This window comes from Limanda limanda, chromosome 20, assembly GCF_963576545.1.
Source record: "Limanda limanda chromosome 20, fLimLim1.1, whole genome shotgun sequence".
Taxonomy (NCBI): Eukaryota; Metazoa; Chordata; class Actinopteri; order Pleuronectiformes; family Pleuronectidae; genus Limanda; species Limanda limanda.
This window is the reverse complement of record NC_083655.1, coordinates 19,017,551-19,161,729: the sequence shown is the minus strand read 5'-3', so window position 1 is coordinate 19,161,729 and position 144,179 is coordinate 19,017,551. Positions and strand designations below refer to the sequence as shown.

General features: G+C 40.6%; 3 protein-coding genes across 3 annotated transcripts; all 3 read right to left on the bottom strand.

Annotated features, from left to right (window-relative positions):
• Positions 1 to 21,037: 21,037 nt before the first annotated feature.
• On the bottom strand, positions 21,038 to 26,414 carry LOC133026687 (C-C chemokine receptor type 3-like). The gene is made up of 2 exons (XM_061093608.1): positions 26,263 to 26,414; positions 21,038 to 21,893 (listed from the first exon to the last, which is right to left on the bottom strand). Exons 1-2 carry the CDS (start codon positions 26,412 to 26,414, stop codon positions 21,038 to 21,040), a joined length of 1,008 nt encoding a protein of 335 aa, XP_060949591.1.
• A 14,068-nt stretch (positions 26,415 to 40,482) lies between these two features.
• Positions 40,483 to 91,067, bottom strand: LOC133027149 (collagen alpha-1(XXI) chain-like). Its single transcript, XM_061094174.1, has 32 exons — positions 90,989 to 91,067; positions 90,717 to 90,853; positions 90,091 to 90,210; positions 89,023 to 89,139; positions 88,715 to 88,901; positions 87,851 to 88,016; positions 87,521 to 87,743; positions 85,454 to 85,627; positions 85,127 to 85,204; positions 84,986 to 84,997; positions 84,653 to 84,745; positions 83,729 to 83,782; positions 83,571 to 83,624; positions 83,042 to 83,095; positions 82,895 to 82,948; positions 82,126 to 82,179; positions 81,874 to 81,927; positions 69,476 to 69,529; positions 64,321 to 64,365; positions 64,187 to 64,231; positions 62,059 to 62,067; positions 59,084 to 59,137; positions 56,393 to 56,446; positions 53,574 to 53,645; positions 53,053 to 53,088; positions 51,612 to 51,656; positions 46,289 to 46,321; positions 44,907 to 45,053; positions 44,607 to 44,661; positions 43,729 to 43,923; positions 41,122 to 41,199; positions 40,483 to 40,670 (listed from the first exon to the last, which is right to left on the bottom strand). The coding sequence occupies exons 1-32, from the start codon at positions 91,065 to 91,067 to the stop codon at positions 40,483 to 40,485; spliced, it is 2,820 nt and encodes a 939-aa protein (XP_060950157.1).
• Positions 91,068 to 122,604: 31,537 nt separating this feature from the next.
• LOC133026686 (serine/threonine-protein phosphatase 6 regulatory subunit 3-like) lies at positions 122,605 to 142,677 on the bottom strand. The gene is made up of 16 exons (XM_061093607.1): positions 142,655 to 142,677; positions 141,951 to 142,175; positions 140,423 to 140,609; positions 140,087 to 140,221; positions 139,502 to 139,567; positions 139,153 to 139,265; positions 138,841 to 138,954; positions 137,933 to 137,937; positions 137,716 to 137,723; positions 136,748 to 136,897; positions 136,231 to 136,295; positions 135,882 to 135,997; positions 135,605 to 135,683; positions 131,549 to 131,580; positions 123,240 to 123,550; positions 122,605 to 123,120 (listed from the first exon to the last, which is right to left on the bottom strand). The coding sequence occupies exons 1-16, from the start codon at positions 142,675 to 142,677 to the stop codon at positions 122,605 to 122,607; spliced, it is 2,145 nt and encodes a 714-aa protein (XP_060949590.1).
• Positions 142,678 to 144,179: the final 1,502 nt, after the last annotated feature.

Genomic DNA, 144,179 nt, shown 5'->3' with positions numbered 1-144,179 from the left:
TAGGAAAGACCCTGGCATAAGGCCTGGTGTGGCAGCGTGGACAAATATTTGCCGGACAGAATGTGCAGCCATTAGGCAATAATCATTTTGTGGAGAAAGTTAATTAGGTCGGTTATTTTTATCTCCTTTTCATTTAGTCTCTTGTAGTAAGATTAATGCTTTTACTCGTTCCAATTCAGCCAGCAATTATGACTGCAGTAAGAGATATACCTTTGAAAGAAACATCTCATGAAAATGTCTTTCAAACATGTATTTGGGTCTCTGGGGTTGCTAAGTATGCAGAAAAATCTAAATACCAGTGAGCTGTTGAGATATTGAGCCCCATTCTACGTCCAGTGGGTAAGCTCATTGAATTTGAGCGGCCCCGACTCTGATTATGCACCAGATCTCTTCCCATTCATTCTGAACAACACAAAAGTTCAATCTTTTTTCCGCAGGGAATAAGTCACAACGAGCAAAGCACGCAAAATACACTGTTGTTTGGAAACCAGCCTCAGAGGACACAAGAGTTAAGGGATCGAGTTTGTTTATCACCTTGTTAGCCTTGTCACCCGGCTGAGGAGCAGCCAAAGGCACTTCTAAATCCCTGTTATCACTACCTCAGCCCCGGCTCACACAGGAACCTCAAAACCTGCTCCCTATCTTTGCCACGTGCAGCCCTGAACATCTTTCGGCTGTGCTTCTGCCCCAAAACTCTGTCCACTCGGACAGCTTCAGTAGCAGTGTTTACTGTGGGGGAGAGGGGCTCCTTTGCTGTGGGCGACACACAGAGGAACTGTGACGCAGCCAGTGTGGCCCAGGCGTAAATCATCAGCTCCATTTTTATGCCCTCTGAAATCTACAGAGTGCTAAAGTAATGTAATGTTCAAGTGTTACCTTGGTATACCTAGGTCCGGAGGGTTTATTTTTATCTCATTTTTTTGTGTTGTGAACCACAAGATTGAAAGGCACGCTAACACAACATGGTCTGGATTGGAATTATCATTATCCGGTCAAAAACACCATATAATAGCAGGAGATTTTCTTTTCTTATTGTACTATTTATTGTGATTTCTACATATGTATAAATAATAATATAAAGTGTATATACAGTAACTAAACCAAAAAAATTTGTGTGCTGTCTATCCATCATGACAATAATAAGAAATGACCTGGAAAAGATTAAAGGATTTTAATCAAAATGCTCTACAACTGTGACCTAACAGGCAGTAAAAGTTGTGTATCAACCAACTGCAGCTATAAGTGTCACCAAAGTTCATAGGCAGCAGGAACATCTGGAAGGTCTGGTGCTGGACTCATGAATGAGCTAGAAACTCTCAGTCGGTTGTGTTCGGTGCGCAGGCTGCTGTTCAGCACAGGAAGTGAAGACAGCAAGCGAGTCTGTACGACAGCTGATATCAGCAACAGTTTGTGTGGGGTTAGAACTGAGAAGGTCTTCAATAGCAGTAGAATATCTGTCAGTCACATATAATAGAGCAGGTAGGAGAAGCTAATAGCTTTTTTCTCACAGGACTTGAGGGAGACATACCTGGACCTGACAGTGGGAGAATGTGTTCAGCACTGATTGTAAATAAGTGCCGAGTTTGACTTTAATTTTCCTTTTGTACCTCAACTCTCACACATCCTCACACCTTGTATAAAAAGCTCTTCTTGAAACATAAACTATTCATGTTTGCCATTTTAGGGAGAAAAAGCGAGTGAAGAAGAAAGACTGACCCCCTACTATTTTCTGTGTAGTGTTGTTTATCTGATAAATAAGTGAATATCACTGTTTTGACTCAGGTGTTACTATGGAAACTGCAGCTCTTCTGTTAGTAAACCCGACAGTGGATGGACTAAGTTGTGTACGTGGTTTATAATATCCCAGCTCTATTGTGTTTGTCTTTTTCTTTTAGTGGAACTTCTATTGAATTTAGCTTTATGTCACTGATGTGACAGTAAACTCACAATAGTTGCTGAACTTAAGTCAACTGAAATTGTCAGTAAATTATATATTAGATTTCCAATCACCCATCATCTATCCTTTCAGGGTCAGGAGGGAACTGCAGTTTAAAACGGTACAATGCAAGTTCCGCTTATTGGGGCTCCTATGCTGGAGCTCCCCCTACAGGTGGGATGGGATCTGAGCCTCTCCATGAAGTCAGCTGTACACATGTTCATTTGTTGACAAGCTGACAACCGGAATCCTAAAAAGTCAAAGAACTGTATTGACTGACTGGGTTTACCTGGCTTATGATGAACTGGTGAACACAGTCCAACGTCAAGCAGGCGGGAAGAACACAACACAGCAAACAAGCAAAAGTTCTGACTTGTCCGATAACAACAACGCCAGGTTGACATCTGTCCTGCATCCTTTGGTCTCTTTCAGCTCTCGCCAATGAGTGAAATATGCTGTGATGCTCACTCTCGTTTGTTTTTCCTACTCTGTCAATTTCTCTTTTCCTCTTCGTCGTTTCCTCCGACAATGTCCTCTTTGGTGATGTCCACACTGAGAATGATGAGCTAGTTGTCTCTTATAGCTAGCTGCTAGCTCCAGCTCTGGTTGTTGGGGTGGGACATTAGCCAAAAAGCAGGTTGTAATGTTCATGCACGGTACCCCAGAGTTACATGGTGCAGTTCATGGCCTCTAGGGGGCGCTGTGGTAATGACTGATTAGCCATTCTCCTTATTATCATTTTTTTTGCCATCTTAATTATTTTGAAACCTTTATTTTAAGATATGAAAACTACCTTGTGTAACTTCAACATGGAAATAAAATAAAATAACCCTGAGAGTATAAAAATGGACAGAGTTCTAATTCTAATTCTATTGGCATCATTTTATGCAAATTTTCTTTCCATAAAATATATTTGAGCCAACTCTTTAGATGAATAGATTCCTACAAAGGAAAATGGAAAAGGAAATTTGGAGAAGAAGTTGAGTAACACTCCCCTGTCCGCCCACCAAGTAAAAATAAAGGCTCGTAGCATTTCCTTCATGAACGCATGAAAGTCAGGCTCTGCATGGAAAAAGGCATGTGCACACATACACACACACACACACACACACACACACACACACACAAACACACACACACACACACACACACACACACACACACACACACACACACACACACACACACACACTCACACACACAGACCCGCTTGTTGAGTTTTGCTTCATTCACTTTGCTCGACATCTTCACACATCTGACAAATTGAAATGTGCATCAACATTCAACTTTAAAATCCATCAAGATAGTTTATGACAGGTTAAATGAATGACCAGTCAGCAACAATTAATGTAAAACCACTGAATGCAATTTGAGTTTTAAATCATTAATAGACCCAGTGACTATTTGTTTGTTGATTACAGCTGTTTGTAAGACTCTTTCCCCCTGAATGAGTTTTTTCATTAAAAGCCTGGAGCTCAGAGATCATTTAGCAGCAGGATCGATGGGAGCATTGATATTTATGTATTTGACTGAGTAGCTGTTATAGTTTCTAATTATCCAAGACACTGTGACAGGACTGGTCAGAGCAAATGATAGTTTGTACTTTCACTTATTGAGACAGTAGCAAGAACAAACACAGACAACAAGTTGATATAGGCTACAGTCAAATCGATTGTAGTAGAGCGGCAATCCTCAGAGCTCAATCAGAGCTGTCAGGACATATTTGCTTTACAAGTATTTTAGTCCAATCTGTTTACTGGAAAGTCAGAACTATTCCTCTGTCCCGTCAAAAGTGTTATTAGAGGGACCTTTTAGTTTGGATGATTAAATACAAAGTCTTAGTGCTGTGCGTCATTGGCATTTCTGTGCACGTTGATGTATCACCACATAGGATACAGAACATGATCCATAATAATGACGAGAACTAATCTTGTATATGTAACCGTTGTTGGATGAACCATCTTTTTTTCAGTTTCACCTTTTATATATCAAACTGATATCATGCATGATGCTAAAAATTGAGTCATGCTGAGGATGGCCGATGATGCATTATTTATATTTGTCATGCATTAGCCACACTTATATGTGGGCCTTGATTTGTTTCCTTTTCTCTTTGAATCAAAATGATTAACCCTGTGCCAAAGAGCGCCGTGAGGGATTTTTTTACACATACATTTCCAGACCTTTTTTATCTTTCAACAAGGAAATTATATTTTGGATGTTGTGTGGTTGCAGGGATTTAATTAGATGGACATTTTTACACTCATGTAGAATTAAATATATCCTATTAGCCATGTTTAGACACAACAGTTACTTATAACACTGTGCCTGTCTAATTATCAACCAAATTTGCAAAGCTAATGAACATCTAAATTAGTTGACATAAAATTGCAATGGAAGGACTACAGGTGATTAGGATGTATCCGTCCTAAGGAAAATCCCTGTTTTGGTATGATGTTCATATAATGTTATAATTCATGTTAAGCCATAATGTAATTATATATGTCAGTCTATTTGAGCCTGTTACATGGTGAATATTAATGCTGCAACAAGCTCAGATGATCCAATTATCTGCATTATAATATGTATTATTGACTCATAGCTGATGATCCACTGATATGAATGGACAATAAACATCCTCAATTAAAGCATGGGGGGGACATTTTGTTTTTATATTTACATGTGCTATGACCATACAGCAGGCAACCCACCATGATGTTGCACATTGAATTGGGCAGTTTAGAAGCCTTTTGTCTGTCATTTAGATTTTTGCAACTAGAAGTAACCATATTTGGAGGAGCAGGGGGTGGAGCCTGACTGAGAGCTTTACTCTGCACATCCTTCAACTGCACCAGTTGGATGGTCCTAGCTGTCAATCACGTCATATGGCTCCCATGCATACCATGTTTTATAATCTATTTGACTCTAAAAGGGACCATATTTACAAAATAAACTTCATGCTGCATTGAAAAAGACTTGAAAATAGACTAAAGCAATTTAGACCATAAACTTTATGAAAATATTTAGTGAAGTTATAAACCAACATCATTTTCGTAATAGAAATCCATAATAATGTAACTCCTTTTGCAGACAGAGGAGTAGCCCTCTGCTGGTCATTTGAGAGAATAGTTGTTAGATAGTCTTTACAGTCTATTTGCGACCTAACGAAAGAGGAAAAAATTGGATCGACTAGGAAATAAAAACAGCTCAGTCAGGCTGTGGTGTTTTTTTTGGTTTCGACAAAGCAATGTCTATGTGCCTAGAGAGTTTTGAGCCCGAGATATTGGTTAATAATCTGACCTCTTATTGTCGCTCATGGCTGCTACTGATGTCAAAGCTTCATGAAAAATTCAACAAAGAGATGACAAACCTTCAAGTGTCTCTTCAAAATTCAGCTTCAATAAAAGGGCTATTGAATAAAAGTTTCAGACAATGGTGAATGATACATTTTCTCATAATACTCAGCACAGCAGGAACCGTGTGGACATCTTCAGTCACTATGTAAATCTTCTTATATGTCGCTGGGGTGTGACTGTGAACTGACCTTACTTCTCCGACACAAGAGCTCTTCTGAAACATTCACAGTTTAAACAGTGAGATTATTTGTGGCAGCAGATGAGGAAAGCCTGCATATTATTCTGTTTTGTTATTGAAGGACTGTTAATATTGTCTCTCGGATAGAGAAAGAAATGAGGCATATATAAAGATATTCCAACAAGGAGAGTGGCGCAGAAAGTGTACTTTGGATTTGTATATATTACAAATCCAAAGTACCAGTTTTAACGGAAGAGTTTGCAGAATAACTTATACACCTCTGGCTGGGAGATATGACTTCAAATCAGTATCACGATTATTTAAAACTTTTATCTTGATTACAATTAATGAACGATTATTGTCTACAGGAGAATGTGTGTGTGTCTGTTGGTCTTTGTTGCTCTTCCCACAAACAATCATATTTATTTAGTTATTAATCGATGGTGTTGGATCACAAATCCGGATCGTTCTGGTCACTTTAACCCTGATGTCCTGGCTGTATGCGTCACATTGCATCTCGTTGTGTTTTGCAAGTGAACTGCATGCGCACAAAAACTTTTTCCTTGGCCTGTAGTAATCCTGGTTACAGCTTTCACTCTGAAACCACCGGTAAAGCTCGACTCAGTACTCAGAACCCTCAACTGGAGAACAGTTTGCTGTCGTCGTGAACGCGCCTGTTTAAATCAGGCCACTCTGCACAATGATCAGTAATAGACATATCTGAGGTCTGTTAAGCAATCGACACAATCTTGTAAAGTTTAAAATATTCAAAATAAAAGCTCTGTAATGCTGCTCAATATAAAGCATTGCAGCATCAAAATGAGCGCTGTGCTTTTACTTTGAGGAGAATTTGCAGAAGAGGAAGTGCTTCTATGAAGTTTGTTGCCAGGACGGAGATCAGCACCCGCAAAACCAATGTGTCTGAGTCTGCTATAGGTTCCCAGAGGACTAGGATACTTTCAACTATGTTCCACCCCAACTGAGTGCAAGGAGCTGTGTTTGCCTGTTTATTCAGCTTTTATTAATATTGAACATATTGCAGGTCCAAATCACATCACAACACTGCACTGTTGAGCCCTCATCAATATCATATGGAGGCAATAGAATGAACAGTTCTTGAGATATGTGGACAGACAGACAGATACATTTGTCGCTACATCCAGTAATTTTTCAGTAATTGGTAACTGTTTTCATATTTGTCTTATTTCTTATTAGGGCCCGAGCACTGACAGGCACTGACAGGTGAGGCCCTATTGAAATTGTTTCTAATGTTTTCTTATAATAGTTCTTGAACTGTTCCCATTGACTTGTAGATGCACAGGTAGATTGTAACAGCCCGGCTCAAAGACTGAGACAAGGAGGGAGGTGATGCGAGTTGACTGCTACAAATACAGACATTTATTTGAACAGAAACACAATACAATCAACACTCACGTAGGAATCGGTTAGTCAGTATTGTAAAGCATGTACGGGCACAGCTGTTCACTGATGCAGCTGACATCACTTCCACTTAGAGCTCAGAGGAATAAACCACTAGGACACCTAGGGCCTGATCTACTAAGATCCCAAATAAAGAGTGCTAAATTGCTTGTGCATTAAAACAGATTGCATGTTTGGATTAAGGGCGTTTTGTGGCTGATCTACTTAAAATAATTGCGTAAATGATAACAGGTGCAAACATGGTAGAGGCAGTAGTAGTTAAATTAGGTTTACTTGTTTCTGCCATGGAACGTTACGGAGAGCAGAGTGGCTGCAAGCGCAAAGCGAAGTTTAATTCCATGGAATTGGAGGTGTTAGTGGAAGAGGGAATCAAACATGGTTTTGAGCTACACAAAGCAATATTAATAGTAATATAACTCAAAGAAACGCGAGTTTCTGATGCTCTGGGTAAAACAAAAAGAACAACCAAGGAAATTAAGAGAAGATGGCAGGACATCAGAATGAAAGAAAAAACAGCTCATAATAGAGATGCCTCTGATCAATATTAAGCTTCAGGTGCAGTTCACTTTTGGAAAAAAACAGTTTTCTCTGTCTACTTCCTGCCGTCTCCTACTCACCACACTAACTGCAGCCATCTGTGTGCAACGCTGTGCCGATTAGCACCCACCTTTCAAACCTTCTAAATATAGACACAGTCACGATCCCTGCAAATACTTTCAGGCATTGTACATCACAATATGTGTAATAAATTAAAGTATTTGCATCTACTCCCAATATTTTCTACCCCAATCTGCTAGAAACACCCGATAATGTATAATCATTAAGAAAAACATACAAAATGGACAGCGCATTTTATTCCCGCACGCAATCCTCAGTGCGCATGTTTGTTGCGAGTAAAATCAAGTTTGCACACATTTTTTAATGTGCAAACCTTTAGTAAATTAGGCCCATAATGTCCAGGTGAGGGTTTCACTGTGTATTCCAGTTTAAGTGCTAATCAGAATGAAGTGGGGTTTATAATGCTATATTAAGGGAAGGGCTCTGCAAGGTCCAGGTGGCACACATGTACTCTCCGTAACCAGTGAAATCACTCATTAGAAAGAACAGAATTTCAAGGTAACTTCCATAAAATACAGAAGTGAGAAAATGGGACTATATTCTTCAGCGAGTCAACAGTATAACTGCCAGGGCCTGAAATATATCCACGAAGGAACATAAATTGTTTTTCATTTCACTTTCAAGGGAAACAAACGTAGGAATGCCAGGAGTTGCTGCAACCAGAGTAATAGAGGAGAAGTGGGTCAAGTCCACAGAAACTCATTTCACAAGCATTTTTCTGCAGTGATGAAACAAAGACAAAGAAGCAGACACATTGTTGTCATTAGTGCACTTAACGAAATTCACTTGTAACCATATTGCAACATCAAGGATTTAGCAGTACAAATTTTACACAACTGCTCTGGTGTTCTCTGGTGAATGCCAGTCGAGCTGCACGGTGCTGGGCTGTGAGCACAGGTCCCACTAGAGGTCGTTGGGCCCTCATGCCACGGTCATGGAGTTTTCTACAGTCACAAACATGCACACCAGTAACCTGCTGAAGGTCATTCTGTAGTGCTCCTCCTGTTCCTCATGGCACAAAGGAGCAGGTACTGGTCCTATTGCTGGGTTGGTGCCCTTCTAGAGATTCCCTGTCCAGCTCTCTTTGTGTAACGGACGGTCTCCTGGTATCTCCTCCACGCTGTTGAGACTGAGCTGGGAGACACAGCAAACCTTCTAGCGGCCGCACGTATGGATGTGTCCTGAAAGGAGCTGTGTCTTTGCTGTGTTTCCCAGCTCAGTCTCAATAGCTTGGAGGAGATACCAGGAGACCGTCCGTTACACAAGGAGAGCTGGACAGGGAATGTCTAGAATGGCATCAACCCAACAATAGGGTGAGGAAAGGGCAACTGTCTGTGGCCAGCACATGTAAAACCATTTCCTTTTTGGGGGTTGTCTTGCTTTTGCCTTTCCATTGCATCTGTTGTCACTTTCATTTGCACCAAAGCAGGTGAAATTGATTCTCAATCACTTGTGCTTCCTAAATTGACAGATTTATATCCCTGACTTGGTTTTACATTCTGACCATTAAGTGTTCCCTTCATTATTTTGAGCAGTTGTATGTGGAATTGTGTCAGAAAAAGAAAAAAGACCTGATGCCTGCAGGCTACCTCAGACAAAATGCATAGACAGTACACCACAAGAAAAGGCGAAGATGAGCAGGCAATGGTACATGGATTTTAAGAATTCCCGTGATAATATCTATAATTATTCTAGGCCAACAACGTGTCTGAGGATGATATTAAAGATCTGTGACTGTGTGACCATATGGGACTGCAAGACTGTATATACCTCAAATGAGCCAAGATGCACTTGAAATGAAAAGATGGAAAGGGGAAAAGCAGAAAGACCTCATGAAATCTTATGAAGAAAAAACAAACAAAGTTACAGAGTTTTCATTATTCTTATGATTCATATAAGGCACACATCAAATGTTTACTTATCAGTATTAAATTGACCAACTGCAGTGCCCTCACTAAACTTGTCTGTTCTCTCGGTCTGTGCTCAGGAGCTACTTCCGAATTATTCCTTGTCATTACTGAGTCCTACTCAAACAGTTCCAGTATATAAATGGTTAAAATGGCCTGTATTTATGTAAAGCTTTTCTTGTCTCGATGACCACTCAAAGCGCTTTACAGTACAGTTTGCCATTCACCCACTCACACACACATTCATCATTCAGTGCATATATTAGCAGCTCCTATTTTTCTATGAGGGGCAATCAGGGTTCAGCATCAAGGACACTTTGGGAAGACTTGGATCAAACTGCCGACCTTCTGGTTGGAGGACGACCTCTCTGCCCCTCAGCCACAGCTGTCCCTTTTTATTGTTTGAGTGCTGGACGTTGTGTTCAGTGCTTTTTGTAAACAGTCTATGGTGCAGAGGGAAGTTAGAGAACGTCCTGTAATCTGATCTACAGCTTGTCACATCATGCAGCCTCGGCATCAGTCACCCTCCACACCAGAGGATTGAGGAGTAAGGAAAGGAAGAAGCATGATCAGAAGAATGCAAAGCACACACTAGTTTGAAGGTCACCATGCATTGACCCTAGCATGTGTTCACTTCCTTTTGTCTTCTCTATTTCCCCTTTTGGATGTATGCCAGCATGATTTTAGTAATTTTGTGTTCATAAGAGGAAACCATTTTGTTCAATGAGATCAGTCGGGGTTTATTGTTATTGTAGATCTGTCACACACTTCTCCAGGTAAACTGATCCTTAAGGCCTCATTGTGGGACATATTTGACTGTCCTCAGAAAAGTAGGCTGTTCAGGCTCCTGCCAGTTGGAGCTTTCGCATTCAGTTTTGAGTTATGTCAGACAACAAAATTATATAAATAAATAAATACAGAAAATATTAATACGTACAATATATATGAAGAAATACTGTGTGTGATGAAAAAAGCTATTTCTGTAATTTACATGTATTTATTTATTCCTACATTAATCTTTTATTTATTTCTGTATTTATGCATCTCTGCATTTCAACATGTATTTATTTATTTGTGTCTGTATTTCTACACTTATTTAAATGTAGAACGTAGTCCATTTAAAATATACATCTATCTAAATAAAGGGTGAAAGAAATACAAAAATAATGAGTTCATGAATAATGTAGAAATAAGTATATTAATTAATGTATATATATTTTTTCACCACTAATCAATGAATTCAAAATGTATTAATTATTTGTTATTTAGTACTTTTTCAGTCCATCTTCAGAATTTAGTTTTATTGATTTGTTGGCAAACTGAACATGCCAGCCAACTCCAAAACTAAAGAAACCAATGAAGCAGCTTGGAAGTTCCCTCCTGGGAGGTTCTGTTTGCGATTACAAAAAAGTATAAAGATTTTTTACCTCTTTTATATAAAACTAGTTCCCAACCCAGAGATACTTGGAGGCATCAACTGTTCAATTGCTTGTCTCTTAAACTTGAATTCAGCTTCCCTTACATGTGATGGAGGTTCTGTAATCAAACAGTCCTGTTGCCTTGTTCTGATTTATTTGGACTTGAAATGGAGGCTTCAAGGGAGGTGTCCCATGAAATAGGAGAAAGAAAAGCAGTGGGAGTAATTGTTTTTGCCTCACAGGGACGACTGAAGCACAAGAAACAAATCTTTGCTGTTCAGTGCCGAATTGTCAAAACAGTCTGTGATTTCCAAAGCAGATCAAATCAGGCCATGCCGCGTGAATTTCAGTGATGGACACAAATTGCTATCTGAGGCTAAAAAAATATGTCTGGGAATGTAACTGCGGAGCACTGAAATTAAAACGTCCACAGAAATAACTATGAAATGAATGGTTATTGCAACTACTTTAATCAACAAAAGGGCGATCGGACATATCACGACACTTACGAGCAAATACAGCGATGGGATTAAAAGATTCATAATCAAAATAAGTATCGGGCATCTCATCTGTTACAGAATATCTCCCCACTGAGGTGACTTGTTTTTTTGTGCAGCTACAAAATCAAAAAATGAGAAGCTCAGTTCCGATCATCATGAATTTCTAACACAAGACGGACAACTGAGGTGAAATTTGCCTCTCGCTGTGTTAATAATCATTCTAATGGCCAGCTCATTCAACAGACATGCTTTCTTGGTACTTAATATTCCAAGGGTTTTCCCTCCTTTCACTGCTCATGTGATATACATGAAAAATATCTGAATGTTAAAGAAAATACCAGGCAAAGGAAAACAGCCCATTTTCATTCTATCAGTATAAATCGGAGGACGGGACAAAAAACAAGTCGACGATTTGTTTCTAATGTCAAGCTTGGACTGAGTATGGCGCTAAGGGAAAGGTCACGGAATCCATTACTTACATGTTAATACATGTGGTCGATTATTTATTCTGTTTGTTTATTTTTCAGGAGAGCACATTAATAAAGATGTCCATTGTTAAGACTCACTAATGTGCAGGAACTAATGAATGCTTTTTTTCCCCTTTCTCTCTCTCGTATATTGAATCACACACACACACACATACCAACACACACACACACAGTCAGCATCAGAGGAGGCAGTAGTACAGACCCTAAAGCCGTGTTATAAGTCAAGACAGGGTGCAGGGTGCATGTAGCTCTAATCCTCCAATTAATTCTCATTCCCCACAAGCAGACGACCCCTGAGAGCTTCGTGACACTTCCATTAAAAAGTAAAAATGAAACACAGCATGAAGGTGAAGAAAAGGGAGATCTCTTTCTTCTGTCCATTTCTATGGAGAGCAAACTTTTACAACATTCTTTTGGCAAGTAGGGAGATGTTCATTTATTTTCTCTTGTTCTCATGTGGAGCTCGTATTCATAACACAAGCCAGTTGGCACCGGGGGAGCTCTCCCTCAGTTTTTTTCCTCGCCTCATTAATTAATGCAACAATTTCTACACACATCCAGATAGTCAAGAGACTAATGGATCAAGAGACCACTTTATGAGGAGATCACACATGCTATCCACATGTGGACTTTCCAATGCATGACACTTTGAAATGAAATTGGTGAAATGAATAAATTCTTTGATTTTGCAGGCTTTTGCACCAAACCCAAGCAAATATGTTGTAATTTTTTTTACATGTTTTAAACATGGATAACAGAATTGTGACCATTTTGAAAATATGTGAAATTAAGCAATGACTGGAGCTGGAAAAGACTTTCTCCTGTTTTCTCAAGCAAACAGACACACTTCTAAAACCTATAATACCTTCATAGGTTAGGATTTAACTAAGTCCTATAAACAAGATAGTTATGGGTTCATAAATCTTCACTCATTTTTCATGTCAAGTAGAATGACTGAGCAATGCTTTCACAGCACAATTGTACTTACAGTATATTAAGAAATAAATCTGCTGAAGGTACAGTAGTTGTAATTCTTAGATAATACTGGGTAGTTATTATTAGTGATGCATCCTATTTGATAGATTTTAGAGTAAAATCTGATACATATCCAATGTTTTCTTTTCCTAAATTTGTTTCCTGTTCTCTTATAAAATCACAAAGAATGTTTAAGAAGACCTTTAAGATTATGTTAAGATTTTGGTGCTTCTGAGTTTTATTTCTAAATACAGGAGGCGTCCTTTTAGTCAAACTTGTAAAAAACGAATAAGATCAAGTGTTACGACCGGCTCATAGTCCGCAAACCAAAGGAGGGAGATGCACTCGAACATCTGTTTAACAACTGGAATTCATTGTTTTTTTATATGAAAATGTGTATTAGCTTCACTCTCCTGTTTGTGTTGCATTTTTTTTTTTTTTTTACCTTTAAGGCAACAGATACTTCCTCCTCGTTGTGGTTATACGTGTAGTTCCTTTCTGTTGAAGGGTTAGTGAAAAGCCACCTTTTTCTTGTTGTCTCTCTCCCACACACACACACACACACACACACACGCAGACACACACACAGTGTTCATGTCACTGAGCTCTGCAGTGATACAACACACTCATTGTCCTCAGTAAATCTTCATGTCATTTGCTGTTTGAGGAGAACCACTCTCTCTCTCTCTCTCTCCCTCCTTCCAGTTTTACTGCAGCGAGTGTTTCCTGTTATCTGCTGTTGAGCAGGTTATAAACAACTTGGTTTCCCTCACTTGTTCACTAAGACATTGTTCTGGATTTAGCTTGTGAGGAGAATGATCTTTGCATAAGATTATTACAGGGAGTTAACTCTATATTTTGTTTATACTAGTTTGGTGCCTGTTCTAAACATGCCTGTCTGGAATGGGCTGTTTGCTTGGCCTGTGGAAATGCCGGATGCAGCCTTTCTTTCTATAACTCTAAAAGTGACCTGTAGTAATTGAGGTGTGACAGAATACAGAGAGATGTCTGGACTAAAGGCCGGTGCATGCTTCTGCGTTTTCAGGGGAACGGAGACGCAGGAGCCCTTCCGGGCCCCTCACGGCCCTTCCTACGTCCTTACGTGCGTCGGCCAATTTTTCCAACTAGACGGCAAAGCCCCGCAAGCGTCACCCGGCCGCGAGGGCTGTGATTGGTCTGCTGACTACATCATTTCCGGAGTCGCATTTCCGGTTCATGCCCGGAAACCACGGAAGATTTAGAAGAACGAATATGGACCAGATAGAAGAGCACTTGGCAGAAGAGATCCGACACTATGTCCACTAGTATAACCCGTCACTAACCGGCGGATTTTTCCGCCAGAAAAAGGCTCTGCGGAGCCGCCGTGGCGATGTAAATAAATCGCTCTTCTTCGTGCAACACACAAAGAAGAGCCGACTTCGACAAAAAACATTACTGCGCCTAGTGTTCTGGCGGGGAATTGCATGGCAACACGCGCAACGGTTGGAGAACCATGAATGACAACGAGTCCTGCGTTACAGCTGCGGGCTTGCGGGCCCCTGACGACGCAGAAGCATGCGCCGGCCTTAAGTCTGCGCTACATCACACAGCAGTTGATAATACAACACTCCCTTAACTTTTTTTATCCCCTGGTTTATAATATAGGGGTATATAGTGATCGGTATGTCCATCCATCCATCCATCCATGCATATGTCCATCTGTAACAAAACTAATTTCCAATTTTTTTACTTGAGGCTCCACTTTCTTGCTGATGATGTAGTGATTATGTCTTTGTATTTGGGGTTTCATGAGAGGAATATTATGACGTCAGGTAACTGTGATGGGACCAAATGGTCTGCTCTTTCATGTTTTGTGCGAAATATCCTCTCCTGATAACTCTTTTCATAAATGTCAGTATGCTGCCGGTATATTGCTGCTTCTTGTCTAATTTTCAGCAGATTGTGGATGAATTTAGTCCATAAATTGCTCTCTTCCCAGAACCAGTGACACCGGATGACATGACTTATAGAGTGGGAACGTCGCTGAATGTCAGATAATTCTGACGAACTGCAGTGAAACTTCTCAAACATCTAAATCAATGCTCAGAACAGGAGATATTTCGGGCAGCGGAGGAAACTTGGAGCTTGTATATAGAGAGTTAGTCCAAATTAGGTCATTGAATTAGAATGTGCTTCTAAACCGTAATTAGTTCATTTGTAAATATATTCATTTTTCACTTGAAGTTCACTTGATTCCCACGATGGCCCTGCCATGAATATCCATATTTAGTTATAGTGCAGTTTAAAGGCTGACATTACAACATGGGTGCGTCACTCTGTTTCCCATTATTAAAAGATTCCTCATACGCCCTCCAGCTTCTAGAGTGCTGTTGCACAATACTCAGCTTCTTCTTTCCTCCCCATTTGCAAAACATGTTTATTGTAGTAATTTTCCAGTGCAATAATATCGACTTCCTCTAACATTTCCCCGGTCTTGACTTTGCTCCTGACATACCAGGGGAAAATGGATGGAGAGACGTCTTATCTAAAAGCATTACTATCTGCTGAAGCCCCTATTCATTCTTGACGGCTTGATGTTTTTTTTTCTACCCTCTCTCCGCCGCTGGAAAGAATGCTGGAAATTTAATCTTGGGTTACCATTTATCAGTGAGCAGCATGCAGGGTATAATTTGGCAGTGAGGGTGCTTTGGCAGGTGATTTGCCAGTGCTTTAAATAGGGCCAGTGTTGGGATGAAACTCATAAATATATATCCACCGATATTTGGCTTATCTAAATAACATATTACTTTTAATGAATGAAATAGAGAAAAAAATTGAAGATGAAGGAACTCTCTGATGCCCCTTTGACCCGCCTGTGGTTCAGGAAGTAGAGCGGGTTTTCCACTTACCGTCAGCGATTTGATCCCCGTCTCCCCTATGTATCCTTGGGCAATATACTGAGCACCAAATTGCCCCTGATTACTGTGCCACTGTTGTATGAGTGATGTTTAATAGAGAGAGTGCTGCCCATAGCAACCTGTGTGGATGTGTGTGTAAATGGCTGAAATGCAAAACTGTACTGGAAAGATCAGAGCTTTGAATGGTCATCGAGACTAGAAAAGATCTTTATAAATACAGACTATTTACCCATTTAACATTTATCTGTGTCTGGTTCCGTAAGTACTCTTGCTCTTGTCCCTGTGGTGACAATGAAACAAAGTGCTGACTAGCTCCACCACTGTCTAACTTTTACATGTTTCAGAGCATATCCTGATTTATGACTCACATCAACATCACATCCCCTATGTTGCGAGGACAGCACACACTCGAACACAGGGGATTAATCATCAAGCAGTTAGTAACTAGGAAAAATGCTGGGAAAACTCCAACATCATAAAGCCATTAAGACATACAGTATGTGTGGCTCAGGAGATGGAGCGGGTCATCCTCGTCGGTGGTTCTATACTAGTTTCCTGAAGTGTTCTTGGGGAAGAACCCCAAATTGCCCCTGACAGCTGTGTCGCTAGTGTAGGAGTGATGTGTGATCCAGCAAGTGCTTCATATAAGCTGCTTTCAGACATGCACTAGACTCCTTCAGTTCCTCTGTAATTTCTCCAGAGGAGGTGCATACGTGAACGCAAATGTCAGAGTGAGACGCTCGATAGTTTCCACGGACTTTATCCGCCTGGCCTTCTATAAAGTCCAGGAGAAGTGTGTGGGGGGGTGGATTGTGCTTCTTACACGCGACAGAAGCTAAAATATAAAAAACAGAAAGAGGACAAATATCTCCTGGTGAAAAAGTGGTTAAATACAAGTAGACACCAATAAAGATGTCAGGGGAGTTTGTGGTGAATAGAGCTGATGACACTGTCAGGGTGCTGTTAACATGATCATGTGATATATGCAGCAGAGTTAATACGTCACTTCCTGTCTCTACCTGCTGCACCCGGCTGGTCCACCTCTCGACTGGATAACACGGAGGATTTGATGCTCCTGTTGAACGCATCTGTGCAGAAAACCTCCAGCTGCAATTTGCATGTGTGAAAGGTGAACTCTTGGTAAACTCTGTAGCCATTTCTACTGATTTAAACTGATTCATGTCTGAAAAGAGCTATCGATGCACTGTTTTAATCTGTGTGTGAATGGGTGAAGGGCAAAACTGCCCTGTTAAGCACTTTGAGTGGTCATCAAGACTAGATAAGCCCTATATCAATACAAATTATATACCATATGTCTACATTATGTGACTACGGTCAGAATGCTCCATGTCTAAATTTGATTATTGCTTATAATTCCTAGTAGATCAAATAAGATAATTCTTTATTAGTCTCACAATGGGGAAATTTGCACTATTATAGCAGTAAGAGTCAAAATAGGAATCAGCAAGTAATAAGTAACATGCAATGAATGTAATTAAACTCATATAAACAGTGTAAAGACGGGAAAAATATGTGTAGTATGTACAGTAAATGGATTGCATCTGAACCGTTGATATTGTACAGTCAGATGAATATAGAGCAGTGATTATTGCACAGTTAAGAGTTAATGTGTTAAAATGCAGTCCATAATGCAGTTGTTTTTTTGTTACACAATTATTATTGATTTTCCGCTAAACGCACCATACATGTGTTTGCAGCATATAATTGAGATGAAAGTATAATCAAAAATGCATATGAGCATGGGTCAGCTGCATCAGTCAATGAGCATTTAGTTCTGTTGTAGTACTAGGAGCAGAGCTGGTTTTACTGTCTCACTGCTGCAGGAAGGAACGACCTGCGATACCCTCGCCCTTAGACGCTTGTCGCTGAAGGAGTGGCCCAGTGCTGTGATGGTGTCCTGTAGGGCGTGGGACTGGTTTTCCATCAGAGAAGACAGCTTCGCCATCATCCTCCTCTGTCCCACTACCTCCACTGGGTCAAGCGGGTATCAGTCTGTCCAGTCTCTTCTTGTCAGCAGTTGGAATATGACCTTATTCTGATTAAGATGATTATAAAATGCTGTTTATATAGCAGTGTCTTATTCAGACTATTGTCTTATTTAGTGTTGTAATATCAGTGTCCGTGTCAAAATCGAAAGGATGCACTGAAACTTCAACATTTCGGAAAATCACAAACTACCTGCGACATACAATACAACTACAAGTGTGGGAAAGCGTATAGTTTGTGTAAAAGCTGACTGTAACACAATTATGTGATCTTGTTGTATTTTATTCATGAATAACCAATATCAAACCAACTTTGAAATTTAACTTTGACTGAAACCCTCGTATAGTCTAAAATAAAGGGAGTGAATAAAAGCAATTCTTTGAAGAGTCATTTATTCTGGCAGGTTGAGATAACCAAAACATGTATGTTATTGATGAAAAGGTTTGAATTAATCAAAAATCTTTACACTTACAAACACAAGAGCTAAATCGATCAAGCGTGTTAGTCTTTCTATAAACCGTTCGAGTCATAGCTCAGTGTTATTTTCCATTTAAACGGATATATATTTACAAACATATTCTTTTAGGTTTGCAGAAAGGCATTTACCAGTTCAGTATTAAATCATTAACATAACCATAACTGTCAAGTTACAAAAAAAGTCTGGTTACCTGTTGTTCAAGTGTTTTATTATGTGTTATTTTAAAAAATGCAACCAAAGAGAAAAAATCAATTTCATGCTGAGGACATGTTTTAAGTTTTAATAGTTAGACCATTGATAATGCTTAAGGTTAACATAAGTCTAAGACACAACTCATTGTGTGTGTGTGTGTGTCACTGTCTGTGTGAGTGCATACATATATACATAGACCAATGCAAATATCGTAGCTTTGGTCACAAATAATAAAATGTATGTGAAACATTAAGAAGTGCAAAAAATATTTTCAGTTCATTATGAAACTGTAGTGGGTAAGGGACGTCAGCTGAGTAGGTGATCCCTCACATGTCCCAGACACCAGGTCCGACAGGGGGTCTCGGGACTTCTTTCACTTGTTTTAAAACCCATGATGTGAAAAACACAAACCAGTGCTGAGGAATAAAGGGCGCCCTATGCCTAAAGCAGGGGTGTCCAAACTACGGCCCGCGGGCCAACTGCGGCCCGCCATCCATTTTTAATTGGCCAGCATCAATGTCTAAAAATATATAATAATTTTTTTTTTTTTTTTTTTTTAAACTCAAAATTTAGTAGCGCTTAAATGGCACCTACTTAAAGCACTTTGTTTTGCTTTATGGGTCCAGGCTTCGTCGAGAGGAGAGAGGCCGGTGCATGCTTCTGCGTTTTCAGAGACACGCAAGAGCCCCTTGCGTGTTTGCGTGCCCCTTCTTTCGTGCTTGCGTGCATTCACCAATTTTTGTAACTATACGACAAAGCTACGCAATCCTCACGCAACCCGCAAGGCTGTGATTGGTCCGCTAACTACATACTTTCCAGAGACATATCCGGTTTCCTGCCCCATAATACCGGCAGAAACCAAGGAAGATTTAGAACAGGGGTGTCAAACTCAAATACGCAGTGGGACGAAATCAAAAAATTGCTTCAAGTCGAGGGCCACATGGGTTCAACGTTTATTGAAAACTTATTGAAAGAACCTTAGTGCACATATTGAACCTGGAACTAACAAGGCCTATAGAGTATGCCGATAAAACAACATTAATTATGAAATAAATGAAATACAAATAATAAATAATACATAAATAAATATAAAAGTAATAAAATCAGTTTCATTAATTGCTTTCTGGCTTTATCTGCAGTATTTCCAGAGTAATTTCCAGTGAAAACATTTTCTACAGGCAAACAACAGCCAAAAATAATTGACTTCAAAGAAAAATCAAATGTCCTGTAGTAGCAAGAGAAAAACAAGTTTCCCTGCAGCATCTGCGTCTCCCACAGGCGCAGCTTGGTTTTAAGAGCCCTCAATGTAGCGTACATGTCAGTGACGACACAGCCCCGCCCCTGAAGCTGCAGGTTGAGTGCATTCAGGTGGCTCGTGATGTAACACAGACACGTTTTATTTCGGAGCTCTGTTGTGCCTTTCCCTTTGCTTTCAATAAACTCACAGATCTCCTCACGCAACTGGAACCATCTTTCCAGCACCCTTCCCTGGTTCAGCCATCGCACCTGTGTGTGATAGTCACCATATTCTGTACTTAACTCCTCCAGAAAAGACTTGAACTGGCGGTGATTTAAACCTTTGGCTCTGATAAAGTTAACCGCTAATGTTATGATGCTCATCACATGTTCATTTTCAAGGCTTTGCCACACAACGACTCCTGGTGTATGATGCAGTGATAAGCTGTCAACTCACTTTTTCCTCACTTTTTTCCTCCTTCATCTTTTCTCGGATCCACCCTTTACATCCGCGAACGTACACTGTGCCTCCCACCTGTCTTGAAAGCTCCGGTTTTCAAATGCCACCTTTCGTTTAGCCATTTTTGGGAGCGGGATAGTGGAAAGTTGTCACAAGTGATATGTGATACTGTGAGCCTTCGTTCGCAGGACCGTGATTGACATGCCGACACACAGGCAGTGCATTGTGGGATCTGTCATTCACCATTGACCCGCCCACTCGTCAGCCAATGAGAGCCTGCCATTGGTCTAGAACTGTCACGTGCCCCATCCTGACGTGATCACTGACCCTCAGGAATTCTCAATACTTATTTTGTATTGAACACTGCCGGCGGGCCAGCTCTAATAGTAAATAGATTTTATCATGCGGGCCACATATAATTCATTCGCGGGCCTTGAGTTTGACACATGTGATTTAGAAGAACGGATATGGACCAAATAGAAGAGCACTTGGCAGAAGAGATCTGAAAGTATGACCACTTGTATAACCCGTCACTGACTAAATACAAGGACATGCAGATGACCTGCAATTCCTGGAAGGAGATCTCGGCTGACGTCGGTTTGCAGGTCGACGAGTGTACGAAGCTGTGCAGAATGATCAGGGACAAATTTGTCCTTCAGAAAAATTAATAAACAGTCGACAAAGACTGCCACACACAAAGAAGGTGTCTCTCAGGTTGTCTTAGACAAAAAACGTTACTCCACCTAGTGGTCTGGCGGTGAATTGCTTTGCTGACTTGCTAGCTGTCCCTCAGAATGCCACCACGCCACGCCGCCACGCCCCCCCACCCTGAGCGACGCGACTGTCAACAGTCCACTCCAGGGCAGGGGGGCGTGGCGGCGTGAGTGGCCCAGTCCTTGGTATTTTTTTCTGTATGTGGCCCTCGGGACAAAAAGTTTGGACACCCCTGGCCTAAAGATAAGTGGGTGTAGTTTTTGTGGACATATTGTTTCTGCTGCTGTTTTGCTGGCAAGAGAAGTGCCTCTTTAACCCTGGGAAGCGCTTCACCACAATCTGCTTAAAGTAGTTTTGGAACTTTTTCCCCACAAATGTGTAGAGGATGGGACTGAGGCAAAAGTACATATAAGCAATATTACGGGTGATGTGTATTGCATAAGCCTTTCTCTGTTGTTGCTCACAGCCATCAGCGCTCGTCAGCTCTACAATGTTGAATGGAGTCCAGCACAGGAAAAACAGCAGGACGATGATGAATATGAGCCTGGCAGTCTTGAACTTGCCGATTATCCTGGATGAGAGGACAGTGATTGCGATCCTAAGGTAACAGTAGATATTAACCACGAGAGGGAAGATCAAGAAAAGGATAAGCTGAATGTAAAATTCAGCATTTCTCAGATGGTGAACCGTAGCTTCGGATAAATCCTTTGCCCACTCCTCACAGTAGACCTGGTTATTCATATTATTTCGATAAAGGTTTTGGAGCATCATCGGCCTGATGCACGCCAGGCTGCTGATCAGCCACACCACAGCGCAGGAGATGACCGCGTAACCTCGGTTCCTCAGTCGCAGCGCCTCCAAGGAGTAGACGACCGCAAGGTGCCGGTCGAAGGTCAGAAGAGTAAGAAACAGGACAGAACTGGAGAAGCCCAGATAGTAGACGCTGCTCACAATCTTGCACATAGCCTCGCCGAAAATCCAGTTCTCGAGCTGCATGTACACCCCTTCGAAGGGAAGGCTGCTCATGAAGATCAGGGACGACAGCACCAGGTTCAGCAGCAGGATGTTGGTCACCGAGGTTAGCTTCTCGAACCTAGGAAGAACAGCAGTCCAGATGGGTCAAAAAGGTTTGACACTGACATTTCATTTTGTGTTGGTTTTATGTGACATGATCTGGGTTCCCACAGAAAGTTCATCTTCCTTGAATTCCATCTATTGACATGTACTGATAGTCAGATTGGCGAGACTGCGTTTTGGGGGACAGGGCCTTTTCCATGGCTGACCAAAAACTCTGGAGCTCTCTCCCTCCCATCATATGATTATCTCCCTCAACAGAAATTTTAAGTCATCTGAAAACACATGTTTTATTCATTAGCCTTTCGATGTGCCTAAGTTGTTGTGTTGTTAGTATTATTTTTGTTGTTATTATTGTGATTAGTGTTATTCATGATGGTAGTGATAATTGTAAAGACAATTTGTTGTTTTACTTTAAATTGAGTTTAAATGTGTGTCATAAAGCACTTTGGCTCAACAAAGTTATGTTTAAAGTGCTATATAAATAAAGTTGAAGAGTCTAGGCAAGGAAGTTTTGGCTCATTCAAATTAATATGATTCTGTCTGTTCTGTTTCGTTGCTGGGTGGTTGGAGGTGACTTGTTGCACTCAGTTAGTGTCCATGTGCTCACATTTAATCATGATACTACAGCATAACTTCAACAACCTTTGAGAAATCCACATCCAAGGAAAGCGCATATTATCCAACTGATAGTAGGAGCTACTGTTTGCTATGAAACAGTAAGAGCCATATTTGTTTACTTTATGGCTAAGGGTTCCTTTTGATAAAAAAAATATTCTGATGGCATATGTCTTTGTATAGATAATCCTGGTCAAAACGGATCTAGTTTGTGTTTCTTTTCATGTAAAGTCCTGAGATCCAGTACATTGTGTCATTGGGTCGACGCAGACTTTGCTTTTATATATGGCATTAATTATCAGTTTTATTATAGGTGTAATGTAATGCAAAATGTTGGACCCAGGATGATTTAATCATGATAATCGCTCAAGCAACACGTTTAAACACATCCTACGGACATTCGCCCCTTCTCCTCCTATAGTTACAATTTCTGCATTCTACCTGTTGTGGAAATGGCCGATAAGCTGTAATGTGTGGGTCCTCATCCAGACACTGCTCCATCCAGAGACGTAGCTCTGGATGGAGCAGTGTCTGGATGACTGCTGTTTTCAGTGCTTCCAGAGGCCGACATCGGGCAGAACCTGTCTCCAGTGAGGTCGTACGAACAAGCATTGAAAGGGGTTTAGAACACTGGGCGGTTTTATAATGTGAGGCCAATACTCAAGATGGGACCAAATTGGGAGTTTTATACCCAGCTCAGATAATTTGAGCAAAGCTTGCTAGCTAGTTCAGGCAGCCAACTTGAGCTGGGCTGCTGCAATCACATGTCAATACCTACTCTCGATAATCCAATCCCAATTTGGCGCTCTATTTAAAACGTAAAGATTTCCCATCAACCACTTTGCTGGCACCCCGCTGGCACTGTGCCAGTAGTGCTGCTGATTGATTCAGCTCCTCCACCAACCCAGCATGCACCTGTTGGCTCTGATATTTTTTTTGTATAGTTTGCTCATCACACCCATTATATATTATGTGATGAAATCAGAGCATAGACATCGTACACTAACATGTCTTGCTACTGCAGTATACATGAATGTGAAGTGACTTATTAGGCAAGAAACTTTCACGAACATGATATGAATCCACCCAAAGCCTGAACATGTGAACTCTGATTACAACTAGTTGGATACAGACAATTGAATGTTTATTTTCTTTTCGATGAAAATTTGTGGATACTGAAGGATGATTGAGGTTTTTATGGTTATATTCGGTAAAAGTTATGAAAAGTATAAATATTGAAAAATAATTTTTTTCAGTTTTTTACTTACTTACCTACTTTGAAATATTGGAAATGTGCTTATTTTATTTTGTACCATGAGTTGAATTAAATTATTATAGACAAACCAAAGAGAAATGGAGTAATATGACCTTCTTCAGGAGAGATATGAAAAGCTGGTGTTAAGCATTCCCAGCTTCAATGATGAACGCTGTGAGCATCTACCTCACTTAAGTCACTGCATCAAGGACTCAAAATTATAATGATTTTATTGATTAAAATCTGTCCACAGCTAAACCGCAGTACTGAATAGTGTTTTGTTCATTTACTTTTGTAATGTTAGAAAAAATGATTTATAATCAAGGTTGTTGAAAGTAGAAAACGCGGGAGTGAGATTTCACTGTGCCAGAATGGATCCATAGAAAGTGTGTTTTACTTATCCTGCTAGCATCTCACATCTATAACACACTGCGTTCTAAATATTCCTTTTAGCTCAAAGCCCAGTCAGATTAGGCTGAGATCCCCTCAGACACTGTCATTTGTGTTTTCATGACCAGCGGGAATATGTGCTTGCTCACAAAGTTAGAGATCAGTGGTGGAGGCCAGGGCAAGAAGCGATTCCGGACAGGAGAAGTAACATTAAAGTGAGGCTGAGAGGAACTTTACCTCTGAATAGTTACTGATAGTTATTGTTGGTTACGTTATTCCTCTCTGTCTGGGCTGCTGTAATGACTTCATCTTAAACTCGCCCAGTCAGTGTCTTTTTTCTTTGCCTCTCAAATGTGAGAAAGTCAAACTTGAAAGAGACCTTGATTCATCTTCATGGTCTCCTTGCAGTATTCAGTTCTGTTGCATTGTATTGCATTACTGATTCTGATATTTGTCCACTCATTCATACATGTGAGGGTGGTTAAAATATTGAACTGGACTCTGGCTATTTAATCTGGCTAAGGGTGGCTGTGGCTAAAGGGTAGAGCGGCCCTCCTCCAACCAAGATCCCCGGTTTTCCCCATCTGACGTAGTGTCCTTGGTCAAAATACCGAACCCCTAAATGGCCCCAGATGTTGAATACACTAATGGTAAGTTACCTTGGATAAAAGTGTGCGCCAAATGGCATGTCATTTAATGTGATCTGCAACTATCTGACAGTTACCTACTCCTCATAGGAGATTGTACTAAAGTGACATGGAGTGAAAACTGGTCGTCACGGTAAGGGGAGGAAATGAAAATGGCACCATTCTCCTTATCCCCAAGTCAGTGAACATCTATTCTTTAATCCCAATCTCAAGAACAGTTCATCTTAACGGGCCCACAGTTGGCATGTGTATTGTTAGGGGTTCAAGGAAGTGCAGTGTCAAATTCTGTGCAATTTGCAATACAGTCAATGTGAATAAAATTCGCTCTGTAGCAGCGGAGGATGGGACTCCTCAGTGACATTGTTGATAACAACAACAGTGCGGTCATGTCAACGGCAAAGATAACTGATTCTCCAGTTCAGGGTTAGACTGAGTCGCGCTTCCCTGAACTTTGAATAAACAGGTGAACACTTCTTTGTGCGGCAGTGATGGAGCAGCTTCAGGTTCTGTGGACTGAGTCATGCAATCGCTCTTTACTTGCCACAGCTCAGTTGCTGCGGGTCACTTTTAAAGTTTCAGAATAAAAGCTGCAACCAGCAGCACCACAGGCCATTCCAGACAAACATGTTTAGAACAGGCACGACACTTACTCGCATAGTGTTGCTTTATGCTATTTAAAGTTGCAATCCTCACGCAGCAAACCCAATTTGACAATGCTCATAAAACCTCCAGCAGAGACACTCAGTACATTCTGTAATCAATGCTGTATGTAATAGTTAGTAGGTGAATCCACAATTCTATATTTAAAATATGCACACGACTCGTAGACAAACATAGCTGCATATAAGGTCATGATGTAAGCGATATCAACCTAATTTTGAAGTGGGCCCTCCTTCTCAAAACATACTGGAGCTAAGCTACTGATGATGTTAACATTTCCTCCAGCTGCTGCCTCACATCATTTATGTTTATGATTTCTGTCTGTGCCATTTGTTCCATAAAATTAGACCACAGGTCATAGGGCTACTCGTTAAATGGTGCAAAAAGGCCAGTGATTTTCAGGTTTCTTTATAAAACAACATGGCTTGTTTGGCTGCAGTGGAAACAGATCCACCAGTTGGCCTTTTGTTGTGTTTCTGACTAAATTGCTGTTCATTAAGCGTTGCCCTTACTTTATTACCACACTTGCAGTCAGAACAGTAAACGCAGATGTTGCCAAATCAACTGGGGTCTACGACTCTAATTTACACCTACTATAAAATCTGACTTATACACTAATTCTGGGTGTATGTATTCTAAACACTAAATCATACAGTAATTTAAACTGACCCACTGTAAAATCAGTTTAAATGGGATCATGATTACTGCATTAAACTGCTAAACTAAGACATTGTTTACTATGGAATCTTTTTAATTATGGCTGCACTATGTACTCTGTGTTTTCATTCAAGCTGCTTTTTAGTTAGTGGTCCACTCACCGATAGATGATGACCAGAACCAGCACGGTTCCACAGAGACTGAAGAGAAACATAAAGTAGTACAGGATGGATAGATTAGCCCCCAGTCTGTTGTGATCGCTCATGTCACACATGGTGGGATCATCGCCAGCATCGTATCCTGAAGTTTCCATTGCAAATGTTGCAGGAGAATCTGTCAAAAAAACACATGCAGCCATCAAACCATGCTGTGTTTGAAATGATACAATGATCAATTGTTAAGAATTGTTTTCAGTCATGTGAGAGCGATTAAATTCTGCATATGTGCTCCCGAGACTCAAGGAAATATGAGCTCCAGTAAAATATGTTAGAGTAAAAAGAAGCCTAGGAACATAAAAGCAAATGTTCATGCTGAGTTGAGATGACTTACCGCCTGGCCAGAGGAGACGCTTCTGCTCGTTGTCTGACAAAGAAGGGCCGAGCTGTCTGACTCACAATAACTTCAAGTCACTTCATGATAAGTCAGGCAGCCGGGGTGAGGAAGTTCCACAGAAGTGTGTGTGTGAGATGTGTGTTTGTGTGTGTTTGTGTGTGTGTCTGTCTATCTGTGTGTATAAGGGGAGGGATCTGCTGAGAGCACAACATTGCTACACACTCTCTGGATCACCGTCCTCCTTGGATTGTTTGGAACAGATTCAGAGGCTGTGGCTACAGAGACAGGCTGAGAACATCTGTGCAGACGATTTGCTGGGATTGTTGACAACTAGGGGTGAATTTATCAAGCATGTAGTTAAAAGGCAAGACGCCCATGTTCGCCCCAGGAGCGAAAAAAGCAAAGTGACGAAGATTTGTTTTCTAAAAACAGTCATATAACTTCAACTTGGCCTAAAAAGTTGTTCAGACCAGAGATTGTAAAAAAATTTCAGAAACTGGTGCCAGCATCTCGCACCTTCATTAAAGCAGGTGTCCTGCTGTGAAGCCACCGTATCAAGGTCCCACTAATGCACACTCGACCAATCATGAGTCAGTCTCAACTGTCAATCATGACGTTTCACTTTGGTGTTTTAGCATCAAATAACTAATTAACTACCACACTCATCAGAAACATGAACACTTGAACATACATTGTTGTAGGATCTACATAAAATGAAAGAAACCATCTTTGAGAAAAAACAAAGTTGATGTGTACTTGGCCCTTGTCCCATTCACTAACATGGAGGTCACTGTGTAGTGAGTTTGACCTTTACTGCAGGTTAGGGGGCTGTCCAGATGTTTTGGCTTCACTTTTGGGAGCTGTCATGTCTTCCGTCTTTATATACAGTCTATGGTTCCCACCAACAACTCCTGTCTTGCTTCAGCACAATGAAACAATACGATATGAAATATAGAAAGGCCAGTTTGCAGTACAGCCCCATGAGGGAGTTTTCAGGTGCCAAAATCCCAACACAGCTGTTTATAATACAAGGAGGAGGACGGGAGCTTAGAACTCTGGCAGCTAACATGGCCGGTCCTGAAGTCTGCCAGATAAACAATTGACTACATGGCAAACTACCAGGAATGTGCAATGGCAACTAACATGTATTTATGCAACAGTCTTTTTAGTAACCTAACAGACAAACATTTTAGACAGAGTTCAAATGCTCACCTTCTACAGTATCTGCACGTGGTGTGGTTAAAGATAAAGAAATATGTTTTCAGCAACTCAAACAGGATGGAACCTCAGCCCCCTGACAGAAAGTTTCATGGGACACATCCACCTCACTGACCTCCACGCTTTAATAACACTACATTCAGAATGATATTGCAATTTATTATCACAGCTTATATACTGTATCACTGTCCATTATCCATAGAGCATGAAATATAATAAATAAGAGCTTGTTCTCTTGAAAGCACTGATCGAACATAAGCATTAAGCTGGGTGGAAATAATCAAACCATTTGCAAGTTAAAGTGGATATTTTTCTAATACTGGTATGTGTGGGAGGTGAGGGAGGTTAAACAGACTTTCACAGCATTTATTTAAAATATACAATTATAAATGTATGAAGGTGTTCACCATTAGTTTTCTCAAACTCAGTATTAAATGTACCCGCTTCACCGTGTCAAACCTTCTCAGTATAATATTTCCTAAAACTTTATAAACAAATATAATTCAGACTTTATTTAGTATTTTCCCTGAACATGGTTTCAAATTTCATTTTGGCCAAGGTTTGAGTCTTAGAGAAGTGTGTGCGCCTGCTGCTGTTGAGGTTTATTACATTTCTCTCTCAATATAAAAAAGAGGCAGATATTCATAATGTCACCCTGTCAGCAGAATATTTATCATTCAGTCCATGCACCCAGATCAGTGTGCATCACAGTTGCAGTGGCATTGCACTGTGTGTGTGTGTGTGTGTGTGTGTGATGGTAAATCACAGATTTCAGCTTTACTTATTCACTAAAGGGTGTTCCCAGTCCTCCCACTATTTCCCACATAGCGGTTGATATATAAGTTACTGTCGGATATTATGTGGAGTATAAGTGAGGTGAAGTTAACTGATGACTCAGTTATAGCTTATACCAAAAAATTCTAATAAAAGTTATAAACCTCTGTTGAGACGCTCAGCACCACATCCAACAGTGACAAACTGACGCTGTCTCAATTCAAAGACCGATTGCATCACTGCGGTGCGACTCGGCTGTCCCATTTTAAAGGCTTCTTCAAATGCACCCGACAAATGCGTTCTTTCATCCCTGAGCAGCGAAGGCTCCAATGGTAGATCTTTCACAGGCCATACCCATCCCAGGATGCACCGGGCTTCATTGGTGAACTGTTCATCAGAGAGCTAATTGCCACAGCAAGCTCAGACTCAGCAGACGTGGTACACATGTTAGAAAACGTATGTGAACGGACTTCAACATTAAATACTCTAAATATTCAACATTCATTGGCATAATTATAAAAATCTATAAAATAGCTGCGGAAGGAAATAAGGAAAAAAACTGACCTTTTGACCTCACTGAACATGCAGAATATTTTTTTTTTAATTTCTTACGTAATAGACATCATAAATCGAGCGGCATAGTCAACTCGGATGTTTTTCATTGTCAAAAGAAAGACTGCTCTCACTCTTAAGAAAGGAGGAATGCTTGCCGTCTGTATGTGAAATCATCCCTTGAGAAATGGGATTTATGACCTTTAAAGGCTACTCTATTTTAATTTAAATTCCTAAATCAATTTCTATGTAAAGACCTAAAATAAGCAACATGTTTTTCTGTCTCTTAATACATACTGACATCCTGTCCGGGACTTCGTGCCAAGCTCATTGCTTCATACTGAGGATGTAGGACGGACGGATGGACAGACAGATACTTTATTAATCCCAAGGGAAAAGCATCAATTATTTCTTTTTATCGTTGAATTATTGAAAAATGTAATCCAACCAGAGGGAAATAATACATTCTTGATTTGTTGCGGTGGCTCTTAACGACCCAGCACCAGTGTGTCCAGTGTTGGCCACCATTTTGCATAGACTTCCTCCACCTGCCAGTGTGAGCAGTGAAAGAAACATCATTTACACATTAGTGCATCAATCTGCAGCAGGACAGTGTGTCTGCATGTGTGTGTGTGTGTGTGTGTGTGTGTGTGTGTGTGTGTGTGTGTGGTGTGTGTGTGTGTGGGTGTGTGTGTGGGTGTGTGTATGTGTGGGTGTGGGTGGGATAAAGTCATGGTATTAAAGGAACATGCCGCTCAGTGAAACAGTGTGTCCCCCCCCAGGAGGAGGAGGAGGAGGTATATCTATCAGGCTTTGGATACACACACACACACACACACACACACACAAACACACACACACACACACACACACACACACACACACACACACACATTGTTCTGTGGACAAAGCGAGAAACATAGAACATGACCAGACTTGCACTTCACCGTGGCCTTTGACTGTGTCTTGAGATACGTAGAAGAGGTGGCTGTGATTTCTATCATGTGGACTGATAATCGAAGCTGTTATAGAAATCCGTTCAATTTGCTCTTCTATCTATCTTTGGAGAAAAGTTGGGATTGTTGTCGTCCAGTCTTTGAGGATCAGTTTTTTTGAACTGACAGTGTTCCTATCATCAGAGCAGAGTGGATATGAGAGGGAGATGATTTGTCTTTGGAGCATCTGAAAATAACTGTGTAGGAAAAGCATTGGTTTGTTTATATGCAGTTGAAAATAATAGGGCCTGTCAGTAAACTGAAGCGCTGACTAATAAAACGTATGTAATTAAGGATGGATAATGGAAGACTATGTATAAACCAGTCCCTGGGGTTTTAACAGCCAACAGATCAATTAATAATACAAAAATAATTGTCCGCAGCTCTACTGTTGTTTCTGCGGTAGTGATGAACAACCTCTTTTAGGCTGGCAGACTTGTTGACCTCGACGGAAAAAATTATTTTGGGTGTTAGTTTCATTGGAAATAAATCCCATGTGACGCCTCAAGGTTGTGTGCATCCTGCAAACCGCCTTGTGATTTCAGTTGCACGTAACAGGAATCCACTTGCTAGCTTCAAAAATACAGTATGTCACATATATACCATGCATGATTTGTCAAAAGGAAGGACGGAAATCACACCTTGGTTAAGACAGGAAATCTGTTCACCACCTCTGAAGAGTGTAATGGACATTTTGCATTTTGTATGTGTGCATTGGATGAACAGACATGCATGTCGAAGAATGACCAGATTGTTTAACTTTAACTTTCGGTTTACGATCATTGCCCTGGGACTTTAAATGTATGGCCTCTTGAAGCCTGAAGTTCATGGTGTTTCTGGGCAAGTGTTTTGGATCTCACAAATGCTTACTCTAGGAGTCTTATCCAGAAAGAAAGAGAGAATGTCTCCCACCCTAACAAAACATCGAAGAGGGTTATAAGATACCCAATAGGAGGGAGCAGTGGGTTATAGGAACACAACTCTCATGCCTGTTCTTTGCTCATTGTTCGTGTCATTCAGGTAATGTGTACTTTGAGTCCATCTGCAGATGTTGGATTAAACTTACTGAAAGACAATGGTCTGGCATGTCCTTGATTCACAGAAATTGCCGCTACAGGAGATAAAGAACCGAGCACGTACAGATCTCAGACGTTATCAGCAGCCAGCAGTCAGTCCGTTCATGGGGTGAAACAGTGGCAAATGTCATTTTCGCAATCAGTAGATTGTAATTTCCATCTAATCCTCATTGTGTCTCAGCGGTGAAGCTCTAAAACTGTCTGAAGAGATGTTATAGTCAAAGTTTGTACATCAGAGGATTTCTTTTTTTCAACTTTGTGTCAAAAGTAGCAGACGGATACTAATTTGTCCCCATGGACAGAACCATGACACTTGGAAGCAGAGCAGATTAAACCTGAATGCCTCCCCGATGAGTGTTATTAGCATTCCTCTTTCCTGAAGACACACTGATATAAGAAGCTAGTGATTGTGCTTTAACTGAGCTGCTGTGAAATTGGCACTTTCAGAGACCTCATTATTTCATCCGCCGCAAAGTGGCGCCGAGTCTTTGTTAGTTTCACATTGACGCTGTTGCATTTTCCGGTCCAGTGGACACGTTGTTTAAATAACAAATGCCTTTGTGTCCATCTGAACCATCTGTGTTGGTTTAGAAATAAGGATTGCATTGTTATTGATGGAATTTTATTATCTTAATTAATTGTGCGATTGACAAACAAAAACCTGATCCACACAACATTATCCAACTGAATGCACTAGGACCAACTTCCTGACGGGTGTTTGTACTGAGACTGATGCTCAGCCTTTCCTGTTTTCTGATGGAAAACAAAACAAGGCATTTAATATCCCTTAAACGTTTGAAGGTCTTCTGCACTAGTTTGCCAATCACCAGCAGATGTTAAAGGACACATCATCTGTTATGTACCTCAGCGTCATTTGTTCTTTCTGCCTTTTCACCAACGCCTAAGTAGGCCTGGATCATTTGTAATTAAAATTGTACTGGATTTTTCGAAAACTTTGAAAACTTTAAAAAAAGGTGGGTGACTCAAAAAAAAAGATTATAAACATCCGAATCCAAGCAACTGAGATTCAGCACCAAATCACTGGATCCTCCACTTGCTACAGTTCAGCTCAGTCACATTTGATATCTTTATTTACCTGTCAGGTAGACAGGCCCTTGTCGTTCAAAAAAACAACCCTCCGGTGTATAAGCCAGGATTTTTATACATTGCCAGAAATAGTGGATTCTCACAGTGACACTTAAAAATGCTTTTATGCTCACTTTTCTCCGTGCAGCTTCCATCATCACTCATCCACATTACAGTGGCTAGTAATTTAGAAAAAAACAAAAAAACACTGCTGTCTGTTCCAAAGTGAATTGATGTGTTGCTGTGCTCAGCTATGTCCTGTTTATACAAAACAGTTACGGCTATGAAATATATTGCACTGTCCACTGCCGTTTATAGCTACACTATAGTTTATATAAACACTCAGGGCTAAAAACCACATGGACGATTATATTTTTTCAATCACAGGCTGATCTTCATTGTAGTATCAGTTGTTATTTTATGTTCGGTTATTGGCTTTTTTACTTTCTTCAGTTGATGTTTAAACTAGAATAGCACTCAGTAGAGCGCATACCCCCGCCCAGTCCCAACAGTGCACTTAAAGTCAGTCAAAGCACAACACATTACACACACCCATACATATCAGTCTTAAATTTGCCACATGTATTCCATCAAGATCCAAGAATCATTCTAGGAAAATCTGTGAAAATGTCAAAAAGAAAACCAGATGTCCCTGTTTTTTCTGGGTAAACAGTTTTTGTGTTACCCTGCTGACAAAAAAGTACAAATGCAAAAAACTTCCTTTGAAGTTGTAAGATAAAGATAAAGCAGGTTTTAAATATAATTAATGGTAAAACTGGATTTTTACTAAATTTGATTGTGAACAGATTAATGGAAAAATGAAAAGATTTCTCATTAAATGATTTAATGTAATGAATTTCGAGGTCACTTTAGGTCTGTTTCCTTGGCTCAGACCACGGAAACAGACCATGGTTTTATGTGCTTCTCTCTACTCTGACGTCTTTTTTAGAATCCCCTCAGCTACCACTACAGGGAACAACAACTTCTGAATGCAAAGTGCCAGAGTGGACTTTGAACTGATGGCAGTATGATATATTAGGTTGCTTGTTTGTTCATCATTGCAGTTGTAGGACTGAAAGAAGAAATAAATGTCTAAGTTTTAAATATGATCTGAGATGTCTAAACACATTAGTTTTACGGATGCTTCAAACTTGGCAGTTTTCAAACTGATTCTGAAACAGTAATTTCCCTAAACTGTTAAAATAAAAATAATTAATATCAATCTGAAAGTAAATATTTGCTATTGACCGTCATACATTGAGTTTCTCTTTATAGGCTCCAAATGTATAATATCTGTTCAGACAATGTCCAGTAAGGATATAGAGCAGATGGCAAACAGGAACTCAAAGACAGAAGGCTTACTCACAAGTTTTTCTTTGAACAAAGGTGCAGTCCAACAGCCATCACAGTGCAGGTCAACAACGCAGAGTAGGGAGCTAGATGGTTTAAAAAAAAAGAGAGAGAAAGGAACAGGATGAAAGAGATATTCAGAATATTCTGCCAACCATACAAACCATCACTGGAAAAATCAATCGGTCAAACTTTATTTGTATAGCCTGTATTCACAAATCACCATTTAACTCATAGGGCTTAACATGGTGTGACATCCTAGAGGGCCTCATGTGAGGTATCACTCTCCCAGGACGGACAAAGGTGCAAAAGAAGCTTTAGCGTTTTACATCAGGTCAGGTCTGGGAGAGAGTAACATCAGCAATGACTCAAAATAAATGTATCCAAAGTGAGAGGCAGAGCCCCCAGAGAAGAAGAGATCTCTCTGTGAGACTTGTCCTGTTTGGGACAGTGAAAGAAGACAGACATGTGGGAACTGCTGGTCTGTGGTCTGGGGCTTTTTCCTGCAGCAGTTGGGAACATTTATGATTGTGAATGTGGACAAAGAATCAGTAAATCCACCAGCTACAGTTGGAATCCCTGATAGCCCAACCGGGGTGTGTGATGCAAAAGCACTAACATAGGCCATGAAACCCCAAAATACATTTGGAATATGTACTTATATCAGTGGTGGGAAAAAAAGTGCATTTACTTCATTGCTGTACTTAGGTAGATTGTTCATGTATCTGTACTTTCTACTCGACTACATATGTATAATGTGTTAAACATAATTTTTTTTAAGTAATCAACAAGAGTGAGATTGAGAGAGTAAGAAACACCTAAGATGACTCAGTCGTTAATAAATATGGCAATGGAAGTGTTGTCAGTAGCATCATCTGCATCATCATTCTTTATTAATATGACAGAGTCTGTACTATTTTTGTGTTAAATAAAATAAACAGTTGGCACAGTTAAGGATGAAGTGGACTGTTGGATCAGGAAACCAGCTACATGTTGCAAGTACTAGATATATTTAAGTACTTATATATAATACATATTTGTTTATTTATTTTATACTTTGACTTAAGTAGAATAATATACATGATCAATGCAGCTCATGTAATGCAGAAGTGACTACATCTCAAGTGCTGACAAATACAAACTAATGAGTATAATGCAGATGGAGATGGAGGAACAACAACAGGCCAAAGCAATAGTCTAAGTTATATTCCTTCAATAATAACTGTATGTCTTTTTGAGACATGGTGCAATTTCAGGACAGATCAAAATTGAAGACATTTCTCTGACATTGGGACATGGATCTGAGTGTCACATTATCAGAATGAAACACGGTGCCACAGAGCCTGAGATCTAACCACTGCCAACCTCATTCTCAGCTTTTTCACCTGACAGAAGAGCTGTACAGAGCAACCTTAGCATTTACCTGTGCACTGTCCGACCTAAAAGGGTGTAGTGGTGTAAATTATGCAAGATGTCGAATGTTCAGAAGTGGAAAGTGCACAGACAGACGTCTAGCACCTAACAGAGTTTCCTTACATAAGCACACTCAGCGGGCAAAGTAGCATTCATCGAAAGGTGCCTGCAGAGTCAGCCAGACAGACCCTGCCAGTGGCCCACTGTTGGAAGATTAAGGGAGTCTTCTTTGTTATTGGCTGGATGACACTTCCCCAGCAACCCCAGTCAGCATATTGCTGTGCTGCTACTGTAAAATAAAGACCCAGTGTGTAGTAGCAAGATCCACCCACACACATACACACACACACACACACACACAAACACTGAACAGGCCATTTACTTTGAAAACATTTTAAACAAGGCCTGGAGTACATTTGTTTCTTTAAAGGTAACTAAAATGGAGGTAACTGTCCAAGAACAGAAAAATGATAAAATCAAGTACAAACATTTTTAATGCTATTGAAAAAAATATTGACATATTAGGTCATCTGCAGATACAACCTCTGTAATAATTGGTATCTCTTTAATTTCAATCTCTGTCTGCGCTCGTCAAATTTAGCTACACCTTTCCCTTCCAGTCGCTAGCACTCCAATAGCTATGACTGTTTGGGTCGTTTTAGATTTTTACATTTAAGAAACATTGTGAAGTTTAACAGTGATTATTTTCTACATATCATTCTAGATGCAGGACAAAAAGGTTCCGTAAAGGTTTTCAAATACTGGTAAAGGGAAATTAGTCAACGGCCTATTTTTGTGTGTTAACGCTAATTTTGGTGTAAAATAGATGTTTGTTAGAATGTGTTTTGAATGGTTTGCAACATAGCACTTTCTACAGTTTGCCTACTTTTGTGAAACTTCAATTTAAATTTTATATTTTATGCTTTCATAACGTCTTCTTGAAGCTTCCAACAATCAGAAACATTTATTTGGAACTGATGATCATTTGAAAAACAAAAGGGGTATCAGCAAAATTATTGCATGACCCGGAACACGTAGACTGTGGGTTCAGGAACAATCAATGGGCAACTGGCACAACAATTGATTTATTGGTCTAGTGTTGTGTGTAGACAATGGATGACCACAGACACAGCATCTCAGATGCCCCTTGAAGGGAATCTGCACAAAATTCATACATGTGAAAAGCGAAAGTTGTAACTTTGAAACAAAGGAAAGGTTTGTTGAGCTGCGGTAACCACACCTCTGCCTTTTGGACAATTCCTTAAGGGATGATCACGACTTAATACTAAAGAGAGACCCTGGTCAGTCAGTCACAAGTGCTTCTAATGACGTCATCCACATTGTTAAAGATGGCAGGCGTGATTGGTCGGGAAGCAATGTTCTGACTGTCATGTCAGAATTTATGACTCTTTAATCACCCTAATCTGACACAGTGACCATCTAAAATATCTCATAGTCTGACCCCATTAGGCAGATAACAGCCTTCAGCCCACAACCTATACCGCAGGATGATAATGGCTGCAGGGACACAGCAATGCTGTGATAGGTCTGACTACCCCAGACAACTCTCTATGTAACACTCCGATTGGTCTGTTTACTTTCACTAGTTTAAACAAGCCAAACAGTTGTGAAAGCATCTTAAGAGCTGGGTTCACAATCAGCACAGATCTGACCTTTGGAGTTTGAGGGCATTGGTCTTAATGCTGTGTATGCTAACAGGATCATAGTGAAGTTAGTGTTGCTCTCACTACATATTGCTGATCAAAGATCGACCAATATCACCATCATGTAGCCAATAAACAGGATGGACCCTTTTGAATAAGAACTATTATAAAAAAAATTGCAGTAAATGGATTTGGATTTGTATAGCGCTTTTCTAGTCTGATGATGACCACTCAAAGCGCTTTACAGTACAGTTTCACATTCACCCATTCATACAGTGCATCTACTTGCAGCACTTTGTTATTCTATGGGGGGCTATTGAGGGTTCAGCATCTTGCCCAAGGACACTTCGGCATGCAGATGGTTCAGACTGGGGATCGAACCGCCGACCTTCAGGTTGGAGGACGACCACTCTACCCCTCAGCCACAGCCGCCCCAAGTCAGTAAAAAGTCAATGTTACATAATTAAAGTTTATTTCAATACAAAAAAACTTTATAACAAACATTATAATGCCATGTTTTTTCATATGTTGTTCATAAAAGGTACAAAAATATCATTCCAGCATTCATGGATATTAAACATTTAAAAATATAAACAAATCAATGTTTCTTAGAATATGTTTCAGCAACAGAAGCTTGAAATGCAAAGAAGTCCTTCACAAGAACCTGGTTAAAGATCTTGTTTAACCCTTGTTTTCTGATGTGATTGCAAAACTCAACTCAAAATGCAACATCTAACAAATCATGTCACCATCTGCACTGGAAAAATTGTTTCGACAGCGAAGATTGTTTCAGAAAAGGCTGACATTTTTAAGTAGGTGTCAGCACTCAGGAATGACAGATTATATATAAGATAGAAAAAGAGAGCTTTTCATGATACAGAAGATACTGTGTTGAAACCAGCCACAGCTGCACCTTTCAGACTCACAACATTAAATGTGAGAATGTACCCAGCAGAAAGACAGAAGCTTAGTCAGTAGCAAAAGCGGAAGTAGCGTGACATTGATGTACTGCTACAAAAAGCTTTAGGTAGCAGGCTGGAGTGAGTGTAGAAAAACATGTGACTGTGATGCTGGAGCATCTTCTCTACCTCTTTCTGTTAGTCCACTGTTGTTTTGTCAAACTCAAAAAACGACTCTGCAATGTAACCCGTAAGGGCTGCTAGCCAAGCTATATATTTTTCAGATTTAATTTTAAATAAAATAATGCCTGCAAACATGAAATCAAAAATTTGGACGCTTAAGATGTAAGCGATGTGATGGTTTAATGGAAGATTAGCATACTAACATGTTAAATATATAAAATTATGTTTTCATTGAAAATATTTGAATGGAACAATTATTGTAATAAATAATAGGGTAGTCAATCTAAAAGCATTACTCTTCCAGCATGTCTGTTGGCTTAATGCACATTAAAGTACATCCCCACCACTTTTTAAAACTTTAATGACTATGTACATGAAAGCTTGCTACTCTTACAGCAGAGATATTTTGAACCGTTTCAAGCAAATTTACAGTTTGAGAGCAACAAACAAACACTTGTTTGAAAAAAACTTTAGTCCTCAGAGAGGAGGTCACCTGGTTGTTTCTCCATGAGGCATCTGAAGGAGTTTGTGACGACATATCCATTGATGTCGGTGAACAGCTATGAAACGACAGTTGTCTTATTTTCGGGGGGGCAGATAAACATTTTATGTTTGTCATATCCCAAAACGAAAATGCTGTTTTAAGCTAAGTGATGCTTAATCTTTACCCAGATCGGTCTTTTTTAAAATAGCTAACAACACATGTAGGGATAGCAGGTGCTAGAGCGAAAAAGGAAGCCAACAAAAGCGTCTTAAGTGTGGGGTTGATTGGTTTTTGGAGTATGGAACTGTGCTGCTATCAATGAATGTTGTATGTATGCTATCAGAGTGTCCAAAGCTACAAAGCACAGGCCTCAGACAAAAGGCCTGTGAAAAAAAGAAAAGCTTTTTGCTGACTTTCTTAGTTAGGATTGTCATTATGATTGTTACACCATAAATATAAATAGGAAATTTCAAATTATAATTAGCTTTTCTTTATTTTTATCAAAAAAGTATCATTTTAATTAATAAATTATTTCTGATAGTTGTACATCATTTTCACTCCACTAGGAATGGGCTGGCCCTATGAGCTACAGGTAGGCTCTTAAGTGATTCAGTGATGTAGGTATTATTTTTGTTCAATTAATGGTTACTCAATCTAGTGCAAGAAATGGAAAATGAAAGTGACTGGATGATTAATATAAACAGTAGTTCATTAGTGAACAAAGTTGGACAATAATTTGTTGTGGCACTGATGAAATTAGTGTTGTGGAGATGCATCTTTGCGAAACCTATCAAGACAACAGAAAACTTGGACGAGGTTTTGAGTTAGAACTGACAGTAATGTGGACGTATATAGAAACAGTGAGGCTCCTTCCCCTAATAAATGTCTTTCAATACTAAACGTCTGTATGAATCAGCAGTTGAGGCACTTTCTTGAGATATATTGGCATGCCATGAAAACCAAAATGCGATGCAAAATAAGTCAATATAAAATTGATAAGCAAAAGCTGAAAATAGACAGAATAAAATGGATCCTTTAGAGCTGTGTCTGCCACAGTGATTGATTAGCGCAGCCCCTGGTGATGGTAATGTTTCTTTCACATATACAGTCTCTAAAGCAGGCTGACTTTAAAATAAAAGTGCTTGCCATCTGCAGGTTTTATCTTACGCATTCATGAACTCTTTTTTAGGTTCTTATCTTGTTAATTGTTTGTCTTTCACCAGATGAAAAGGTGAAAGGTGTGAAAGGGATGTGCTCCATTCCTCCATCTCCCAATGTAACATCAAGGAATGTACTGTACTTTTAAAAATCATTTGCTGATACAATCATTCTCTCTGGAGGGTAGATATTACTTCACAGGTCGATATAAATCTCAACTGGAGAAGCCAAAGGAACCACAGCTTTCAAACACAGCATCAGAGATAAGTAATGCCCACTTCCATTAATATGCAATTTTAGCAGAATGAACTTATATAATGAACTAATTAGAAAATATAAATTATTCATTTGGGATCCGTTTTTTTTTGTTGTCAAAATGGGATGTTACAGTATTCCACGTATGGAAAGATCAAAGTTTTAATTGGCTTTATAGGTGATTTCTTATTAATTGTATTTCAAGGTTCTGTGTTTTATTAAATAGATTTGTCTGTTAATGTGAATGTGTGTTGAAATGTGTCCGGACTGCTGGTGATGCTTGTCTGTTGGCCTTGTTAGCAAAGCCTTCGGTTTTATTAATTGAAAGAGTGACTCAGGTAAAAGAGGAGGTAGCTATTCTGTTGTGTTTCCCAAAACATGAATTCTCTTGATAGTTACACAAAAAACAACACATTTCAATTACAGCAATTTCTGTGCTTTTCAGACAAACTCAGGATAAGAAACCAACGTTTAAACCTGATGTCAAACTTTGCAAGTTTAAAGTTTGAATTAGCCATGTCAGCCTGGTATCTCAGGAAGTTACTGCGACCCTGCTCACCGTCTTTGACCATGAAATCCATAATCATGGGGGTAGGCCTGCCTCCAGTGCAGCTGTTTTCCCACGTACTCTCATAAACGAGTCCAAAGTCACACACATTTCTGTAAATCTCTAATACAGTAAATCACTTCCATAAAAGCAGCTCTCCCACACTGCCATGTCCTCAGACGTTGGGTCCTTTGCTGTAATGTTCCCTGAGGTTGTAGCTCTGATAACACATGGAAATATCACACACTCCTGGAGGCCCTGAGCTTCCCCGTTTACCAGGGTCTCCCTGAGGTCCTTGTTTCCCAGGAATTCCCTGATTGCCTGGATGGCCAATTCCATCAAATCCCCGGGGACCCTGAATTCCTGCAGGGATAAAGAAAGATACAACTGAATTTTGTATGAGCGATAATTCTGCGTCATTTATGGAAATAACGTCAAAGGTTCTAGTTAATTTGAATCATCATTCTAACTAAAAATAGCATAATTTGGATCATAAATTACATCTACCCTTCTAAGGAAAATACTGCACTTACTGTCTGTATCTTGCCGTCACATCTCCCTCACCAAACCAACTATGCTGTCAATATTAGTACTCATTGAGAACTAAGTACAAACAGGATCCACCCATGAACGTATTAAAAATGAAAGACTGCAAACAACCCAGATGCCTTTTTGTTAAAAGTGCATTCGTGCACAGATCTGAAAGCTCAGATGTCAGAACATTGCGGTTGCCAAAATAGCTGTTTCTTCACAAAACGAAATAATGGATGAGTCATTTTAGAAGAGCGTACGGATAGGTGCACTTTCTACATACCTGGATGTCCAGGTGGTCCTGCAGGTCCACGGTAACCTTCTCCTTTGCTCCCCTTGAGTCCTCTGGATCCCACGTCACCTGAGGACACAATGTATCTGCTTTAAAAAATGTGAGTATCTGTAAATGAGCTGTCAGGTTACGAAAAGTAAAAGGTGTGTTTCTGTTTACAGTGTCCAGACCTGTGCTGGGTATGCAGGTTTTCACTAAAAGGTAACAATGCAGCAACTTATCCACCACTAACTCGCTACATTATTTGTTTTTTTACAACCTTACTCTTATTCAACCAAATTATCTAAAGCACTTGTTTGGAGTGTTATTTAAATAAGTCTCTTTTGGACATAACAGTTTCAGTTGTCCATGTCGACACTGGAACACCTCACTATCATCAGAGAGGATTTAAACAAATGCAACTGATCATTGTTACCTAAACATGTTGGACTAAGAGAAATGTCTGCAGATGTTTTAAGTGTGAAACCTCAAAAAAATCTCTGCAGGGAAAAAAGTCAAAGAGCTGACATCTCTGTGAGGCTGTATTTAGGCACAACAGTGCTTCAAGCTAAATGTTAAATGTCAGCATGCATCATTTAACATGATGCTAATATGGTAATCTATTCGTCATCATAATTTCCATGTAAGCATGCTTACATTTGCTAATTACCACGGATTACCACGTTTATATGTTGGACGATATAAGAGTTTGACCTGATGATGTGTGAGATGAAAAGTCAGTGGATGAACATTATTACAATTTATCCTGTGGGAAAGATTAATACCCATAGTGTAATGGCAGTCCACTAGTTGGTGAGACATTTCATTTAAAAATATGTCAACCTCTTAGTGGCTCAGGATAAAAAAGTTTGGTGATCACTAGTGGGATTCAGTCTCTGGGCCCAGGGGGTATTTGTTCAAAGTTTCCTCTTAATCAGTGATAGAGTTTCTGTGTGAACCAAAGTGGTGCGCTGACAGGCAGACTAATCAATGTTGTCGTTAGAGCTGTGCCACTTGTGTGGGTAAAAAGCCTCTGAATGCAGTTGCCAGCAGGATGCTGTTTGCACAGCACCACTCCCCAGGATTCTGGAGGAATCTCTTGGGGAGAATCTGTCCCTCCAGATGGCTGAGCGTAAGTAATACAGCTGAAAAAGACATTATTCTTTCATTTAGCTCCTTTAAACATTCTGTTCGAGCCTGAGTCTACAAAGTTCTCATCGATTACAGGACACGCAATGTTCATACCCCCCAGTGAAACTTTGTAGACACATAATTCACAGAGAAAACCAGAACGAATCATCTTAGGCCAACCTTGGCTCAAATTCATCATTTTTATTCTTGATCTCTATGTGAAAAAAGATAACTAAAATAAAAGTTAAGCTTCTTTCAGACATGCACATGAACCCCACATAATTTCCTGACATAATCAGCAGGGGCTGTATTTGGGAACACAAATGTCCGAGTCATTTGCTGTGCTTGTTATGCAGCGTTTCTCCTACCAGCCCCCTTTTAGAAACTCCATGTGGGTGCATTGCTAATGACATGCGATTAATGCAAAATAAGAAAAACAAACAAAGAGAAAAGAGAAAAAAGGCCTCATACACATCGACCACACCGGTGATGATGTCAATTTGATTGACAGTCAAATTCAAGAGCTTTTTGTGACGCCAGTGTTGATGCGCTGTAAACAAAAACACGCAACCTCTGCAGCGAACTGTGGAATACTGCGCCATCCCTCGCCTCATGCCACATGTAAAACGGAGAATTTCCTACTGCCTTCCTAATATGTGAAAGGCAAACATCCAAAACCAAAAAGTCCAGACCCTATTGTGAGGACATTTTCCAGAGTTCATGTCTGAGAACGGCTTTAAAGACATACTCCAGTGATCTAGAATTGTACTTGTGTGACATAACAAAACAGTACCAGATCAATAGAAGGCATTATGCCACTGTTTTTAATAAGTAAAACCTGCCTTTCATTGAACAATAAAGACAAGTTCATCTACAAATAACATCAGTGCAATTACCTTTTTAAGATGCTTTGTGAATGAAATGTCATTCAGGACATTTAATCCCTTTTCTCACTACATTCAGCCTTCATTCCGTTCCCTCAGTGTTTCTAACCAAACTTCACACCTCTGGTGTTGCTCCTCTCCTGAACTAGCAAACTAAAATAGTCCACAGTAGCAGAGTGGTACAGTTTGGCATCTTTCACAGCTGATTAGCCATTCCCTGTCTTGAAGTGGTGATAAATCACAGACAGCTTATTGGGATGCATTCGGTTTTTGTTGTCTTTTGCTCTGCTGGCGTTCGCTGATGTTCACTTGTTTAATGATCTTGTTTTATGGGGTACAGTGAACATCAACGCATCCAATTTGTTAGGCGTTGACACTGTTTTGATTTTAATAGTTGATAAAAGAAGCAGTACATTTTGCCTGCACTCTTGGTCACGGGGATGTGCTGCTTTTGTTTTCTTTGGGGTAAAGAGAGATTGTTGTCCCAGTTTCAGACAGTGAATCAGACCACTATCTGTAAGGAAGCATTGCCTACAGAGAGCAGGAACTTTCCCAAGGTGTTGACGAGTACCTTAACAAATTCATACATTATGGGTCATATCACCTTTGATGCCTGCAGGACCCTGAAGTCCAGTTGGCCCTGGGTAGCCTGGAGAGCCGCTCCTGCCAGGGTAGCCTTGAGTTCCCATGGAGCCTTTGGTACCTGGTGCTCCTGGCTCGCCCGGGGGTCCCTTGATGTTCTGGCAGGGTTCACACCTTGCTGGGGGGGCCAAAGTCTGGAGCAGTGCTGGGAGTTGATCTGATAGGGCACAGCCAGAAAGTACTATTAGTGTTATTCAATTGAATTTACCATTTCAAACCCCGGACATATACAAGTTCACAACATTCTTAGGGTTTCTACTGCTAGGTACCACTACATTGGAACTAGTAGCCAATCCCCCAACAATACTAACTTATTATTTCTACCTTTTAAACATTATTTTCTCCAAACTCGAGGTTGCAAAAGAAAGAATCAATGCTGAAGAGAGCAAGAAGTTTCCATTTGGTGGATTGGATTCCTTCACGTTTACATCTCTTGCATCTCTGTTAGTCTTTGTTATTAAGAGCTAATATGTGACTTAACGAGTCAGGGAGGCGTAGAAGCTAAATGGGAGGCATCTCATGCTTGAGTTGCTTTTAGATAAAGGGTAAACATGGCAAAGGCATTTACACAGTTAGCGAGTGTTTGGTTATTTACGTTCTTGTCAATATTGCTAAATAATGAAAACCATCCGATATGTTTTGTGTTATTTAACTTAGCGCCACTCCGCGAAAGCAAAAGAGCAGATTAACCTGCTTAACCCCAGTTTGTTATAATTAATGAGAATCAATCAAAGGAATTATGTGAAATGTGCAGCTTTCAATTTGAGACAACTTAATCAGACTGAACCAAGGGAAACATTGGTTTTCCCCTCTGGTCGACAGAAAAAAACAGACACTTACTTCGCAGAACATCAGTGAGAAGCTTTAGGAGATGTTCATCTGAGGGAGGTTTGCCCTGCAACACACAATTACACCTTTCTTTAGCTGAACCCACTCAGGGACTATAAGCAGACTCAACCTGTGATTGACTATGCCTGCAGATTTACAGGATGTCAACGCTCCACTCTTTGTCTTCACATTCAGTAGCCCACACACACTGATAGTTGCACCCCATTACTCCCAAACATGCCTCCCTGAGTCCAGACAGGAAATCACTGATTGTATCTTTCAGCCCAATTATTTCTCTCTTGGTTCACTCACAGGTTTCCCTGGATATCCTGGCTGGCCCGGTTGGCCTGGCATCCCATCCTGGCCTGGAAATCCCCTGGGACCAACAGTACCCATGTGGCCCATGTCACCTTTCTTTGCTTCAGGACCCCTCGGGCCCGTGTCACCTGTCACACCTTTCTGAAAAAGCAGGAGGAGAGACAGAAAATCTAAAATCACAGTGAAAAGAAACTGGGGCCTGATACTGTTTGCAGTAATTTACCAAATTATGCTGTAGATTAATTGAAGAGAGCCACATGCCGCCCCTAAATATTGTCCAAATTTAGGGCACAGCTGGCCACCAATAAAAGAGCAATAGCACAAGCACTGAAATAAACAGTGAGTTATTATATAAGCTGCCCTAACATTAGCTGAAATCATTAGCGTGTCTGGGTAATTAGTTATCAAAAATAGTAAACTATTTCTGTTAGTACCAAGCCTAAGTTGCAGTCCATTAACTAACTAGATTACATTAGCTTAGTTAGTGTTAGTTAGTTGCATTAGTGCTTACATGTTATGTAAAAAATATGGATTATCAAAGAGTTTAGGAGGCTTAGGAGCTCTGTCCTGCTCTTAATGGATTTGGAGAATTGAGGGAAATGTAACCCAAACAAGATCAGAGAGTTAGCCCTCATCCAAAAACCCTCTCTTGTCAAATTAAAATAAACTAGATGTCAACATGAGCATGCTTAAGCAAGCAGAATATTTGAACACACTTTGAATGTTGTGGTGGATCTGTGTGCAAGCAATAAACACTATAAAAGGGTTACGTCAGACCAAAATAACAGTCTGCTCTTAAATCTTTCTAATAGAATAACTGACTAGCCCCAAACTGGATCACATGGATCAGCCGATGAGGATGCTGTTTGCCTTGGATATGCAGTTTCAGTCCCTTTTAAGACCCTTTAGTATCGCTCTGATTTGTAAACAAGTCGGCTTGAAGCATTAAAAGTCAGCCGGAGACAGCTCGCGGAGGGATAATTAGCGAGCTGATAGCTTGGTTGATAATATCAGGTACAACTGATGATATCTACCGTTGACACTAGTTTGTATTAGTGATCAAAAAGCATAACATAGTGTATATTCAATTATATCTTCCAAATTGTACAGCACTGGCACAGCGGAGAGAGGCTACATAACTTGTGATTCTGCAGACAGTACAGTAAGTGTTTGATATTTAAGATGTGTGCGCCTTTAGAAAGGAGTGCTTTTTTGATGTATATTTTTGCCCGGGGGGCCAGATTTCCCCCAGCCTGGAGGTATTGGCTCCGTAAGTCTTCTATAGCAGCCGTGCAGGCTTGACAGGGCTTCTCGCCGCGGTGAAGAATAAGACAGAATGGATTATATCTAATACCGCAAAGTCTAATTCGACAAACCTCTCCTTTCCTTCCCCTGGGTCCCACTTCGCCCTGATGGAAGAAAGAAAAGAGAGCAAGAAGGGTGGGGAGGGAGGAGAAGAGGAAGAAATGGAGAGAGGCAGTTAGACACTTCTGCTTCCATATCAAAGGCTGAGACAGTATGGCTGAGGAGATGTGCTCGCTGCTCTGCATGGCTGATGCAGGAGTGTTCTCTTTCCTGTCAAAGCTGATGGCTTACCAATCATTTTAGATCGGTTATTGTAATGCATTATCGAAAGTTTTTTTCTCATGTACAACTTGTGCTTTTGTGATGAAAAATGCAGATAGTGGTCCTTAAATAACACCCTGCAGTGTTAACACCATTTCTGTGAGGCTTTGGTTTAAAATGAAGAACCAGGACATGAATCTGAGGCTCATGATGTGTTTCCCTTAAAATCCTTCCTCATTTCCCCCATGAGGTGACTGATTTCAGCCATCTCCATCATGTATGACACAAGTAGCTTGGTCTGCTATTAGGAAGCTTAATCCCCAAAATATATCAGAGAACATAAACACTCCTTCTTCCAGCTAGCATTCTCCATTGATGTACTTACTTGTAAAGTGTGCATTCAAACCCTGGAGACAGGTCCCTATTTAGCTGTTCTTCATTAATTCACATGAATGTATTAATTCACTTAAAAACCATGCTCCTGCCACCTCCCTAAATTTCAAAGGTATGTTTCTTCGGATGACTCGATGGAAACAACACTTGTGCTCATTTCAAGGATGAAGGATTCCTAATTTATCTACAATAGAACTTTAAAAAAATATCAGGACTTGAATAAGAAATTCAACACTTGCAACAACCTCACACAAGAAATAAATTAAACTGTCATGCCTTGGTAATGGCAACATGAGAAAATTACAGTCTAATACTCTACATGATCCACAGTGATTACAAACAGCAGTCACGTCTGCCTGTTTCTATTTTAGTGCTCATATCCTTTGTCTTTACCACAGTTAATTTTCAGTTTGTCAATCCCACATCTGACAGAAGGAAACCACACTCTCAAAAAGGCATATGTTGGTAGCACCCTCAAGCTGCTGTAGAAATGATGACATAAAGCCGGAAGGAAGTCACATGGTATTGTCAGAGTTATTTTTGACGCCATGTGACTATTTGTTAAAAACACTGGCAGCTCCTTGAGATGTTACTGTATAAATGACAGAGTGTAAAAGATGGACAAGATGTCTCCTCTTCCTTCACCTGTCCAGAAATGAAGCCAAAATATCCTAAATACAAACCATGACATTTTAGATTTAGAGCCACAGTCTTTGCAGTAGGAATCGTGGGTTGGGCCTGCAATAGCGAGGTCCTGGTGATAAAAACACTCAATCGATCTCAATCAAGTCCCTAATAAATTTATTTGAATTGGATGTGATGTTTATGATCAATTTACTACCAGCCATTAGGGGGAGATCAATATGCTTTGGATTTACCATTGGGGGGGCTCTTTTGGCCTATGCTAGAAATATGTGTTTTTAACTGATGTTTTTGTTCTTCTACCAAATGTCTTTGGAAACTGTGATACATAGTTATGACCGATGGGTCGTCCAATCAGCTGTCAGGTATTTATCAATGAGCACCTGCAAAGTTTTACGAGTTGGATTTGTGTGACAAACCCTCTGTTGTGTGTCACGGCAGTGACGTCATTATAAAGCAACTAAATCTCTGCAGGGAGATGGATGGGTTAAAAGGAAATGATCGTTCATTTCCCGTTTCAACCTTCCAGTCAACCTTTTTCCTTTGAAAGAATAACAACATCATGATCGTTTCTAAACCAAACCAAATCGTAACACTAGGGGTTATCACATCATAAAAGATATTTATATTCCAATGGTGACCAGTAACCTTGAGTTTCAGAGACACTTCTACGGTGTTGACCCACATAAACCCCCATGGACACACATCTTTTATTATGATTAACACTAACCAGTTACCAGCGTTCACTCCAATGTGTAAGGTTGTATAGAAGATGCAGTGAAGGTTGGAGTAAGGGTCATGTTATCTGGGATGGATGTGAACTTTTAGGATGCTCTAAACCAACAACTGTCCACCTCTGTTCAGCTCTGCGTCCACACCTCATTCACTTTTCTTCCATTCTTTACTCGCTTCCTCCGTGTTGTGTTACCTTCGAATAGTCACAAGAAAAATGCAATAGGGGAACTCTCATTGTGTAATTAGTATATTTTTATTCCTGGTCGCCCTAAACCCAAAACGTCTAATTTATTGAGCCTGAGCTTTGCTAATCACTGTGCAGAAGAGCCTCGCTTTTGCCCTAAATCTTAATGCCACATTACTTGGTGGACTGGTGGAAGTGAGAAAGGAAATAAATGAAACAGAGCACACCCTCTCTTCTCCTGCAGTGCAGTTTTATCCTGCAGGAATTAGGAAGTCTGTCTGAAGGCAAAAAAATGTCAGATTCATTTCTGGGGGTGACACACTTGTGATTCACGGCTGATGCTTTTAGCCTTGAGGGCGTGTCACATGGAAGTTGGGCTACACTGTGTGCACGTTAAGCTGCAAGTCTCAAGTGGCACAGGCAAAAAAACACAATTCGGCAATATAGATCCTGCTGTGCACGCACACACACACACTCACACACGCCTCTGACTGAATTCTTTCTACTATAGAGATCGATGCGTCAGTAATTGATACTCACTGATCGATTCTATTCATTTGCTGTTGTTTCCAAAATGTATCAATTAAGAATGCGAGGCTTGAAGGCTTAAAATCGCTGCAGATAGCACAGCAATTTATATCACTATTATTGTTCATTAGCAATTATTGATGATAATCTCAGTATAGATAAACATGTTAAATCAGTCGTACTGTTCCGCTTCTTTCACCTTATGACACCTCATTTCATATTGTTGCCAACATCAAATCATTCCTCACTACTCAGATTGAACAATTAATTTAGATGGAATTGCATCTTGGCTTCAGCGTTAGCGCAAGCAAATATATCATTAAACATACTACACTTGTATTTGTATATGGACAGAGACAGATCTTTTTATCTGCTAATCATCTGGGAACATGCTAGTCCTTATCAGACCCATTACGCTTTTTCACAGTAGACACTTTCCCCGCTCTGGTGCTGTCATGGTTTACTGGGACCCTTAAACAGAGCCAAGTCATCGTTAGTTCAGTAACTGGTCATAATGTCTTCGGTTAGAAAGGTCTATCATAGTCATAAGAGCTCTCCAAGCTTAGAAAAGTATCTGCAAAAATCAGCTTGAATGAGCTCATTAGCTGAAACATTTGCATATGTCTATGTGTTAACTTTCCAATGCCCATGTCTCTTTGGAGAAGAGCAGTACACACAACACTAAAAATGGAGATGAAGAAGCACGACAAATATGACTAAATCGTACAAAAAAATCATTGCAATGACTTTGGTATAAGTTAACAGTGTAAATTGTGTGTGTGTCCGAGTGAAACTAGAGGCAACAGATTTGCATGGACTTTCTTTGCCTCTGAGCAAATCCACTGGTCATGGTGATTCCACTGAAATTAATCAGTTTTGCTGCAGAATGTCACTGTTTTAATTGATGGTGTGGCCGTACTCTCTCTAACACACCGGCCTGCCTTCACTGCTTCAGAACAGTTTGCCAGCACAGACTGCTTAAAATTTGCCCGACTGCAAAGTGACCATTGATTTTCAGTTGACCGTAATTCAACCTGCACCGACTTGGCATCTTACCTATTGTCAAGAATCTGAACTGTGACACCACAGTCCCCTTTTTGGTCTGAGGCTAAACTTAACACAGATAGTGGCTTCAAAATGAGTGGCCTGAGATTGCGGCACAACTTTCCTAAACAGAGAAGCCAAATCTCTTACCTCATTGCTTCTGAAAGTTTTGTTTCACAGACTACATTTTATCTGATTTTATTATTTTATGTTATTCTACGGAGCTTGAATGATTTTGTTCTTTCAATTTTGTTTTCGTCTTTTCTCTTCTGTAATCCGCTTTTTCTTTTATTTGTTTTGCGCTGTACAGCTGTTTACTGATTTTTGTTTGGCCTTTTATTGTATTTTTTATCTTTCTACATGCTGTTGAATTGTAATCCTGTGCAGTACATTGTAAAGTCAGTTTCAGACTTTTGTTATATAATTCTACCTACTTATATATATTTTATGTTGAATGTAAAGTGTTTATGTGTGACTTTCATGAGAGGATTTCTGACCAAAATAATATTTCATATTATTATCTGCTTTGTTATTTATTTCAAAAAGTTGCTATGCATGTAGCTGTAAAGTTTCATTACTTACAATCATAATGGTGAGTGTAGAGAAAAGAAAAGTAGCTATTTCTGCGAGGAATGAATGAGTAAAGTAAAAGTCAAGTCACTGTGCCTGGTTCGCAGGGATATGGTCACAGTGATGAAAAACTGAAAATACAGCAGCTGAACTGGATGAGCTGCAAGGACAAATACACTTGAATGAAGTTAATGCTCTTTGGAGGAGTTTTCGGTTCCCAATAACCAGCTTCCACATAATCGCATTCTGACACAGACAGTTTTACACGGGCAAGTTTTGTGGAGACAGAGCTAATAGCTGAGAAGTTGAAACCTCATTCAGAAGGAGAATTTGTGGAGTGCCTTGTTGCTGCTGTGTCACTGCTAGCAACGGACAAAGTTGAACATTGTGTGCCAGCACTGTGGTGAAATAAAATCCTGGGCTATTTTATTTTGAATGGCATTTTGTGAGATGCTTCAGGACATGAAATGTGGAACAGATGTTCCTGTCCACCCAATATTAAAATAATCGATTTGCCAAACAACAAAAAGCTCAAAGTTCAGTACAACAACCTCTCTCTGCTAAAGTTTTCTATTCTTGAATCTGAGAATGGGGCCGCATTCTGTGTTAGCAAAGCAATCGCAAAGCTCCGCTCAAAACCTACTGACCTGATCCTGTAAAACCGAATGTGAGTAACATCATCATCACTACCTTCTGACATCAGATCCATTGTCAAAGAGAAGCAGTTTCAGACATCTAATTAGAGAGCTCAGTGTGAAGTTTGCGTTTAGTTATTTAGTATGGCCCACAAAGGGTATTATGAAAGTCCAAATTAACTGCAAGTTTTTTGAAAATTTGATGTCAATTTGTTTTAATGCAGAGAAAGGTATTTTTTATAGTATTTCAGAGTGATTTTTGCATTTAAGAATGATCTTTTCTTCTTATGCCCTTGAGGGAACATTTGTGACCACAAACACACATTTAAACCAGTGTCTCTGCTCAACTAATCTCATAAACTTCGCTGCCACCCAGTGGAAGTAAAAGGACTCTACACTTACAGGCACACCAGGAGTCCCAGGTTCTCCATCTCTGCTTCTCTCCCCCTGCAAATACATACATCATAATTAACTGAAGGTTTGTGTGAATAAGCTTCCATACACAATGTGTGTGTGTGTGTGTGTGTGTGTGTGTGTGTGTGTGTGTGTGTGTGTGTGTGTGTGTGTGTGTGTGTGTGTGTGTGAGGACCTTTTTAAGTATAGACCCTATAGAGTGAAGACATTTTTGGAAAGTGAGGAAATTTTGACTAATCCTCTCTTTTCATTCGGCTGTTTGAGGGTTAAGACTGGGTTTCATGGTTTCATGTGTGTGTGTGTGTGTGTGTGTGTGTGTGTGTGTGTGTGTGTGTTTGTGCGTGCGTGCATATGCGAGGATGAGAGTGAATACGTGCAACAACAGTGTGTCGATGTAGTTATGTGTGCCACTGTTTGCTGGTCCATATCTTTATTCTGTGAGTGTGTGAGCAGTAGAAAAGGTCATGATTACCACTAGTAGCCAATAAGAGAAACCCAGGGAGAGAGGGAATAGGAAATGGCTAACAGTGACCTTTAACAAACCTGACTTTTTATCTTGTGTGTGGCTTTTCCAACTGCATCCTGCAGCACTGTAACACACTGCTCCCCTCTCTCTGCTCCGCTGGGCCTTCGCACTGTTTTCCATTAGCTTGTGTACAAGGGAGCATGTGAATCTGAGCATTCATCACATGCTGTGATTGTTCACTTTGTGATTGATGCTGTGTTCACAATGCTCGAAGTAGAGTGGCTGATGCAAATCAGTGCAACATGACACTTTTAGACTTTCAGAGTTCCCGTAATGAGCAAAGGCTGCAATCTTAGAGCAGATTGTTGTCGCACCAGACACAAGGGAACTCCCGACTAAGATCAGCACATTACAATCCTATAATCAAATTAATTAAACAAGATCCTCTTTAATCAAAAACCTGGTGTTATCAGATTTAGTCAGTTTCAAGTATGGTCAACTTAAATTGTCTGGAATCCCCTCTGGGATTTTATTCTGAACAATTTCCATCTGTCCTGAAACTGGCCAGTCAGTCCCAAACATTTATCTTAAATGGTTTGAGGTTTGATACGATGACTGACAGAGAGGTATCCAATGGTAGCACTATATTTTCGTTAAAAATGCCAATAGTTTATGGCCGATGTGGAAAGGTCTATTGAATCTGCTATTTAGACAGTACAGAATGAATATTTTCAAATATAATATGATAACGTCTATTAGAAATTCCAGGTGCCTATGTAAAGTGGTTTGACAATACCAATGAGTCCAATTTTGTAATAAAGTTGTGTTCCTGTTCCGCTTCATATGCGTTTCACTACTTTCTACCTGGTCAGTCTGCTTCACCAGAAACAATACAATCAGAAACACTTAAACATGCTCAATAAAGCTTTACATTTGAATGCAGGAGTTGTGTGAAACAAATACCTGGTTTCCTTTAGAGCCAGACTCTCCTCTCTCCCCCTGATAATGCAAAACAGAACATTAGAACGTGTCCCACTAAAAAAACGACAGTTTGACATCTTAATAAAATAATTTTCTGTTTGAGGAGTTAATACTAGAAAAATAGCATCAGCATTCTGTTTACATAATACTGTACAGAGAACAAACACAGCACGTCAAAGCGACTGATCCGGATTAGGATTGTTTGTATTGTATTTGTGTTAGGACGAACTGCTTTTGATGTGTGAAGGACGACCTTCAGCATCATTAAAATGAATCATGTCATCTGAGCCAAAAAATAAATAATGCATTAACAAGTATGTATAATGTTAAGCTGTCAACACTTCTGCAGTACAACATGTAAATTATGTAAGCTCCTCACAGCTAACGCCATTAATCATTCATGAAGTGGAGCCTTCATGTCCAAATGTGGACGTCGTTTAGTGAAAACAAAATGAGACGAGTCATGTCTTTTTATTTGGTTGATTCCTTATTGGCTTCCTGACCTTGTGACCTTTGAACCCCGGCAGCCCCATGCCACCTGGAAGCCCTGGAAAACCAGCCTCGCCCGTCGAGCCCTGGAAAGGTGAAAGGTTATTGATCTTTGGGAATCAGCTTTAAAAAGTAAACATTTAACGAAAAGTGCTATGAAACACCATACTAACCGTCATTTTTATGTTTACGTTTGATAACAAAAATATATTTTAAAAAGTGGTCAAATTATTTGTGTGATGTAGACTGTATATAAAGATGGGCGCCATGACGGCTCCCCAAAAGAGAAGCCAAAGCGTCTCAATTACCAGTTGTACAGGTTCTAAAACATACCTCCTCCTCTATGTTAATAGATGGGACATGGACCAATTTAGAAAGTGCACGACTGAGTGTTGTCTCACAGGTAAATTTGATTATAATTAGCTATTTGATGGAATTGAAAGGTAGTGAAAAGACGTGATTGATAGCCGAGACTGATGATTGTTCACAGCTTCATCCCCAGATCACTACTGCACAGACTTTTTTAGGGATATTTTTGCTTCATATCTGGAAAGTGGAGATGCCCCATCAATCTTTACAGTCTATGATGTGTGACAAGCAATTGGGTCAACTGTAATAAATTCCCAGACTGTTGCGATGGAACAAAAAAAAGTCAAGGTTAAGTTAATATTAAATAAATATTATAAAGATGCCTGAGTGCAAATTTTCCTCCATTAAAATCCTGATTTGCTTTGAAGGATGACACCTTCATCTAACCAATTACCTGTAATTAAGTGACAGAACAGAGACAACTCAGAGTCTATTTAACATCACAACGGTTGACATTTATGGGCGTAATTGCCGAGAAACGTGTCAATTAACAAACAAGTGGCATTAACAGTGTAGCTGTCACACATCAGCAGGATTTCAACTGAAGGCTGGTGAAATAAAAAAATGTGGCTCTGAGGATTGAAGGGAAGAGACTGAGAATGATGTTGGTTCAGAAAAAAAGAAAAGGCGAAAGCTGTCACCCTGAACACACCCTGATCCCTTTGGGGGGAATAAGTAGAGCCCTTATTAATCCTACCACCATGTTGAATTCTCTCAAATGAACAGGGGCGGCAAAGCAGATTTGCTTAAACGTGGGAATAAATAGTGCAAATAGTGTAAAAATGCAATTGGCAAGTGATTGAAACTACAGGACCCCTTTAAATAACACACATTTTTCATGAGCACTTCACCTTTGCCAAAATAATCCATCCACCTAGTAGGTGAGTCACATCAAGTCCCTGATTAAAGACCATTATTTTTGCACAGGTGGACCTTGAACTGGTCGTGATAAATGGCCACTCTAAAATGTGCAGTTCTTTCATGCAACACAATGCCACACATGCCACAAGTGTTGAGGGAGTGTGCAATTGGCAGGAATAGAGCTGCTGCCCATGAACTGATGTTGATTCCACTGCCATTAGCCATTACCTCCAATGTTATTTCTGAGAAATTGGCAGTACATCCAACTGGCCTCACAACAGCAAACCACGTGTAACCCTGCCAGCCCAGGACGGCCATATTCTGCGTCTACATCTGAGAGATTGTCTGAGATCAGCCGCGGCAGCTGTTTGCACCACCACAGGATTTCTGCACAAACACTCAGAAGCTGAATAAAAGTCCTAATTCGAGATAAACCTCACATTTTTAGAGTGGCCTTTTGCTGTGACCAGTCCATGGCCAACAACAAAGTGGAGAGCAAGATTTGAGAGAAATAAGCCTTTTGTTTGAATAGAGGAAATCTTACATATTTGACCTTCAATTCATGAAAAAAGGGGAGCAAAGATGAAAGTGTTCTACTGATACTTTCATTGAGTGTACATGTTCCTGCAACAATGTAGTTGAAACAGAGTACGCACTAGAAGACGGGACAGTTCAACATAGATTCTCGATTAAACGCAAGATTGAGATGAATATTTATGAATTAAAGATGACGTTTGTGGTTTCTGCACTGTATAAGCAGTTTTTAAGATTCATTTAATGTGAATGTTTATCTTTGTGATGATGCAGTTTCTTTTAAGATTTTACCTGCTCCCATTTTCTTGTTTACTTTTATATTAAAGTGTGTTTAGGGCTTTGCAGCATCTTATTGTCTTGCTTCCACACCATAATGTAGTGTGCACTGTATATGGGTGGTTCTCTTATCCACTCTGTAATGCACCATGAAGGAGCCCTGTGGCGAAACATATTGGTTAAATAAATAGAAGACCATTGCTTAATAGATCCACATCCTTTGGCTTCCACTGGGCGACTAATGATTAATTGTTATTTACATAAAGAGCAGCCTCTGACGGTCATGCCATCATTTTTAGTGGTTAATTATTACAAAGATTACATTGATTTGAATAATCTGCCATGGCTTTCATCCTGAGGTTGTTTTGATTTAGCTAGTTACGCCATTTTACTGTTGTCTTACTGGATTTTTGCTTCTTACGAGTAGAGAAGAAATGAATTTCGATTTTTACTGTACTTTTTACACTCATCACAATCATGATTCAGGTCTTTTTTGATACCGCAGCAAACGGCAGGTACTATTTTTCTGGCTGTTGGACATTAGTTCTGCTTTCGCCAGGAACTTACGAGAGAATATCATCAATGATGACTTTGACATCACATGTCTACCATAAGAATGCACTTGAAAACCAGACACTATAGCAGTAGGCTGTGAATCTCTAAAAGGTAGCGAGTGAGAAGGGTGGATGGAGGAGGAAAAGTAGAAAGCACAGACAAAAGAAAGGGAGGTGAAGTGAGGACAGGGGTTAAAGGAGACAACAGAATCTGCTGGATAATGGGCTGCTGCACTCACCTTCTGGCCTGCAGGACCGAAAGAACCAGCGACTCCTGGATCTCCACACTTTCCCTAAATAAATCACACACACACACACACACACACAAAATGCATTTGTCTGGAGATGACCGTTAGAGGCCCCTCTTTACAGCGTGCCTTCCTCAATCTAATCTTTAACAAGTCTTGGGGCTGTATTCAGCAATCATAGAGACCAGCACACAGGTCACCGAGGACACATCAGAGAGTAGCTGCTATTTGCATTCATATAGGTGCCGGCTGCCATGCACAAAGAGGTGAAGTGCAGAGGAATATAAATCAGACTGTGTGATGTGTAATCATTATCCTCTCAGCCAGTCACATTATTGGTCTCCTCCCTGTTAAACAGGCAAAAGTGGCCCGAAGACCAGACCTGCCACATTCCCATAGCATGAAACAGGCTGTTTAATAAGTAAGATAGTATTCATTAATAAGTAGATATTACACAATAAAAGTATTTTGTAGGCTTCAATGACATTAGTGCCACCAAGGAGAACATGTTTTTTTTTAATTAAGTAAAGGTAGCAATACCAAAGTGTCAAAATAATAATATAGCAACACGTAGAACAGGATGGTGTGCTCGTAATGCTCAAACATCTTGGTTATGCAGCAGGGAGGAAGTAGAGAAAATGACGGTCAAGCAAGGAGGCATCAACCTCTCCAGTGGCAGCATAATTTCCACATCATGTGAAACTAGGGGCCGATATAAACACACACAAAATTTAGCTGTGTCCGGAATCACTCACTAATCACTATGTAGTCCACTGTAAAGAGAACTCACCATTTTGTAGTTCTGTCTGAATATTTAGTGAAATGTATTCATAGCCTTTTTGGTGGAGAGTTGAGAGGAGAGAGCGCAGCACGTCTCAGCCTTCTCTCCCTGGTGACTCTACTCTAATTCTCATCCAAAATATCCGAGTTATCGTGAGGACAGAGACAAACAGGTTTATATGTACTGGCATTTTCATAGAAGGATAAAATCCTGTTTCAGCGTACCTTATATTTTAGACGGCGTAGTTTGTTTTTGTATAACCGGCAGGATAAATCTGAGATGTGACAATCAAGATTATTTCTACGTTCAAACGTCATGGAAAGTGTTTTTTTTTTTTTACCTACAAGTATTAATAATTGATAGAATTAAGGGCAAAATAAACATTTTAAAATTATTATGGGATTTTCCATCATACTCCTGTGAAAAAATGTAGACTTCTATATAGAGGTCAATCATAGTGAGTCTAGGGTAGTAAGTGAGAGTGTGATTTCGGACACAGCAAAATATTTAATAAGGTGAGATGCATATTTTGGCAGAAGACCAGTGCAATCAAATGTGATTGTCACTTGAGAATACAAAGTGTATAACGGCCGTGTTTGATTTGAGACGACAATACCCTGTCGACCTTTGAATCCTACGCGAGTATAAACATAATGTACCACATGTAAGTGTACGAAGGGTGAGAAAGTATTTGAATTGAGACACGTCTTATTTTTTTATTTCTCTGACTTGTCCCCCCCCCCTGCTCTCCGGTGTTTGTGCGAGAACTGGGAACTGTGCGCTTCGGGTTACAAATTATACGTGCACAGAAACACAGAGGTGTGTGTGTTTGCTTTACAGCAGCTTGGTATTTTTTACCAGTAACTTAAGGGAAACAGCAGCGGATCACTGTGTGTGTAACAGTTCTTTTAACGTGATGTGTGTTCCATCTGCAATTAGCGGCTGCAGATGGAACGCACGTACTTCAGACCTCTGTGGGGTGTTAATGAGCTGATACGGAGCTGATACACAGGTGTAAAAGCAGGTGAAGACACAGCAGATGTTTACTTTCAACGATTGAATTTATGAATTTACTAGTCATGCTTATAAGTAGCAGTGTTTTTTGAATTGTAAGGGTTGACTGATGGAACAGGCAAATCCAACATTGTCCTGCTGAAAACAGGCTGGTCCTGGGTGTCAGCTCGGCATCAAAGAGCCCATTTTCACTTCTTTGTATATAAAACTCTGATCTTCCACCCCTGCCTTTCTTTCCATCTTTGTTCTGTGCGTGCTGTGCCGAGTATACAAATTGCAAAGAGACAGGAGATGAGCAATCCAAGGTCAGAGAAAGAGGAATATGTCCCTGTGCTCCTTGTGCTAGTCTTTTAAGACAAAAGCAGAAGCCTTTGGGCTCTACACTGATTTTAACCCATAAAGGTGAGTTTAAAATCAGTTTTGCTGCTTTTTTAAAGTCCCAATATCACAGTCACTGGTGCTTTGATTTAGACCGGAATTGATTAAAGTTATCATGCAAATCTTGCAACTGTACAGACGTGCAGTAACAAATCAGTAGAGGAACTCTTCAATCTGTAACTAGTCCTCTTAATTAACAAAACCTCAGTTTGCATAGAAGTCTGAAAAGATAAGAGAGCTCAACTAATTATCTGAAGGAGTGAAATACATGCAACCAGACACCAGCAGTCGCAATATGAAATGTCCTTGGCAGAGTGGCATTTATAGCATGTTTAGAAACACCTACAATTTTTAGTCCAAACAAGCCGACTCCCGCTCAGCAGTTTTCTCCACGGGAACATCAAGAGAACAGGGAGGGTACAACATCAGAACAGGCCAAGAATAGCCGAGCGGTTAGGGAGAAGCAGGACATTAGCATAATAACTAATTATAACGTTCAACGAACAGACCTTGGGACCATCTTGGCCGATCAGTCCGGGCGGCCCCGGGGGCCCCTGGATTCCCTGGACAGAGAGAGAGGGAGAGGTTTTGGAGGAGAGACAGAAAAGTAGCGGGGAGGAGAGGGGAAGGGGCGAGAGAGGGAGGAAATGAGGGAGGGAGAGAGAGAATGAGATGAAAGAGACGGACACACTGCTTTGGGCTGAATGTGACAGAGTGCATGACGGCTTAGTCAGGAGGCACTGAGGGAGAAATGAGATGGCTCAGGTCCACACACACACACACACACAGACACAGACACACACAAATGTCAACCACATATGCACACTTGTAAACAAACACACACACTCAGTTTGCATATTCAACAAAGCATTCTGCTGTATCCAGAGCGCAGCTTGAAGCACTTTATCTTCCCACATACCTTCACAACAGAGAAAACACACACATATAAATTTACTATCTCATAGTTTCACTGACTGTAGTCTACGGTCTAATATGTCTGACTGACTCATAACCATTCATTCATTCAATAATTTTACCGTTTCTGTCTGTAAGGGAGAAACAAGCACTCAATGTTTTTCAGAAGAAGAAGGGTATAAAAGCAAAATAGATATGAATACCAGTCATGAATTTGATATTATTGTTCTGTATTTGTTGATTCAGGTTGGCAGCAAAAAGGCAAAGAAAATATTAGGAAAAAAGCAGCCACATTCTGAAAAGGTAATCCCCAAAAAAGATTTAGAGGGCAGCTGCCTGTCAAGCTTGTTTACAGTAGTGGCAGATTCAACAATAAATTCTTTATAATAATCGCTATTTTTAGACAGAGGCACAAAAACAAGTTTCTTATATTCAGTCAGATTGTATCAAACGTAGCTTTCTAGCCAAAGAAGCTGATTGTTAGCTTCATGAGTTGGTTGAAAAAGTTTTCTCTGGCTGACTTTTACAGGGCGGGTTGATGACTTGATGGCTCAACTGAAAGAAGCTAGTCCTAACATCTGCTTGTCAGATTTGAAAACACTCTCAAAATAAACACAAAGACTCTTCACAGAGGAGTGAATATTAGGGACTAGAGGGCCAAGGACGACCACACCTGCAGTTCAGGGTATCCAACACATTCAGGCTTATTTTCATTTAGGTTGAGGAAGTTAAAGCTCATCCATTACTTAATGTCATTATCAAGGGGCTGCAGTGAACACTTAGTTTGTAGATGTAAGGGCCGTAGATTTGTACATCATCCACAAAACTGTGGAAAGGGACAACTGTGGAATGGGGCACAGAACAGAACCTTGAGGGACACCACAGGTACGTGAGGCTATCTCGGAGGAATAATCAACCATGGTTACAGAGAAACTCCTATCTGTTAGCACTGAAACCATCTGAGTGAGTTCCTACATGAATGACCTGTGATCCTCATGAGCTGCTTTCAGACATGCACTGAACCTCAGATAATCTCAAACAGCCTCAGAGGAGATGTACCTGAGATCGCCAAGAGGCTCTGGACTTTCTCAGACAAATCTCTGTAGAAGGCTTTTGAGAACGGAGCAAGACACCCTCCACAGGATTCACCGCGAGCAAGTGAGCGTGTTGTTGATATTTCCAACACACTTCAGATGCAAAACTGACTTAAACAAAAGAACACAAATATCTCAGTAGAAGAAGCGGTGCCACACACACGTAGAAGACACCGGCTGAGATGTCAAGAGAGCTTTTGATGATAGGGGCTGATGTGTTGATGTGCAGTAAACAAAACTACATGATCAGCTGAATTTAAACATCCTTCCTCTGCATGCTGCGCCATCCCCATCTGCATGCACCACAGATTTCTGTTTTGTCGTGAACATGTCTCTCCTGCTGAGATATTCATGTGTAAAAGGCATACACAGGATGATGATGATTCTGATATCTTTGATGTCTCTTAGGCTCAACCTTTGTACTTTGATTTTGAACCTGATCACTAAGTGAGCTTTCTGAGTCCTTTGCCTCTGACCAGTGTACAGTTCTACTATCTTGGGTAAAGGTAGGATTAGTGCTAATGTTGCCTCCAGGGTAAATATATGACCTTTGGCTTCTTCCCTCCTTTTAAAATCTAACGTTTCATGTTAGAAATGACTGTAGATAGTTATGATATGCTCCTTGGCTACGAAATTAACAAATAAATAAATAACTTGTATGTTATCTTATATTAGAAATAAAAAAAATGTAATACAATCCTTATAATTCATTGTTGTGTTGATGGAAATCCACAGATTGACAAGCCTGCAGCTGCTGGGCTATAATGGGTAAATCACTGTTTGGGGAATGGTTTATTGTACAGTAAATTGTGTTTGTAATCGCGCACGACTATAAATTGTCTTTGTAAGAGTGATTCATTATATTTGTTAAATTTGTAACATCTATTTAATCAGATGAACTTGCATCCAGAGGTATTTTATTAATCCTCGTTGATTTGAATTGGATTATGTGGAGTTTTATGCTGTGAACAGTTTGATGTATACACGATAATGGAAGAGCTGAGGATCACATCTGGATCAAATCAAATGAAGTGTGATCTTCATTGTCACAAATCAAAACTGCAGCTCTAAATCCATTTTTGCATAAGAGTGTGCAAGCCCTTTGTCTTCAGCCATGACATACACAATTTAAAAGCTAAAGTTATCCATACAAATCCTTAAAGGTTCTGGAGTCAAGTAGACATTTACACATGAATTTTCCTTCATTTTTAGTTAATGAAGCATTCAATGTTTTTAAAACCCATTATGAAATGTCTTGGTTTGTTGTGGGAACACTGTGATTGTGACAGTACAGATTTATGAAATACATAATTTCTAGGCATAAGAAACAAACCACTGTGTGTCTATTGATTAAAGGAGCTAAGTAGGAAGATTTGTAATGCCAGACTCGATTGGTGTTGCTTGGATTGGCTGACATTTAATTAGACTCCTATGTATATTTATCGTCGCATGATTGTATGTGGTTGCCTGGATACGAGCGATGGCTCATCCTATACCTCCTCCTCCAGACTCTGTGCGTATGTGTTTGTATAAGTGTCACATAAGTCCGAGGCTCACTGCAGGCATGTCATCACAGCAGTCCTCTTTTCTACTGAGCATAAGGCTAAAAGAAGAAGCCTGTGGTTCTGGAAAGATGACCCTCTCTGCACTTGAAGGTTTCAGGTGTCTGCAGCAGCTTTGGGGCTTTATATAACAAAGAGAGAATGAGCAAATTGCAAAATTTCAATGTATCAATTTATTGAATCTATTTTTATGTACAATTTATGTTATATGTGTGATACACCTGGATTCAGAAACGATCTAGAAACATTTTCTGATTTAAACGTTGATCAGTGACCTTTCACCAATTCATCTCAACAGGCTATGCAATGCAAAGCCTCATTCACCTGATCCACTTGAAAGCCTCCTATTGATTCACTGAACCTATTCTTCACGCCACATATCTGTACTGCCTCTATGTGACCACAAGAGGGGGGCAGAGCAACGACGGCAGTGTCCAGCCATCACCACGGAGGCCTCAGTATTCACAATGCTCTGCTGTAATTCCATCTGACTGTGTGTAATCTTGTTTACCAGAGGGGGGGTGCCCTCACTTGTGTGAAGCCGTAACCCTGCGCACACTCGTCTGACTCCCGCTAAATTAACAACCACTCACCACCTTAATGGCATTGCTAAATAAATCAAATGGACTCATATGGTGCCTGCGCCAAATTAATGATCTCATTAGGAGCCCACTGCAGGGACGGGACAGTGAGCAGCTTTATGTGCCGCAGTGCTCAAAGACAAATGAAGAAACCAATGGAGCCGGTCGCCCACTTGTTACATTACACAGGTAACTGTTGGGAATAAGCTTTCGGATCAGCCTCCTGGAAAGTCAGTGTGGACAGTTTGGGCTTTGTTTTAGTTTGTTTAGGACAAGGGAAACCTGTCCCTCCTCATCTGCCTGTTGGGACGATAGCCTTTAATTATTCAAGGTATTTTTTTTCCTTTCCTTCGACAGGGATTTGTGTCCTTCCTTCCACTTCTGAATGCAATATGCACTGTAGTCATTGTTATTGTCGACTGTACTGACGGCCTGTGGAGGCTGTGGTGAGATATGTGCCACCTCCATGCTGCCAGCTGCCTCCTGTCACCTGCCAGCCCAGAGCTTCATGATGAGGGAATAAGGGCCAGTGTACTTTGAATAAGTTGCAGGACGTCTGAGTACGTTGAAGGGCAGAAGTGTTTGGAGCAGTTCTGTTTGGTCCCATATGAAGGTGAGGCAGAAGGCCTGTCATCAGAGTCTTCCTCTAACTGTATCCCACTGGCTCCCCTAACTCTCTCCAGGAATTTTTTTGTCTTATGAACACTTTGAATTGTGCAAATAGACTAAACATTTTGGGTACTTTCTCCCCATTGGGCATTCATGGCGTTCAGCTGAACATGTGAAATGTGATGGATGTAGCTGTATGCAAAAACTTTCAACCCACCACTCCTACAAACCAGTAGGAAGCACAGAAGCAATTAATACAGATTTCTGATACAAAATAAGGGAACTAATACTGCAGTAGTGATTTGGGTTAGAGTTCAAGTCAAATCAAATTATTTGACATCTTCTAGTCTTCTAGTACAGTCCCTGGCATCAATACAATTCTATGGGAAGATGGGACAAGCAAACAACTAAAATATATATCAATCAATCAACCAGCCCATATTCACAAATCACAGTTTGTCTCATTAAGCTTAACAAGGTGCAGCACCTCTGTCCTTGACCCTCTACAAGAGTAAGGAAATACTACAATAAAAACCCTATTAACAGAGAAAATAACTAAACGTAGAAACCACATGTGAGGGATCCCTCTCCTAGGAAGGACAGCAGTGCAATAGATGTCGTGAGTAGCAGAACATATCAACAAAATAACAATATCCAACCGAGCTCATCTAAGTACAGTATGTCCAGGCCCACATGTGCAGACATGAGGGTCACTGAGAGAGTCATGGACCGATGTGGTAAATAGAAAAACACACAAAATACCATATTTTTATCGTCGTTAATGACTGTTTTCAGGCAGAATGTTGACATGAACAGGATTTTTTCAAGCTGAAAAAAAGCATTGATCTTACCTTCATTCCTGCAGGTCCCTGCTGCCCAGGCAACCCTGTCTCTCCCTAAAAAGACATTGAAAAACTCTTTAAAAAATGCAGGTGGATTTTAGTCACCAACAGCACTGACATGTCAACACGAGGTCTGATCTTACCGGAGCTCCAGCTGGGCCGACTTCACCGGAAGCCCCCTGAACACCCTGTGGCAAAGAGAGACGGACAAACACAGTTACAATGCTGCATCAAGTTCTCACACTAAGATAGATTTCTTTGCTGTACATTTTTTCTAATTTCTTATATATAAACACCCAGTACTTCAGCTCGATACAATGTAGCTCGATTCAAATACGAATCGTGAATTGTGCATCAGGACAGTTTTTGACATGTCAGGATGTCCAGGTTTTTTCATGACACCCGCTTTATAAATCATAAAATGAACTCTTAACTCCACCTGGCTGTTGCTTATGTGAGGATGTATCATACAACACATCCCATCATGACCTCTTTCAGACAAACATGAAGTAATACAATCCGTGAGTGTTTCAGCAGACACCGTGCTCCGGCTCGTCGGAGTAATGAGAACTTCACTTCAGAGAAGCCAGTAGTTTTTACATCAGAGGAAATAGTTTCAGCAGCAGCTCAACTGTTGAAAGAACAGGAGTATGCAGCCTATTCTTTATTGTGTTGTATTGTGTATTGTGTTGGAAATGGAATGGTTCTGCTAACTTGTCACGGATCTTTTGTTCAGCAGAATAATTCATGATGTCTTTTATAGTGGTAATTTATTTTAATTGGAAAGACTTTTTCTTCTGATAGAAGCAAACACATTGATCAAAATGAGCCCACCAGAAAACAAGACCTGAATAAACTCAACAGCTTAAAAAAAACTGAAATCTAAATGAGGATTTATTTTCAATGATTTTGCCAAACAGTGATAATTGATTAATTTATAAGCTGCTCTTGTCTTTTTTGTTCTCCTTCCCCGGCTGCTCCTCCAGTTCTCCTCGCCTCATCATGTGTGCCGTCTGTGTATTCTTTAACAAGTGTCTCACTGTGTCAGGTTTCTTACACCTGGCTTGCCTGGATAAGACTTGCAGTGAGACAGCTGTAGACTGAGGTGCCTGTCGTCCTGCTGGCAGTGTGGTGGTGTGTGCAGCTGTACAGGGGCCGGGCCTGCAGAGCCTGAGGTGTGTCCCCTCACACTAGCTTGAAGGTTTGTGTTTTTGCTCTATGCTTGTTTCCCACGGCACTGTGCATGGCAAAAAAACATTTTCAGTATGTAGTTAATAACTCTCTACCCTCTGCTCCCATGCCAGTTTTAGGATAATGAGTTAAAACATGTTTTAAAAAAGTGAGAACAAATTGAGCAACTCCTTTGAGGGAACACTAATGAAACGCCAGTGACATCCAGCAAACCCCCAAATTCAAATTAGCTGTGTGAAAGAATAGTCACAGAGTCTAGACTAAACAATATAACTGTTTCTATCCAACTTCTATAAGTCTGTTTTTCCTTTCAGATAATAAAAATGAAAATGAAAAGACCAACACTGGAATTCAGGTCATGTGTCTGATTATAAAACCAATGTCAGTGAAACATAGGGAAAATAAATGTGCAGCTCTTAATCCAGCATGTGACTAGTTCATGCACAATGTGTTAGATGTAACACAACACAGACTTTATACTGTGTAAGCCCAGTTTCTGCATAGCTCTCTGATGCACTGACCTCAGACCAGCATCCACGCAGCACTCTGCGCTGTGGTGTGGGCAAGTGCTCTTAATGCTGTTTAAAAAGTCATAGTCTGACACTGACATGAATGTTTAGTCTCATGTGAATCAGCTGCTGTAGCTTCAGCCATTATTTTGTTATGAACGGCTGCAGCAGGGTACGCAGCAGCAGCAGAAGTGCTTTGAGTTCAGCCTCTAAACAGACTGACACCTCTGAGGAAAGATACAAGACAAATCCAGAACAAACAGACTAAAGATCACATTGAACTCACAGCCAAACCTCCTCCTATACAGCCTCACCTCCTATACACACGCACACACACAGGCACACACACACACTCCACTAGATCACTGAACTTTCGACTGAGAACACAGACACTCGCACCTCATCACTGAGTGCCTGTGTGCTATTTGTGTCTCGGCACCATTTCATGTACCTTCAATCTGTGTTGATGAATATATATTGTTCATATATGTTTTTGCTGCTTTTTATGTAAATGCTGCTTTTTGTTCTGCCCACTCCTTGAAGAGCAGCTAAAACCACTTTCCTTGTTTTAGCCATGACAGTAAACAGCTACACAAGAGCCATTATGTTTTATTCTATTCTATTCTATCCCAGTCTATTCTAGTCTAGTCTATTCTTTCCGACACTACTTGAAATATTTTCTGTGTGCCAGTAATTAAGTAATTTTCGCAGGTTTATGACCTACAACAACAACAACGTCGACCATTAGAAAACCCATAATAAATGTTAAATGTTTCTTTTAGACTTAAGTTTTAATATGTTGACTGACCATCTTTAAATGTACAGATAAATATGTTTGCTACTGTTTGTGATGTGATGTGCTGCTCCTCTCAGGTCAGGCGGTTCCTGCTGCCCTCTCTCTTCCTGTCGCTAGGACTCTTACTTCTTCTTTTTACAATGCATTGTGGGAAGCAATTAGTGCACTATATAATGTTTATTTCACACAGCAGTCTACCCACACAGTGACTATCATCTGCATTTGGGTTCTGCAAAAATGAAACCCTGAAAGTATAGAGCCCAATCAAATTTCACAACATAATCATTGTATTTGAAATTCAATAAAGTTTTAGTAAAGATTCAATTTAGATTTGGATTGAATTAAGCTTTTTTTCATTGCATTTTCCTATTTTCATGCACAAATTGTCAATTTGCCCAAAAAACTGATGAATATATAACTTTTATAGAAAGACACGTGATTGTTAATTTTTTGTTTCTTGGACAATAAGCGTTTGGAAACTGTCAATTAATGGTGAACGATCTATTTTAACTTCATCAAGTAAACATGGAGAGGGATTACATTGTGCAGTGTCTTGTCACGTCATGCACTGTCAGATATCAGCTTGGAAGCTCTACTGAAGCATAGACTCTCACCAGAGGATCAGAGTGCTTTGCATTCAGACTATGTGAACCTGCACTGATGATTCCACTGTAGATAAGTGTGTGTGTGTGTGTGTGTGTGTGTGTGTGTGTGTGTGTGTGTGTGTGTTTGTCTGTGTGTGTGTCTGTGTGTGATAAAGTAAACTAAGTGTAATCTCTGGGGTTTAGAGTGAGGCTGATGGATCTGGATATCAGCAGGTGTCTGACATGGTGGCTTTACTCTGGTAACAACATTGGGCCTGTTTAGCATCAAAAACACATTGTGTGACCTCTGTGTTCTCTCTGCTTATTCTGTCTGTGTGAGAAAGATTTAGTCAAAGTCATATTTCTGTGTCAGATCAGACGAAAAGATTCAAATTTAATTTCAATGGTTTGTCAGATTGTGACAGAAGGATATGTGGAATTAAATTTGAGATAAAAAAAAAAAAGATACATCAGCTTTTGTGGAAATAACATGAGCACTGATGTGGGTGACAAAAAGTTCTCACCCTAGAAACAAACTCACAAACATAATTTAAGTGAAGCGGGCCCTGCATAACAACACTTATCTGAACTCATCCATCTCTCGGCAGCGTACCAGCAGGTCTGATGCTAGATGAGGACATATGATCTGTCTTTAGCAGATTGTGGTTATCGACACATGATCGTACCTGAGGCGAGAAGAGGAGGGTGGGATGACAGATGAAGAGAGAGGCCACATGGGGCACGGAGATGAGACAATCACAAAGAGGACCAAAGGATTAATCTAACTTTGATATTTTGAACAAACAACAGGAGTAAGTCTGTTTGGGACGGATCGAAATAAGAAAAATGCCCGTCATGTTTAAAACGTTCACTCTTAAACACAATCATACAATCGGCTTCACATTTAAATTAACTTAATATCTGGATTTATTATAGGGATTACACAAAATGTGGTCTGGATCTCAAAAAGTCTAATGTTTTCTGTGGAGATACGTTTGACTTGCGTGATTAAAATATAGTCGCATGGTGAATAGTGTACAGCCAACAAAAGATGGAGGCTTGGGAACCCCAAAATATTTGCAGTTGCCCCCAGAGGCAAATCGGTTGTCAGATGACAGCCAACGGGCTCTGAAATGTTATGATTTCATGTGACGTCATGAGAAGGCTAGAAAACTGAAAACTTGATGCATATAAACTAACAGAATATTTAATCGAATAGACTCGACACAACTATTCTGCAGATAGTTTCAGAAGCAGGGTAGTTTGCTGCTGACCCAGATTCATTAATTGTAAGACATTGCATTGTCACCAAGCAATTACAGTGGGGGTGGACTGTAGTATTGTAAATGTATTTACAATAATAAAAGCTGCATTCATAGTTTTCCGCTCACTGTGCAAACATCAGCCTGATTAGGAAGGGTGGGTTTTGTTTGGGGATGCAGTGGGAAGCTGCTCTGCACGCACACATTAGGATCTCTCTCTATTTGTGCTTTGCTTTACATTCTGGCCCAGATGAGGTGCGGGTGTGGGGTGTGACAGTGATGAGTTTAGCAGCCTGACTCATGCAGACATAGGATAATAAAGAAAGTACATAAAAAGGGCATACCATTCAAGAGTTAAAGAGCCTTTTCACCTCAGAGAACAAATAGTGACTTGGCCTTGGCATAAGTAGATTCATCAGCTTTTTCCTCCCGATGGTTTGTGTTAGTTATTACCATATAGATGTATTCAACAGTTAATGGAACTTTCTGCTGATGCTCACTGCCCACGTACAGACACAAAGGCTGAGGACAGCTCGGTGTCTGCTCTGGATGCATTTGCATTGAGGCTATGTGTGTGTGTTTGTGGTGTGATTGTGTGTGTGCGTGGGTGTGTGTGTGTGTGTGTGTGTGTGTGTGTGTGTGTGTGTGTGTGTGTGTGTGTGTGGGTTTACTAGCTTGCAGCAGTGTGTAAAAGCTGCAATGAATCTCAGCTCTCATGTTTACGTCCTGATTATTCTTCCCTTCAAATCTTTATGGGACCAGTTAAAAGCGTGCTGCTTGTTCTATCCACAGAATCCACAGGAAATGTGTTTTGTGAGCAGTCTCGTCACAAATTATTACAACATTTATCGACAACTAACTTGGTCACTTTGACATTTGACAGATATGTGATGCTTCCAATTTAAAATCCTGTCATGTAGCCTTCTGTAATACATAAAGCAAGTACAGTAACTTACCGGGGCACCTTGAGCTCCAGCAGCACCAGCCAATCCAGGAACCCCCGTCTGTCCCTGAGGAGACAACAGACATGTCAGTCCCTTTCACTCTACTAGTGCTGCTGTGAATCAGTTCCACATGGTAGCATTAGTTGTCTAGCATCTGTCATCGGATCTGCATCATTTAACCAGATATTGCTGAAGAAGACATTAGTAGAATACATGTATAAAACACACCAGATCCACTTACAGCCATTGAGCAGCACCAAAAAAGCAAAGGTGAATCAGTGACTTTGTGAACAAATGGATAAATGCACGACAAAAAGAACCCATGAATAAATGGGGATTTTGTGCAGCTTTATTCTGTATCCACGATAATATAGATGAAACAGTCTGACATTTTGAAAAGGAATCTCTTTTAAAAGGTTAAACCTGTTAGTGTCTTTAAGTAGGACTAAACACTATTATTGTAAATTCATAAATAGTATAATTTATATGCAGTAAATAAAGAAAAAACCCTTCCTAGCACCATAGCAGCTTAGCTCATATCACACAACTGTCAGATGGATTGACACACTTTGTACAGACATCCATGGTTCACAGCCAGTTCATCCTTTTTACTTTGTACTTCCTCCAGCAGGAGGTTGTCATTTCTGACTAACAGACCTTCATGAGCCCTCAGGATGAATTTTAATTCTGATAACTTTGGTTATTCCTAAACAATATTTGAATGTGTCCAATACATGTGATTTACATATGATTTACAATGAAATTCTCATCAGCTTCTATTCATGTATTGCTCAATGGCAAATCTAAGTATGCTAACTCACTGCACTAAGATGGTAAGCATGTAGGAAACATCAGCATGTTAGTATTGTTACTGTGAGCATGTCAGCCTGCAACCACCAATGTGTTGCATTGTTTAACCTGGAGTAAAATAAATGTATTTATGAAGAACATGCTTTTTCTCAACTAAGTATTTGTATTGCTGACTAACTAATATAAATGTGGTTGGAAGCTCTGAAAAAGCCTTGAGGGAGATTTCTTTGTCTCTTATTGATCCAAGGGTCAAGAATGAACTTCCATATTGAAATGAGATGGGCTGTTCTCAACCTTTGGCCTTGCCGGTATAACGCCAAGAAAAAGCAATGATTCGATATTGTTGCTTGACTCTATGAAGGTCCATAGAACTAGTGCAGTTTGAATATGAAGGGAATGTTGGGATTAAGCATGTAATGACTCTCTGCTTGTGGCACAGCACTGACGCAGGGGCAGCTTGTGGTGTGGCGAGTCCTGTGGGCGGACGTCTCGCAGGGAGGCGGCAGCTGGTTAAAAATTAAAATGGCAACAAACAAACACATTTTAAGCCACAACACAACATGCAAATAAACTTTAAACCTCCAGTAAGACCTCTGTCTATGTGTGTTGAATGTGTTACGATGTCTGTGGTATGTGACCTGGTTCCAGTGTGTACCACCATAATACACTGGCACTCGCAATGGCCATGTGAAACAAGTTGTAAAACATATGTTGTACACTGAAGACCATTCATTTGTACATGACGCCTCCTGTCAAGCTCTGACTCCTCTGTCTACTCGACACATACACAAGTGTCCCTTGATTTCCAATCAACATGGTCAGCATTTCATAGTTCCTCTGTTCTCTGTGTCCTGTGGATCAAGAGGTTTGGCGTGGGGGCAATGACTTTTTTGTTAGGGGTTTGGGAAAAAATGCATTGGCACTTTTGCTTTACATATACTATACATATATTTATATAAATGTATATATATATATTTATACAACTCTGTTAACAAGTATTACTCTTGAATAAATATGACATTTGTCCCAGGATATATTTTACCAGCTCAGTAAACAGGATGAGATGGTTATGATTTAGATGAGCTCTTAAGTTTGTATTGCATTAACTATGATGCATGTTTTGTGTTTGTTATGCATTTCTATAACTTGGGATAATGTTGGTAGTAATCTCACTTCTACATATCTCTCAAGACTCTAACATATTCATATCTCTCGGATATATCCGAGTTAATGGTATGTGTCGTTCTAAATGGTTGATGGATTGAATCAGTTATTTTCCAGTCTTCACTCAAAGTGCTTTACATGTCGTATTCATTCATTCATGCACACGTTCATACAGCACTCATTTACACAGCTATTTTGGGGTTCGTTAGCTGGAGGACCTTGGCATTGAACCGCAGCCTTCTGGTTCGTGGACGCCACTCTCCACTCCCTGAGCCTCAGCCACTCCAAATAAATATCAAAAACACTAGATCACATACAACAAATATCCTTGAGGTGTACTGTGTCAAAATTTTTGTTGGGGGATTTATTTTTCAATACTTTTTGATGTATCGTATGTGTTTGTAGCATTGCCCATTGTTTCCAACTAAAGCCTTGTATGTTTCAAATGGATCACAAGTCTATAATTTTACTTTAAATTCTCAATCCCTAAACAGATGGTCACTGTAGGTTTTGTCAATCGTTGTTCAAATTATGAGGAAATAGTCCATTAGTTAAGGAGCAACAATCAGGAGCAAATCCAAGGGTGGATGAAATCTGCAATTTATGAAAATAAATGAATTTCAGCTGCAGCAGATGTAATGGCCCAGTCCTCATCAGTTGATGGGAAACAAGAATGATGAAAATAGAACATTACTCCCGAATTAAAGTCTGAGACTTAATATAAGAAAAAACATGGCCGAGGAAAGATAATGATGCTCATTGCAGTGGTCATCTTTGCAACCCCAGCTGTAAGGTTTCATTCAGGGTTGTAGAGGCTCAGCTTGCAGTTTCAAGTATACTCAGGAGATTTCTCAGCCAAATGGCATCAACATATCCCTCACATAGCATTTGCTATCTTTATCAAGAGCGTGGTCTTTCAATTTCAGTGCATTATTTCTTTATTCCACGTTCAGATTTTGTTATGCGGAAAGCATTAAAAATATCTTTCCTTGCAGATAGTCTCAAGCACAAATTGTCTCTGCTTCTGCTCAAAACTATTTGTCTGCACTCAGATGTGCTGTTTCTGCACAAAGTTCATCAGCTCCAGTTTGAGTCCTTCTCCTCCTGTTACGGTTGTTTCCGCGTCCTTGCTAAACCTCTCGGATTCTGCAAATCTTCTGCTCTTGTGCGCTGAACCTTCTTAAAGAGTATTATATCCCCTAAAGTTGTTTTATTCTCAAAATTCCTTATTCAAAAGGTTGGTCATGAAAAAATTCAACTCGTGGAGAGGAGAGGTGGGTGAAGTGTTAGAGTCCACAAAACACTTTTGGAGTCACAGGGGTAAACAGTGTAACAGAAGCAGACTGAGCCGGAGTAGAAAGACTTAGAGGACAACTTCGCTGCAGCGAGTGCAGATAAACTTTTTTAAGCAGAATCAGAGCGTTATATTTTCACACAAGCAATGAATAATGAAGACAATGTGCAGGGTTTTGAAGGAAAATACAGCAAAAAATCTGTGAAATTAAGAAATAATGCTTAGAATTAAAGACCATGCTCTTAATAAGGATATATATAAAAGAAAGAAACACAAGAATAATACCATGCTCTATTTTTAAAAGAATTGGTGGTTTCTCAATGGTTGCTATTTATAGGGCTCTATTCCCATACATCTATCAAATCAGTGGGGTCAATAAATCCATCCATGACATGTGTCGTTCTTGTTTGAACCAAAGCCTAACAGAGCCACTAGCATGGCTGCAAACCTTTGGTTAAATAGTTTTGAGGATACATTTAATAATTACCTAATTATTTAAATAGTGTTGATGTAAAATACAAAGATAATTAAACTTAAAATGGTCTATTAAACTATTTGGTTTGTTCTCAAATTGATCAAGTGTATTTGGTCCTAAAATATCTTCTCTTTTGTTCATCTAACAAATGACAGTTACAACAAGCTGTTCCACTACAGTCTGTGATGGAAGTTACCTGGAAGCAGGCGAAAGGAGAAATAAGGGGTCAGCTTATGTCTCACACAGAAGAGTTTATTGCAGCTTGATGCTCATCAAACGAGACCAGGCGGTGAAACAATGTCAACGCCCCCCTCCCAACCTATCTCTCACCCATCCTAACAACATGTCCACAAAAGGCTAGAGATGCTGTCACTATATCTATGTTGCATGTCTGTATATTTGCATCTTATTTTATACTTACACCTCAAGCAAACATATCTGATTCATGTTGTGTCCGTACGTTGTGTCCTTGGATCCCTCGGATTTAGATATTAAAAAATCCTTGAGTGTAGAATGTACCCCTAGTTTTACCTTTATCTCTAACCTGGCCTCGGGTATTACTAGGAGGAAAGGGAGTATTTGTAAAATGAGATGGGCTCTATTCTCGCAATGGTTAATAAATAGCAGATGTGCTGTGTGAGGATGCTCAGAAATTCCTAAGCACAGTCCACTAGAAGACTGCACAGCAACGATGATGCAATACAAATCGTCACTGAATGTAACACATGCTAAATCATCACTGAATGTAACACATGCTATATTAATCATTATAACAACAGCAAACATGGAGGAAAATATATAGCATTGCTGTTCAACACGCAAAACACCCACATTGAACAAATTAAGTCAAATCCTGTAGTACTCTACCAAATACAGGACTGGAGGTCCCACACCAAAGGTCTCTGTACTTTTGTAAAGTACTACCCCCTAACAGGGACTCTTGGGGGGTAAAAAGCTTTCACCTGTACTTAATTTATGCCATGGCTCCTGAGGTGGAATCGTACAGAGTTCCTGTAAAGGTTCCTACTTACTCGGGGAAAGTTCCTGTGGTGGAAACACATGAAGATGACTAATTGTTGATTCCTTTTTCATCTGCTCTATCTGATCCTGTTAACCTGAGCTCCTCTATGATCTAACTTTAGCCCTGGTGCAGCGCAGCTCCTCAAGCATGACGCCATGCAGGTATGAAGCACTTTCCCTCAGTTTGAGCCTCTGCAGACACTGAGGGTACCAGGTCTCACCAACATGTATTTAAAGTGCAGATTTCTGAATGTTGGCAGCGGTGAAACAACTGAATTAGCTCTCCACTGCGTCTGTTTTCCTTTGAAGCGTCTCGCCACACTACGCACATAAACCCGTAAGAGCAGCAGACCTCATAATTACACAGCCAAGACGCCCACCAGAGTCCAATAAACGGCATAAATCTCTCAAGGTCTAGAACAAGAGAAAATAGACAGAAAAGTGCTCTGACACTGTCCTTTCATGTAAGCAGACGAATCTGCCACTTCAGCTTGCCGCATATTGTTAAAGACTGACGAGACTGTAACCGCTTGACGTCTGAACTCGGTTTAGATTAGTTCAATTTGAAGATCTGGAAAAAAGGTCAATAAAAGATAAAGACACCAAGCAGCGAAATACAAGAATACACAATAGAGTGTATGAGTGACCAGACGTTTTTATAACAGAGGAAAAATATGCAGCAGCTCACTCACTCTACTCTGAGAGTCAGTAGCTGCCGCTAGTCAAGTAGTTTAAGTATCTCAGCTCACGAGTCGGGAGTAAGACAGAATGTGGGATTGACAGGCTGATTGTGCAGCTTTAGCCGATATTCAGGAAATGTACCTGACGGCTGTTGTAAGCTCTTGAAGCTTTTGAGCTACCATTCGGTCTATGGTCCAACCCTCACCAAAGGCCATGAGGTTTGAGGAGAAACCAAAAGAAAGAAATAGCATACACAAGCAGGTAATACATTTGCTTTACAGGAAGCCTGTCGAAGAGGATCTAGTTGAGGTGGTTAAGGATCTGATAGGGATTACTCCTGGCTTCCCTTTAGTGGTTTTTCTGGGTGCAACCAACTGGGAGGAGACCCCAGAGAAGACCCATAACATGCTGGAGGGATTATACATCCAATCTGGCCTGGTGAAGCCTCTGGAAAATCTTTGAAGCTGTATCAACCACTTCACACTGAGGGTTACTGGATTTGTTGAACATGCCCTTTGGTTTGTTGGCACGTTCAGGTAGATCATTAGGAAACTATGATCATTTGTTGGCCACAATGCTCCCTCTCGTTTGGGAGGACCAAAGGTGTCAAAAAATATTTGGAATCTATCACAATTTGACAAAATTACAAAAGCATATTTGCTGCATATCCTTCCCGTACTCTCTTTAAACATGCTGAGTTGTTGATAAACCAAAAATTTTAATTTAAATTTAAAAATGGATGTCAAATAAATAATGAATGGACAAATAATGGGATTTAAAATCTTAAAATGAGAAATTTATGAATGCACTTACATAATAAGAATATATACACATATTTATACCCATATATTTTTCCCATTTGGACTTCCACTTCCCTGCTGCTTTCACTTTTCCTGTTAGCCAGACGATTTTGCTGTCTCATTATTTAGCTTCTGCTTTTAGCCTTTCCATGACACTTTGGACTAAAATTATGTAATGAAATTTTCGCTCATTTTGCCAGAGTACATCCCACAGTGTCATGGAAAGTGTCTTTACATAAGTCTTTCTGACTGAAATGGAAATTAAAAGCAGATATCAACAGACTAAACATACCTTATATTTTTCTACCCCATCCTTGTTTTACCATGCTCCTCCCCTGCTCTATAGAATCTTGCCAACGGCCACAGGACCGTCAGTCCACCGGGACAAATATAGATCCAAAGGGAAGCCGACTGTCAGCGAGTTCAGGACTGGCTGATTAACCTCACATGATGTCACTTTACTCCAGGAGGCCTGTCTGTGCACTCTACCATTATAAACAGCATGTGCTGTGTGCGTTTCGGGGTGGGAGGTCAGTATGTGTCGAGGGATGTGCCTCATTTACCTCACTCTGTGCATTCGCATGAGTAAAACTGCAAACTAATGCGCCTCCATAATCACCATGATTAATGACCTCATTACAAAAAGTTTAATGTGTGGGCAGCTTTTACATTGTTCCAGGATAATGTATTCCTCTGGTGATATTCTATTGAGAACCCAAGTGGGAGTTTTCTTTTCTTTTATAGCAAACAGGGCTCTGAAAGTCAAAGTTACTCATTTCCTACTTAGACAGAAGGTCTGGTGATTGGCAGGTGGACCATTTCGAGGTTTATGGAGGTGAAATTCTTGAATGAATAAATCAGTAGAATAAAAGTGGATCAACAATGTTAGAAAATAACCAATCCTTTGATTAAAATTCAAAGACAAACCGTGACGGGTCCCATGGTTCTTTCCATTTATAGAAAATAAATTGTAATGTTTTGTTTCCCAACACAAGATGTATCAGACTTACCTCCGTTGCCAGGAATTAAAAATTGAGTTTATAAATTTACTTGCTGTAGTTTGTAAAATAGATATGACCCTGATGGTATGCTGTTATTTTGTTACCAATTCTAAAAATGAGTCATGTCGAAGAACTTATTTTGCATAATAGCAATAACAAATAATTACATTTCTACGAAATACAGAAACAGATGTTTCTTTGTTAGGGAGCATTTAGTAAACAAAAGAATGCTTAAACACAATTGGAAAGAGGGATTTCTCCCACGTTTTAGCTCTATTCATCAGCACATGTTTATAAATACAAACGCAAGGAAGCACAGATTCAATGACAACATCCATAACAACAAACCTAACTTAAAGACCCTTCGCTTCAGATTTTAATTAAATAGGCAACATTTTGTTTGTTTGTTAAATACAAACTTTTATGTCTTTTACTATAATATGGCAAAATAAGAAATGTTCACATTCTGCACCTGCTGTTTTTGAATCAAAGTCCTAATTCTAACTAACTAATTCACTAGGTAAACAGCGACTAAAGTCCAGTTAGAAAAACCTTGTAGTTCGGTTGCATCCATTTTGAGTATATTCAGTTTATAATTGACCACATCAGAGTTTTCTTTTTTAACCATGTGACCCCCCGTGGCTCTGTAATCTGTACTTGCGGTGAACATCTGATGATTTGGACCTCTAACAGCCTGAGGGATGGAGAGGCTGTAACTTTCACATTAGCAGGTCTCTGAACCTGCTGCTAAATTACAAGCATAGCAGTTTAAAATAAGCCCGGCTTAAACCCACAGCCGCTTCTTTGTACAGTAGTGTCTATACAAAGACTATTGTCATGGGTTTTCTTGTTTAAGCAACACATTTTAAAGCATCCCACTATCAATCAACACTTGGAATCAAAGTGCTGCTGCTGTTGTTAATTATTTTTGTAAAGAACATATAAAAGGAAATTTACATTTTGATCGCTGAAACATTTTCCAAATGTCTCCTTACAGATTACACGTATACTGTTTAATTACAGGGAAAGAGCGTATGACAGACACTGTCTTTATCTCTGTGACATTAAAACCTCACACAACTACATTTGAAAATCCATAATTTTGGGTGTGGAAATCTCTATACCAGATAATAAGAGACCTACGACCACCATAAAGCAGGTAACGTTCTTCACTCGAGTGGCAAACATCAAATCCAATGTTCCTGAAAGATAGCAGTTTTCTGTTTATGTACATTTTTTGTATGTGAGTATGTGTGTGTGATTAAAGACCATGCTGCTGTTAGCCTGAAGCCTTGTACACTATATCAAAGTGTAGGCCTCATTAACATTCAATGGAGCTGTCTTGGATGGGTACACACAAATTCTTTTCAGTCGATGGAAAATGTTTTCCTCAGGCGGTGACCACGCTGGTGGGTAATTTGGTTCTGCACAGATCACAACTGTTTTTACACACACACACGCACCCGCATAGGTAGTTGTGTAATAAGTGATATCATTTCAGGCGTATTTACTGGCCCTATTCTGATGAGACAATTGACAGCAAAGCATATGGGTGAAGAACTGTCTGATCAGACCACAAGAAACAGTTGAAAGCTCCAAATTTAGAGTTTATAAGTAAATGCTTCCTTGAATAAAATGGCCTGTATTTATTCACACAAACATTCATGCAGCGCTATATGCTGCACCACATCAATCACCAACCATTCACACAGCTTGTCAGGGTTGTGGTTCAACCAACCTTCTGGAAAAATCTCTGTCTCTTTGTTCCCAATAAAAATCATTAGTTGGAACCCAAAATGGCCAAACACTGAGCAGGTAATGCATTATATATGGGACTATTATAAGATGAAATGATTCTACAAGACAAACAACAACTGAAACTACCTGTTCAGGGCTCTGTTGTTTATATTAAAAATAAAAGGGTGAATACCGATTTCAGTCAAAAACAATGCTCATAGAGTCCTGAGCCTGATCATAAGCAACAGAAAATACTGACATGGTCTGTAACATAACTACTTGTCCAACAGTTTTATCTGATGAAGCTGTGATCACACTCACTCAGCCTCACATGCTCCGGATTCACTTCACGTTAGCTGGAGAAAGAATCATGTCTCTTCTCAGTTGACTTTTCTTGCTGGAGTTGAACAGAGACCTTGTCAGACGTGCCATGCTTTCAGCTCACCTCTGGTGTATTTAAACTCAGACTGCTCCAAGGTAAATGTTCTTGTTCTTCAACAAATATAAGAAGAAAAACTAACATGTACCCAAAGTACCTCAAATAAGTGCGACCAAAATATTTGATATGTTTGCTGCTGCTATTCATAAGGGGCCAGATTGGTTCACGCATCGGAAAGTTTGAGTCCCTGAAAACATCCGATACCGAAAGATGATTTTAAGTGTCATAACAGGAGAAGTAGGAGAGAGCAAGAGAAATAAGTCAGTGTGGGAAGAAATATCTCAGGAGATTAAATCATGCTATGAAGTGTCGAAAAGTGTCCTTTGTGTGTATAACAATGCACTGAAACTTAGAATTCACCAAAAACTGCAGCAGCCTCGGAGGCCACTTCATCTTACAGCCTTCAGTCTGACAATCTCGGAAAAGCTCTGCATTTAAACGGTGCCCTTTTAACCCCAACATTTTATACCCAACAACCAATTAGCCCTTACAGCACACGTCCATGTGTTCTGTAAACATCAGACGGTTTCCTGTAAATCATTACGACGCTTAATGTTCCCTGACATTGTTGCTGGAAGAAATTCGGTCTGTTTGTTGGTCTTGCGGCGTCTGTGATGCCACTCAGGTCTGATCAACACCAGCTTGTTCCAGGAAAGTGGAGCATCGGGTGGTCCTGTCAGTCTCACAAGCTTTTGTGTTCAGATGGTATCATCAGATCATGAGAGGAAGCCGCGAGCAGCAGGACAGTGGCTCCACACAGCCAAGACATGGAACTAGTTATTCACACAGACATGATGAAATGGGCCCAGTGGTGTGGACAGCTCCAAATTCATATAGATATATTTAATTTTTGGGGGGGTTTCATCTATAGGTATTAGGGTATTTTATCAAAGTGCACAATGCTGCACATCTGATCTTTTTGCAATTAGAACTCATTCATTTGATTATATATATATATGTATACGATTGGATTACTATTGATAATAAAATAAGCTTATTTTTATAGTTGGAGCTTAATAGGACAGAGCCAACCTAATGTACATTTTCTTTATTCAAAACTATTGAGCATATCAAATAATATTAAGGGATCATCTATTTTATTTGTGAAATATTCATCTGTGAGATCATATATCATAATATCATAAAACGTCAGTAGCTATATTCCAGCAATATGTCTGTTTAATATGTAGCTAAGTTTGAGTTTACTTTGTACTAGTACATCAGGAAATATTCCATGTTACTTTCCGTCTCTGACTGGTTCCATAAGCAGTTCATGTCAGGAAAGCAAGGGGAAGCCCTGGTAGATGACTGTATCCATGGCATTTAGTATCCTGCATAAAGCCAATAATTTCCAACATACTTTAATTACTGTCGAACAACCTTGTCTCTGGGGTTTATACACAACTCATGTCTACCAGCAATTTATGCACTTCCAGCCGTAACATTATGTTCTAATGCAGGGAAGTCATGTAAGGTTCATATAGCACTGGGGCGTCAGGGTTTAGACGGCAGAGAGCATACAACCCACTTCATTATCAGTGGGATGAGCTCATGTGGAATTGTGAAATTTATGTGAATTTTAGTAGTGTAGATATATTTGTTCAGTAAATAATCTGGGTGATATATTTGATATCAAAGGTCAATATTTTGGGAAAGCGTGCTTATGTCATGATGGAGAATTAAATGAGGAGATTGGTATCATTTTCAACTTGTTCGATTATTGTCCACTAGAAATGTAAGATAATAAAAGTAATGAAAAGAAGTCTCCTGATCGACTGAATTGATTAACCTTGTTGGTAAACACATTGAAGTTGATTAGCATTCGGTTTGTGTTTTTGTCATTCAAAAGTAACCCAACAGTCATAGCTGCTCACTGGCTTTCCCTACACACACACACACCCCCTGCACCACCACCACCAGCAACCCCCTGACAAGTCCACACATGGACACCAACTGTTCCTACTCCCTGTGTACCACCACCCTTGGTGTAGAACACTTCCAGACTCTCGGGGAAAGCAGTTTATTATGATAACAGGAAGAGTCCTAAATTACTGAGCAGTGCGGCTGCGAGTCAAAGACTTCAGAGGAGCCTCGAAATAGCATCACGCACTTGTAGTTGGTGGGCGTGCTCGCCTGCCTGCACATGTGAGCGAGTGCTCTTTCATTTAGCCACTTGCTCTTTTCAAGTCACCACACCGGGGACGTCCCTTACAACTGTACATGGCCCACATACTCCTGCAGTGGTGTCAGTGTCATTAACTGACAAGAGGAGAGAGTATTCAGATTTACTGTGAGCCATTACACTGAGGTTGATACTTTTATGTCGTACATGGGAAAGGATGTTGGCGGGCTAGCTTCGCTTTCACTCACAGGAAGCTGCTCACTTTCCCTCTGTGGTACCAGTGAGCAAAGAACAGCAGAGGATATCACAAAGGCACAGCTTTATAGTTCCTTTGTAACTTTTAAGGATAAAAAATATTTAAAACTATTTAAGATTTAAAAAATATAGCACAGTCACACAATTAACGGGTGGTGTTTGAAAACTAGAACTTCTCTCATTTTATACTTGTACTTCACTGTATACTATACTCCATTTACAGAAACTAAACACTTTTTGCCTTGTTTTCAATTTCAGATTATTTTAGATTTGCTAACACTTCAAACAAGCATTGAGGTGTAATTCATTTTTTGTAAAAGTCTATTTTGATGCAAAGGTAAAATGAATAGCCACCAATGTTTGAGAAGAAAACATCTAGAAACTTTTATGTGGGTATCCACGTGTACACAACCATATGTACTTTTGGTCTGGGGCTGTTTTAATGGTTAAGCCCACATCTCTTTTTGGTCCAGGTTCAGTAAATGTTGATGAAAGCATATGAAGAAGCGCGGAGGCTGTTACAGCAGCAGAGTATTGATTTCTGTGTTTTTTGCACAAGATGTCCAACATTGAGTGTGAGGTGTGACCTGATCTGCCAGAGTCCACACTGACCTTTGTTCCTGTTGGCCCGACCAGTCCACCGGTGCCTGGTAGTCCTGGCTCCCCCTGTTTGGAGAACCAACACACACTCAGAGCCAAATCCAACACTATCATAGCATTTATTTGTCTGACTAACTTGGGAGCCAAAGCACCAGAATTGGCTTTCAGTTCTGTCTCTTTACTTCATTTGAATTATTTAGTGTAGTATCTGGCTAAACGTGTTTAGGTTTTTCTCTTTGACTCGTTAACAGAACTCGATCTTACCATTGACCCAGCCTCTCCCGGAGGTCCTGCCTCACCACTCTCTCCAGGAAGACCCTATGTAAAACACAGAAATAAAATTAAAACACTAAATAATAGGGCCTAGATTACCACTTTGAATGCTTTGTAAATGGGTGGTAAAATGTTTCTGTTAGAAGTGATTACAAAAATACCTTTTATTGTAAATTGTACATGTATGCATTTATATTGCACATTTCTAGTCTCATTGACCAATCAAAGTGCTAAACAAGTGAAATTCATCCATTCACACATAGATTGGTTAGAGTAAATTAAATCTGGACCTCTCACGCTTTGCAGATATACTAGGGATCGAAAAAGTAGGATTATCATGAATTTACAATTTGGGTTCCTATATGTATTGAATATAATTATTTATATGTTTACATTATTTTCTTTTAAAGCATCTGGCTGTCCTTCACAATAAAGTCTAGTTACAAGTGCGGGAGCTATAAGTTCAGTTTTGTTCAGTTTGAAAATGTGCTGTTTTAACCAGATTAAGCAGCAGCTACCAGTATAGAGATATTTTAAGGTATAAATTAAAAAAAAACAGAACAAAAGACTTGATAAAATAGTTTAAATAAAAACGCAACAGATTTACTAGAAGCAGGTTTTAAGGACTGTTTTAAGAGTCACTCAAACCAAATTCGTCAAGTCCGGACAGGATTGGTTTCCTTTAGAATCACTAAGGAGGGTTCCTAACTGAGGAAAACAGGCAGCAGTTAGGTTCATAGTCTACAAATTGTAATCTCACCTTGGATCCAGGGAGCCCTGGTTCTCCGTGTAAGCCTGGCTGCCCTCTGTCTCCCTGAGAAACATCAGTAGCAAAGGGGGACTATCAGTACCGGCTGCAGATCAGAAAAGCCACAGTACAGATACAACTGCTGCTTAAAGGATTTACCTTGTCCCCTTTTAGACCAAGCTCCCCTCTCAGTCCGTCTGGCCCCCCTTCACCCTGACAAGCCAGGTCAAGACAATCGGTAAGAACTCAAATCAAAAGTCAGAAGAGTGTTGACTAAGTTGAACAAGCGGTGCTATCCCTTTAAAAATCAATTATACGGCTTAGAAAATATGATAATGGAAACTCTGGGAGGCCCTAATCGTGCAGCAGAATTTTAAGTGTTAAAAAGCATTTTGGTTTTCAGTGCATTTCAATGGTCATGACATGAAGACACACAGATTGATTGGTTTGTTTACCAATTAAAAATGGCAAAGCTCAATAACTGACTTTTTTTTCAAAGTTAAACCGGGGAATCAAACATCAACAGTGAGACCGAAGGTTAAGAGGCTTCAAGCGCTGTTCTGACACTCACATTGGTGCTTCAACAAACTCATTAGGGAAATGTAAAGATGACATATGTAGCAGCTGAATCCAAGTAGAAAGTGTGAATAGCTGGTAGCTGTTGAAAGGTAATATGTAGGCGTGTTACCTTCAACCCTGTTAATCCAGGAGGGCCATGAGCCCCGGGATTCCCGTCCTTACCCTGGGGACAGAAACGACTTCCAACATGAGCATGTATCTCAAAGACTGGTGGCAACTGTATGAAGGGGTTAAAAGGTACAGTGGAAGGAACTGATCATCACTTACAGGCTTACCATCAGGTCCCGGTGGTCCTTCCCTTCCTTTCTCTCCTCTGAAACCCTGTGGAATCACAACAACACACACACATTTCAATAGCCACTATGGTGGCACGGATCTATGGTCTGACAGTCCGTTCAGTACATCTGTCTAGAGTCTAGACTGACATATTTCAACAATTATTGGATGAATAGCTATAAAATTTGATATACAGATATTTAGGCTACCATAAAATCGGAAGATTAATGGACTTTTCATTAAGTACCACGAGGCTAACATTTGTAGCACTGGGTGAAATGTCTTGACAACAATCATGTGAATTACAATGGCAGTTCAGTCTGACAACTCACTTTCAAACATTTATTGCAGCATTAGAACAGTTTAAGTGTTTGGCGTCTAGGCTCCGACTTAATAACTCCCCCATATGATTACACAGGAATGATGGGAGTGACAAGCAAATACTTGCAACCCCCTGTTGGAGCCTACAGATGGATGTAGGTCACATGATGTATGTCACGGATATTCATGTTCCCCTCACAATGAAATGAAGTATCTTTGATGATCTTTTGACTCTTTGCTCTCAAGTATCAATTATATCCAATGTATATTTGATTTATGATCAAATACCTACTTAAGACATATTAAATTATTAGGTCATTTAAGATCATTGGAAGAAGAAATTGGACAGAAGAAACGTATGTATTAGCAGTTTTCTAGTTCTCGAGTTCAAGTTGTGGTCTTTCCTCCGTTTGTAAATTACATAATCCATTGTGATAAAAAGTCTGTACAGTGTAATAACCTCCGCCTACTGTTGGAGCAGATGCATTACTGCAAAACAACATGGGGACGAAAAGGTGAAGACATGTTTTACGGAGATTTTGGTTAGTCAATTGCGTAGGTGTTTGTGTGTGTGTGCACGTGTGTATGCGTTACCATGCGACCTGGTGGGCCGCGCTGCCCTGGGGGTCCGACTGCACAGTTACTGCAGTCGTCCTCCTCCTCTGAGGCAGTGCGGTTCAAAGGACACTGAGAAAAAAAACACACCAACCGTCAGTGCTTTCTTCATTAAGATTAAAAAAAATACATTTAAAAAAACATTATTTTGATTTAAATTTGTTCTCACACTTAAAACAAAAGATCACACTTCAGTTATTATCACTGCCAGTGAGTTCCACTCATATCTCATGAGGTTCTCTACTTCTGCATTAGTGGCTAAATGAGCAAAGTCAGATAAAAAATGTGAGAGAAACAGGAAACTGCACTCACCCTTTCATCATCCTGTGCAGCATCAGAAAGGACAAAATATTTTTTATTATCAATGTAGCCTCATACACGCAGCAACACCCTGAATATTAAGTTCGATGTGTGACCTGTGTGGATTCAGGTTGGTGACAGTGGAGGTCTTACCACAGAGTAGATCTCACAAGCAGTTTCTCTCTCACTCTGGTGAGGATCACAGTACAGACGCAGCTTCTGAATCTCCACCTGAGTCAAAAAAAAAATGGATAAATATCATCATATGGCAAACGTCAACAATATATTCAAACAACATTTTGAGTTTTTCTACCCTTTTTTTTTTCCCATTGAGTGCTTTTAACCTGACGTTCATCTAGTGGCGACTGTGACAACCCTTTTAAATGTACTTTCACAAAGGAGGCCCTTGTAATAAATAAATTCAGAGCACTTGGACCTTTCAGCTGCAGCTTTATTTAGAGATATGATTTTTATACTCACCGGCACAGTGAGGTCTGTTCCTCTCCTCTTAGCCACCTGCGTCTCCCCATTGATGTAAATGGGCTCCATCGGCTCCAACATGACTCCCTGGATCAGCTCATCGTCAAGGAAACCGGTGACCTGGCTTGGCCTCACCAGAAGTTTGAGCTGGTGCCATTTTCCATCATACAGATTCTGCAAGAAGGAACAAATATCTCAAATATAAAGATACATAAACAGAGGGTTTATTCATTTTCAGGGATTGAAAACAGCTTCCATTCATGAGCAAAGGTGAACGTAGCTATCAACTTGTCAAATCTTCAACACAGCCTCCCATTTCTGTTGGCAGTTGTGTATGTATGCATGTGTTTCATCTCAACTAATTCTGTTGACAATTTAAGTGTCATTTAAATGCTCCACAAATAGTTATGACTGCAGAGTTATTTTCCGTCCCCTTTTTTCCATCCCCTTTTTTCTCTTAAAGTCATAAACCATATAGAGACAGAGAGAAGAGACAGAGCAGCTATTGTCTCATCGGGGTGCTACGACACAGCCATCATCTCTAAAACAACAAATCACAGACTTACACCTTGTGCCACATCAAAACAAATCAAATCAAACACTTGCAAACATAACCTGAACATAATTACAACCCTCTCCTCCCTACAGTCTAGGTGTGTGTAAGGATGGAGTCTGCCTTTTCGGGATAAACAACTTGACGTGTCCAAAAGGATGTATTATAAGCTTGTTCTGCCATGGAAACAGGGGCATGTTCTTCAAGTACTGCACCCCTGCCAACTCGTTTCCACGAGGTAAATACAGCGGTTTAGCACAGGAAACGTTTTCTTTGAGCGTCTTCCTCGCATCCATCACATTACATCTTCGCCGGGCCTGCTGTAAATTGAAGTCAACGGGCGATGATGCTTAAACTACTACTAGCTTGGCTCTCCTCAAGTCGGGTTCATTCACAGCGACCAACAGGAAGGGAAACTCAAGATTGGAAGAGACACACTCACCGCACAAAACATCCTTAGTGGCACTGCAGGAAAATAACAAACGGCACCACGGAACACGGCACTCTTTATATTTACCAATACACCTACGCTGTTGTGGAATAAATGTATGAAGGCAATAACTTAAAAGTAGAAGCAGACAAATTATTGGCCAGGCATATATATCAGGATATAAGTATACATGCATGTAAAACCATTTGAGTAACTTTGATAATCAGCTTTCCAGACATTCAAGTTTACAGCAAAATACAGAAATTGCTGAGAAACCATGCATGTGCTATATATGAGAAATTATAATAAATACTACTTGACTTGTTATCATTTGCACATATTTCAGCATTTTGTCAAACCATTTCATGGAAAACTGAAACTTTAAAATAATAATGTTCAATATTTTAAGACACTCACTTTTCACGGATACATCTTCTGTTTTTCTGAATTTTTATAAGCGAACCTAGATCAATTTGAGGAACAATACCAGTTCCAAGTTGTGCAACTGAAGATCTTCGTCTTGTAAATAGACAGGATGTCTTTCCTACTCTTGATGACCACTCAAAGCATATTACAGTCTCGTTTTTTGCCATTCACCCATTCACAATGCATCTATGTGCCGCACTTGTTCTATTAGAAGAGGCAATTATATGGGTCAGTATCTTGCCATAAGGACACTTCAGCATGCAGAGTGGGAAAGACTGCGATCGAACTGCCGAACTTCTGGTAAGAGGACGACTGGTCTCTCCCCTGAGCCACAATAATGTGGTTCAGGTTAATACTTTTGTGTAAGATGCGTGTACATGTTGTATTATTTTTAATTCTGGTTTTGTTGATTTTCCCTTAAAGCACCAGGCTCATAGTCTTTGGAACTGTGTTAAGAAGCTAAGGCGCAGTTTGTTGAGCGACTTAATACTGAGTAACCAACGGAGGGAGAGATCAGGTACTTGAGCAAATGTATTCAAAATTATGAAGAAATAGTAAAAAAGAGCATTTTATAGCACAAACAAAAGTGAAGTAGCAAGGTGAAAAATTATTCACATATTGATCTGGTATGGATATGAAACTCAGTCCTTATACTAACCTGGAATCCAGATTTAAAGATGACACTTTGCTCCACTTCGTTTAGCCTCGTGGCGGTGAAGGTGACAGTTTTATCCTTTCCACTTAGCGTCACTGCCGCTTGCATCTCCTTATCCTTTGACAGCACCCTCCAAAGGTCAAAGGTCAGCTTTGAAGCAGACCCCTGTAGACGCAGGGTGGCCACAAACACATAGGATGGAGGGAGGCCTTCTGGGAAAATCTCTCTGGTGTAAAAATGAAGCAAAATAATGAAATATGAACAATAATTGATGCACAAATATGAATATGAAACGTTGCAAATTGTTAAGGACTTGATCGAAGTCTTGAATACCTGGTATTCTCAGTAATGTCTGTGGTTGCAGTCAGGGCGTATGCTATCTCAGAAACCAGAGAGCCGGGGATCTTCTTGGCCTTCTTCTGAATATTCAGGCCAAACAGCAGCTCAAAGCCTTTCTCATCACGAGAGGCCACTGGGATTCTTGTGGGACAAACAGACTCTGGAAAGAAAAAGGATAATTTCTTGAGACAGCATAAGAAAAGATAAACTGCAGCTACATCAGCAGGGCTGAGCTACATCTGTCTGCACTGGCTGTTACAATAAAATAAGTAGTGAGTGAGCGCAGGATAGGTGCTGAAAAATAACTGAATTCATTGGTTGGCGTGTATCTGTAACATGTAATAACTTTAGTTTGTCTGTGGTTAGCCCTGTGCTTATAGCTAGAAAGTGATGTTGCTGTGTTTTGATGTAACATTATTTAATATTAGCAAATATCTGTTTTCCACTTGAGCTTGAGAATGATAAATGCTAAATTTAACATAACTTGGTGTCATGGTGTTACGTATGTTCATTGAGAAGTCACTATCATTACAATGTTACAATGACTACAGAGGATAATTCATATTGATGGCGTCCGTTAATTGTGAGTGGTAATAGGGACATAGCTGTAGCTTTGTGTATTGCTGTGGTTATGGCTATTGTTGTAATTGTAGTTGTGGCTGTTTTGATGAGTGAGACTGTTTTCAACTTCACTTTGCACCAGATTTAATCATGAACCAGGGCAGATCATCTTTAGATGGGTAACCTGACCAAACCCAACCCAAATTTCTAAACATAATCAAACATAAGGCTCACTCAGGATCATGGACGGAGTTTGAGATTAAAAACTATTTTACTAAATTGACACAAAATTCTGACCTTCACATAGCCTCTGCTTCATGGAGTCTCGGATACGGTCAATGTTGGTGTAATCCTCTGCATACAGGACGTAGGTGGATGATGGTTTATTGGCGATGGAGACCAGCTCTGAGGTGGTGATCTCACTGCCGACCCCGACTGCAAATACTGTAATGCCCTGAGCTCGTGCCTCCATACTGGCATCTACCTAAAGAAACAACAAATGGGCCTCCAATGGTTGAGAAGTCTTTTCCTTTTAGGCCAAACATCACAAAAGGTCAATATATATTGCAACATTTCAGCCATCAGATTTTATACACAGCATTTACCACATCATCCTGAGATTTTCCATCAGTGACCACCACGGCAATGCGGTTCTTCACTTGGCTGGCTCGCTGAGATACAGCGAAGACGTGGTCCACAGCAAACTTAATGGCCCTTCCAGTCTGCAGGACATTCAGAAAACATTGAATGAAAAAAGCTGTGATGCTGTCAACTAGGATCGCATGTGTGAACTTGTCTGGTCATCAGTTCTCAGCCACTGCCCGCTATATCATAGAGTGCAAATTAAATTATATACACACATAAAAAAGCTTTTTTAAATCCACTTGGGAGCGGATCACAACATGAGCAGAAGGTTACGGGAACAGTGTCGTATTTTTCAAAGAGCATGTTCCATAAAGCAAATCCAGCATGTCTGTTTGTTTATTGAGTATTTCTATGCTTGTGGTGTTGCTGTGTGGTCTTGTTGCACCTGCTGCAAGCAAATGCTGGCACTCATGGACCACACTTAAGTGTAGCCTGCCTCTCCATAACCAGCCTCAAAGCCCTTAACTTTATTAGTTTCTTTTTGGGATGCAGAGTTCTGGATGTAGTGAACATCTTTATAGGATATTTTACAGCATATTTTGGGAGTAAAATATGTTTTATTCTCCCACCACACTTCTGCGTGCAGGTGCCTCAGGAAACCAGTTAAGAGAAAACCAAGTCAGCAACCCTCAGGCGCCTCCCCCCCCCCCCCCAGGATACATGCAATGTGAATGCATGAGACATTTTTCCGTGTTAACACAGTTTATGATAAGAGCACACATATTATTTTAGATTGCACATGCATATTATGACTGTTAGAGGTAATCAATATAACTTTTATAAAAAAAGGAAATGACAAATGCAGCAGACAAAGTTTTTGCTCTCATAAAAAAGGAAAACCAGGCAAATTTGTGTTTTGCTTCTTTTTGTAGGAATCCACAGAGACAGCAGATCTGAGGACATCCCATAGTGTCTGATCATGGGTTCAAATGCACAATCTCCTTTTGTTTAGTGAGCACCGATCCGATCTAAGTTACCTGCTGGTGCTGGTGATAGCTAAGGTGCAAAGAGAAAACGTGCTGTCCCACCTGTGTGTTTCCTCCCAGGTAGGGGATGCTCTGTATGGCCTCGATGAGCTCTGCTCCGCCCTGGTGTGTCCCCAGAGAGATCTCCAATCGAGGTGTGTCACTGTACTGGATCACAGCCAGCTACAGAAACAGCAGGACAAGGTGCAGAAGGTCAGCGGTTCAATCCTAGTCTTCCCCATTCTGAAAGCCTAAGTGTCCTTGGGCAAGATACCGAACCAATTGTCTCATTGTATTAGTATGTGTGATATTTAATGTTATATGTTTTGGTGCTATATCAAATAAATGTTGTTAAATTTAACTGAATTAATAGAGAGAGTGCTGCAGATAGATGCACTGTATAAATGTGTGTGTGTGAAAGGGCGAATGGTAAAATTGCACTGTGCTGTTTGAAATGGTCGTCAAGACTAGAAAATCTGTTATATAAATACAGACCATTTACCATACTGTCAAAAATGCCATTGATTATACTGGAGAAAATATTCAGACGATAACTAAGAGATTAGCCATGAAGACCTTTAGAAATATGATACGGTAGAATCCCAAGTAAAATTGCAGCTAAATGTGTTTGAAATGAAAATGAATGTGTTAAGTATAAAGTACATACAGTATAATAGAGTTTACATTACCTGTGTGTAGTGCGAACTGATGTCAAATTGGCTGGTGATGTTGACAAGCCACTGCTTGGCCCTTTCAAAGTCAGAGGTTCCGACACTCCATGAGCCATCAACAATATACACCAGGTCATTCACAGCTGTGCTGCAGCCTACACACAAACACACACACTCACACAATCAACATAAACAATTGTACCAAACATTTAAACTGAAAATATAAAAATTCTGTTGTGAATATTTCATCCACATTTCAATGAAAGTGCAGCAAAAAGTGACATTCCGACCTGCTCGCACATCTTCCTCCTCTGCAGCCTCCAGTGGGGTCAGTAGTAATATCACACTCCACACCGACAAAAGCAACATGGCTCTGTAGGAGAGCTGCCTCATTCCAGGCAGAGTAGGATAATTCTGAGCTGAAACATATGAAAAATTCAGATTTTAATTTGCCGTTTTCATTTGCTGTTTGATAACTCTGGCGGAAGAAACAAACAAAGACACATCCATAGACTGCCATGCATCATATTATTTTTGAGTCTTATGTGCTAAGATGAATATACTTAACAAACTTTTCTTTTACTGTATGTGACCAACACAATTGATGTAATTCACTCTCCTCAGATGATGGCTCCTATTTATTCTGATGACCCCTGACCTTTCCCCCTTGTCTCTCCCCAGCAAACTAGAAGTTCTCATAACGAAAACTTGATGCATTTACCTGAAATGTGCTTGATGTTGATGAAATGTAATAAATATCCCATCCTCAAGGGGTCACTAGACTTATAGCCTTTGTCCACAAATAATCCAAATTCCAAATTCTCATTTCATCAGCTATAGTTCCTTGCCCCTAGAATAACCACACTGTGGGGATCAAATATTCCAGTGCAGTAAAGAACAGTGCTGAGTGCCGTCTGCAACAAATTGTGCTGTCGTGCATTGTGTCTCCACAGAGCTGTGTCAGTGCTGGAGAACTGTTTGTCTGTAGCCACTCTCCTCCTGTTATAGGAGGAAAAACTGCTCTGTGTTACACATGATGATCTACATTTGTGTTGCATTTGCCTTAAACTCAACCTGTAACCTTAATGTTATGTGTTGTTAAATCAGTGCATGTCTTTGGAACATGTTCAACTAGGTAAGAACTACAACACGTGTGTGTCAGCCAAAGAAATAATGTCTACTGGATTAGTGTTACAGTTAATATGTGTCTATTAAAAGTTAGTTAAATTAAAAAGCATAGTTGTCTAACAGCTCGTAGTTCACCTCCCACTTTTCCTTCTTGTCTGTTTTAAAGAAGAAATACTTATGCTAAAGCTTGTTTTTAAAAAAAAACATAAATGTAAACACATAAATAGACACACTTCATAATACACACTGTTCTATAAAAATAATGTATGCATGTGTACAATTTGAAAGGACATATATATAACAGTCCAGCTCAGGGTATATATAATATATGGCTCGAGGATGAGATTCGACCGCCTTGTGAATTCACCACATCTCCCTCTTTTCTTCTCAGACCGTCTCCACTGTGAGTCTCTCCTCCTCCTCTTACCTACAAAACAATGTTTGTGAGTGCTCGTGTTGTGCCAGGCAACATGGCACATGGCACATGGCACTGCCGTGTTCTGGGTTCGTTTTACAGCGCAAACACGGTTCCACCGACCACAAGGCTGGGCCAGAGAAAATAACTACGTGAGCGCTGTGCTGTGCTGGGAAAACAGGAATATAAACACGGCAGTGAGGGCTACAGTGTGTTGGCAGCGCCTTTAAAGACAGGGGAGGATCAGTGAGCTGAAGAGAGTACAGCTGCCACAACCTCTGTTTTACAAAGTCTCCTCCCAGCTCCTGTTACACTTATCCTCTTTGTGTTGGGATTAAGGAATCATATTTTAACAATGGACTTATACTTTTTCTCACAGTGTGAATATAGAGTATATTGAAAATGACTTAAAAAAACACAATATAAACTGGTAAAATGATCTGTTTAGCACAGTTCCATCCTGCTCATGGTAACTATAACCAATACCAGTAGTACATTTATAGCCAGTAGCCCTTTTTATTTGTGCGCCCATAAAAGGAGTTGATTTACAGCACAAAGCAACTGAATGAAGACATCAACCCCAGTCCACATGCACATGTGCAAACCATATGGATAAAATCTGGACAACATGGGTAGCAGGTGCCATGCACTTGAAAAGGGCCAACTAAGTGCTCCATAAATGTTGGCTAAATGTGGACTGTATGAGCATATGTGTTCATAATATGAGCCCATCTGGGCTGACTGTGGGTTCCATGTGGGGAAAGGGATTTTTTATTTAAAAGGGTCCCTTTTGATAGTGGTTTTGAACTGGGCAAACAGTTACTCTAACAGTGACTTGGAAACTGTCACTGGTGAAGTCATTCATTTTAAAATGTTACATCAACTGATCTAAGTCTAGTCAGTCAAGTGAGTTAGGTCTGGTGCACAACTCTTAACTGATTTTTCCCGTTCCGCTTGCTCTCATTGGCTATTGCTCATTTTTTTGCTGAGTATTCCGTCGGAGCAGATTATCGTAAATAACAAACATGTTAGATATTTATGATTCGAAATTGGGGAGGTTGCGACACAAGTGGTTTCCTTAAGATTATTTATAATATATTTGTGCAGATAATTGAAAGTGACTGGCCTCTAGTGAGAAAGGTCCCGTGATTGTCGGCCAAATTCAGTCAAAGATCGCTTTTTTTACCTTTTAATTGAACTAAAACTGCTGTTAATATACTTGAATTAGTTTCCCTCCATATTCATTTTGCCTTTCTCTGTCGTTTTTATAAGTGTGTTCACAAGTCTAACCCTTTTTACATGGCGTTTATGGTCTAACCTGATTAGACCTCTACATCTACATCCTAGACTGCGGGATGCGTTCGTGGAAGTGTTTCCTAAATTACATTTATCTGATCCTCCCACCAGTTTTGTGGGGCTGTGTGGGGGGGCTTCTTTGTGTATTTGGTGACCTCACATAATTCTATCATAGCTCAGAGTGATGGTCCCATCCACACAACTGAAATACAGAGAATTTTATCCTGTCTCCCCGTATTCATAGAAATCTAAAAGATTGATTTAGATTTTCATACAACTCTCTTTCATCTATATGAAACAGCTTTTTGGTTTCACAATTTTGTTTATTGCACATTTTGACATTATATGAGACAAGCACATTTGGTTGACACTGTTCTGTCATAGTCGTTTGTATTAATTCTCTTTTCTTTGTGCTGGAGTAACAGGATCTGCTACCTCAGTCCTCTATCCTGGTTTTAGTTCAGAAGAGGTGGCTGAGGGTGGAGCCTGCTTAACTGCAGAGTCCAAATAAATGGATCAGAACAAGAACTGAATTAGCACGGAGGGATTGATGGAATCAATGTCCTGTATTCTAATAGACAAATGTTAACTGATCTAGAAATATGTTAAATTCAAATAACATTAGGCAATATCAGAGAGCTGTCATGGAGCCGTTACAGGTTGAATGTGTGGCTCTGGAGAAAAATAAAGTTTGGTTTCATGGTTTATCAGTGAATATGGCTTAAATCTGTTTTCAAATCACATAATACACACAAACACACACACACACACACACACACACACACAAACACACACACACACATCCCTTGACTTCAGATGACATTACAATGACTTAGCCTTGATTTCCTGGAGACTTACCCTAACCTAAACCATAGTTACTACTTCCCAACCCTTACTCTTAATCTATCTGACAAACATGTCCTCATCTTAAATCTTATGTTATGGAGTCTAACTCTTGTCCCCATAAGGAAGACAAGTCCCCATGATGTGACTATGCAGACAGATTTAGGTCCTCACAACATGTGAAATCATTGGATCACACACACAAACAAAAAAAATGGAAAATGGTTTAACCCCTTCTTTTCATCAATATAAATGCTGCTTCTGCTGATCTGTGTGAACAAAACCTCAGCAGGAGGAGGACAGGGTGGTCAGATGGTTCAACAAAGAATGGCTTTGATGAGGGAGAGCAATGTTTAATTCTGTTTTCTTACCAACAGTCAGTTTTGGTTTCATTTAACCACAAACACGAACACTAACCAGGTAGTTTAACCATAGTGGTGACAGATAAGGAAACAGTCAGCTCAGTGAAAACCCTGTTTGTGTTGTTCTGATGCAGATCAGACATTACAATACTGACTTTTGTTCTTCAAAAGGACATGCAATAGAAATGCTTTGTAATTAGTAGTGGTCGACCAGTATAGGGTTCTTAATGGCCACATTTGAGCCATAATCTCTGGAGAAAGTCTGAATAATTTGGGTCTGGACTCTCTGCGGATGTTTCCTCTCACACATGCACAACACAGGAGATTCTCTGCTCAGACATGATAACAACAATGCCGGAACCTCTGGAGCGTTCAGGTGAGGGGGGGTGCAGCATACAAGAGGCAGGATGCAATCTTTCAATGCTGCTGCGGAAATCACATTTTTTGTTTGAAGCACATCGACACCTGCGTCGGCCCTTATCACACAATCTCTTTTGACATCTTTTTCTGCTCTTACATGTACGTCACTGCTTTTTTTGTCCCCAACAACAACATTAGCTTGCAGTGAATCCTGTGGAGGATCTGCTCCTGTGTTCCCACATGAGCTCCTTAGGACCTTCTGCAGACTTTATATGAGGAGGCCAGACAGAGAAAGTCCACTCTCACTCTGACTTTTGCATTCACTCATACTGCCCCTGCAGAGAAAGTCACGAGGATCCCTGTGGTTAAGTGCATGTCTGAAAGCAGCTTTAGAGAGCATGGTGCTCGATGGCTCATATACAATATCGTCATAAAGTTTTTTGTTCATTTAATAATAACGAATGAGACATAAATTGCTGAACTTAAACATGTATGACTCTGATGCATTAGTCACTTGAACCCAGAAAAAGGAAAGAATGCTTGCATAAGTAGATCTCCGCTGTACTTATTATTTAAAATTTGAAAGGTCCACAAGCTCCTTTACACTTGACATCTATTGCACTTATGTCCATCCTGGGAGAGGGATCCCTCACATGTGTCTCTCTCTGAGGTTTCTACCTTCTTTTTACCCTGTTAAAAGGGTTTGTTAGTAGTTTGTCCTTACTCTTGCTGAGTTAAGGACAGAGGATGTCACACCTTGTTAAGCCCTATGAGACAAATTGTGATTTGTGAATATGGGCTACACAAATAAAATGTGATTATTGATTGAAATAATAAAACAACTAAACTCTGTAAACATTTACTTCATTCATGTGAAGATATGTCCTGTGGGTATTTTTGTTTAGAATTTTCACGAGCCCAGTCAATCGGTCTATGCAGATAATCTCAAAATGCCATAGGCTATTTGTCTGATTTATCATCTGACATTTTAACTGAAGCATCATGGTCAGAATCAGTGCAAACAGATGTTTGTTTTGAGAACAAATCTATCAGTCATGTTAGCGGATAGATCCCAGGAGAGCATGGGAGTCAATTTCAACACAAAAAGGACCAGGAGTCAAAAGTTAGATCTGTGAGGCCTCAGTGAATAACATTAAACACTGACAGTGCGCAACAGGAGAATGGTTCCTGTGTTCTCTATTTCTAAATGTGTCTCAAGGATCCTAAAAAAGACCTGCGTAGACTTTTCATATTCTTCCTTCCTCAGATCCTCAGATCCATCCATACATCCTCTCCTCACTGCCTCTCTTTCATTTTAAGGTGCATTAGTCATTCGGACACTGTATGCGGATAGGTGGGCCCTGAACCTGAATTCCTCCAAACCTCACTCTACATTTGGCAAACCAGAAGTGCAGCGAACCAACCACATCAGCCGCCTCCATTGGCTCGAGCATCACAGGACATTCCTTGTGCGCAGATGTCGGAATAGCTCGGAGCCTTGACTTGTTGACTGTAGATATAAATTCCAGTAAACAGGCTCTTGTCCCTTACATGCTCATATTCTGACTGATAGCTGAGAATTTATTTTCAACTTTAATGAGTTGTGACCCCACAACTCATTAAATTATGAGTTGTGGGGTCAGGATATTATTTTGTTAGTGTGGTTGAATTTGAAGTAAATTTAGATTCATCACCTTCTTTAAAAGACCTTTTTACTGTAAATTACACACATCCTTTAATAGTAGTGGGGCTTCTTTATATTTTAAATGCAATTTCACAATATTCCAGTCATTATTTTTAATTCATTGCACTATGGTATTTGAATCTATTTGCAGTGGCTTGAAACTTGTAAAGAAATCTAAATGCTAAGGTACGCACGGAGGAAGGAAAAAACAGATATTGTTCTTTATATTTAAGGATTAAAGTGAGATCATGTAACTTCTGCTGACAATTATAGGATGGAGTTAAGGACTAAAGACAGCTCAGGTAAAGAAAAGTCTGAGAACTCGCTCAGTAACCTCAATTTCACATCAGTATTTTTTTATAAATGAAGTTTGAAGCCCATTTCATTAACATTATTAAATCATGTTACTTTTATCTGAGACATATAACCAAAGTGAAATAGCTCTGTCTTTGTCTTCAATGCTTATTCACGTCTTTGTCTTCTCTCACCTGCAGTGCACTGTTTACATGTTCCAAACATTCCTCCGTGTCTCGGCTTCGGCTGTAGTGCAGAACGCTGCCTCAAGCGTATAGGAACCATATCTCTTCAATTCTACCCTCCATTCATTAGCTGCCAGCTAAATTTAGGATTCATTTTTAAGATACTTTTAATGAATTTTAAAGCTCAGCACAGTCTACACCCCCAGACAGTTATAATATGCAACTAATAACTCCCTGATCCAGGCAACCTGGCAACCAAAGTTGACAGTAGTTCCTTTAAATCACCTTTTAAAACATATTTTTTTGCAAAGCCTTCTCATGCCTGATTTTTGGTTGGTTTTAACTGAAGTTGTTTGTTTATCTTTCTGGTATTTTTCTGGTTTTGTTCTGTGTTGGTGTATTCCCAGGTATTTGTGAATCAAATTATTACCTTGTTTAGATAAGTGTCTCATTGTTAATACTATCTATTTAACCTCTGCTTCTTTTAACAAACATTTCAACTGATGGTACCAGACCAAGAAAGGTCCCATGAAAATTCAATCAATCAACAATCAAATTTGATTTGTATAGCACATATTAACAAATCACAATTTGTATCATAGGGCTTTAAAATGTGTGACATCCTCAGTCCTTAACCCTCAACAAGAGTACGGAAAAACGAGAAAAAACCTAATGTAGAAACCTCAGAGAGAACCACATGTGAGGGACGGACAGAAGTGCAGTAGATGCTGCGTGTAACTGAGAACATCAGCGAAATAACATTGTATACAACACTGAGACAATTGAGCAAATATGTATATTATTGCCTATGAACTGTACTTTTCCTCCGTGCTATTTCTTTCTTTAAAAATAGTGCTTTCAGTTCAGCGATGACATGAATAACCCAGAGTAAAAATAACATGACCAAAGTATTTTAACTGTCATGTAAAGACAGATAATTGGTGACTTCTACTGAAGACTATATTTTTCTGACATTCAGCGATGTAGTGACCTTTCCAAGATAAAAGTATATGTCCCAAACCAGAAACTGTGTCTGTCTGAACCATGGACTATTGTGAAAACCATCCCACACACCTTCTCCATCATTTACACTTCATTCTGCACTTGTACGTATGGTAATTAGAAAGGAAGACAAAGCTATTTCAGTCTTCAGACTTGAGGAACAGCATAACTCTGACAGAGAGAGCGACTGGTGCCTGTGCTAAAGCAGAGGACCTTGCTGACCCATAATCACAGAGGCTGATGCACTAAATGCAGTTAGACTGTATATTTAGCTTGTCTACACATTGTCCTGTTGGCTGGTCACTCATGGCCAATCCGAATACATGTTCGCATGCATACAGGTTCGGGAGAGATTCCTTAAGAATAGTGTTGATGACTGCAGGCACACATAGCCACCATATGCTGCAGATACTGTAACTTGTAAATGAAGGTACAACCAGCAGAATGACAAACAACCACCATCATGAACAGAGAAAACTCATATCCTCCAAAAATAACTAATGCAAACTTTTCAAGGAATATGATCCCAGCCTGAGTTCTCCGATATTTCAGGTGTACCCTCCACATAACAACACGTGCCGTAAAGAGGATGACATGGGCCTTACCTTTCTCCTCCAGCTGCAAGCAGACACTGATGGAACACCACTGTGCGAGGAGAGAGAGTGAAGAGAGTGAAGTCCTGATTCTGTGGTGACAGTCCTCCCTCTGGTTGGCAGAGGGAGTGGTAGGAGTGTCAGGCCAGCCTTTACTGTATAAATCATGGCCAGCTTCACCACAGAATATGACACTACAGAGACAAATCTGGATCCAGCAAGGATTTACACCCTCATACACACACTCACAGTCAGGACAGGGTGTGTGGACTGACCCCAGTGTGGCAATGCGTCCGTGTTTGTGTGTTTAAGCCTCTAAATTTCAGTTATTACCATATTAAATCACTGCTAACACCAAAGGCTTAAAGCTTGTCAACTTCCAACTAATCCAGCTAATCTAACGTTATGGTTTTATGAAATGAAAGCCTCATATGAAGAGTTGAAATCGTAATCTGCAGTCATGTCACACTGTAAACTGGGGCACCACTGTGGTCAGCGTGTGTTTTTACTGCAGCTATGCAGGAGTGTAATTACAGTGCAGGTTAGCGGTGCTGTGCAAGGTGCAAGTGATGACAAAGCACACGGGGAAACATTGTGACAAAATAATGATTTAACTACAGGTTCCTTTACTTCTACATTTTATTGTGAGAATTTTAATTAAAGCCTTATCATTCAGTTGGTGGGTATGGATAATATACAGCTGTAAATAGTCATGTGCTCCCTCCACCAAGGAGTTTATGTTTTAACCCCTGTCTGTTTGTTGGTTGTAATTTTTGTAGTAAGCAGGATTGAGCAAAAACTAATGGATCACGAAATTTAGTGGGAGACTACAGTATGGGACAGGGAAGAATCCTAGGGTTAGGGGGGTCAGGGTTTGGTGTGGATCTGGATCAGCGTGTGGATCGAGGTTTTAACATTTTCCTTGATTTTTCAAAGACTAAATATCAAAAATATCTATGAGTATGTGAAATTTGGTGTATATCTCGATCAAGTGACTTTAAATGTGGGTTCATTAGGGGACCGTTGGCCCTTGGTGGGGGGATGTAGTTTGAGTTCTGTTTCCTAAAAACAAGTGTTTCAGAAAATTGCTTAATTAATACAGAGATAATCAGAGGGGACTTGTAACAACATGAACTCAGTGAACTGTATTTCAGTTTTAAAATACGTTTCCCATAAGGTTGTGTCTTGAAAATTTAGGAAATGTTTGCAATTTGAAGTTTTACACAAAATGTTCACGGTATCCTGTGAGAATCAAGGGACTCTTTATAGTGGAGGAAATAACAGCAATATTTTAGGGAAATCGTTCAAATGGTGATACAAGCGTGAAATTTGGTACAGATCATCTTTGAAGGTCACTCTTCGATTTAGGAATCAGGGCCACTCAAAAATCAAAAATGGCCGCCATTTATTTCAAGATGGCCATCATGTTAGACTGTTTTTGCTATTCAGCATAATCTTTACATATACTTGGTAGATGTCAATAATATCGGACTCCCATAGTATGTTTTTGAACATTTTCAAACAGGAGTTACCAGTTATAACCATCTGAAACATTTATAAAACATGTCATAGGCTAACTGTGTTATAGGTCACGGGGAAAACTACGTGAAGTTTAGGGTTAATTAGAGGGATAGAGGTATTTGGGGGATATACAGTATAGGAGAACAGTAAAAATAGAAGCTAGATTTGTGGCTAGTTGCTTTTTTTTCTTCTTTTCTGCACTGTGGCATGCGACATTTCAAACCCAAACCCGCTAGTCGCTTTTTCAGGCATCGAAAAAGACTATAATGAACGAACAATTTGATTGGCTGTCTGGTACTATATAAGGAGTAGCACTACCCTCTGTTCTCATTCCATATACAAACCAACCTTTAAGCTATATGTAGAGGACAGTAAAAATAGTAGCTAGATTTGTCGCTATAGTTGCTTTTTTGCACTGTAGCATGTGACATTTCAAACCCAAACCTCAATAGTTGCTAGATTTGTTCCAAGTTGCTTTTTCAGACATCGAAAAAGACTAGAATGAACAAAACAATTTGATTGGCTGTCTGGTACTATATAAGGAGTAGCACTACCCTCTGTTCTCATTCCATATACAAACCAACCTTTAAGCTATGTGTAGAGGATGTCTTTAGTTGAACCAAACTCAATCGATGCCAAACGTAAGACAAACTGGACAACGTGTTGTCTTTGTCAGCAAGACACAGAGGAAAATTTGTTGTTACCAAAAAGAAAACTTAATAAAACAGATGCTGGATACAGCAACCTAGCGAGAAATATTCCCATATTCTATTCCCTCAATGCAATGCCACTTGGTTTAGATCCAGCCAGATTAGATGATGGTGATGGTATTGAGGAAACTCTACGAAATGATGCACAGTATCATAAAAGCTGTAAGCTTTTATTCAACAACACAAAATTACAAAGAGCTCAAAAGAGAACTTCCACTCTCTCAGAACTCCCCTTTGATCCAGAAGAGGGCTGCTGCACAAGCAAGCTTCCCAGAAAAAGTCACGATCAAAAGGCAATAGAATGCTTTCTTTGTGAGAAACCTGACACAAAAGAAAACCTGAGGCAAGCCATGACCATGTAGCTGACTGAAAGGATAAACCAGTGTGCACTGATTCTAAATGATGGGCGTCTTCTTGCCAGACTTAGTGCTGGAGATGCTGTGGCTCAGGGAATGACCCTAAGGTGCACCACAAGAAGGAAGCACATCCAATTGCTTTTTCTGAGTTAGTCAGCTACATATACGAGACAAAAATAGCTAGTGAAGAATCTAAACCGCCTATCTTTAGGCTCGCAGACCTTGTTCACCTTTACAAGGAGCGGCTAGAGCAGCTTGGTTCTGAAGCAATAGATGTGAATTCTACAAGACTGAAAGACCAACTGATATCGGACATTCCACATCTGGAAGCCCATAAACAAGGGCGAGACATACTGATGGCCTTCAAGAACGATGTAGGCACAATCTTGGCAGAGACAAGCAAGTACAATGACGCTATTCATTTGGCTAAGGCTGCTTCAATGCTACGACGTGAAATGTTGCAACAGAAGTCGACATTTGAGTCATTTTTGGAAGGTGACACAGATGGTGCTGTTCCACCATTACTCCTTCAATTTGTTAGCATGATAGAGCATGGTTCAGACATCAAATCACAACTGGAACATGGGGCATCGAAATCTGACATTGCAATTGCGCAGCTATTGCAATATAACTGCTTTGACAAGTACAAGGAGGGTGCTCAAACTCACCGACATTCAAAAGATCGTGAGACACCTTTTGCGGTGTATATGGGCTTGAGTGTCTTTGGCAAAACCAGAAAGCGACATCTCATTGATATGCTTGATCAGAATGGTCTAAGTATTCCATACCATCGAGTTCTAGAAATCTCTGCCCAACTGGGAGAAGCTGTTGTGGCTAAGTATGTCGAAAATGGTGTTGTTTGCCCACCAATCCTGAAGAAAGGGTTGTTCACAACTTCTGCAATAGATAATATCGACCACAACCCAACTGCCACAACAGCAAGTACATCATTCCATGGCACTAGTGTGTCAGTCTTCCAGCACATAAACACAGAAGGGGAAGGGGAAGAGCGTGATCCACTCAAACTGACTGATGGAACAAAAAAGGCAAAAGGTGTTCCTGAGCTTCCTGAAGCATATACCATTATCCGACCAGCATATATGGTCCAAAAACCAAATCCTCCATCAATGGAAGCCCCGCATTATCCAGCCCCTGATTTAATCAGATCACACTTGAAGGAAGAATATGCCTGGTTGAATGAAGTACTTCTTACTGAAGAGGTGGGTGGTGCTATCAACATCACTTGGTCAGCTTACCATGCATCACAAAAACGAGGCCGGGCATTTAATCGTCACTTCCTGTTATTGCCACGGGACACGGGTGGTGGTCGCTATCTGAATTAGCTCCTCCGCTAAAACACAACTGTCTTTCTGTTCTACTACGGCTAAAATCACCGGTATATAGTTCAGCACCCTCATATACCAGCCCCTACACTCTGGTGCTTTGTGACTCTGTGTTCTGTTTAAATCTCACCCTCGTAGTTTTAGCAGCGATGTGTTCTTTCTCTCTCCCTCTCGCTCCACCGCTCTCTCCTGCTCCGAGTGTCTCATGTTTACTTACTCCTCCGCCTCCATTAACAGTAGTGGTAAATGTAATAAATGTAGTATGTTGGTAGACATGGAGGCGAGGCTTAACAACTTAGAAGCTCGGCCTCAGCTTAGAACCCCCGTTAGCTGTAGTTAGCCGGCCCGTGCTAGCCGCAGCGAAGCCACCTAGCTTAGCTTCAGCTAGCAGTCCCTCGACTTGCCCCGGGCAGCCGGGAGCCCAGGGTGGCTGGGTGACGGTCCGGAGGGGGCATAGTACCACCCATAGAAAGCCCACGATTAAAGAGCCACCAGCTCACGTCTCAAATAGATTTTCTCCACTCAGCGACGCACCCGCTGAGAATCAAACTCTGGTTATTGGCGACTCGGTTCTCAGAAACGTGAGATTAGCGACACCAGCGGCCATAGTCAATTGTATCCCGGGGGCCAGAGCCGGCGTCATCCAATCCAAATTGAAGCTGCTGGCTAAAACTAAACGTAAATACAGTAAAATCGTAATTCACGTCGGCAGCAACGACTCCCGGCTTCGTATGTCGGAGGTCACTAAAGTTAATGTTGAGTCTGTGTGTGCTTTTGCTAAAACGATGTCGGACACAGTAATTTTCTCTGGCCCTCTCCCTAACACAACAGGTGATGACATGTTTAGTCGCATGTTTTCTTTTAACCGCTGGCTGTCGAGGTGGTGTCCCGTAAACGGTGTGGGCTTTATAGATAATTGGCAAACTTTTTGGAGGAAACCTGGTCTTGTTAGGAGAGACGGCGTTCATCCCACTTGGGACGGAGCAGCTCTCTTATCTAAGAATATTACTAAGTCTATCACATGACAACCCAGAGTTGGGACCAGGAAGCAGAGCTGCAGTGCTAAACACTTCTCTGCGCTCCCTCTGGATCAGTCACCCAACCGCATAGAGACTGTCTCTGTCTACCGTCCGATTAAATTATTTAAATTAAACAATAACAGAGCGAGAACTCCACACAATAATCTTATACTTATTAACACAACCTCTGGAACAACACAGGAAACAAAGATTTTCAAATGTGGTATTTTAAACATTAGATCACTGTCCTCAAAGGCCAGTTTAGTTAATGAACTAGTCTCAGACTACAATATAGATTTATTGTCCCTTACTGAGACGTGGCTGCATCCTGATGAATATGTCAGTTTAAATGAATCTACTCCCCCCAGTCATATAAATTCACACGTCCCCAGGGAACTCGGGCGAGGAGGTGGAGTTGCTGCTATTTTTAATTCCAGTCTATCAATTAATCCTAAACCTAAACTTAGCTACAACTCATTTGAATGTCTTGTTCTTAGTCTTCCACGTCAATCCAGGAAACACCAACAGCCAATCGTATTTGCTGTAGTTTATCGTGCTCCTGGGGCTTATACTGAATTTCTAACAGAATTCCCTGAGTTTTTATCAAACCTAGTCCTAAAGACCGATAAAATTATTATTGTTGGTGACTTTAATATTCATGTTGACAATAATAAAGATAGCCTGAGCGTAGCATTTATTTCAATACTAGACTCAATTGGTTTCAGTCAGTGTGTACATCAACCTACTCATTGTTGTAACCACACACTTGACCTTGTGTTATCATACGGTGTCAAAATTGAACATTTAACAGTACTTCCGCGCAATCCAGTACTATCAGACCATAATTTAATAACCTTCGATTTTTCACTATCTGAATATATGCCCCTAATAAAAAACTCATTTTCTAGATGTCTACCTGATAGTGCTGTAGCTAAATTTAAGGAAATAATTCCGATTACATTTAAACCCGTATTATCCGTCAACATAAACAACAAATCCTTTAAAAACCCGAGCTCTATTGAGATTGACCACCTCGTAGATAGCTCTGCAGACTCGTTACGATTAACATTAGACTCAATAGCGCCTCTAAAAAAGAAATGTGTAAAACATAGTAAATTAGCTCCGTGGTATAATTCCAAGACAAATGAGTTGAAACAAATATCAAGAAAACTAGAAAGGAAGTGGCGCTCCAGCAACAGTGTTGAAAATCTCCTAGACTGGAAGAGTAGTGTTAAAGAATATAAAAAGGCTCTCCACAAAGCAAGAGCTGCCTATTATTCAAAACTAATAGAAGAGAATAAAAACAACCCCAGGTTTCTCTTCAGCACTGTAGCCAGGCTGACAGAGAGTCACACCTCCACCGAACCCAGTATTCCTCGATCCCTAAATAGCAATATCTTTATGACCTTTTTTAATGATAAAATTCTAACTATTAGAAATAAAATCAATCATCTCCTGCCCTCAATTGGCACTAATACCCTCCCAACAATAGAGATCTCAGAAACGGCTGAGAATCCTTCCCATTACTTAGACAGCTTCTCTCTGATCACCCGTGATCAGTTTACCAAAATAGTCTCAGGTTCTAAACCAACAACCTGTATTTTAGATCCGATTCCAACTAAATTACTTAAAGAATTTCTGCCCCTAATAGATAATTCGTTACTTAACACAATCAATCTGTCATTATCATCAGGTTATGTACCACAGTCTTTTAAAATAGCTGTAATCAAACCCCTACTCAAAAAACCCACCCTAGACCCAGAGGTTTTAGCAAATTACAGGCCAATATCTAATCTCCCCTTCCTATCTAAAATCTTAGAAAAAGTTGTAGCCAATCAGCTGTGTGAGTTTCTCCAGGAAAATAATATATATGAAGACTTTCAGTCTGGGTTTAGAACCAATCACAGCACAGAGACAGCCCTGGCAAAAGTCACTAATGACCTTCTAATAGCTTCAGATCAGGGACTTGTGTCTGTCCTCGTTCTGTTAGATCTCAGTGCAGCATTCGACACAATTGACCATCAAATTTTATTAGAGAGACTAAAACAGTTAATTAACATTAAAGGAACGGCCTTAAACTGGTTTAAATCTTATTTTGCTGATCGCTCCCAATTCGTTCAAATCAATGATGAGTCATCGGTGCGCACCAAAGTTAACCATGGTGTCCCACAGGGGTCTGTGCTCGGCCCAATTTTATTCTCATTATATATGCTTCCACTAGGAAACATTATCAGGACACACTCGGTAAATTTCCACTGCTATGCGGATGACACCCAGTTATATTTGTCAATAAAACCTGATCAAAGTAATCAATTAACTAAACTTCGAGCATGTCTCAAGGACATAAAAACCTGGATGACCCGCAATTTTCTCTTATTAAACTCAGATAAAACAGAGGTTATAATAGTCGGCCCTAAACACCTTAGAGATAGATTATCTAATGATATAGCTGCGCTAGATGACATTGCCCTTGCTTCCAATGAAACAGTCAGGAACTTGGGAGTGATCTTCGATCCTGATTTGTCCTTTAATAGTCACTTAAAAGTAATTTGTAGGACCGCGTTTTTCCACTTGCGTAATATCTCAAAAATCCTTTCGCAAAAAGATGCAGAAAAACTAGTCCACGCCTTTGTTACATCGAGACTGGACTACTGTAATTCACTATTATCAGGCTCCAGCAGTAAGTCGTTAAAGACTCTGCAGCTGGTCCAAAATGCCGCAGCACGTGTCCTGACGAGAACTAAGAAAAGAGAGCACATTTCTCCAGTATTAGCATCGCTACACTGGCTTCCTGTTAAATCTAGAATAGAATTTAAAATTCTCCTCCTCACCTTCAAGGCCCTTAATGATATGGCACCTTTTTACCTTAAAGAGATGTTAATACCATATCAACCTACTAGAGCACTCCGATCCCAGAACTCAGGTTTACTTGTTGTCCCTAAAGTCTCTAAAAGTAGAGTAGGAGCCAGAGCTTTTAGCCATCAAGCCCCACTCCTGTGGAATAATCTCTCACTTTCAGTTAGGGAAGCAGACACGCTCTGTTCGTTTAAAAGTAGACTCAAAACCTTCCTTTTTGATAAAGCTTATAGTTAGAGCTAATTAGTGCGATGTTCCAAAATTGATTAAATGGCAAAAACCCCTGATGATGCTAAGACGCACAGGGAATTTATGACACAAGACACACGGAGCTTCTCTTTCCTGCTTCTCCTTCCTTTTCTCCATATTTATCACATCAAGATAATTCTTATCTGATCAGTACATGTTACTAACCTGACCCCTTTCCCGGAGTTTCTGTGCCTTAGCGCCCGCGGATGCAGGGCCACAGCTGTGGCCGCACCATGGATTATGATTGTGGATCGCGCGTCAGAGGTCGCAATGGTGGATCCAGTTCGGTAGATTCTGTATCGTGCCAGCTGATCGTCATTGTAATGGAGGATCCTTTGTCGCGTTGGCATCGGATGATGAGGGACCACGACCGAGGCGGCAGCTGATAATGGATTCTAACTGGCGGCAGTGGACAATAACTGTGGATTATAGTGGATCCCATCCTGATGCTGGATCGTGGTCTTGCTGGCTGCTGGCCAGAGACTGTGATTGCAGCGGGACTGCCTGACACATAGTATTGAAAAATGTTTACCCTCATCGATGCTGCTAAAAATCCTGATGATGTTTTCTTACACCTGACATCTATTGCACTTCTGTCCGTCCTGAGAGAGGGATCCCTCACATGTGGCTCTCTCTGAGGTTTCTACATATTTTTACCTGTGAAAAGGGTTTTTAGTAGTTTTTCCTTACTCTTGTTGAGGGTTAAGGACAGAGGATGTCACACAATGTTAAAGCCCTATGAGACGAATTGTTATTTGTTAAAGTGGGCTATACAAATAAAACTTGATTGATTGATTGATTGATTAATGTCAGCATCGGCGCCTTACTGCCCCTGCTCAGAGATAAAGCAAATTCTGTAGCCACAGTCAAACATACCATGGGGAAAATCCATGATTCAAGTGCTTTCCTAAATCCTGGACAGACACCAGTTGTTGAAGCTGACCAACCACTCTATGCTTTGGCTAAACAGATCCAATGGCAGTGGCCAGAAGAATATGGAGAAGACAAGTTTGTGGTTATGTTTGGGGGGCTCCACATTGAGATGGCAGCTCTAAAATCAATGGGGACGCTACTGAAGGACAGTGGCTGGACAAGCTGTCTTGATGAAGCAGCTGTGGCATCATCTGGTTCAGCAGAATCATTTCTGACCGCCTCACACATTACAAAGTCCCGGCAAGTACACCAGATCACTGCTTGCAGTTTGTGCAGGCTGAAGAATACAGCATATCAAGAGTATTGCTCTACTACATCTCAACCTATGAGCTTTGACGATTGGTGTAAGGAAGCAAGACCAAACAGTCCACAATTCCATTTTTGGGACCTTGTTTTGAACATGGAGTTAGCAACATTCACACTGGTCCGATCTTTCAGGGAAGCAATCTTTAGTCTGTATCGTGTAGCACTCTGTGAACTGATCCCTTATTTCTTCGCAAACAATAATGTCAATTATGCACGTTGGCTCTCAATCCATCTTCAAGACATGATGACAATCCATGAGAAACATCCTCAAGTCGCTCAACAGTTTCACAGGGGAAATTTTGTAGTGCATAAATCTGAGAGAGAATTTTCAGCAATAGCCATAGATCAGGCCCATGAGCAAAACAATGCAGTTATCAAGGGTGATGGTGGAGCTATTGGACTGACAGAGAATCCTGCTGCTCTCAGGCGATGGATGGTTGCTGGGCCAGAAATAAGCTACATCGTTGCTGAATATGAGGCTGCATCCATCAGAAAGGATGCAACAGCAGCCACCAAGCATCACGAGCAAGGTCTGAGTGCTCAAAAGTCTTTCTTTGGGAAACTGGATGCTCTTCCCAGAGTTCTTCAGGCATGTGGCAATCCTTTCCTAGAGGAATCATCTGACTTAATGGTGTTGGACACAAAGGATATTGCTGACCCAGCCAATGCAACAATGGTCATTGTTCACCACACAAATGGAAAGGAACAGTTCAAGACTTTTATGGAAGGACTGAAAAATCACAATGAATCAGCATTTTACAAAGCAATCAAGAGGAATCCAGTTGCTTTCTTCAAGCCTAAAGCTCCTACCATTGTTTCCTAGGAGAATGCCCTGAAATCAGATTGTCAGTTGTTTTCACGACTCTTCATCTCTTGCCAGACAAGGCAGTGTGACTTGGAAGAATTCTTCATGCATGAAAACCAGTCAGCTCCTGCTTCCCTGAGTGATAATGGAATGCTTCACTCATCCCAGAAGTCAGAACTTCTGCACATACTGGAATCGCCAAGCCTGATGTAGAGCCACAGGCTGACGCTATCATTATTGATGGGTCAGCCTTCATCAATGCAAACCCTCCACGTGGATCAAAAACGTTTAGGGACTATGCTGCAGAAGACATCCTTCCTAAGGTACAGGCATATTGTTCGAAGTACAAGCGTGTTGACATAGTCTGCGATATTTACAAGAAGTACAGCCTGAAGTCAGAAACCAGAGCACAACGTGGGAAGGCCATTAGAAGAAGGGTAACAGAATCTAGTAAGGCTCCATCAAACTGGAAAAACTTCCTACGAGATGATGACAACAAGACTGAACTCTTTAGCTTTCTGGCAAGCAAAATATGTCAAGTAGTAGCAGAAAGCACTATTGTGGTGACAAACGGAGAAGAGATAGTCAGCAACAAGAGTGAAATCACAGAATCTTCAGACCTGGCCCCATGCTCCCAAGAAGAGGCAGATACGAGAATATTCGTCCATATGCGACATGCAACAGCAAATGGAAGTAGTACAGTAACAATGTAGTGACATCTAGTGGTTAAGTTTCTTGCTACAGCTGAATACTCCTCACCATCACCCTCTCTTTCCAAACATGAAAGAGAACCTGCGGTAGCATGTAGATATAAAGTATTTAAATATAAATTGCCCATTATAGGGTAAAGAGAACAACCATTTGCACAATTAAGATGATTATACATTTTTATATTTTATTTCTGCCAATAGATCCCTTTCAACTGAATCTTACACACTGAACCTTTAGTGTCTTTTGGTCTTTTCATGACAAAATATAGAAACTAGAATACAGCATAATCCTATCAACAGCCCCCAAAACGGATTAAAACAGCTTTGAAGATCAAAATAATGGATGGCTTATAACAGGCTTATGAAATACCATCAATAACAAACTGAAGATAATGAAAGAGGGGATTGAGATGACTAACAAGCAATCCTCCATCAATATCTATAGTCTATTTTCCTGTAAGTAGCTGATTATTTATTCTCCAAAGGGGCTGTTCAGAAGATTATGATCCAAAAGTTGTTCAGAGATCTCCTTTTGTGAATGTGTGGATATATGAATGTCCTACTGCACAAGAGCAAAACACTCTTCCAATGATCCCACATGAAAACGCTTTAACTGAATGGTAACATTGATTTGGCATCTCAACATAGACACACTCAGACCTCAGTGTTTTTAGCACTGTGCTTCTCCAAGGACAAGAAGCGTGAACTGCTATCGCCCCCTGTTGGGGACACACAGGGAGCTTGTTCTCAGAGACACTCTCTGATCAGGGTTGCTACTTCCCCTCACTCTGGTTAAAAGCTCTGCAGTTGCCAGTTCTTTCCAAGCTGAGAAAATAAAAAAAATTGAAAAACATGAACAGAAAAAAAAATGGTTCTAAAAATATGAGCTCAAAAATGTGGATTTGGTTCCTCTCCAGGCAGACCACACCGGGCTGGACGACACAGGGGACTAGGATGAGTTCCAAGTCTATGGTTACTGCAATGATATGATTCAGTTTTGGGTGCATGACAGTATTGTTTTCACCGTTTCATGCACACGCACTATTATTCTGACTCGACCTGCTGTATGTAGAGAGAACAGGGAAGGATAGGCACCTTTTTTGCATCTAAATAACCTACTCTACACTAAACGCAGGCTGACATTCAACCATTTCAGAATGTCACAGAAGGTGACGAGCTATGTCTGAATCAGAGACTTTATATAAAAATCTGAATAGTCCTTCCAGAATACTGAACCAAGCTTTATTCAAGGGGAAAGATATGTGGTCAAAATACATTTTCTTTTTAAGTCTATGATCTCATGCACGGGGCTTTTCCAATTTATTCAAGAAAGCACTGGATAAAAAAAAAAACACTGGATGAAAAGGAAAGATTAAAACCTTTGGCATAATTTCCCAGGCACACAGTGGTATACAATTTGCTCTTTTGTTTTAATAGACGAGGTTACAGCTTCAGACAGAATCATAAAAATTAATTAAAACCAAACAAGCAAATGACTTCTGTGATTCTCATATCTGAAGGGCTGAAAAATAGATAGAGTTCTTCTGTTTGAAATCCACTACTGTGTATTTACTTCTCACAGGGTCGATTCAAGGGGATTAACTCAGCAGTCTGTTTTCATCTCCTGCCTCTGTGTACCTGACCTCCTCAACCTCAAGTTTTTTGATACAATGCAGGACATCTAGTCAGAAATAGAGGGAAGCTATTTTGACTGTTCAGATCCAGTCCAGACAGACACTGGAGAAGCAACCATGACTGACTGAGACAACTTTAAATCTCAGAACCGCCTCATTTACCCACTATGCCTTTTGTCTACTTGTAATTGTCACATATTGCCATTAGGGGGTGGTATTGCCTCAATGAGAGTCAGTGAGAAGCCAATTCAATTTTATGCATTGTCTTCCTCAGAACCCAGTGGTGGAAAAGAGCTAAATACATGAAATTAAGTTATATAATTAGGTATTTCACTTGATTTACACACTTTAGGATTCCATTTCAATTTAGAGAGAACTATTGTTTTCTTTTACTGCACTTCATATGTTTGATATTTTAGTGATTAGATATTTAGCAAATGGTCAGATAGTCAAAACCAACTAATTGTACAATTATAAGTTAATAGATTTTAGGGCATCTTCCTGGCTCTCCCCTTTCATTCAAATCCCCTATCCCTTCAATATCTTAGCAAATAAATAAATAAATCGTCTTTATTGTTCCCCAAGAAACAATTTACAAGTTACCCAGCCCTATTAGCCACAGCTTTACCAGCTGCAACATTAAAGTCATGGACACATAATACATTGTTTATATAATATACAATATTCCCAAATGGGCCATTCTGTATCTGAGCACTTTTACTTTTACTCTGCAACTATTTTTAATGCTGATGCTTGTACTTTTTTTTAAATCAGTCTTTTAGTAAAATGTTACTTACTTTGTAGTACAGGATTTTTATATTTAATAGATCTTGTACTTGGGCAGGGGGGAATGGCTGAATTGCACTACCCCAATGGACAGTTTTTAAAATGCAAAGCCCCCCTGCTTTAAAATTCAGGAAACAGGCTATAGGCAAAGAGTTTGAAACATGCCCCAAACTGCCACTTTGAGCTTATTGTGCAAATTTTGTGTGAATAGCGACTAATCAATAAACCATTTCAGCCTCAGTGACATGCACATTCCTGCAAAGTGAAGCACCAAAAACTCCTACCATAACTGCTGCACTGGAGGCTTTGACAATCTGACATATTGAAGAAGTGAACGGTTTACACCCTGCCCACAGATTATTCCATCTCCGGTTTAACCACCTTCTCTGACTCTGCCTCCAGATGTCGTCACTTCATCAGTCTTTGATGGTCACGAAGTTGTCGAAAAGCCAACCAGGGAAACAGACTCTCCTGGGGCACCGGCTCCGCCATGTGTGCTCTGTGCTAATGAACCTGCTATCACTGCGATCCAGGAGGATTTGTCACTGTACCACGTTAAAGCAGCCGAGCAGCCTACCTCAGAAACCTCAGACTCTGCTGTGTAAACATCTCCACCTCTTCCTCCGACTCCTCCTGCTGGATCCACAGTAATTGCACCGACCCCAGATGTTGAGGTTATAAGTCAGGTGGCCACCAGACGATTAAACTGCTTTAACTCAAGCTCTGCAAGCTGCTCTGGTTCTGCAAAACACTCTGCTGCCTGAAGATTCAGAATAAGACTCAATAATTATTTCTTCTTAACCCTCGTGTTGTCCCTGCTTCCCCATGCGGTTGGCTGTGAGCGTTTTGGGTAGCGATTTAACTAATGCTTGTTGTGATACCCTGCTTCAAACACACAGACGCACGCACACCCGTGCACACGCACAGCCCAACACACATCAGCACGCGCACGAAGGGCAATAGAAAAGCGAACAGCCCTTGCATATGTATTTGTTACGTAGGGCCCGTCGTTCGGGGTCTCCCTGACCCTGAGAGTCGCGACATCGGACCCGCCCGGCTGCCCGCGTTGTGTACTCGAGCCTGTTCTTGCTCTGTGATGAGAAGAAGAAGGAATAGTCTGAGCCAAAAACCTCAGTCCATCTGGACTCCCTGACTCCTGCAAGAGAGCGACAGTTCAGGACCTTCACGCAGCTGTGGTACAGTTGTTTCCCTCCAGAGGTGTTGAAGGTGCCCAGTGCTGGAGTCCTGATGGTTAGAAGTTGGCCGCTCTCTTCTCTCCACTCCCCCACTGCAGAACTCACCTTCAGGATAGGGAACACGTATTCCTGTGTTTTGGTCCACTGGTCCGCCTGACTTTTGTTCTGGGCGAAGGTCCGCAGAGCCTGGGGCAGTGCCTGCCACACCTCATCCACGAGGCTCCGCAGCATTCTGGTAGATCGAATTCCCGTCACCTCTGCCAGCCTCTCAAGTGACGTCCGGGTCAGGTGGCCCAGCTTCACTATTCCCGCCTCCCTGAACTTGTTTTTTACCGTTGTTGAAGTGGGTGTGGATGTCAGGACTGAAGTGACCAGGAAACCATTATCAAACAGTGGCTCCTCAAATAGCCACATCCCAGGCGCGGGGTCAGGAGGTCTTGTGAAGTTGAGTGTCCTCCAGGCATCTATGACACAGGTATAAAACTGCGTGAGTCCAGTTAGTTTGTGCTGCGGAGAGTTCAACAGGAACAGCTGTTTGTCATAACCAAGGCCCCCGGCTCTCCAGAGCAGCAGGCGTGCCACAGCCGACCAGCACAGTGTGGAGCCGTACAGGAGCCTCTGGGCTGCCTGCAGTCTGAAGGCAGCAGTCCTGGCAATGATGTCGGTTAGTCCATGGCCCCCCTCTGCCACAGGGAGGTACAGCACGGACGCCCGCACCCAGTGGTGACCCGACCAGAAGAAGTCGACCAGGAGCCTCTGTAGTTGCTCCATGAGTCCCGGTGGAGGAGTGAGCACATAGAGTCTGTGCCACAGGGATGCTGCAACCAGGTTATTGACTATCAGACTTCTTCCCCTGTAGGACAACTGGGGTAGCAACCATTTCCATTTAGACAACTTGACCTGCACCTTTCCCAGCACTCCCTCCCAGTTCTGCCTCTCTATCTCTTCACTGCCGATATGCAAGCCGAGGACTTTTAACCCTTTAATTCCCCATGTCAGGTTCCCAGGGAGGCGGGGTACTCTCCCTGACCAATCACACAGGCTTCACTCTTACCCCAGTTCACTTTTGCTGATGAAGCCTTCGCATACAATGACAGACTGCCCTCTAATTCTTGTATGTCTGCCTGATCCTTGACAAAGATGTTCACATCGTCCGCATAAGCTGATTGTGTGGCGTGCACTCATGGGTGTGTCCTCTCACCCAGTGGTCGATTTCCTTGTCCTGCCACAATATTACTATTGGGGGGCTGTGAGCCAGCTCAGGCAGACGCAGGCCTTTCAGCCGAGTCCTGAGCCGACACAGGAGCGGTTCGATTGCCACACTGTAAAGTTGGCCTGAGATGGGGCATCCCTGCCTTATCCCTCTTTCAACTGGTACAGGTCTGCTCAGCCCTCCCCCCACCTTCAAAACACAACACGTATCATTATATAATAGTTTCACCCAGGACAGAAAATGCTCCCCAACACCAAAAGCCTGCAGTGTGGCAAACAGGAATGAACGATCGACACGATCAAATGCTTTTTCCTGGTCAATGGAAATAATGCCAATATTAATATTACACGTTGTACACAGATCAAAAATGTCTCTCATTAAAAACAAATTGTCTTGCATTGACCTACCTGGTACACAATAAGATTGGTCAGCACCAATAAACACTTCCATAAAAACCTTGAATCTATTTGCTAAAACCTTAGATAAAACCTTATAGTCACTACATAAAAGAGAGACGGGTCTCCAGTTTTTCAGCAGGGTTAGATCCCCTTTCTTCGGCAGGAGTGATATTACAGCTCGTCTGCAGGAGGCTGGAAGAAGCCCCTTGCCAAACGACTCCTTCAAGACATCCAGCAGATCCTGTCCCATAATGTTCCAGAAATGTTTTAAAAAATCTGCCGGTAATCCATCCAAACCTGGTGACTTGCCTGCAGCCATCTGCGAAACTGCAGTGGTCAGCTCCTCCAGAGTGATGTCCGAGCTCAGGATGTCCGTCTCACCTGGACTCAGCTGTGGGAGGTCCTGCAGCAACTCGGCCACAGCTTCCACGTCACAGACCTCTGCCCCAAACAGGTCGGAATAAAACGCCACTGCGTGTCTCGTCATCTCGGCTGGTTCTGCTGTTATATTCCCATCCGGCAGCCGGAGACCCACCATCTGCTTCCCCTGGGCCACGGATCTCTCCAGATTAAAAAAGAAAGTGGTGGGTGCGTCTATGTCTTTTAATTTCTGGAACCGAGCTCGAACCAGAGCTCCTTTGGCCTTCTCCTGGAGAAAGGAGTTTAGTTGTTGTTTTTTAGCTTTTAATGTCTCCGTGTTGGTAGGTACACTTTCCAGCTCCTTTATGTCGGCCTCTAGCTGCTCCATTGCTCTTTTAATGTTCCCTGCAGAGTACGCAGTGTATTGCTGGCAGAACACCTTAATTTGCCCCTTGCCAACCTCCCACCACTGACACAGGGAGGGAAACAACTCTTTCTTTGATTCCCAGTTGGCCCAGAACAGCTTAAAATTCCCACAGAAATCCTTTAAAAGCTTAACATTAAAATGCCAGAAGGATCCAGGCTTTCTAGCAGGAGATAAAAGTAGATCTACTAGAACTAAATGATGGTCTGTGAAGCCAACCGGGTGAATTTGACAGTTTGTCACACGGGTGATAAAAGGAGCGGATATATAAAATCTGTCCAGCCGAGCACCATGGATCCTGCCGTCTGTTATCTTTATCCAGGTATACTGCCTGACCGAAGGATGTTGCCTCCTCCACGGGTCCACTAGATCTGCCTCCTTGACTGTCTGGCCCAGGAAAGAGGAGGACTGAGGATGGAGCTCCTGTCCTGTTCGGTCCAGATTGACATCCGTGCAGCAGTTCCAATCCCCCCCCATTACAATACATTCCCCTTGACCAACACTACTCAGCATGTTTTTTAATAATTTAAAAAGAGTAACCCGTTCAGGACCTTGGTTGTGTGCATACACGTTGATTAAATTAAAAATAATACTGTGTATTTCTACTCTTATAGTCAGAAACCTGCCTGCCACGCTCTCTGTGCTGGATAGAATTGTCATATTTAATGAGGGAGAAAATAACACCGCGACTCCTGCGCTCAGGTTAGAGCCATGGCTGAGTATGTGCTGCCCCCCCCACCATACTCCCCAGTCTGTCTCATTCAGGCAATCACTGTGTGTCTCCTGTAAAAAAAGGACATCCAGCTTTTTTACTTTAAAAAGTTCTGATACTAAAAACCTTTTCTGAGCACTTCTACCCCCGTTAATGTTTAATGAGGCTACCCGTAATGCCATGAGAGGATAAAAAATGCAGCTTAAAAAGACAAACAGGTACACACAGCAGAAAGAAAACACCCAGTGATGAATGGTCATGGTCAATTTTATTTACAACTTTTTCTTCTCTTGGATCCCATCTTAGATGGTAGACCTTTTTTAGCTGCAGTGACATGCTTCCTGAGCCTATACCTTCTTTTCTCATCCAGGACATCCGTCCCCACCACCTTCTGCAGGGTACTGACTGTCTGAATGAACTTTTTTATGTCTGGGAAGTACTCCCCTACTTCCACTGCTTTGCCAAAGGATTCATCCAGAAACTCATTGACCTCTTTTAATGAATATAAATCTGCGCTTAGTGAGACGCTGTCAGCTATAGACACATTATCAGATTCATAATCTTCCTCCACATCCATCTCACTAACCTGACTGTTGTTTACTTCAGCCTGTGGTTCTGTCTGCTGTGCAGGACCACACTGCATCTCCTGTTGTTGCTCGGCAACAACCACCTTTTCTATTACAACCTGTTTCTCACATCTCTTCTTCGACCTCACCGCAGCCACCGGCACTACCGGTACCACCGGAGCCGACCCGGGAGCCCCCGCCACTGCAACCGCATTCAAGCTTCCCGAGCTCGCATACACCATATAGAACTGCTCCTCATAGCGAACCCGGAAAGACACGTCTAGTGTCTGCGACTCGTTATACAGAAACATGAAGGCTTGTCTCCTCAGAGACTGGACGTGCTTCAGCTTCGTGTCTCTGCAGCCCAGACCCACCGCGCGGAACCCACTCGCGAACTTCCCGAACCGCCTCAGCTCTCGCTCCAGAGCTTCATTGGGGATGAACGGGGGGATGCCGGACACGGTGATCCGGGTGGAAGCTACCGCTAGCGGGGACACTTGAATGAACTCCTCTAAAGTCAAACCGCTTTCAATGAGCTTAGTGACCAAGTCTGGATCTTTAAAAAAGATCACCAGCGCCTTGTTCATCCTGGAAGCGTAGGATATGTTCTCATGTCCCACCTGCTCCCCCACGGCCAACAGCACCTGCTCCACCGTGGAGCTGAGCTGAGGCACCAGCCTGACGCCATGTCTCAGGGACATCGGCAGCGTCCCTGCGGACGCCATCCCCCCCACAGACACGGCAAACACACAGACAAACTACACTAAACGTACACAAACACTACACAACAATGAACATACAATAAACATACAGAAATCTGAATAAGTTTGAACGCGCTTTCCTTCACCTCCTCTGTCTTCACAACTACACCTCCACCAACGAAGAAGAAGAAGAAGAAGACTCTTGCGCAGTAATAATAACAAAAAAGAAATTAATTTTTATAATTATTTTTATAGCTGCACACGACACACGCAAAGACGTAGGGCCTGTGTCTTGTCGGTCGGGGTCCCCGTGACCCTGAGACTCGCGACGCTGGACCGACCCGTCTCTCTCCGTTGTGTACTCGAACTTGTTCTTGCTCAGTGATGCAAAGAAGAAGAAGAAGAAGAAGAAGGCACATGTCCCTGTTGATTTTTGTAGAAGTAGGCCAATCGTAGTGCCGGGGCTGCCCTTTAGGGAGCGCTAGTCAGTGATTTTGCCACGCCCATTCTTTAAACCCATCTGACAGTCTTCAGGGGGGGGCTGTTGATACCCACATGTAGTTTGAGGGAGATGGACCCATGAACACGGAAGTTTCAGCGATTTTGTGTGTCATGGCGAGTTGATGAACTTTGATGCCACGCCATTAATATGGCGTTTGACGAAAAGTCACAGTAATCTTATATCTTCATTATCAATGTCTTGAGACCCATTTGACACAGTTTGACATGGTTGCGCAAAGTGGATGAGGAGGAATACTTCCAAGTGTAAGACGTACCAAAAACAAGACATTTTCTGCTGCCACCAGTGGGCAATGTGATTTTAAGTCACGATTTCTGTGTTCATGTCTTGGGGTCGCGACTCTTGTCTTATGTGTCTAGTTTGGACTCGATCAGACCAAATATGTCCGAGATACAGACGCCCGTGTTTTGATGGCGTTTAATCAAACTTTGATGGAACGCCGCGGTCACACGCTCTGACGAAAAGTTGATTTTTTTGATAACTTTAGATCTCCATATTGTTGTGATGACACTCGTCTAAATTTTAAGTTAATCCGATGAAAGCTCTACGACAAGTACATCAAAGTAAAAACGTGGAATATGGCCAAAATGGCCACTAAATCCAAAATGGCGGGCTTCCTGTTGCGTTTTTCATAATGCACTGAGAGACTTTTTTGTGCGTCTGGTCATGATTCAATAAGCTCAGAATAATCCTTACAATTTCAATAGGGACTCCCACCGGAGGTGCTCGGGCCCTAATAATAATCCTTACAGATTCAATAGGGTCTCTCACCTTTCATTGCTCGGGCCGTAACTAGGGCTACGTTGTAGCACTTGCGGGACCGAGCACCCGCACGTTGAAGCCTGTTGCGGTCGGTGGAGAGAGCGAACGATGACCAAGCGCACGTCTCTCCGCGGTTGATGCGTTTTCCTCTCTGTGGCAAGGATAAACGCTTCACATTCCCAGAAGTTGAAGTTGATCTGATGAAAGCCCTATGAGTTCGTCAAAGTACAAATGTGGGAAATGGCCAAAATAGCCATTAAAGTCAAAATGGCGGGCTCCCTGTTTGGTCTAGCATGTCTATCCAGGAGACTTTTTTGTTTTTTATGAAGAGAAATATGTCCCTATATATTTTTTTAGATGTCGGCAAATCGTAGTGACGGGGATGTCAGTTATTTTGCCAGGCCCATTCCTTAAAACCATCTGAATGTCTGTGGGGGGGGGAGGAGGGGGGCTATAGAGATAGACCCATATACAATATAATACAATAGGGCCCCCCACCGCTTGGTGCTTGGGTTCTTTCAAACACATTCATGTCAGTGTAATTATAGATTTCTGTCTTTATAAAGTGAGAACTAAATATGTGTGATAAAGGAAGGTCAGTGTTTGATTGACAGCTGATTTCTGTGCGAAGCAGAAACGTCACCACAACGAACTTTAACCAAAAACAAAAGACAAAAGAAGTTAAAGACTTAAACACAGAATCTAAATCACTGCTTTTAATGATTCAAGTTTATTTGAGTTTACAGAACTCAGCCGTGGATCCAGACCAATAAAAATTAACTCCAGCATAGAGAGGCTGAGTGAATGTGGTCTGGACTCTGTGGAGGAGAGTCATGGTGTCAGAGACGCTGTAGAAGGACAGAACCCCTGCACTGTGATCCAGGTATACTCCTACTCTGGAGGACCAAGGACCTGACACTAGAGTCTTGATGCTGTTGTAACAAAAGCGATAACTGTTTACATCACAAGATAATGACCAAGATTTATCATAGTATCCAAATGAACATTCATCTGAGTCTCCTGCTCTGCTGATATTCTTGTATGTGACTGCTATATCAAATACTCCTCCCCCCATCTCCACCTCCAAGTAACAACGTCCAGTCAGACTCTCTCTACTCAGGACCTGAGTGTAAAAGGTGAATCTGTCTGGGTGATCAGAATAAGACTGATCATCACACATTCCTGTTACTTTTCTGTTTCCCTCATATAATAACAGATAATTGTTTGCTGTGTTTGGATCCAGTGTGATTTCCTGTGAATATCTTAAGAAGTCAGCTCTGGTCTCTGCCTCTGGTTGTGGCAGTAAAACATCCACTTGAGACACAATCTGTAAAATCTCTGTCTCTGTGTCACTCAGAATGTCCTGTAGTCGACCTCTGACCTGTGACACAGCTGCTGTCACGTCCTCAAAGTCCCTCAGAGGATGGATCCTGAGGCTGGATGAGTGTGTAGATTCACTGAGTGGTGACAATGAGGGGTAGTTGTGTAAAAGCTGGTTGTGATCCTCTGTGACTGAGAGCTGCTTCAGTTCATGGACTTTACTCTTCAGCTCAGTGAGCTCCAACTCCAGTCTCTCCTGAAGCTCTCTGACTCGACTCACTTCAGTTTCCTGCTGGGATCTGATCTGCTGCTCCACATCAGAGCTTCTTTTCTCCAGCAGATGGATCAGCTCAGTGAAGATCTTCTCACTGTCCTCCACTGCTTTATCAGCAGAGCCATTGACGGCCTCCTCCTCCGGTTGAAGCAGCTTCACGTCTTTCTCTGTGTCCTGGACTCTCTGCTGGATTGTTTGTCTCCTCATCTCCTCATCTCTCTGCCTCTCAGTCCTTTCTGCTGCAGCTGACACTGTGTCGTGGTCTTTATGTTCATCCACAGAGCAGAGATAACAGATACACTGCTGATCAGTGCGGCAGAACATCTTCATCACCTCGTCGTGACGAGAGCAGATGTTCTCCTGGAGCTTCTCCGAGGGCTCCACAAGCTTGTGCTTCTTCAATGCAGCTGACTGAAGATGAGGCTGGAGGTGAGCTTTCCTTTTTCTCCCAGTGCAGACATCACAGGCCACATCTTCAGGTCCAGCATAGCAGTGATCAGCGGGAGCAGCTTGGAGTACAGTCTTCTTCAGCTCCTCCAGTGAATCATCTAACATGGTGTTTTTCTTCAGGACAGGCCTCGGTGTGAAGGTCTGTCTACACTGAGGACAGCTGTAGCTTCCTCTCTCCTCCTCTTTGTCCCAGTGGGAGTTAATACAGCTCTTACAGTAGCTGTGTCCACAGCCAGTAGTCACCGGATCCTTCAGCAGATCCAGACATATTGCACAGGAGAGTCTTTCTCTGTCCAGTTGATTTTCTTGCTGCTCCATTTCAGCAGCTGCCAGAGACTGTAGAATAGTTTCACTTCCTCCGAACAGAAACAGATCTCTGCTCCTCCCTCTCTCCTTCACTTCCCTTTTTTACCATGTTTGAACACACTATTGAAAAGAGCAACAGCAGCTGCCGCCTTAATGTCAAACTGTTTAAAGGCAGCTACCTTTAGTGCAGCTGCCTTTACTGTAGCTGCCTTTAAACAGTGTGACATACTGTTGTATTTTTAGACTTTGATGCGGGCCAATTAAAAGTGGATGGCAGCCGCAGTTGTCCCGCGGGGCCGTAGTTTGGAAACCACTGGTCTAGGCCCTGAAAAAGCTGAAAATGGCCACCAAATCCAAAATGGTCGGCTTCCTGTTTAGTGTAGCATATGTATCCAAAAGACGTATTTCTATGTAATGTAAAGACACATGTCCCTATCGATTTTTGTAGATGTAGACCAATCGTAGTGCCTGGGCTGCCCTTTCGGGGGCGCTAGTCAGTTAGGGGGGGCGGGGGGGGGGGGGGCTGTTAATACACACATGTAGTCTGAGGGAGATGGACCCATGAACACGGAAGTTACAGCAATTTTGTGTGTCATGGCGAGCTGATGAACTTTGATACCACTCCATTAATAATGTGCTTGATGAAAAGTCACAGTAATCTTATGGCTACATTATCAATGTCTTGAGACCCATTTGATACAGTTTGACATGGTTGAGGTCAGTGGATGAGGAGGAATACATCCAAGTGTAAGACGTTCCAAAAACAAAACATTTGCCACCAGGGGGGGCTGTTATTTTAAGTCATGGTGTCTTTGTAGATGTCTTCAGGTCGCGACTCTTGTCTTATGTGTCTAGTTTGGACTCGATTGGACCAAATATGTCTGAGATACAGAAGCTCGTGTTTTGATGGCGTTTAATCAAACTTTGACGCCACGCCACGGTCACACGCTCTGACAAAAAGTTGTTATTTTGATAACATTAGATCTCCATCTTGTTGTGATGACACTCATCTAAATTTTAAGTTGATTTGATGAAAGCTCTACAACAAGTACATCAAATTAAAAATGTAGAATATGGCCAAAATGGCCACTAAATCCAAAATGGCGGCTTCCTGTTGCGTTTTTCATAATGCTCCTTGAGGCTTTTTTAATAATAATAATAATAATAATACATTTTATTTGGAGGCACCTTTCAGGACACCCAACGTCACCTTACAATAAAATAATACAGGATAACAAGATAAAAGCATAAAAGATAGAAACAACATTAAAACAGAACTTCAACATAAAAACAAATGAAGTGCACAGGGTCCAGTTATAGAGAGTATGCCAGTTTGAACAGGTGAGTTTTGAGTTGGGATTTGAATGATGTGATGGAGTCTGATTGTCTTATGTGTGGGGGGAGGGAGTTCCAGAGCCTGGGTGCTGAGCAGCTGAAGGCTCGGGCACCCATGCTACTGAGGCGTGACGTGGGGATGGTTAGTAGTCCTGAAGAGGATGAGCGGAGGGTGCGGGAGGGTGTGTATTCCTGAAGGAGGTCGTAGAGGTAAGTGGTGGCTAGGTTGTGGAGAGCTTTGCAGGTGAGGAGAAGGTTTTTGTAGTTGATGCGGTGTTGTACAGGGAGCCAGTGAAGTTGGATGAGTACAGGGGTGATGTGATCCGATGATTTGGTACAGGTGATGATCCGGGCGGCCGAGTTCTGAATGATTTGCAGTCTGTTGATGAGTTTGGTGGGGAGTCCGGTGAGGAGGGCATTGCAGTAGTCGATGCGGGATGTGACAAATGAGTGGACCAGGATTTCGGTGCTGACTGGGTCAGTGATGGGCGAAGTCTGGAGATGTTGCGGAGGTGGAAGAATGCAGTCCGGGTGATGTTTTGAATGTGGGGTGCAAATGAAAGGGTGCTGTCCAGAATGACGCCGAGGCTCTTGACTTGAGGGGAGAATGGTACAGGGAATCCGTCGATGATGATGGGTGGAGCAGGGGTGTGTTGGGATTTGGTGATGGTGGATTTGGAGCCGATGAGCAGGGCCTCAGTTTTGTTTCCGTTTAGCTTTAGGAAGTTCCTGCTCATCCAGCTCCGGATGTCGTCGAGGCAGGTGATGAGGGAGGTAGGAGGGATGGCGGTCGGTTTGGAGGAGATGTAGACCTGTGTGTCATCGGCGTAGCAGTGAAAATGGACCCCATGGTGACGGAGGAGTGTGCCCAGGGGGATGAGGTTAATGATGAAAAGCAGGGGACCCAAGACTGACCCCTGGGGCACTCCCAGTGAAACACCCGAACACCCAGATTTGTGGTTCCCAAGTTGCACGAATTGTTGGCGGTCAGTGAGGTATGATGTGAACCAGGAGAGTGCAGCACCAGTGATTCCAATGCCAGCCAGGCGGTCCAGGAGCAGAGGGTGCGAGATGATTTGTCACGATACACCTTTCCCCCGCTTTTGGTGAAAATCGGTTATGTGGAAACCTAACAAGCCTAACAAGCAGTTTGTTAATGGGATCCGAGAATTAGTCCAGTCGTCCACCAGAGATGAGGTTATCAAGGTAAACAATAAAAAAACCTGTCTTGATCTCAAACATAGAAATAGTATTACTTTTTTTTGAGTGCCGGGGTGCTGGCCTCTATTGACATGTATTATGTGTTTAAAAAAAACATCTGAGTTTGAATGAGTAGTAATACGCCTTCATCCTCGGTGACATTAACAGATGAAATCCATATTTAGATTTTAAAAAGCCCCATTAAATTCCTGTACCGTCCTTTGGGTCTTGCCAAGCACAGATGTTCTAGAATAATTCTTTCCCAATTACCATTCTGTCTCTAAAACAAAACACAGTTTACATTAAGCCATACCGATCGGACAGAGTGTGTGTCTGTGCAGTCTATTTAGCCTTTGGCAGAAATTTGCATTTCCTTCCATTTGTGGTTTGTGCAGCCTACTTTTTATTGTTTGCCCTGTGCAGTTTATTTTTATTTCATTTTGTATTCTTATCTGTCAGGTGTAAGAATACACACTGACAATCTCTCTCTCTCTCTCTTTCTCTCCCTGTCTCTGTCTCTGTCTGCCTTCATGTCTGTCCTCTACTCTCCACAGTCCAGTCTGACAAAATTTGCAGAAAGCCTTCAGGAGATGATCAACTATCACACGGTATGCTATCACTGCCATGTGAAATTGGATGTAATATCATTACTTATTTGCCCCGCTTGACAGCTGCGTGATGACAAAACTCAGTCTGGGACAGCTATTTAACTGTCAAGAGTTTCAAGAATTTACTGCTGGGAAGAACGGAAGTAGACTACAAGAAAATCTGTTTGTGAATGTAGGGACACTTGTTAGAGGAAGAGAGGCAGAAAAAGTCCAATAACCACAAAAAAAATTGCAATACATATTATGTGCAGCTGCTTTCATTGGGGCTATTTCGAACGTTGAGGAACTTGAAAAATGTGTTGCTGAAAATGTCTGACTGCAGAAGCACTGCACTCCATAAAAAGTGGTTAAAAGAAAAAGGCTTTGGGTCATGATGCAAGAAAAAACTAATTTTTTTTCTTAAACCATGACTTAAATGTCAACATAGCTCTGGGATTTTTTGGTCACTTAAGAAAAAAAAAACCTTCCCCCTCAGGCGTGTAAATGAAGTGGCTTCTCTTTCCCAGTATCCCCTTGTTGCTCTCAGTTGTCAGAATCTGGTAGACACGACGCTGACATTTAAAAATGGAGACACAACCTTGAGAGAGCAAAGCAAAGAGAGAGAGAAAAAGAGAGAAGACTTGTTCCAAACTGACCATCTTTCAAAAGAGTGATCATCAAAAAGATTTAGAAATAGGCAATTCATTATTTAATAAAGTTACCAGAAACATGTTTCCTCTCTTATCTTGAAGATCTACTGTCATTTCCCATTGAAGGTAAATTATTCAGCTTGAATTTGTGAATATTTGTGTCTGCATGAGGTGGAAACTCTGAGTCCTCGTTGTAATTCCGACAGCCTTCAAGGGCAAAACATAAAAACTCCAAATGAACAGAAGTCGCCACAGACGTGACAAACCTTGACTGACAGCTCCTCCAGTTTCTTCCTTGTTATCAGAACCAGACGTCAGCTGAAGGACGGTGGAGCAGAACAGGACTTCAATCACGTTCACTCTTTACTTCTTCTTCTTTTCCTTGCATCTCTTCCTACATCTTCAGTGGGAGGAACTGAGATTAGAGGGAAACGTGGACAGTTAAGAGAAATTAATTGAGGTGTGTCAACACAACACAACTGTTTTATCCAAAATCTCACTGAATACGGCTGCAACAAAGAATTTCATCATAATTTTGATCATAAAGGGTCAAGTTTAAATATATAAGACAAAAGAAATTGCACAATTGAGTCGCTGGAACCAGAAAAGTCTAATTATTTAGAACTGATAAAGCAAAACACTGATTCCACCTCCCTTTCAATGTCAGGATTTATTTTTTCCTAATCCAGCTTCAAATAAAAAGTATAGTGTTTATAATTATGATATACTTATAAACGTTATGTATGTAGGACTGTTGGGGACCAAGCAAAACTGACAAGGGTTTAAAAAGTAATATTTCTCTTGAAAAAAGGCACACAGGGGAAATTTAATCAAACATCCAACATTAACTACACAAATATCAACATACAAACATAAACAAAGTCAAAATAAGTATATAAACACTTGTAAAAACGTGTCTTTAAGAGACATATAAAGAGAGAAGAAGCTCGTCTGACTGATTTCCTCATGATGATGGTTCCCAACAGACCCATTGCTCTTCAGACTGGACTGTGGAACTGGGACAATCCTCCATTAACTGGCTCCTTTCTGATGCTCAGTCCCTGTGGAGGTAAAGGCAAACCGATGCTTCCATGGTAACACAGAGGAACTACAGCATCTTCTCAGGGTCTGGTTCTTCCTCAAAGTTGGGATCAGATCTGGTTTGATGCTGGGGGGCATCGCCGGCCACATGGTGGCGCTGTTGCATTAGTTTGTCGTGCTCCATGAGGCACAATCACACACTCAGTAATACACTAAGAGGACCAGGGAGAGGTCAATACAGAGCATCGGGCTGTCGTGTGGGCGTTTCACATTTCATCAATATAAAGAAAACAAGGGGGGGCAATGAGCAGAGTGGAAAATAAATGAATAATTTAACTAATGGAGATAAAAATACAAAATAAGATGATTACAAATGTCAGTAGGAAAACAGGAACACCATGAAATGGGATAAATATTGAGTGGGCTTTTTATAACTTCTTATTTCATGTTAATCTGTTTGTTTATTAGAGCAGACACTGATGAAGAGGAGGATGAGCTCATTTGATGATGAAGAGGATAAGAGAATAGGTGAGAGTGAGAGATGGTGTGTATTAGAGAGAGAGAGGGAGGAGGGATGGAGGGAGGGGGGGAGCAGCAGAGAGTTAGAGGGTGGCTCAGTCACAGCATTCCTCTGCCAGGAGGAGGAAGGATACAGGAAACACACACACACACACACAGACTCACACACACACTCTGCTCAATCAGACAAAGCAGACGTTTCCAGGAGCGTCTCCTGCAGCCGGAGCTGGATGTTGTGGACGTTTGGACCTGGTGTGTCTTCACATGGAGACATCTGGAGCAGCTGGTGCTCCCGGATTCTAACCTGTGGCAGTGGGGGAGAGCGGACGTGCAGCAGTGGGACAGAAACCCTGTGTTGGGATTCCTTCAGCTGAGAAACTGCTCATCACCTGTAGCATCATGTCGTGCACGAGGAGGAATAAAAAAAGAGAAAACAAATGAAAGAAGAAGGCAGAATGAGAAGAGATGCAAGTTGTTAAGAGGTGGTGAGCTGCTTGAGAGAGATCAACCGCCAGGCAGACGACAGGCTGCACTCTCTTTTATACATAAACAGCTGTCTCTCGCTCTGTATTTCGACAAACAATCGCTGATCAGAGGTGTGTAAGCAGGTGGAGGAGGATGGACTCTAATGCAACATGACAAAAGTGCTACTTTGATATCCCTGATATCGTTCTCCTCGTTAGGAGTTAAATGCCACTGATAAGATAGAATGTGAAAACAGACATGGAGGCCCTGCTTTAAAGTGCGGGGAGGAGTGGGATGTGTAAGGGAGGAGAGGAGAAGAATGCAATCATATTATTCTCTTTTATTCTGTCTTTCTCACTAACTCGTCAGCCTCCATCCGTTCAGGACACTCATTCACGATCACCTCTTTTTTATTCTCATTTTCATGCATAATTGTATTTGTGTTCCATTATTTACCAGCCTTGCTTCTGTCTGTGTTTGTGTGCAAGGAGTGTGCGTGTACAACGTGTGTGTGTGTGTGTGTGTGTGTGTGTGTGTGTGTGTGTGTGTGTGCAAGTGTGTGTGTGTGTGTGTTTGTGTGTGTGTGTGTGTGTGTGTGTGTGTGTGTGTGTGTGTGTGTGTGTGTGTGTGTGTGTGTGTGTGTGCACGTGTGTGACAGTAAAACTTGTGTTACAGTCGAAAGTAAGTAACTTCAGAAGTCAAGTGTATCAGGTTGCCGGGATCTTCTTTGTGGTGACAACAGTGATGAATAATGGAAAGCAGATGTTAGCATCTTGATCTGAAATTTTCATGAAACTCCGCTAACGTGATTAAAGTGTACGTCTTCCTCAGTCACTCCGAGTCTTTTAACTCAGCTCTCCAGGGAGTGGCAACAAATCATGGTTGAGACAACATGTCAAATCATTGAAAATCTTATGCATGTTAGAAACACCCCCGCCCCCTTTTCCTCTCTAACATTTGAACTCCTTCTCTTTTCATTGAAGCCGACAAACACCGACAAAAGTTTGATATTTTAACACTTTTTGTAATGTCCCTGTCATATTTTTAATTTCAAGTTTATTTAATTACATTTGCACCATTTCAGCAGCTTAGAACCCTGTGTAAATATATTATTTTTTTACTCTTTAGGCTTTTGTTCACCTGTTAAATTAGACATAGTACAAAAATGGAGACAATATAAAAAAAAATCTAAACTTAACAATTTATTTTTATTTTATTTGGTTGTGTGTACGAATTTCAAAATATCAAATAGAGTGAATTAGCATTTATATTTATATTTGAGTACTAATCAATGTAGATTTCTCTGTATGACTGTGAGAGCTCGTGCCAGTGCCTTGAGATAATATATGTTGTGATTTGCCGCTTTTCAAATAAAACTGCATCTCAGTAGAAACTGGTTCCACGTCTAAACCTTTAAGATCAACTCTATCAAAACTTGAGCTCCAGCGTGCCGAGTGTCTTCTCGTGTGAAAAGTGATCTATATTTCAGAGGAATTTAATGACATTTCTATTTTCTCCTCTTGGAGAGACCTCGGGATTAGTCTTTATATTCCTTTTTTTTTCTTTTTTTTGTAGGGGTGGATAAATGCATTTGCGGTTTTATTTATATCTGAGGGTGCATTTAAGAGCCCGGCTGCTTTAACAGGGAGATGGCTTTGCACACTTTGGATTGCGAGGTGCAAATTTATGAAAAGAGGCTCGAGCCGGAGATTCAGCGCAAAGTAGCTGGGAGTGTTGTGGCAGCAGAAATATCAGATTACTTAAATGCTTTCTCAAACATTTCTTGAGGAGGCACCAAGATCATCTTTTATCTCTCCATTTTTCTCTCCGTCTCCCCCCCCACCCCCGTCTCCCAATTTCCTCTCCCTCTCTCTCCTCCGTCCCTGAAACGACGACACCTCACCTACAGCACCTTTGAGCACAGTTTCCCTTCTGCTTTGACACCAATAGATTAGTAATCGTGCTGGGATGACATTAATAATGTTTTTCTTAATCTGTTATTTCTCTCATTTCCTCTTCTTTTTACCTGCTCACTCAAAGAAATATCCATCCTTAACTTTTTATCGGACTGGGTCAGAATATATATATTTTTAAATGACACCACCCAAATAAATGAAGGATAATTATTATGATTATCTTCATTTTTCATTTCAACAAATACTCAAATTAACAATAAATTCATCAAGTCAGTATATTTATGTCTGTTTTTAAAAACACATTAAGGAAATAAAAATAAAAACAAATACACAATTTACTTTGAAATTAGCTGTAGTTTCATTTTGTATATCAGAGGATCAACTGTAGCTTTTAGCAAACTTCACTCAAAGATTAAAATATTAACGTCTCTTTGAAAAAGATCCTTCTTCCATTCTTTCGTGATCTGTTCTCCTATAACAGGGGTGTCAAACTCAAATACGCAGTGGGCCGAAATCAAAAAATTGCTTCAAGTCGAGGGCCACATGGGTTCAACGTTTATTGAAAACTTATTGAAAGAACCTTAGTGCACATATTGAACCTGGAACTAACAAGGCCTATAGAGTATTGCCGATAAAACAACATTAATTATGAAATAAATGAAAACAAATAATAAATAATACATAAATAAATATAAAAGTAATAAAATCAGTTTCATTAATTGCTTTCTGGCTTTATCTGCAGTATTTCCAGAGTAATTTCCACTGAAAACATTTTCTACAGGCAAACAACAGACAAAAATAATTGACTTCAAAGAAAAATCAAATGTCCTGTAGTAGCAAGAGAAAAACAAGTTTTCCTGCAGCATCTGCGTCTCCCACCAGCTCAGCTTGGTTTTAAAGCCCTCACTGTAGCGTACATGTCAGTGATGACACGGCCCCGCCCCCCCCGCCCCTGAAGCTGCAGGTTGAGCGCATTCGGGTGGCTCGTGATGTCACACAGACACGTTGTATTTCGGAGCTTTCAGAAAAGACTTGAACTGGCGGTGATTTAAACCTTTGGCTCTGATTAAGTTAACCGCTAATGTTATGATGCTCATCACATGTTCGTTTTCAAGGCTTTGCAACACAAAGACTCCTGGTGTATGATGCAGTGATAAGCTGTCAACTCACTTTTTTCCTCACTTTTTTCCTCCATCTTTTCTCGGATCCACCCTTTACATCCGCGATCATATACTGTTCCTCCCACCTGTCTTGAAAGCTCCTGTTTTCAAATGCCACCTTTCGTTTAGCCATTTTTGGGGAGCGGGATAGTTGAAAGTTGTCACAAGTGAGGTGCGCGGTCGCGGGACCGTGATTGACGTGCCGACACACGGGCAGTGCATTGTGGGATCTGTCATTCACCATTGACCCGCCCACTCGTCAGCCAATGAGAGCCTGCTATTGGTCTAGAACTGTCACGTGCCCCATCCCGATGTGTTCACTGACCCTCAGGAATTGTCAGTACTTATTTTGTATTGAGAACTTGCAAAACACTGCCGGCGGGCCAGCTCTAATAGTAAATAGATTTTATCATGCGGGCCACATATAATTAATTCGCGGGCCACATGTGGCCCGCGGGCCTTGTGTTTGACACATGTGTCCTATAATCAACAGTTTCATGATCGCTGTGCCTGTAACGACTTTAACCTCAGAAAGCCATTTGTCGAACATCTCAATCACAGGTTTGATTGACAGAGGATCAGCGTTGGAGCTCTCCGCTACCACATCAAATTTTGAAAAAGCTGTTAAATGTTTGTTTTCTTCTTTGAGATGTGTTCCTTTCTAGGTTATCGTTGAAAACTGTACACTGCATTCATCCTAATTGAAATTAAATATTTTGTTTACTGGCATATAGATATCTCACGTTTTTTATTTCAAATGATCTAAATCTCTCACGTTTTTTTAATTTGTGCAGCTGTCCATCACATTTCCTTTCTTTTATCTGTGTATATAAGTTTGCATCTCTAATATTTAAGAAAAACAATATACAAATAGAGAGAGGACGTGCTTGTCTTTTCATTGGATTTGTTAATTTTAGGATGAATATACTTCATGTCATACCAGATGAAGCAGAACCTGAGCGAGTATTTAAACTTTTGACCTTAGGTCCCATCCTGACAAGTATTAAACAGTTGAAAATATTATGAAGATGATGTGATCAGGGTCTCATTGTTTGTCTGAGCGCTGATGTTCTATCTCACAGTTGTGCGACTTCTCCTCCACACCAGCCCACCAGTGTACTGCGCCTCCTGCACCTCCTGTGTTATAATATAATACAACAATTTGTGCAGTAATTGAACAGAAGTAGTCTCATAACTTTCATACATTATGCCAGTGGTCCTCCTCCTCCTGAAAGCTGTTGAGCTGTTCCTGCATGCGCTCGTGTCGGGACTGGCTCAGCGATGGTAAATCTCCCACCTCCTCCTCGTTCAGCATGTCACCCAAACTCACACTCCTACATCGGAAAGAAACACACACGGTAAACTCATGTGAATCAATGCAGCACTTGAACCAACATGATGAAAATTCACATGATCATAATCCAATCAAAATAAATAAAACACATTCAATGATTAAAAAAAAGCAGCAGAGGAAAAGAAAATCTGGTCATTAAAACCTTTATGAACACACAGCACAACGTACACGACTGATACCAGTCCACCAAACATAAAAACAACGTTATTGTTATTTATTTTCTGTTCTGTAAGAGCTGGACAAATATTAGTGGCGTACGTTGCCCCACATCTGCACAGATTAACGAAAATATGACAGTGATCCATAAACTCATCGCAAAGCAATTAAACAAGCAACAAAGCAAATTAATAAACCACGACTGATAAACAAAATCAATCTAACATAATTGTAGTTTAAATAAGAACAAAATATTTTAAATAAACAAGCAAAATAAATTCATAACACAATTAATAATAATACATTTATTTTATAAGGCGCCTTTCAGGATACTCAAGGTCGCAGTACAACAGTCAATAATCAAATTTTTAAAATGCACAAAGCAGAGCAGCAGCAGAACAACAACTTCAGCAGACAGGAACATTAAAAGTTATACGCCTGCCTAAACAGGTGGTGGAAAGGAGCCGAGTACATTAACTGTATGTGTGCAGGATATATCTCACATACAGCCCGTGTGTATTCATTTGTTTTATTACTACTTTCACAAAGCATCTGAGGACGTCTTCCACAACTGAGAGAATAACATTTAAAATACAACTGAAAAGCAAAATATGTTAATATAAATCCTGATGTAAGTAGTAACCGCTGAGTTATTGTGTCTTATAGTAAATATATTTTTGGAGTGTACTCTTTGAAAATCCAGCGTGCACAGCATGAGTGTGTTGTCGTCATACAGAGGCTCGACTAGCTTCGAGCTGAGAGACTCACTCTGTGTCCTCAGACATAAAAGCAACTCGCCCTCATCCTACAACAATAACAGAATCAAAGAATGAGAGGAGAGAGTGGGGGGGGGGGGGGTGTTATGTCCAAGTGCTACAGTCACATCTCAAAGGAAGAACTCAATCATTTTCTTGTCTCTCTAAAAACTTTATTCTTTTTGCTCTTTACGGAAAACAGAAAATTGTTGAGTCAATTTAAAAAAAAACAATTGTTAACACAAACTTATAAACTAATGACTTTTATTCAACTTATAGTTAACAAGTTATCAATTAATTTGAAAGTTTATTTTACAGACAATTTCTTTGTGAGTTTCCTGTAAATAAATTCTGATATAAATTGGTATTAATTTTAGAGATGGTATTTAAGTGTTTATGTACATAGAAGCTCAACTGAACATTAAACATGTGATTAAATAAGGTAGGGTAAAAAATAGGGGCTCATGTTTTCTGTATTTTTTTTTCTGTAACAAATGTGTCAGTAAAATGTATGAAAAACAGTGGAAAATGCTTATTTCCATTCAAATTGCTTAGAGAAATATTAATTTTATCAAAAACTAAACAGGCTAAAGAGAGACGGTGGAGTTCCAGTTCCAAGGAGACGGTGGAGTTCCAGTTGAGCTGCAGCTCATCATTATCTGGGCTGTCCTCTGCCTGCACACACACACACACCACAAACACACATTTGTAATAAATCTTTTTTTGAGATATCGATTTGACCCAAACTCAAAATGTCCTCTCGGTAATCAGAGAGTGTCAAAAAGGTTTTCCATTCTTCTGAACTCTATTTGAAAATATTCAGGGCTGAAAATTTCTACAAATAAGGATTTTAAGTAATTTGAAAGAGTACATAGAAAGAAAGCTCATTACCATTCCTCAGTCATTTTAATTTGAAAGTTTTAAAACAGACCAGAAAGTTACGCATGTCTTCCTGTAAACACATTATTAAAATTAATTTATAGATCAAGTGCCAGGGTTCATACACATTTTGACCAATGGATTTCCATGACTTTTCCATGACTTTTCAATAACTTTAAACCAAATTTCCATGACCAAGCATTTTGTGAAACCTCGGTGTATACATGACAAAGTGACAACATTTAGTATTTAAGCTAACAATGAGAATTCCAAAGCATACAGTATACCTTAAATGACACAAATGAATGAGAGACAATAGTTTGATTGAAGTTTAACCCGGAGACAATTTGAATTTGTACTCTACTACGCCTCTTTCCACACTGGGAGCTGTAACCGGTTACATCTACATATAGTGGAATCCATCTGGATGCTGGATCATGATCTTGCTGGCCGCTGACCAGAGACTATGATTGCAGCAGGACTGCTTGACATATAGTATTGAAGTTATCGTTCAAAATGTTAACCCTCATCAATGCTGCTAAAAACTTTAATCCCGATGATGTTTTCCTACACTTGACATCTATTGTACTTCTGTCCGTCCTGCGAGAGGGATCCCTCACATGTGTCTCTCTGAGGTTTCTACGTGTTTTTACCTGTTAAAGGGTTTTTAGTAGTTTTTCCTTACTCTTGCTGAGGGTTAAGGACAGAGGATGTCACACCTTGTTAAAGCCCTATGAGACAAACTCTGATTTGTGCATCAATCTGGTCCACTTTGAGAGACAAATTAAGAGGCTTGATTGAAATTAATATGGCAGTCAGAATGTACTTGTGGTGTGAGAAACACTGCACAGACACACTGAGCAGTAACTGGTTCAGTCAACTCTGCTATAGGCACTTTTATAATACTTTAAATAATATCTATTTTGCAGCATAAATAACATAAATCAGATCAACATTGTCACTGATATAATGCTACAACTTTCTCAAAAAGAGCCACCATGAGGCATGTCTTTAGTGCAACAAAGTGTTTAACTGACATACACAGGAAAACTAGTCTGGTATCTCACCTGAAGGAAATGATAATCTGCGCCATTCTCCCAGTATTATGATATAATAATAGAACTCAGAAATGTACGTGTGTAAACTTTGAACATGGACAAAACTAACTGAGCTGTTGTAGTGCTCACTCCTTACAATTATGATTCATTGGACGTGAGAGAGAGGTGTTTTACTGTTGTGTTGAGACAATTTTTTTGTTGCGTTGTCGTGAGGACTAGAATAAGTGAATTGACATAAACTTTTAACAACTTTTGACAAAAATGCTATTCACATCGAGAAAACAACACATCTGTAAGCTATTTTATATTATCAAAATATTCCTCTGAAACTAGATAAATAAAAAGGTAGCACTTGGCACGGACGAGCTGGTGTTTACCTTATTCTGGCCTCTGACTGTAGGAATTGGCTCGGCCCGTCCCCTGGCTTCTGGTGGACGGCCCGGCCTGGTCTCTGGCCGGAGGCAATTGCATTCCGCCAATGTTCAATTGCCTGGTGGTGATATGATCCATTTCAGAAATCATGTAATTTGTATTATTTTGTGTCCCTGTGAACTTTCCAGAACATTACATTTATCAGAAGGGATGAGAAGAAGCTGAAGTGGTTTCAAGTAGAGGCACGAAAAATAAATTTTATGAAGGAGAAAAACAGAGTGAGCTTCCACTGATGCTTACCCTGGTTGAACATTGGCGGCTTGTCTTCGACTTCGGCGGCAAGCCACCCCAGCTGGCCGCCCATGTGGTTGGCCTGGATGACCAGTTGACACTGTTCCCTAGCATTTCAAAACAGAGTATGGATATATCTGTAGCTTGTAGTTGTGCATGACCCATAGTCACAAATTAACCGGTGAAAAAAGTTATGCATTGTACACTGCAGTGACAAGGGCTTAAGGAAAACACATCTGTATTACTTGTTGTACAGTGATCAAAAAAGCTGATGTCAACTGCATCATCAGCTAGAAATATTTTATCAATTTCACAACCCATGTAGCCTTTATGTAATGTACCCTTCACTGAGAACTCTCGCACACATGCATATATATATATATAGACAATTGACTATTGTTGGGTAGACGGTGGCTGGTTAGAAAAAAATGTTGAGCATATTACCAAACCCTAATCCAACGTGCTTAACTAGGGTCAGCACAATCATAAAAACTGTCCTAAATACCTGCACTGCACACCCAACGTGTATGACTAAACTAAAACTTGGCATCAGCGTTGATGATGCCCTAGTTACTCACCAGGTTTCTCTTGTTTGTGTCAGCCAGCTGCCCAGAAATAAAGGCCTCCCATTTCTCTCTGTCCTCTACTGGGAGCTCTGTGTTAGAAACACACATAGGAAATACTGCATGTAAGATGCCACTAGTTATTTTGTTACATAGGCTAACCATTGAGTTAAGGGATGCCATGAGAGGATGTTCACTCAGTTACTCCCAAAACAAATTTAAAAGTTATTATATTTATAAAGTCAATTTTTCAAGACAGATGAAGATAACCGGTATGAGCCAGTCCTTACCTGAGATGAGCTGTTGTATCTGCGGGCCATTAGGGCCTTTGTCAGAGTTATGAACTATAGAGTTGGCTATTCTAGTCAGGTGACCCATGTAGCCATGTCGCGGACCACCTGCCGCCCTAAAATACATCAGTACAATTTTAACATCACTCTGTTAACTTCTCCACAACCAGTAGTGTTCTTTTGACATTTTGTTACACTTTTAACATTGACATTTTGATAGTAAAGGAGCACATAACTTTTGGTTTTGTGGTCTGTTCTTTTCTTTTACAGAAAACCACAACTAAATTAAACACAGCAAAAGTCTGACATAGTTACTTATATTGTCTTTGCAGCAGAGCAGAATACTCACTGTTCTTCCTCATTGGAGCCCCAGGCGTCTAGGATTCTCTGAATAAACTGGCAGTTTTGAAGCAGCTGGTGAAGAAAAATATAAGCAGGTTAATCCAACTAATTTAGTTTACACTGCAAATACAGTCATCTGTCACATATCATCAATAAGCCTTCACTAGTTGTGAATAGTGAAGGTGGTGTCCATGGACCTTGCAATACAATATTCAGTCCAAACTTTGAAATAAACCAATTATGCTCATAATGAACCAGATTGCCTAGAAAAACGTGCTGCAGTAATTTCCTATTTAAGAATTGCTGTCTTTACCACTGTGTTTTATCTTTACTTTACAGTAAGTACAACTCACTTCTTCATTGGCTTGTTGGTCATGGAATAACCACATAACCAACATTGTTGTTTAGTCTGAAGGTTCAGCAGGAAAAAAAACAAAAAAACTTTAATTTACTAACACAAATATTTGCTTCAATCCCACAAGATAAAATATTATGATGGTATTTCTTGTCTACTATTTTCTTACATGTGTGATGAGGATGCTCTCCCTTGCAGGTTCCTGCTCAGTATCTGGCTGGATGTCACTGGGGGCGGGGGGCATAGCGAGAATCATAGCTGTACACATTTCAACCTGACTGTGGAGGGAGTTGTTCCAGATGTATTTGAAAAACATGTCCTGAGGAGCAAAACAAAGAATTATGAAGGGAGACATATTAGATGTGGTATGGATAGTATAATGCTAAGAGTGGTTTTAACACTATACTAAAGAAAAATCAAAAGGAATCCTGCAGGGACAAACTAACATTATGTGGACACACAGAGATAATCTTGATAATATTCTGTTGTGTGATGTACCATTATTTTAAATCTTGTAGTGCGTTAAGAAAACATTGTTAGGAAAAGTACATATATAACATGTATATATTATTATTACTACATTTTAGACTGTTACACTCTTACACTGGAATAAGGTAGTGAAATAAATCTGAACACTGTTAGGGTGACAAATAACATAAAATATCCATATAGTAAATTTTCTGGAAGTTGGTGAAAGGAGAACTCAGGCAGCAGCTGATGTTTTATGCAGAAGGTTTTGATGAATACTTGATGCATCAAGGAGACCAGAAGGTGAAACACCATACAAACACTAACAGAGTAATATGAGGAATTGTCACCCCCAAGTCTCCCACAGCATCCCCATATATCTTCCTCTACTTGCATCACCCATTGCAACAGCACATCCATGAATGGGCAGAATCACTGCCACTCTGTTACATGGAGGTGTTTGCATCCTATTGGATAGTTAAGCCCAAAGTATCCATTCGTAGATAACTTTGTGTCCTTACATCTTGTCACTGGAGAAATACGCAACGAATCAAAGTTGGTGATGGTTGAATTGGTGTTCTCTGTCTGGCGCATCTGTGTTAGATATGAAAGTCCCTCAACATAGACACTACAATGTACTGGTGGTAGGTCCTTTATCTACAACCTGACCTTGGGTACTGCTTAGAGAGAGAAGGGAGTATCTGTGGAATTGGACAGGCACTATTCTCCTGTACAGATGTAATACACAGAATATTTAGTGGAATATAGAATGAGGAATATAATGTGTGAGGATGGTCAAAATTACTGAACAGTAAGTACTAGTACTAGTACTTACTAGTTTTTTTTTACCCCTGTTGCAAGAGTTTGTTTGGTAGTTTTTCCTTACTCTTGCTGAGGGTTAAAAACAGAGAATGTTGCACATTGTGAGGCCCTATGAGGCAAATTGTGATTTGTGAATAAAGGCCAAAAAAATCCAATTTGATTTATAAATCATCAGCGTGCTGCTTTCAGTCAGAGTTGTAGTGATGTTGCCATGTTCACATATCAGAAATAACTGCGATTCTTATAAGGTCAGTGTAACATTTACCTTTGACCACTCAAATCTAATCACTTAATTTTTGACTCCAAGTGACAGCTGATCAAAAGTTGGGGAAATTCCCATAAGATGTTGGCCAAAAAACATGTTTTTTTGAGGCCACCGTGACCTTGACCCCCAAAATTGAATGAATTAATCAGAGAGTCCAAGTGAACATATGTGCCAAATAGGAAATAATTCCCTCGATATGTTCCTGAGATATTACATTTGGGCGATTAAATCAACCTTTTACCACCAAAATCTTTGAGACAAAGTGAGTGTTTGAACCAAATTTGAGACATTCCATGAGTTGATGTTAAGATATCACGTTCAAGAAAAACTAAGCCCACCATGACCTTGACCTTTGGCTACATAAATCATAACAGTTAATCCTTGAAACCAAGTGAATGTTTGTGTCAAATGTGAAACGATTCCTCGACAGTGTTACAGAGACCTTCACTAGACAAAACATTTGCTTTGTATAGCCAATCGATCAGTTCATCCGTTAGTCCAAGTGAATATGTGTACCACACTTGAAGAAATTCCCTCAAGGCATTCTTGAAGTATTGCATTTTGAGGATGGTACCAACGGACAACCTGAAAACATAATGCCTCCAGCCACGAGCTATTGCCGGTGCAGATGCATAACAATCTCTAAACCATCTATGAATGGAATGTCAAAATAAAACATCAAGAGTAGAAGAGTCCACAAGACGTACGCTGGTCTCCTGGTTTCAAACAGTCTGAGGAGGATCTGGATAACACTGACGATTACAGATTCATTCTTCTCCTCGTCAAAGATATTAGACAACAGCTGCTCCACCGTCTCCCGTCTGAGGAGAACAACCAAGATGAAGGGAAAGACTGAGTCACTTGACAGTAGAGCAGAATGTGTTTCAAGAACATACAGGGGTCAACATACAGCAAAAACAAAACACATTAGAAGGTTCAAAAGGTCAGGTCATGGGTCCAAAACACACGAGAAATTAACCATTTTTAGATTAGATTTATTTAGATGAAATGGCACATACTTTTCAAGTGTGACCAGAAGTGGGTCAGGCTCTGTGCAACCCTGAACCTGTAACATCTGATGTCTGCTCAGTCTGATGATCTCACACAGTGACTGGGAGGCATTGGAGTGTCTCTGGGCAAAGATGAACAAAAAAGAGAAGGCAATCAATAAACTAGGAATCTAAGGTCTGAAATCTGACTCATTATTTGATGCTTTATTTGAAGTCAAATGTAAAACAAGCATGATGGTTTATCTTGGTTAATAATTGGTATATGATTCTTTTTTTTGTAATTGACTAAACTGATTTTTACAAAGCTTAAATAAAACAGAGGACTGTAATATCCTGGTGGCCAATTGACAAAACTTACATCCTTATCTTGAGAAGGCTGTACCATGTCCACCAATCTCTGGATCACCTTCTCCTCATTTAGCCACTTTAAAACAACACGCAGAGATGGTCCAGACAGCAGCAAATGTTCAGAGGGAATGCAAGAAAAATAAGTTATCCATTCAAAGTGAAGATACATTTTCACCAATTCATATATCACCTTCAGCGTAGCACGTGGGAAAATCCCATATACGAAATAACAGTTAGAAAATGTTAAAGTTTATTCTGACATTTCATTTCAACAATGAATACAAAATAGGTAAATGTTAAAAAGAAACTGAGGAAATGCATTGTACCGTGATGTTAGCTCTGTAAAACCGGCCTGAATGATGCAACCTCAGCTAAAGGTGTGACATGTCACACCTTTAGCTGAGGTTGCATGGTTCAAGTAAAATTCACACTGATGAAAGATAGCTTTACTAATACCAGATCACCACAAGAAACATTTGTTTTGTTAATATGTTCTTGTTGGATGTGATGTGATGGTCTAATTTATTACTTGGTAAATGAAACTATCGTAGAAATAGTTTTAGCACTCATGAGAAAGCATTATCCTGCTACCCACGTTGAGAACATCCTGTCGGAGCTGTTGTGGTTTAATGTCGGTGAGCATTGTAAGTAGGTCCATGATGGCTGATGTCCCGATGTGTTTGATCATCAGGGCAACAAATTCTTTCTGCTTTTGCAGAAAATCTACGATCTATAAACACAAACCAACCATATACACTTTACAAACATTACATAGGATAAACACAATTCTAAAAAAAAAAAAAAAAAGTCGAATATATTTTGCTTGAGTGAAAAGTACTTCAAGAAAACATTCAGAGCATGCAACCTGTTGAATATTAATCGAATATTGCTTCACATTTTATCACACAACACCCCCTTTTGACCAACTTACCTGTTCAGGCTTACGTTCAATGAGTATGGACAGGACCTTGGAGAAGAAGCTTGCGAGGAGCGGGTTGAGAGGTGGCTCATTTTGGAGGAAGCCGTAAAGTTTCATGAGCAGTTCTTCATCATTTCCAAGTCTGTCATTTATCTGGCCAACATCTGACGTAAGCAGCTTACATGATATGTTAGGATACCTGGAAAAACACAAAAGCTGCTCCTTAGTTTTTTCTCCAATACCATAGTTATAATATTGCATTTGCGCTAAAAATTGCGATATGATAAAACGCGATTTTCGAACCGCAACGTCGGGATAACAACGTGCGAAAGAGAGTAGGGCACTGGGCTGCTGTCCTCACCTGCAGCCAGAATGCCGCGGGACAAAAAAAGATAGCGAAGCAGGCCTACAGGGGCCTCAAGTCTTCGGCCGACGTGGCGGACGCACAGAGCGAGCTCATCTCGCTGGTGACCGGAGGTGTTCAGCATGGGGGTGTTCCCGCTGAGGCCCGGCGCCTTCATACCGCTGCGCGACCACCCGGACATGAACGGGATGCTCAAGTTCTTTACACCGCCTCATGTCTGCTGTGTTGTGACGCCACATAAACTCTGTCTGTTAGGTGACTTGTGTTCAAAAGGGTTAAAAACCAAAGTCTGAGGAGTGGGACCATTTCGTTAGCTTCAGGAAACTGTTCATACATGCAGTTGTACTGTTTGACTTTGTGAGCTGAGCATTTCGCAGTTTTTTGTGTTTGTCAGCCTAATTCACTGAGCAATTGTTCTTTGATTGTTCGAGTGATTGATTGTTAGATTGTTCTTATTAATGCTTTCTGTTTACAGACAACCAATAGAGTGTGAAATCAGACTGAAACTTAAATACCATGTTGCCCTGTCATTTTCAGAGCTAAATTTGATTCGAGATTTGATATATTGACAATAAAAATGTGTGATAATATGGAAAGCTATATTGAGGTACTACTACAAAGCTTCTGTAATTGTTTTAATATCTATTATTGCCTATAACACAAAATATCAGCAGAACATCTCCAAACATTATAGATATGGCTGCTGGGAAACAGGTGTACTGTTTCAGAAAGATTTCTGTAATGGAGGCATGACTCCACCAGAGCGTAGCCAGAAGACAGTGCAGCAAGTGAATTATTGCAGGAACCAGTAACTGTCCTGCATTTTGGAGGCAGGAATCACAACCTAAATTTTATCATAATATATATATTCTTTCTCATCTAATATAACCATCTATTGACATTCTGTCATTGTCAAAATAATGTTTTGTGCACTGCAGGGATTCACAAAAAGTCTATAAATAAAAAGTGTGTGTGTTATAAAAAAAGATGCTGTCAATACTCGTTTTTACCTCGTTTGTGAGCCTGTATAACCATTCACTGCTAAAATAACCATTATGGTAGAAATAACAGCACCTTTACAGAACAGAGAGAGAACTGAGAAAGAAAGGTGTCTACAGACACATTTCTTGAAAGCAACAAAAAATTATTCACACCCTTTACACAATTTTCTCTTACTTGTATTTAACCGTCTCTTCAACTTCAGCGTTGGGTTCCTGTGTGATGTAGGTGACCAGATCCTCCATGCACTGTGGTCTCAGCAGGAAGTCCACCAATTTGTGGTTCTGGGCCTTGCACTGCTGCAGGACGTCATCCTCATCCATCACCTCTGTCAGCGTCACATCTTCCTTGTCTAGCAGTGTGTCAATGTGGGATGTGGTGGGGAGGTCAGACACCTTGGCTCTAAAAAGATCACATTGGCAGTCAAATTTTGTGCAAATATTGCTGACAAAATGTGTCACTACCAGTAATACAATTATAGGGTCCTTAATCTACTGACAGATGATTGTAAAGATTTACTGAGGGAATGTTATTTAACAGCTATTTTTTTTCACTGCCTGTGTGTATGTACAAGTCCAGACGTAGGGGCTCAGGTTAAAATGAGGTGTGTTTTAGTCTTTGGAAGTTGTGGCCCATTTCAGGCTAGCCGGATGGACAGGCAGGCAGACAGCAGCGAGAGACAGACTGACAAACAGTACACATTTAGCAGTTCAACAGCACACACCTGTGAGCCAGACACAGGTCAAGCTAACAAGCTATTTAAGCTAACAGAGCCAAACTAGCAGCAAGCTAGCGTTAGCTCCCGACAAAAAGTGGCCATAGCGGCAGAGACACGGTCCCCAACACCCCCCCCCCCCCCCCCCTCGAGTTGAGGACTTTACCTTGGTCTCCTCCTCTGCGCCATCTCCGCTTCCAGGGGAAAAAAGAGAAAACTTGTCCGTAGATGAGGTTTTGTCCTTACTGTAATGCTATGAAAAGAACGCCTCGACCACGATTCTCTCTTAAGACGAGCTAAATGTTTCCAAAATGGAGGGGGAGGGGGCGGGGTCTGTGACTGTTACGTCACAATCTAGTCTATTCCCATTCAACGCACTCTAGCATATAGTTTCTGACATAGAGGAACCACAACAAATCGCGGGACTTTTTTTTTCCAGAGTTTTTGGGACGGTAAACACGCCACATACCCAAATTAATGTGTAGAAGCACTACAAAAGTGGAATTTTCATAATATGTCCCCTTTAACTTAGAGACAGTTTGACCAATGCGATTTTTTGTGTTAGAAATAAAAGGCCACCGTAGTGACAGAGAGACCAAAGGCTGTATCCTGAGCTGAACTTCAGATTTCCAGTAGCATCTCTCTTTATTTCATGTCCCCTGCTTCATTCTTTATCATGAGACTGACGACTGGTATTTCAGAAGCTCCAGCAGCTTGTGTGTGTTTCATGGAGTTTCCAGATGAATTATGAATCTGCTATCACTGTTGAAAAAGTGGCGAGTTTTCAAGAACCCTAGTTTGCAGCAGACTAAACATGAACGCCAGCTTATTGTACACACACACGTACACGCACCAAACACACACACAGGACTATAACTCACTTGAAGTGGGCACAACTGGTCTGCCTCTAATTGAACAGCTGCAGAAATAAACACCCTGTAATTATTAAAGGTGGAATGGAATGAGGCAATAAATCCACTTGAATCAAAGGATGAATTCAGGACCTCATTATTGTACAAGGGCGAAGGAGACGACTCTTCACGTTAGAAACACTGAATGTACTAATATGTCTTAATTTGAAACTAAATCTAAAATGTTAAGTTTATTTATATTGAATAAACTGGAGCTATAATTTAAAACAATTAAACACAAACACATCCCTAGTCTGTGCTTAAAAACAAGTGAGGGTTAAAATCAACTTGCCAGGTTAAAGTAAACCAATTAAAGACAAAGGAAAAATGTGGACAAACATGAAGCTGCCTTTAAACTCCCAGCTGCATTTTAAAGCTCCACAGGTTGAGAAATTATCCTTAAAATAAACCATCAGAGACTGCTCTCCCTCTTGTGGACGGTCAAACTGTTGCGATCACATTTAGTCAATTTAAACATTGTGAAAATCCACATTTTCTCACTAACAAATATATTTAAAGTTAAACTTCTGAGAAGCTGCATGAATTCTGTTGGATATCACAAGAATTGATGTGACACCGAACATCAGTTAAAAGTATTGATGGTTAGGATGTCTGTGCAAGCGCATAAATGCAGAAAAATCCTAAAACGTAACATTCTGATCCTGATTCTTGTGAATAACGTTGAGTATCTGACTGTCGCCCTCAGGACGTGAGCTGAAGTTACACAGAGAGGTGGAGGCGTTAGCGCTCTTCAAAAAGATCTTGTTTATAATAATCCTG

Excerpts from the sequence above, each read along its gene's own strand:
- LOC133026687 (XM_061093608.1), bottom strand. The coding sequence starts at position 26,414 with ATGGAAACTTCAGGATACGATGCTGGCGATGATCCCACCATGTGTGAC. Across the intron at positions 21,894-26,262 it reads GTTCTGGTCATCATCTATCG|GTTCGAGAAGCTAACCTCGG; the intron begins GTGAGTGGACCA and ends TGTTCTTCCTAG.
- LOC133027149 (XM_061094174.1), bottom strand. The coding sequence starts at position 91,067 with ATGTTGCTTTTGTCGGTGTGGAGTGTGATATTACTACTGACCCCACTG. Across the intron at positions 90,854-90,988 it reads GGAGGAAGATGTGCGAGCAG|GCTGCAGCACAGCTGTGAAT; the intron begins GTCGGAATGTCA and ends GTTTGTGTGTAG. Across the intron at positions 89,140-90,090 it reads ACCTGGGAGGAAACACACAG|ACTGGAAGGGCCATTAAGTT; the intron begins GTGGGACAGCAC and ends AATGTCCTGCAG.
- LOC133026686 (XM_061093607.1), bottom strand. The coding sequence starts at position 142,677 with ATGGCGCAGAGGAGGAGACCAAG. Across the intron at positions 138,955-139,152 it reads CTTCTGGTCACACTTGAAAA|ACGGGAGACGGTGGAGCAGC; the intron begins GTATGTGCCATT and ends TGTTCTCCTCAG. Across the intron at positions 135,684-135,881 it reads GATACAACAGCTCATCTCAG|AGCTCCCAGTAGAGGACAGA; the intron begins GTAAGGACTGGC and ends TTTCTAACACAG.